The sequence below is a fragment of the Aphidius gifuensis genome, linkage group LG2, assembly GCF_014905175.1.
Source record: "Aphidius gifuensis isolate YNYX2018 linkage group LG2, ASM1490517v1, whole genome shotgun sequence".
NCBI classification, from domain to species: Eukaryota; Metazoa; Arthropoda; class Insecta; order Hymenoptera; family Braconidae; genus Aphidius; species Aphidius gifuensis.
In genome coordinates this window covers 21228217-21372395 of record NC_057789.1, presented here as the reverse complement: position 1 = coordinate 21372395, position 144179 = coordinate 21228217, and the positions used below count along the sequence as shown (strand labels likewise).

Genomic DNA, 144179 nt, shown 5'->3' with positions numbered 1-144179 from the left:
ATGAATCAGGGTAATTATTGCAATAATAAATGATGTTTTAATTTTTTTTTTTTCTATAAATGATCTTTATTTAAAGATTTCTTTGTTTTTATTTTTTAGTATACATATTTCATTGTATATATTAATGTGTGGATATAAAAAAAAGTGAATAATAAGACAAAAAAGCAAGTGAAAAAAGTGTAAAAGTAAGTGTACATATTAATTGTTATCTGTAACTTCAGGTTGTTGAACGACTCCGGTATCATCTGTAACTTGAGTTTTACGTTTTTTTCCCCAATCTCTTGAGCTGTTGATAGCTGAACCAAGAGCTTGGGATAATTCTTTTGGTTTTGGAGATGGTATTTTGTCGGCCTTCCATTCTTGAATTAATGCACCTAAATGAAATTTAATAATAATTTTATTTATTTCTGGAACAATCTATTTTATAAATTATAATTTAAAAAAAAAAAAAAAAATAGAATGTTTTCTTACATTCAATACACTGCCACAGCTGTGTTTGTAAAAAGACTCTTGTTTTCTCTTTTGTTGCTTTTTGAGCAGTAAAATTGCTCAAAATTTCCTTAGTTATAAGTTGTTTATGGTTAGATAAATTTCAGCAATGCTTCTCTGAATTGGCTTACTTGTATTTATGAATTTTGCAACATTTGTTTGCTGAAAAGAAAAAGTAGTCATGAAAAATTATATTAAAGTAATATCAGTAAAAAAAAATTGATAATAACAAAAGATTAATATTAAAACAATTTTAAAGTTCGTTATTATTATAAGTAAATAAATATAATACCATTTGAATTTTAAATTCTTCGTCTTTTTCTAAACGAGTATCAAGATCATCAAATTTCTCGAGTGAATCACACTTCAAGTCTTTGAAAAATGATGCTTGTCCCAGAGTCACTTGACGGTAATCATTTTTCAAGAGTCTGTGTTCAATGTTTATTAATTTGTCCATCATTTGCTTCTGAGTAATATCGATGAATTTCATTTCTTCTTCCATTTTCGACAAACGGTTTTGTAAATGGTAAAGAGTTATTGTCTGTTCACCTTTGGAGACCGGTATACCTGGAAGAAATTTACAAAACACAATTAAAAACGAACCACTGACATTGAAACTAAACTATAATTTATTATTGTATTCAACCATAATTGTTGATGAAGAAAAATGGGGGTAAGATAGACACCATATAAAAATTTAGAGGAAAGAAGTTTGACTAGTCAAATATTAGATGAGTTATTTATTCTGAGTGTCTATTTTGCCCTCACATTCTTTATGTAATTATTATTATAATTTTTATTATGTATATATTGTTTAAAATATATTTATATTTATTTATTTATGAGTATTTGTACAAAATAAACAAAATTTAATATTGATAAGTAGAACGTACCTTTTGTTTTTTTCTCGAACTTCTTAGGTTTCTTTTGTAATTCTTTATCAGATTCTGTTGTCTCCATATCACTATTGCGTTCTTCATGATCAGACTCTGAGGAAAACGAATCAAGCAGATTACATACTGGTTTTATTCATGATTTGCATAAAAAAAAAATTATATTTAAAAAAAAAAATAAACATGAAACTTGAATTGAACAATAACTAAAATGTAGAAACTAATTTAAAAAGTTGACTATAATCATGCAAAAAGTAATTGTTATTTTATTAAATGTGATTTATTGGTGATTATTCATTTCATTTTGTGTGTCTATTTTATTCTCACATTCATTATGTAATTATTATTATATATTTTTTATTATGTATATATTGTTTTAAATAGATTTTTATTTATTTATTTATGAGTATTTGTACAAAATAAACAAAATTTAACATTAATCAGGAGAACGTACCTTTTGTTTTTTTCGCGAACTTCTTAGATTTCTTTTGTAATTCTTCATCAGATTCTGTTTTCTCCATATCACTATTGCGTTCTTCAAGATCACTTTCTGAGTGACACGAATCAGTCTGCACTTTTGGATTACTTTTTTTGATGTTTTTCTTCTCCTTTCCTATCTCCTGGTCTGTGCCATCGTCTTCATGACCCTCTGTATCAAATTATTATATATATTTTAATAATTATTTAATTTTTTTTTTACTTCAGCGTTGCAACATTAATTATTTAAATATCCACTAAATTCTACAAAAAATACTTTCAGTTACAAAAAAAATGATAAAATTTAATAGTTATTTCGTTGAGGAATTTCATCATACAAAAAAAAATTTTTTTTTTGGTTCAGCTTCAATTTACCATAAAAATTTTAAAACAAATTAAAACTGAATTTTTGTGTATTCAAAAATTGCTATATTAATTATTCGGAAATATGTTGACAATAAAATAAATTGAGTTTAAAATAAATGAAATATCACGATCATGTGTAATAAATTAAAAGTCAATTAAAAGTTATGAATATTATATTCATATTTATATTAATATAATTTTATTATTTTTAATTTAAAGTCAACGTGACTTACTTGATTTGGGACGATGTTTTTCTTTTACTTTTCTTGAATTTTCAGAAAAAACGTCAGAACCAGAAGACAATAAATCTTTAATTACTTTTTTTTTATCACCATGTTTTTTTAAGTAATAATTTTTAATTTTTTTTACAGTGTCTTCAAGATCTTCATCACTTGTCGAAAATACATAATCAATGGCTTTTAGCTGATCCAAACGTCGCAACCCCTCTTTGACATTGCCTACAAAAATAAATTTTATTTAATTATAATCAATTTTATTTATTTAATTTCTTTCAATTTTGCTGTCAATTTAGTTACCTGCGCATCCCCTAATATCAATCGTATACTTTTTCCAATTTTTCAGTGGTGGCTTTGAACCTCTGATCAACCTGTCACATTTGTCTTGTTGATCTTTGCTTGCATTTTCACTTATAAATGGACAAGTTAAGTTTTGACTTTTATCATCAACCTCGATCCAATCTTTGGGAATCATGTCAAAATTACCACCGTCCCCATCCAGTGGAAAATTTACCAGAACATAGCATGGTGCTTGAAATAATTTAAAAAATTATTATTTACAAAATATATTTAATAAACGATTATTATAATTAAATACATATTAAATTGATAATTATTTATGTATGTAGAGTTTGTTTACATAAAAAATAGATCGTGTCAAAATAACGCCAGAGCATCAATTGTTTGCGCGCGCATCATACAAAGTGTAGACTGACGTTATGTTGTGTTGCACACCAATATATACACACAAATGTATTAACCGAACTTACACATTTATTATCTGTGTGTTGATACATGTAAAAAGCAACGGTTTCTCTGTCTTTTTTTTTTTTCTCAGATGATTAAGACTTGATTTGCACTAATGAATATCGTATTATAATGATTATATAATGAATTGTCTCTAATTACATTTGAAAACAATATTTTCAAGCATACATTTTTAAATAGTATTTAAAGTTTTTTTTACCCGGCACATAATTTTTTTATACACACAAAAAAATACACGGTTAATGAACTGGCTTAAAACTATCATGACATGATGCATTTTTTTATAAATTGTCAAATAAAAATACTTAATAATACTACTTACGTTCTTTGGTATCTTTTTCAGCAATTTCCATTTTCCATAAATTTTAGAATCACTTTTGTTTTTTTAATTATATCAGCTGATGTAGATTGTTGACCAGTCTGGCCGAGGAACAAACGTATTGTGATACGCTTGCTTGTGGTGCGACGCGTTTTTTTTTTTCTCGACAATTATCGAGAAAAAATTGATAATTTCAATCGATCCTTGATAATCGATTTTTTGTCGCTTCATTTATCTCGTATTATTTATTTATCTCGTATTATTTACATATATTTTTTGACAGCTTGAGAAAAATAATACGGATAATAAAATAAATTGCATTAATTGAAAAATAATAATAAAAAAAATAAATATAAAAATAACAATAACAATATTATAATACTATATAATATGATAAAAAAAATAATAACAAAAAAAACGTGAAAAAAAGTAATAAAAATACAAGAATTATAATTATCAATAATCAAAAAAAATAATATACATATTTTATCAATTAGTTGTTAATTTTAATTAAATCAATTTTTTTATTATTATTTTCTTTTAAATAAAAATTAATGATATATTTTAAAATACAAGATTGTATTTACTTCACATTTTATTCGTTTATTATTTAAATTAATTAATTCAGTGTTTTTATTATAATCAAAGCAATTAAGGTAAAGTTAATAATACTTTTTTCATTTCTACTAAAAATTTGATTTTTAAAAATATATAAAATATTAAAACGTTAAAATATTTTAATTACAGATATATTCAAATAATAATGGATTCAGATGATGATTCTGAATATCGTAAAAAAGAATTGAATAGATTAAGAGTAGAAAAATTTAGAAAAAAACGTAAAATAGAAAAAAATTTAGAAAATGTACATTATTCAGAGCAATTACAAGATGTTGTAACGTCGTCAATAGCATCGCACGGTGAAGAGAGTGAACAAAAAAAAATATTATAGACACTGATGATACAACTAAGTCTGATGAGGTACCAAATTTATTGTCTAATTCAATTGATTTAAATTCATCAGATGAAATAGAAAATGAAGATGAAGGTCTAGATAGACAAATAGAGTGTAATGATGAACAAAGCTCGAAAAATGAAAATTATCAACAGTGTCATGAACAACCAGCATTTAAAGATGTTATCATTCTAATATTGGCATTAGATTCTAATATTGCTCGAACAAAGTTAGATACGCTCTTGAAGTTGTTAAAAAAAATTTTGTACCAGAACTGCCAGCATGCTCAAAAACATTTTTACAAACTGAATCAGCACGATATAATATTGAACGTTGTCCTGGTAATGAAACTGATACTGAAATTGTGTATTTTGGTATAAAGAATCATTTGAAAAATACCATCAACAAAAAGCTACATCAAGACAAAGAAATTTACATGATTTTCAACATTGATGGATCATCACCTTACAAGTCAAGCAACAAACAATTTTGGCCAATATTAGGTAAAGTTTACTTGCAAGATGATGTTTATAGGCCATTTCCAATTGCTCTATATTGTGGTATAGGTAAACCATCAAACCTAGAATTTTATTTAAGCCGTTTTGTTGATGAATTAAATTTATTATTAAAGACAGGAATCATGATTGAAAATGAAAAATTCAACATAAAAATAAAAGCCTTTGTATGTGATAGACCAGCTCGCTCAGTGGTTAAAAATATAAAAAATCATGGAGCTATCAGTGCTTATGAGCGTTGTCTTGTTGTTGGTAAAAGAGTAGAACAACGAACAGTATATCTTTCAGTTGATGATATACTACGTACTGATGCATCGTTTCGTCGACAACAAGATCCTCTTCATCATCATGGACCAACACCTTTGACATTAATTGATCCACCAATAGATATGAATAATTCATTTGTATTAGATATTATGCATCTTGGCTGGCTGGGAATAATGAAAAAATTTTTAATTGATATATGGTTGAAAGGTGATATTGCAAGTGCCAAGTTTAGTCGAGGACAACATGATAATTTGTGTATTAATTTAATGCAGCTAAAAGATCAAATCCCTGAAGAATTTCAACGCTCTACTGCTTCATTAACAAATGTGGGTAAATGGAAGGCTACTCAATTCAGGTTTTCGGCTCTTTATGCTGCACCTGTTATTGTAAAACAATGTTTAAATAAAGAATATTATGATCATTTTATGTTGTTTCATGTAGCCATGAGAATTTTAAGCTCATTAGAGACAGCTTTCAGTTGGAATTCACAAGCGAAATCATTACTGAAAATATTTGTATCTCTGAGTGGAGAATTATATGGTAAAAAAAATCAAGTTTTAAATGTTCACAGCCTAATCCATGTAGCAGATGACGTAAAAAATACAAATTGTACTCTGAGTGAAATCACAGCATTCCCATTCGAAAGCGAGATACATCAAATCCAAAGTTTATTAAGAAATGGGAATAAACCAATACAACAAATTTGTCGACGGTTACACGAACGTCATTTTTTAGATGTAGAACTAGTCGACGTACCTCCAACAATTGAGATACTCAGAAAATTAAAATCTGACAAAAATAAAAAAATAATGATAAAAAAATTGAAATACTTAGGTGCTATTTTAACAATGAAAAAACCAAATAATGTTGTGTTATTAAAAAATAAAATTATTCTTGAAATAGACGAAATGTACATGATGGACGATGATAAACAGATATACATTTCTGGACAGTCAATGTCCATTAACAAACCGATGCTTATGTACCCTTGTGATACAAGTAAGCTTTCCATGTAGAAAGTAAATAAAACAAAAAAACAATATAGAGAAGTACAAATTGAAAAAATAAAACATAAAATGATTATTTTGGACGTTAGTACAGATTTAAAACAAAATATATATATCATGCCTCTCCTTCATATATAAAAATAGAAATGTAGTTTGTTGAAGATAAAAATAATCATATCATTATAAAAAGGAAAATTATAGTGTTCAAAAAACTAATACAAATAAAATAAATATAAAAAAAAGAATAATATTGCTGCTATAAACTATTGTTTTATTTTAGTGTAATTCATATAATTCATTTCACGTTACAACATATCCGATAATTTTTACCTGATCAAGACTGGATCCAGATTGGATCAAGATGTCCCTATTAAGGATAAGTTAAGGTTATCCTGATCTAGAATGGATCAGGCAAATAGTATTGAAAAAAATAAATTATGTGGTAATTTTTACCTGATCAAGACTGGATCCAGATTGGATCAAGATGTCCCTGTTAAGGATAAGTTAAGGTTATCCTGATCTAGAATGAATCAGGCGAATAGTATTGAAAAAAATAAATTATGTGGTAATTTTTACTTGATCAAATCTGGATCCAGATCGGATCAAGATGTCCCTGTTAAGGACAAGTTGAGGTTATCCTGATCTAGAATGGATCAGGCAAATAGTATTGAAAAAAATAAATTATGTGGTAATTTTAACTTGATCAAATCTGGATCCAGATTGGATCAAGATGTCCCTGTTAAGGATAAGTTAAGGTTATCCTGATCTAGAATGGATCAGGCAAATAGTATTGAAAAAAGTAAATTATGTTTTAATTTTTACTTGATCAAATCTGGATCAAGATTGGATCAAGATGTCCCTATTAAGGATAAGTTAAGGTTATCCTGATGCTATCCGGATCAGGCAAATAGTATTGAAAAAAGTAAATTATGTTTTAATTTTTACTTGATCAAATCTAGATCCAGATCGGATCAAGATGTCCCTGTTAAGGCAAATAGTATTGAAAAAAATAAATTATGTGGTAATTTTTACCTGAGCCAAAATCTACAACCAAGGCTATACTTGGAATTTTTTTAAGAATTAGTTTACTTATAATCAGCAATTGTTTATAAAAAAAACCTGAGTAAGTGCTTTACACAATGAAATAAACCACAAAAGAGTCATTTCTTGAGCATTTTTAACCATGTAACTTGTAGAAAATGTTTCAATGAATTTTTTGACGATAGTACGAGCTCTATTAATTGATTAGTTAATCAATAAATAAAGATCTAAACAATCACGATAGTCGTTATTTAAAAATTTTTTTAAAAGTTGTCGAAATTCAGCGGCAGATAGCAGCACGAAATTTTAGTAATTTTCCTATAATTCCCTAATGTTCCCTATACTAAATCATATGAGTGTAAAAACTGAATGACAGATGGAGACACTGTTCACTGACAATAAAAGCATTATCTTTTTTATCATAAATAATTGTAAGGTTAAGAATTTAATTATTTAATTTTATACATATTGTGTGTATCGGACCAAAAATGATGTACCCAAACGTGCCATCTAACCGGAGTTTAAGAAATTTTCAATTTCCAATTAGTAAAAGACTAAAGGTCGTCCGTTAATGCATTTTTATGTACATTATATTGAATTTTTTTAGTTTTTTTTTATCCAGCAAATTATTCAACTTTATACTTCAAAATTTTGACATTTTTTTGGATATTTACGTCTTTTGATTATTAAAGGTATGATGAATAGACAGGTATTTAAAAATTAAGGCTTTTTGGCGATATTAATTGTAAATTTATGTTTTGTTTTTATTTCACTTATTTTGTTTAAATTAATAATAAATTATATTTGTAATTCGTCTACTTTAAATTGACCGTGAATACCATAATAAATAATAAATAATAATCGAATACTAATTTTCTGAAATATAAAAATTTAAACGTGTATGTATACTATATATGTACGCTTTAAATAAAAGGAAAAAGAAACAAATTCTGCTATACCATCAATGGTAAATAACTAATACATGCGGCTGCATACACACACATATATGCATGTAAAAAAAAATTCAGGAGTAGGGATAGGCGCGGGGTATGCGCAACGTATCCGAAGAAATTAGACATTTCAGCTTGAAAATTTATTTTTTAGTAAGATTTAATACCTGGCTTTTACTGACTCTTATATCTTTTTTATTAATTGTTGGAAAAAATCGAGAGTAGGCTCATTGGAAAGAGAGGCATCGATATATATAATGAAACTGTTTTTATTTTTTTTTTTTAACAAATAATTAGAACGACATTTGATAAATTAAAAACGACGACGTCACGGACCACTGACTTAAAATACTTATACCCGGTAAAGAGTCTCGCTTTTTAAAAATTGAGGCGAGACTCTACCGAGTCTCTTGATATACTTGACATTATTGCATCTGTGACAATGAGGTAAGGTATTTTTCTATTATTTTGTTTACAGTGTACTCAATAGTGCTCATAACTATTAAATTGCATATTAAATTTACTTAGCCACTATTTTTAATATATATCGATTTATTGAATGTATCGAACGTATAACGTGTATGTGTGTGTGTGAGAACTAATGAAAATGGATGTGTCGACAGCGTCCGCCAATAGAATGACGAATAAACGTTTCCACGTGAAGTTAACTGAAAGTGTCTTGTCCTTTTCTATAAAGGAATACATTAACAGAATTTACGAAGCATTGATCCTACGTTTCTTGTGTAAAAATCAGATCTGCTGACCACTCAACCACATTTCCGATTGGAAATATTACAGAAATATCCGAATTACAATTCAAATCAAAATGTGAAATTGAAGACAATACGAGAAGATCATTAGAGTTTCGAAAAATATATAAATGGAAAAAAATTAAACAATAAAATTAATTAATAAGTGATAACTGTGACATGATAATAGAAAGTAGAAATCTCTTTTTTTTTCGTCATTCGAATAAGATTGTTCGTAAAATGTGAGCCTCGTTTTTTTTTATTGTTTTCGTGAAACAGCCTGTGACGTCTTTTTAAAAATTCGTTTCAAGTGTGTTTGTCTACATTATTTCTAACACATATATATTTCAACGTTTTAGAAGCCTATACAGTAAGCGCGTTGAATATGTTTTTTTATAGACTTATTCGAAAACATATTAGACCCGTATTTCAGGTACCGGTTCATAATTGTAAGAGGATTGATAGATTAAAAACGTTTATAAAGCATTTTTAAAACGTCTATACAGAAACATTTTAAAATCTATTCACTCGATATCTTCAACGTCATTTTTAAATCATTTCAAATTGACTGAGAGGTCAATATATTTGCAAGTGCCACTTTGAATCATTTACTTTTACTAAGAAGAGAATACTGACTTTAGATGCTATTTCTACGTTGTCTCTGCCCAAGCCATTGACGAATCAGGATCTTCAAGGCTTTTGCACGACGGAACAATCAGAATATGCAGACGTTAGACAATTGGAATATGAACAAAGACGAGGTACTGACGGCTCTGCTGATATGACTGTGATTCTGCTTAAGGGGAAACAATACCATTGAAAAATTTACTTCACAAAAACCAAAGAATTTTCGTGAATATTGAACTTATCTGCATGAAATTTTGAAGATCTATATAAAATTGCATGGCAAAGGGCATGACTCTTTTAAAAATTGTTATAAACAAAAAAAATTATTGATAACTTACAGTTTTCTGCAAAATCTACATAAAAAAGGAATCCAACGATTCTCATTCAAAAATGAATTCTTTGACTCAAAAATTTGCAGGAGTACTCAGAGTAATATAGCCGAGGGCGTGATTCTCTCAAAAATTGAAAATTATAAAAAAAAAATTTTATTGTTTTTTTTAATAATTATGACCTTTTTATCATCAATGACCACGTCATTCTTCAAAATTTGAGAAAACTAGATGGCACTACGAATGCTTCTCCTATTTTGGTGATGAAATTTAGGTTGGGGCCCATGATGTAAGTTGTGAGTGCTTGTAGAGATTATAATTATAAAAGTCAATTACAGTATAGTCCAGGCAATAAAGGTCCAGGTTTGCCATTTTTTTTGTTTGATTTTGAAAAAAATATGATAGGTGTCGGAAACTATAGGGAAATTGAATGGTCGGGATAAAAAGGGTTGAAAAAATTTTTAAAGGGTTGAAAAAAAATAAATAAGGTGTTTTTTGGGGATATCGCGGTGGTTATTGGGTTTAGATAAAAGTAGTTTAGATAAAAAATATAGAGAAAAAAAAACCTAAATTTACATATAGAAAGTTTTAATGCAAGTAAAAGGGGTTGGGAGGAAATCGCGATAGAAAATTCGGAGTGGGGCGTTTATTTCGAATCGAGGGGAAATTTCATCGTGCATAAATTGGGGTCGCGTTCTCACTTTCATCGGTCCATTCGTAGGGGGAATTCGATGCTTTGGGTTCAATAATCATAACTAAAATAATATAATATAAAATAAAATCTTTTTTAATTTAACAATATTTTATATTTCAAATTGTTTAAATAATTGTTAATAATAATAAGATAATTTTTTCGATTAAAATGCTCAATTTATTATAAAAAAAAAAAAAAAATTGAAAAAAAAAAAAAAAAAATTTTTTTTTTTTATAATTATTTAAAATTTTAAATAAATAAATTTATAAACAAATTAGTTAATTATCACGTATTTATTTTTTTTTTTTAACAATTATTTAAACAAACAAAAAAAATAAAAATATAAAAAAAAATTTTTTTTTTTTTTTTATTCTTGCGACGCGTATCGGTTATGGGAGGGAAAGGGGTGGCTCTAATCGCGAAAATGATAGACGTAAAAAAAAGGCTCCCGATGTAAGGAAAAATTTGATATTATTTTTTTTTTTTAATATCAATTTAAAAAAAAGTTATTAATTATTAATCCCGCAGAAATTTTTTTTTTTATTTTCAATTCTCGTGACGCGGATCGGTTATGGGAGGGAAAAGGGTGGCTTTAATCGCGAAAATGATAGACATAAAAAAAAATCTCCCGATGTAACGAAAATTATGATATTATTATTTTTTTTTAATATTGATTTAAAGAAAAGTTATTAATTATTGATCTCGGATAAAATTTCTTTTTTTTTTCTTATTCTCACGACGCCTATCGGTTATGGGAGGGAAAGGGGTGGCTCTAATCACGAAAATGATAGACGTAAAAAAAAGGCTCCCGATGTAAGGAAAATTGATCTTATTTTAATTTGAAAAAAAGTTATCAATTATTTATCCCGGAGAAATTTTTTTTTTTTTTTTTAAATTCTCGGAACGCGTATCGGTTTTGTGGCGAAAAGGGGGGGCTGAAATTGCGAAAATGATATATAGGAAAAAGAAGGCTCCCGATGTAACGAAAATTATGATATTATTATTTTTATTTATTTTGATTTGAAAAAAAGTTATCAATTATTTATCCCGGAGAAATTTTTTTTTTTTTTTTCAATTCTCGCGACGCGTATCGGCTATGGGAGGGAAAGGGTGGCTCTAATCGCGAAAATGATAGATATGAATAAAAAGGCTCCTGATGTAAGAAAAATTTTGATATTATTTTTTTTTTTTTTGCAACAATTATTCACAAAAAATACGGGCTATACAGTAAAAAAAATTAAATAAAATAATTTATTACAGTTATAACTCATAAATTAGAAAAAGAAAATGTGTGTGTTAGCAGTACGCGCGAGGGAAGTGAAACTTCTTTCGCAGTCTGTCAAGATATTTGTAACGACTTTAATAATATGAACAATCAATTAATTAGTGATGATATTATTAATATTGATAAAGTTCATAGTATAAATGATATCAATATGATATTTATAATAATAATATCAATCTCATCGTTAATATTCAAAATATAAATATTGATAATATTATCAATATTATATCGTTATTGATATTGTTATTATTATTAATACCATTGGTATTATAAATTTTTGATATTATAAAAATGATGAATCAAAAAATTATAAATGAATATACTCAATTGAAAATTATTATTAGTATATTAATATTATTAATATAATTATTATAATTATTATTTTATTCTTAATATCGATATAATTATTATGAATATGATGAATACCATTGATATTATTACTAATATTAAACTGATATTCTTATTATTCTTGATAATATCATTGAAATTATTATTATTTATAATAATATTATTAATATCTATAACCATAGCATAAATGAAAATAACAACAATAATTTCAATAATATCATCGATAATAATAATATCAATATAATATTAGTAATAATATCAATGGTATGAATCATATTAATGATAATAATAATAATATTGATATAATATTGATAATGATAAGATCAATACTGACATTAATATTCAAGTATAAATATTAATAATTATAAATGTTATTATTAATATCATTTATATTATGACTAATATTTATATTGATATTATTTCTAATTTATAATGTTATCAAAATTATTATTGTCATTATTATTCTGGATAATATTATTGAAGTGATTGTTATTAATAATACTATTAATATATATATTCATTCATAGTATCCATAATAATAACAATAATAATTTCAATAATATCATCGATAATAATAAAATCATTGATATTAATATCATTAATATCGATATAATATTAATAATAATAATAATAAGAATAATAATAGTACTGTGATTAATATTCAAATATAAATATCAGTAATTATTAGTATTTATATTTCGGATATTATTATTATAGATATTGTTATTAATATCAATAATATTGTTAATAATTTATAATATTATTTAAATTATTGTTATGATTATTATTGTTTATATATATTCATTGTATAAATAATAATAATATTGATAATAATTTTAATAATATTACATGGTATTTGACATACGTTGAACGTACAATGATAGATAATTGTTGTACAGTGTTGATATTGCTCATTACATTGCAATATATAAATACGTAAACGTATGGACGTTCGTCTGTAACACCGTTATTATTTTGCATAGTATTAACCGTACGGTCAATGTACAGTGGCTAATGATTATTCATTGTCGCGTGGTATCAACAACGTACGGTGGCATATACAAAGCCTCCGATAATCGACCGTTTGGCTGTCATTTAAATTATGATATAATGAAATATTCAATTTCTAATATTTTATCTATCTACATCTTTTCCTTAGATACTGCTTGTCCTTGGACATTTTTATATATTGAATAAATAAAATACAAGTATTTTTAATTTAAAAAAAAAAAAATGGCCAACGAAAAGCAGTAGCTAAAAAAAAGATGTAGTGAAGGAAAAGATGTAGCTAAGGAAAAGTAGTAGCTAAGGAAAAGATGCAGCTAAGGAATTAATGTGACTAAGGAATTATTTCCTTGAAACATAATTCTTTGGCAGCCTCAATTCCTTAGCTACATCTTTTCTATACTGCTTCCGACATTTGTATTTTTGAAAAATAAATTTACATGTATTTCATTTATAAAATAAATAAAAAATGTCCAAGGAAAAGCAGTAGCTAAGGAAAAGATGCAGCTAAGGAATTAATGTGACTAAGGAATTATTTCCTTGAAACATAATTCTTTGGCAGCCTCAATTCCTTAGCTACATCTCTTCCTTAGCTACTGCTTTTCCTTGGATATTTTTTATTTATTTTATAAATAAAATACATGTAAATTTATTTTTCAAAAATACAAATGTCCATGAGTAGTTATGAAAAGCGAAGCTATGAATTAATGTGACTAAGGAATTATTTCCTGAAACATAATTTTTTATGCCTCAATTTCTTAGCTATATCTTTTCTTAGCTACTGCTTTTCTTCGATATTTTTATTTATTTTATATATAAAATACATGTAAAATTTTTTCAAAATACAAATGTCCAAAGCAGTAGCTAAGGAAAGATGTAGCTATGAATTAATGTGACTAAGGAATTATTTGAAACATAATTTTTGGCAGCCTCAATGCCTTAGCTACATCTTTCCTTAGCTACTGCTTTTCCTTTGACATTTGTATTTTGAAAAATAAATTTACATGTATTTCATTTATAAAATAATAATGTCCATATAGTAGTAATAGAAAAGATGCAGCTAAGGAATTAATGTGACTAAGAAATTATTTCCTTGAAACATAATTCTTGGCAGCAATTCTTAGCTACATCTTTCTTAGCTACTGCTTTTCCTTGGACATTTGTATTTTTGGAAAATTTACATGTATTTCATTTATAAAATAAAATATAGTAGCTGAAAGATGTAGCTAATTGGAATTATTTCTCGAAACATATTGGCAGCCCCATAGCTACATCTTTTCCTTAGCTAATGCTTTTTCTTGGATTTTTTATTTATTTTATAAATAAAATACATGTAAATTTATTTTCTAAATACAATGCCTGAAAGAGTAGCTCGAAAGTAATTAATGTGATAAGGAATTATTTTCTTGAAACATATTTTGGCAGCCTCACCTTAGCTACATCTTTCTAGCTACTGCTTTTCCTGGATATTTTTATTTATTTTATATATAAAATACATGTAAATTTTTTCAAAAATACAAATGTCCAAGGAAAGCAGTAGCTAAGGAAAAGATGTATATGAATTGAGGCTGCCAAAGAATTATGTTTCAAGAAATAATTTCTTAGTCACATTAATTCCTTAGCTGCATTTTAGTTATTGCTTTTCCTTGGACATTTTTATTTATTTTATAAATGTAACATGTAAATTATTTTTCAAAAATACAAATGTCCAAGGAAAAAGAGTAGTTATGAAAAGATGTAGCTAAGGCATTGAGGCTGCCAAGAATTATGTTTCAAGAAATAATTCTTAGTCACATTAATTCTTAGCTGCATCTTTTTATTACTGCTTTTCCTTGGACATTTTTATTTATTTTATAAATGAAATACATGTAAATTTATTTTTCAAAATACAATGTCCGAAAGCAGTAGCTAAGGAAAAGATGTAGCTAAGGAATTGAGGCTGCCAAAGAATTATGTTTCAAGGAAATAATTCCTTAGTCACATTAATTCCTTAGCTGCATCTTTTCCTTAGCTACTGCTTTTCCTTAGCTACATCTTTTCCTTCACTACATCTTTTTTTTAGCTACTGCTTTTCGTTGGCCATTTTTTTTTTTTTAAATTAAAAATACTTGTATTTTATTTATTCAATATATAAAAATGTCCAAGGACAAGCAGTATCTAAGGAAAAGATGTAGATAGATAAAATATTAGAAATTGAATATTTCATTATATCATAATTTAAATTACAGCCAAACGGTCGATTGAGAACCTCGGAGGCACTGTATATGCCACCGTACGTTGTTGATACCACGCGACAAGAGTGAATAATCATTAGCCACTGTACATTGACCGTACGGTTAATGCAATGCCCACGGTAAAGCCATTGTACAATGCGGTGTTACAGTTCAACCACGAACGTCCACCGTACGTTGGGCTTTACGTTGCCTCTCATATCTTACATTTTTTCAGCCTCCAACGTACGCTCATCGTACAGGCAACAAGCTCATACTCAATCTCACTGTACAATAATTGTACGGTGAGCAATTTTCTTTTTTTATACAACACCGTACAATGCTTGTACAACGATTTTCTGTCCATTGTACGTTCAACGTAATGTCAAAATTTACCGCGCCGTAATCGCCACCGTTGTACCGTGCAGAGTTTCGCCAGGGAAACGCTGCAAACAAAACCGATCAGCTACACTATTGGCAACGCACACACACACACACACACACACACATTTATTCGAAACATATCTTCTTTCTCGCTCGTAGCCACTTACTCACTCACTATTAGTTATATGTGTCAACGCTTGCTCGGTCTGAGCGTTCGCTTGCTCCGAGCGTTACATGGCCGACACACTATTTTTTTTTTCACTACCCTGCGTAAAGAAGTTTCACTTCAAAAATAAATTAATTATTCTGCAAAGTAAAATTAACGGATCGTCAAATTATAAATTATTAATTACTCTTTCCCTTACATCGGGAGCCTTTTTTTTTAAGTCTATCATTTTCGCGATTAGAGCCACCCCTTTCCCTCCCATGACCGATCCGCGTCGCGAGAAATAAAAAAAAAAAAAAATTTCTCCGGGATTGATAATTAATAACTTTTTTTTAAATTAATATTAAAAAAAAAAAATAATATCAAAATTTTCCTTACATCGGGAGCCTTTGTTTTACGTCTATCATTTTTGCGATTAGAGCCACCCTTTTCCCTCCCATAACCGATCCGCGTCACGAGAATTGAAAATAAAAAAAAAAATTTCTCCGGGATTAATAATTAATAACTTTTTTTTAAATTAATATTAAAAAAAAAAAATAATATCAAAATTTTCCTTACATCGGGAGCCTTTTTTTTTACGTCTATCATTTTCGCGATTAGAGCCACCCCTTTCCCTCCCATAACCGATCCGCGTCGCGAGAATTGAAAATAAAAAAAAAATTTCTCCGGGATTAATAATTAATAACTTTTTTTTAAATTAATATTAAAGAAAAAATTAATATCATAATTTTCGTTACATCGGGAGCTTTCTTCTTCATCTCTATCATTTTCGCGATTAGAGCCACCCTTTTCCCTCCCATAACCGATCCGCGTCGCGAGATTTGAAAATAAAAAAAAAAATTTCTGCGGGATTAATAATTAATAACTTTTTTTTAAATTAATATTAAAAAAAAAAAATAATATCAAAATTTTCCTTACATCGGGAGCCTTTTATTTTACGTCTATCGTTTTCGCGATTAGAGCCATCCCTTTCCCTCCCATAACCGATACGCGTCGCGAGAGTGAAAAAAAAAAAAAAAATTTTTTTTTATATTTTTATTTTTTTCGTTTGTTTAAATAATTGTTAAAAAAAAAAAATAAATACCTGATACTTAACTAATTTGTTTATAAATTTATTTATTCAAAATTTTAAATAATTATAATAAAAAAAAATTTTTTTTTTTTTTTCTCCAATTTTTTTTTTTTTTTTATAATAAATTGAGCATTTTAATCGAAAAAATTATCTAATTATTATTAACAATTATTTAAACAATATGAAATCTAAAATATTGTTAAATTAAAAAAAATTTTATTTTATATTATATTATTTTAGTTATGATTATTGAACCCAAAGCATCGTATTCCCCCTACGAATGGACCGATAAAAGAGAGAACGCGACCCCAATTTATGCACGATGAAATTTCCCCTCGATTCGAAATAAACGCCCCACTCCGAATTTTTGAAGAAAATACTAGTTTGTTTACATTTTATAACATCAAGTTGTCAAACGAAAATTACAACATTTACGTATATGTTATGAATTTTGCATGGTATTTTATATTCAGCATAGTTTTTTAAATTTTGGTAGTTCCTAATAGATTTGCATGCAAGTACTCTTGAACATTGCTGTAATTAATAATGGCAACATTATCATAATACCAGCAGTGACAGAATTGTATTATCAAAAACAGGTATGTTATGAATTTTGATTTTTGCATGGTGTTTTATATTTAGCATGGTTTTTTATATTCTAGTAGTTCCTTATAGAATTGCTTGCAAGTATTCTTAAACATTGCTGTAATTATAATAATGACAAAATTATAATAATACCAGCAGTGCACGAAGAAAAATCTCCTGCGATTTTTACACAGAAAATAATGTAAAATTTGGGACCGTATTGAAATATTGTAAGAATTCATTTTTTTTTTTGTAATCGAGTGTTTTACGTATTTTTGTGTATAGTTTACATTCTTCTTGTAGAAGTGTTGTTTTACAAAGTTAAACTGCGAGAATTACATTTTTTTTTTGTAGAAATGTTGTTTTATAAAGTTAAACTGTAGAAATTACCTTTATTTTGTAAAAATGGTGTTTTACCGACGAATCATGTAAAATTTACATTTTTTTTTGTTTTTGAATAATATATAACGATTTTAAATTGACAAAAAAAAAAAAAAGATGATTTTTTTTTTATTCAGAATATTAACGGGTTTTGTTTGTTTTATTTTTGTTTTTGCTTGTCCCGACCGGGATTTGAACCTAGATCTACCTAAACCTATATACACTTATAATCCTAAAGCCAGTGCGTTATCCCCTAAGCCATCGCGCGTAAACTTAAAATTCAGAAAATTTTCGTCCATATCAAGAATGACATTCGACATATAAAAAATAATACATTTTTAATTGATAAATTAAATGAATAAAGAAATAAACATATAAAAAAAAATTAAAACATTAATGGAGTATAAAAATTAAAAACAAATAAATAAACTAGAATTATTGTGTCAAATAACTGTGATATAAATATAGACTACACTGAGAGAATTTGTTTGTTAATTCTACAGGGCAACCACTACGAAGTGGGCCAAGTTGACATTTCCGTATTTAATTATTTATTTACACTAAGTTTTCTGCATGTGGTTACTACTATTTACGTAAGAATACCGTAAAAATTCAGGAATTTATAATTACGGGAATATGAAGTAAAAAATATCAAATTATCACGGAATTATTTCATTGCGCATTGAATATTTTACGGTGTATTCACGAGTTATTTTATATTCTATGTAGGGTATATAAATTATTTGTGAATGTATCATCAAATATTCCGGTATGACACCGTAGATATAGAACGTTTACCAAGAAATTTATAAATAAGAAAAAAAACTCTAAAAAAGTTAGCAAAACATTGACGAATTTTTGAGTTACCAATTTATATTTACAGAGGACCCCGTACTTTTACGGCTTCTCTTATTTTTTTATGACAACAAACAAATTTTAAAGGCTTTTGAAAATGGAGAATTTATTTTTACGGGGCACCCCGTACTTATAAAAAACATATAACGTCAACAAAGGTATAATTACAAAATACCCCGTAGTTTTATCTAAAAGAAAAACAAAAAAAAAAATTTATTTACAGACAGTTTGAATTAGTAATAAAATATCGTAGCCGGATCATTTATTAGACAACCAATATTGCCCTGTAAAATAATCCAACTAGATATGTATTTTAATTAACCCTGTTTTTCCTGCGCAGCAATGGCGCATAAGAATGGTAGGGAGACGGAAATGCGTAATGTAGGGAGAGGTAAAAAGGAACCTGAAAAATACGCGAAAATATAACACAATAAATGCGGTAGAAATAATTTTAAATAACACTTGTAAATTCGGTAAAAATCGGAACACAATTTATTTGTAAATTACCCTGTTGCTATTACATGAAAATACGATACAAAAACAATTATAAAAATATGTAACCCAATTAAATTTTACTCGCGCGTCGCGTCGAAAAGAGAGAACCTAAAGCCATGCGGTCGTGACGGAGTCAGAGACAGAGAAATATTAAAATCGCGAGTTACCCGATTAATATTAAAATTATGATGGCCGAAATACAAGCGACGGGATTGAGAAGCAATCCAGTCGGTTAATTAATCAAATCACTGACTCTACATTGACGCTACGATGACGCTTGGCTTTTACAATATTAATATTTTTAAATTCACAGAACAAACACTGAACAAAATTTATTTAAAGAAAAGTACTTACATTGATAGACGGTGATTTAATCTAGCAATCTAGTGACGGCGTGTACCTTGGTTTGACCTCGGAGACGCTCGCAAAATTGGCAGGTTGGCTTGGTTACAATATCGCCAGTGATGATGTACAAAAATATATATATATATATATATATATATTATTTAATTGTAATACAATGTAATTATACAAGTTGGTTGTATGTGATCGACGATTAAATTATGTCAAATTGTAGACATGAACGTAGCACTGACTTTACAATAAAATCACAATAAATGTTACTCTTATTTGAATTTAAAATAAAATTATTATACGAGACTTTGCACTGTATTTTATAAATTGTATTCACTGTTGAATGGCTGACCACGAGGTCGTAAATTTGTATAATTAAATATTTAATTATTTTAAATAAATAATTGATTATTTATTATCGCAAAAATGTAATTTATTCTATTCAATATTTATTTGATTAGAAAATGCACCACAATACGGGCTTTAAATTTAATTTACTCAAGCAAGAAAATTTTAGACCATGCGGTCGTAATTTATTTCAAGTTAAATTTGTAAGTGATTTAATGAATTTAAATTACTGATTTAAGTAACCAAATGTTACTTAAATATTATTGAAACAATAAATTGATAAAATAATCAATGAAATATTGAATAAGTATAACTTACAGTTGTGCTGGTTTGTAGAAAATATTCTAAGTTTTTTAGAGCAATTAAAATGCGACGAGGCAAAGTGCCTATGCTAGTTAGAGCTGAAAGAGCTGGTGTAGGTCAAGGAACTAACTCTGACCGAGTGACCGAGATCTAGCGATCGATCTCGCTCGATGCCCTCAGAACATAAGGGTAGGTGAGGATCCTTCGGGGATGTTCGGTTTTCCTCCTTGGTCCAATTCCACTTTCCTTCTGTCGACTATTTTCTATTGGTTGAGGAAAATCTTACGATTTTCCAACTTTAATTAAAATTACTTCTACTTGTCTAATTATGACATGAGTGGTACCGAGAGAATCCCTATATTTTTAGGATTCTGTCGATATCACTCATTGTATTAATTTATATTTAATTTTCCAAAATAAAATTGGCGGTAGATGCGCTTGGCAATAGTGCCGGCTCAAGTGGTTTGTTGGGGGTGCAAAACCTCTAGCTCCCTTAAATATTGTAACTTGACGTCCTGTAAGATGGAGCTAGGGGTATTAAAAAGTACCCTGAATATTTAATTTATATAATAATAAAAGGAAAATAAAAAAATTAGTGGGGCTTACCGCCGGACATTACACCCCCACAGTAAAACCTTTCGTTCAGGGAACGAAGTGTACGTAAACGAAAGGCTAGACGTACTGTTCCGTGATTACTTTACTTATTTTTACCTTAAATTTATATTACAGAAGTTCTTAATATCTATTCGTAGACTCTTGAAGTTCTTGACGTTGAAGTTCTTGGCGTTTGAAGTTCTTGAAGTTGGTTAATGTTTGACGTTCTTGAAGTTTGAAGTTCTTGAAGTTGTTTAAAGTTTAACGTTCTTGAATTTGAAGTTCTTGAAGTTGGTTAATGTTTGACGTTCTTGAAGTTTGAAGTTCTTGGAGTTGTTGAAGTTTTGAAGTTTTAGGCTGGGCTCAGGCTCTTTTTTGCAGCCTTGGCTATTCTCTGGGCGTAAAGTTCCTTGAGATCCTTGAAGGTCAAGAATTCTCTAACACAATCTGCACATTTATTTGGATCGTGTGGTTCCAACAATATGTTAGTGCAGTTTGCACAGCTGAGTGGTAGTTCTGGATCGTCAGACCACATGTGAGGATGGTCTATGTAGGTGTATTGGTTGTGATACTTTATTAGTTCACTTTTGTATGTACATGTCGCACACAATAGTTCTTCTCCTTCTGCTTGATGAATAGTGACTCCGCTGATATAGGGAGCCCCTTTGAGACAGAACAGGACTCCAGCTTCCTTGAGCTCTTCTTCAACGTTGATTTGGCCTCTCTCCATTTTCCTCACTAGGTTATTGGATACCATGTCTAGTGGGCAACCGGGACGGTAACACCGTCGCAGGTATTGGAAGGTTTTCCTTGATTTTATTTGTTCTTTTGTGGTTGTTAATTCTTGAGGACAATATTTTGTATCATGACCTCCGTTGCATTGTGTGCATTTATCAGTTGAGTCTTGGAATAGTGTTTCCAAGCCTATGTTCTCTTCTGTTTCTACCCAGTCTTCTTCTGCTGCTTTTTCTAATTGTTTTTCCATGAGGGACTTGAGGAGACCTTGGTCTATTCCCCAGCCCTTATCTTCGTATGCACATTGTGCACACCAATTTACTAGGTGGGATTTTGCTATCAATAGAGCAATTAAAATGCGACGAGGCAAAGTGCCTATGCTAGTTAGAGCTGGAAGAGCTGGTGTAGGTCAAGGAACTAACTCTGACCGAGTGACCGAGATCTAGCGATCGATCTCGCTCGATGCCCTCAGAACATAAGGGTAGGTGGGGATCCTTCGGGGATGTTCGGTTTTCCTCCTTGGTCCAATTCCACTTTCCTTCTGTCGACTATTTCCTATTGGTTGAGGAAAATCTTACGATTTTCCAACTTTAATTAAAATTACTTCTACTTGTCTAATTATGACATGAGTGGTACCGAGAGAATCCCTATATTTTTAGGATTCTGTCGATATCACTCATTGTATTAATTTATATTTAATTTTCCAAAATAAAATTGGCGGTAGATGCGCTTGGCACTAGTGCCGGCTCAAGTGGTTTGTTGGGGGTGCAAAACCTCTAGCTCCCTTAAATATTGTAACTTGACGATCTGTAAGATGGAGCTAGGGGTATTAAAAAGTACCCTGAATATTTAATATTTATAATAATAGAAAGGAAAATAAAAAAATTAGTGCGGCTTACCGCCGGACATTACAGTAACAAACATGTAATTTTATTTAAAAAATAAATAAAAAATGTCCAAGAAAAAGCAGTAGCTAAGGAAAAGATGTAGCTAAGGAATTAATGTGACTAAGGAATTCTTTCCTTGAAACATAATTTTTTGGCAACATTAATTCCTTAGCCACATTAATTCCTTAGCTACTGCTTTTCCTTGGACATTTGTATTTTAAAAAAAAAAATTTACATGTATTTTATTTATAAAATAAATAAAAAATGCTAAGGAATTGAGGTTGCCAAAGAATTATGTTTCAAGGAAATAATTCCTTAGTCACATTAATTCCTTAGCTACATGTTTTCCTGAGCTACTGCTTTTCCTTGGACATTTTTTATTTATTTCATAAATAAAATACATGTAAATTTATTTTTTTAAAATACAAATGTCCAAGGAAAAGCAGTAGCTAAGGAAAAGCTGTAGCTAAGGAATTGGGGTTGCCAAAGAATTATGTTTCAAGGAAATAATTTCTTAGTTACATTAATTCCTTAGCTACATCTTTTCCTTAGTTACTGCTTTTCCTTGGACATTTTTTATTTATTTTATAAATAAAATACATGTAAATTTATTTTTTGAAACCACAAATGTCCAAGGAAAAGCAGTAGCTGAGGAAAAGATGTAGCTAAGGAATTGAGGTTGCCAATGAATTATGTTTCAAGGAAATAATTCCTTAGTCACATTAATTCCTCAGCTACATGTTTTCCTTAGCTACTGCTAAGGAAATTTATTTATAATATTTTCTTCATCAACGCGTTGTTGTGATAACTGAATCCACTTTTCAATAGACTTAGCTCTTGTCAAATTTTTGTCTTCATTATCAGTTGAAAAACCAAAAGCTGAACCATTCTCTAATTTTTCATAGTTTTCTAATGCTTTTTATAAGTATCTAAAAAATTATAAATAAAAAAATTTTTTACTCATAGTATTTATTGTTATAAATCAAATTCATATCAGCAAGAAAAGAACTTACGAGCTTCACTAACGACTGTCACAGTGCATAGAGACCAGATTTTTTGATTGTTAACCATGTTGCGGGTACAATATTTATTTTTCTTTGAGATGGTTCAGGACCACGCCCTATCTATTCCACTATTTGATATTCGTTGGGTGGTTTTGGTGTAGTCCTTTTTTTTTCTTTTCTTCATGAAATAAAGTTTATAATCACTCTTTACTAGTATCATTACACTTGTATCATTACAAACTGTTGAATTTAAAAGGTTTAGCGTAACGTAGCTTAGTACTCGGTGCTTTAAGCTTTACACCAGTCAATAATTCCGGACAGTCGACCTTACCATGTAACAAGTTTATAAAAAACATGACCATTAGAGTTTCACGTTGTATAGCCATAGGTAACATATTGGCAAGATCATTCAACACAGCATCATCATGCCTACGTGGTGCAATAAATCCATTGGATTTTTTTTTTCTTGATCAGGTGCTTGTTGAATCTACGTTGAACACTGTTTATTTTTTTAAATTGTTTCATGGAACGCATCGGATATGTAGGTAAACAGTATTCAAGTTTAGATCCAATAAACGCATGATATAGACATTTTATAGCTTTTGGGCACTTAAATGACTGTGTTAGCCTGATTACCAGCCCAAGGGCCACCATACCAGCTCTAGCTACATGTTCGATTTGATGGTTAAACAAAAATTTATTATCAAATTTCACCCCAAGGTCTATCACGTTGTCAGTTTGTGTTATAATTCTACCATCAATGATGTAATTATGAAACAAGGTGTTCCTAGCACGACTGTTCGTTACAACGTAACACTTATCTATATTAATTGACATATAATTTCGTGTACACCAGCCTACAAACTTGTTTAGATTAAATTGCAAGAATGAGCAATCATGTGCAGTTACAATTAGTAGAAAAAGTTTGACATCATCAGCGTATAACAAGGAATAATAAGATAGTGTGTGTGTCAGGTCGTTTATATAAATGTTGAACAATAATGGCCCAAGGAAAGATCCTTGGAGAACACCAGATGATGGTGAAAAAGGTGTAGACAATATCCCATCTACAGAGACATGGCAACGACGATCCGACAGGTAAGACCAGATTAAGTTTATAATACATAATGGAAGATTAATGAATATTAGCTCGTTAATAAGAGTGAGCCAGTCTATCCTGTCGAATGCCTTTGACATGTCTGTGTAGATGACGACAACCTGACCACCACTGCAGATACAATTCATAACGTATTCAGTGAAAACAGTCAAGTTTGTACAAGTGCTACGACCCTTGATGAAGCCATGTTGGTTTTTCGTGATATAAATTTCAAAATAAGCTAGTATAATTTTATATAACACTTTCTCGAAGACTTTCGAGAAGGCCGACAGCAACGATATTTGTCGGTAATTTTTTACATCTAATTTATTACCTGACTTACATAATGGTGTAATGATCGAGAATTTCCAACAAGTTGGGATTACACCAGCACGTAACGACTCATCGAATATAATTTTAAGTGGTACAATAAAAGCATCTGCACATTGTTTAATAATTGATGATGGTATTTTGTCATAACCACCTGAATTGGACTTCTTTAGTTCAAGCAAAACACGCGATATATCAAGTTTATCAATTGTAATCGGGTAATATAACTAGTTGTAATTAAGAGCTGATATTTGACAAGATAGTCAACTTGTAATGGAGCAAATATGCTTGAGAAATGAGAGGCAAACAAGTTTGCTATTATCGATGAGTCGTAGTGCAGTGTATCACCAACCAGTATGCAAGAAATATTATTATTATTCTTGAGTTTATCATTCACAAATGACCAAAACATCTTTGGGCTACTTGTGACACTGGACTCAATTGTACTATTAAAACTATTATGGTCTTCAATTATTAAACTTTTAATATTGGCATCAAGTACTTTTATACGCATCATATTAGTCTTGTTATCGTTTTTTTTAGATATTGCCCTGTATTTGTATTTACATTTGATTAAATTAATGAGATTTTTAGAGTACCAACGAGGAAAATTGCTTCTGTTCCTAGCCACGGTAGGCACTATGTATTGTTTGTTAATAATATTGTATAGAACAGAATAAAAAGCATCGCACAAACCATCAGCCGACACCACATGATTGAGTTCACTGTTCCAGGTGACAAGTCTCAGTCCCCTCTTAAATGAGTCTATATCAATAAACTTTAGATTAAATTAGTTGAATTTGTTATTTGGCATTGCATCAGCAAGAGCCTGCTTGAGAGTCATGATTTTTAGCAAGAAGATGAATTGAAATGGGTGGGTGGCACTTGTCAACTGTTACAATTGGATCAGCTGGTTTAATGCTATAATCCAGGTCATTTAAGAATGCAAGATCAAGTACATTGCCAGCCTGATTAGCAATGCAATTTATTTGCTGTAAATTAACTGCATGAGCCAGTGTGGCAAGAGCAGAAACAATCTTCCAGTTTGTCTTATTACACAAATTATTTTTACAAAACGAAGGCAAGTGAAAGTCACCAATTACCAAGACTTTAGAATTAAGTGATGATATATAAGCTTGAAGAGCTTCGAGGTAATTAATAATAACTTTATGTTTTGTGTTAATGAGATCTGGTGGTATGTGGAGTACAATAATACGATAATTACAACGACAGTGTTCTAAAAAGATACCCAGAGTATTAATCTCGTGTATATTATTAACTACAGCTGGTAATTTCAATTGGTGACATCTTGCTATGCTATTATTATTAAGAGCACATAGTACTCCACCAACTCTGCATTTCAGAACACAGTTTCTATCTTTCCTGAGCACAGTGAATTGATTACAATAAAAAAAAATGATATGATGAGATGTCAGCTGCAAGCCATGTTTCAGTAAGTAGAATTACATCAAATTGTGTGCTCAGTGAATTGACAAATATCTCGTTCATCTTATTTTTAATGCTCCTACAATTGAGTGCCTGGGTGCAATAAAGGCACGAGCGCTTGGAGCTCAACATGAGCGCTCGTGCCTTTATTGCACCCAGGCACTCAATTCTGATAATAAATGTTTAATGTGGTAGTGTTACCAATAGTTATGTCATGGTTGACAGCATTGCTGGATGCATCCGGGTATTGTACAATATTGACTTTATTATCTGTAACATTGAGAAAAGGGAGAGATTAGAAGAAAAAAAAATAATATACAGTAAATTGTGAAGTAATGAGTGAAGATATAAAGGTGTTATAGTTGTCGTTGTTGTTGCTGAGGTTGAGGTTGAGATTGAGTGATGCGAGGATTTGCTTGATAATTTCGAAGATGCCATCAACAAATCTTATTTTATCTTGTGTGTTGCCAGTAGAAGCTAGTTGAGTTGATAGTGTACGACGTTGTTGAAGTTGAGATGGAGTGTAATCACAAGTAATGTAAACATTATTTAGCCACTCAGTAAGACCATGATTTTTTTTTAGAGTCATGAATTGTTGTACAAATAAGTCTTTGTACAAGACATTTTGGAACCTGACTTTTGTCATGCGTGGTTTAGTTATAGCAAAAAATCGCTGTAAAACTTGGTCTTGGAAATGTCAAAGATCATATTGCAGGAATTATTCAAATTTATATGCAATGTTTTTAAAAGAAGATGCATTTCTTGAAGTTAATCTATGGGCTGAAGATACACGAGGAAATTATTTTGCTCTTGATTGTAAATGTAGATTCGATGATAATGCTGAATTTAGATAAAAAAATTTTTTTTAATTTATTAGCGTTTAAATTAATATATGAAAATTAAAATTTGATTTTTATTTTTAATATAGCGATGAAATTCAAAAGTGGTGAATGTGTTTCAATACCTTGTTATCCATCTGCTGTTGTTTATGATTTATTTGAGTGTTTATCAACTCATCTTGATAAATCTGGTTTTACTGATGTACCATTATTTTTCTTATCACCAGTTGCTGAATCATCACTTGCATATTCAAATATTCTTTCTGAATGGCTATCAACAAATAAACAAAATAAAGTTTATTTACCTGAAGAACCATTTCCACATGCATTTTTAGTTAAAAATTTGAGATTTAAACATTTTACATCAGCTTGGGCTGATGGTTTTAGTAATAAGTTTATGTTACAAGGGCAGTGGGAATAATGTGTGAATTTCCAAAGCGTAATAGGGGTAGTGCGTTTTTTGGAAATTCACACATTATTACCACTGCCCTAGTAACGTAAAATATAGTTCGTTACATGTGCCCAATCAGAGATCCCGCTCACAACTCATTTTGAGGGAAAACACTCGCCGAGGCTCGTGCTTGCCCCTCTAAATTCGTTGAGAACACACTCTCTGAGTGGGCACTTGTAACGAAATATATTAATCGTCAACCATGTGTTGTTTTTTGTGGTCATAAAAATTTACGTTTTGGTGATGCTGTACATTTTGTACAATTATGGGGTATTAATCCGCAACATACAATCATATTTACAGAACCAGATTTTCCATAATTGGATGCACTTGCAACATTTCAACCACTTGCTGTCCATGACAAAGCTGTTCATTGTCCAATTGATGCATTATTAAATTTTACACATTCTAATCAATTAATAAGAGATTTCAAAACAGATAACTTTGTTGTACCAAAATTTTATACACAGCCACCTTAAACATCCCCACATAGAGTTGAACTTGTTGGGGTTATTTATTTTTAAACAATATAATATATTCCATATGTACAAATTATTAATTTATTTGTTCAAATAATATTTTTAGGAAAAACCATTGATAACATTCAAGCGTGGTGAAGTTATAAAATTCCATTCAAAAGAAAAAAAGGACGTGTTTTTATTGACCCAGAGCTAGCTGGTAATATTATTTCAAGTAAAATTAGACCTGGTTTGAGTCTTGCATCTGTAACTAATGAACTTGAAGTTCAAGACAATGTTTATACAACCAAATGTCTGATCGATAGACTCGGATTAAAAAAAAAGCACTTAATTCAATGATATTAGATAATAATGATCTTGCTAATGGCAAAAAACATAAATATGGTCATATTGATCCACAAGAGCTTGTTATTAAATTAAGTCAAGACTGAGTACTTGGTGCAGAAGTACAACACACTCCAACATCAACAATTATTATTTTTGTAAGAATAATAATATATATTACATAACAATTGAATTATTATTTTTTTTAGGGAATTTTAATTTAATTTAATTAAGTCCCTTAATCTCAATACAATAAATATGGAAAATATCAGTAAATATAAAGAAAAAATCACTGAAAATAAAGAAAAATACGATAATTATAGGTAAATATCAGTAAATCTAAACGAAAATATAGGAAAATATTAAGGAAAAATTACTGAATATGGAAAAATGTGCGATCAATATAGAAAATATCATTCATTAGAAATAAATATAATTTACATAAAAAATTAAATTAAAAATTCAATACAGTGATACAATTCAGACACGAATTATACATGAAAGTGAAATAGAGGAATGGAAAAACAAAACTGGTAAAAAATTTACGATGGATATATGTCATGAAAGTGACAAAATAAGATGTATTTTTTTTGAAAAAGCTGCGAATAAATATCGAAGATTGATTGAGGTACCGTTATTAATAATATGTATAAAACAGAAAGGTTTCAAAAGAAAAATTATTTACATGATAAATTATTAAACATTCAAGTTTATAAAATAATCATATAATATATCAATAATATGGAGGAAAAAAAGTATAAAAAACTTATCGACCCCGAAGATATTGAAACTCTATTAGTCCGCAGTTTAATAGAGACCTAGATGCGTAATCATCAGAAACAGCAAAAAATGATAGACGCTATTCTCAAGAAATTAAAGCATTTCGTTCAGGACAAAAAAAAAGATCAACCGAAGCCTACAAAAATTTAAACTCTGAAATGCCATTTTTTATTCCCTCGATATCAGCTTTAGCACGCTTATCAGCGAATAGTCGATGTTGGTCTCAATCCTGTCGTTTTAAAAGCATTAGAAAAAATAGCATCCGAATTGTCATATAAAGATAGGCACGTCATCATAATTTTCGACGAAGTTGCCAATAAGGTTGGTTTATTTTTACATGAAAAATTGGAATAAATTTTAGGCTATCGCGATCTGGGGACGGTGGATGAATGTTTCAAACCCATTTGTAAAAAAACTTTCGTTATAATATTGGGGGGGGGGGGAACTTTATGAACAGTTTACACAACCACTAGGTCTTTGGTTTCCGGGAGCTGTAATACAATCGAATAGAATTGTTACGATAATACCCCACGTTATTTGTAGCGTACAGTATGTGGTTTCATTGTAATTAGTTGCGTGTGCGATCAAGGTACAACTAATGTAGCTGCTTATAACAAGCTCAAAAGTACATCAGAATTACCGCAGAGTAGTACATTTTTTCTTGTTGAAGGTTCAAAAATTGCAATACTTTACGATCGGCCCTATTTAATTAAGTGTTCAAAGAATTTATTACAAGAAGATTGGTGGAAATAGCTGAAAAACGAACGAGCTGGTAATAAGTGTATTTGGGATTATCCCGGGCAAATTATGCATTACGATGGGAAAAAAGCTGGATGGTGTGATGTCATTTCCATGTTCAGAAAAAAAACAGGCTTTTAAGTTTACGGGAAAATCCACATACCGTTATATTTCTCCCACATCTAAAGAACAGATGAGAGTTGAATATGCTGTACAAACTTTTAGTGCATCGACAGCTAAGCATTTAAAAGGAGTTTATCGGCACCTCGATGAGGCAGAACGAGAGTCAATGCTTGAGACGGCAGATGTTTTTGAGGATTGGGATAGGTTATGTGATTCTCTAGTCAGTCAAAAAAAGATTTCGAAGCATATTAAACTTTCGCGTAGTGATCCAACGTCAACATCTAATCACTTAAAGATTTGAGAACTTTTTTAAGAAAAATTCAAAAATGGAAATTAGAAAATTATGAAAGAACGACTGCTCGAAAACCAACAACATTTGAAAACATTGTTACTACCTTGACAAGTTTTCAAAACGTTCGAAATATTTAGAATCACAAGGGTTTCAAGAATTTTTTACACATCAAGCGACACAAGATCCCTTCGAAAATTTCTTGGCTTCTTTAGATCAATCTGTGGCGACAGTACGAGTCTCGATTGTGTAACGTCTCGAGCATGCATGAAGACTGCATTAATCGGGAATTGTACTGAAAGTTATTCAAAGAAAACTAACTGCGAGAGTAATAAAAGAAAAAAATTATTAAGTTTCGATGATTTATTTATTTTGTAGATGATAATAAAGATAATAATTACGATAACGTGATCGACAATTGAGATCGGGTCCATAAAACGATAGGGAATAGCAAAGGGTCAAAAAAGAATCCGAATAAAACAACCTCTGCTCAAGATGGGTATTGAACTGGCCCTATACCGTTATTAGAATACCCCGATGATTCAGATTGTGACTCTAGTGATGACAAAGGCGAGCTTTACATTGCCTAGGATCCAGAAAGTGTTGTTAATGATGATATTCCAGTGTTTCGAGTTTCTGGAAGTCAATCGAAAAGTGTGGAAGATCTTATCGTAGGTACTTGTGACATTGCCAACATTGTTATTGCTGAATTTGCTATAGAAGTTTTCAAAAATATGAAATCAGATTGTAACAGTTGCTCACGTATCATGGACGTATCATTTAATCCTTATTGACCGTTACTAATAGTAAGTTTTGAAATAGCTATCAACCAGTTTAATAGTAATGTCAAATTATTGTTATACAAAAACGATATTTTACGCAAAGCACAATTGTTATTGCACGAAGTTGTTCCTTCAAATTGGTTTATATGCACTCATCATGATCTTAGGACAGATTTTATTAATCATCTTAGTGAAGAACTATTTATAGAATCTTGCCGGACCGTGAATAATGCATTTAGAGATCCGACTAAAAAAGAAGACGATAGCAAGAAGTTAAATGATACCGAAATTGTTGATAAAACGCGTTGTTCTACAATCCGACTTATAATTAACAATCGAAATTTAAAAAAGTAAAATTAGTAAAAAAAAGTAAAATTATTTGATATATCAATAATCGTAAAGAAATATTCAACATGCAGGTCAGATTTTAATAAAATTTGCAAACACAATTTTCAACAATATTCATAAAAAAAAAAGATCTGGTAACGTTTGTTGGGGCGTGTGGCCCGCGTTACCCGTTGAAAATTAAAAATTTTCAATACTCTGGCGTTTCTTAATTCCTTAGATATAATGAAATTATGGTTTTTTACAAAATTTTACGGTTTATTAATAACATTATTCAAAAGAAAATTTTCATGTTTATTGTTTTTTTTTCTCAAAAAATATTGGAGATAGCAAAAAAAACCGATTATGTGGGCGATAGAGTTTTTTGTGACGCAAAATAAGATCCCGTTACGAATTCTTGGTTACATGTCAAAAAAAAATTTCCAAAAAAAACTCGAAAAAAACCACGACAAGAAAAATCATGACAGAAAAAATTTTTTAAAAAAATTACGTCATCATAAATATTTTTTTTTCTAAATAATAAATTTAATATTTCATATAAATTATTTTTCTCATATGTGTAGCCGTTAGATTTTTTACTCAGCTAGTAGATTTTTTACTTGACCTTAATAATAGCCAAACAATCAATATCTACATCATTTTACTTAGCTAGATTTTGCACTTAGCTATATTTTTATAAAGCTAGATTTTCTACTAAGCTGTGATTGTAGCCAAACAATCAATATCTGCATTATTTTTCTTAGCTAGATTTTTTACTCAGCTGTAATTGTAGCCAAACAATTACTATCAATTTTAGTCAACGATTCAAATCTTTGACTCAGTCACTAGATATTTTTTGTCTAAATTTTTTTTTTTTACTTTTTGTTGTGATTTTTTTTATCGTGATTTTTTTCATCGTGATTTTTTTTGTCAAAATTTGTTTTGTCGTGATTTTTTTGTCAATTTTTTTTTTGAAAATTTTTTTTGTCGTGAAATCGAATTCTCTATTTTAATTTTACGTTGAGTTATTCATTGCCTAATTTTTCTGAATTGTTGAAAAATTGATTAAAAATATTATAACTCTCAGGATACTGAAGATAGAAACATTGTATTAGGCTCAATTGAAAGTTCTTAAAATGCTCTGTTGTAGGAAATGTGGGTTATTTTTTGGCCTTAAATGGTTTTTGAGAAAAGAAATCAAATATTTGATTTTTTTCATTTATTTTAAAGTTTTTTTTTTTTTCTTCAAAAACTATTGGAGATGTAGGGAAAAACCCACAATGCAGGCAATAAAGTTTTTTGAGACGCAAAATATGAGCCTAATACGAAGTCTTTATTCTAATTTTTGGTCAAGTTATTTAATATCTAATTTTTTTTAATTTGTTAAAATCCGTTATAAATTTCAAGATAATGAAAATAGATACATCATACTAGGCTTAAATGAAAGGCCTCACGAAACTTCATTATGGGATATTTGGCTTTTTTTTCGGCCTTGAATAGTTTCTGAGAAAAAAAATTAAATATGTAATTATTTTTTTTTTTCGTTCAAAAACTATTGAAGATAGAGGAAAAAACCGACAATGCGGGCGATAAAGTTTTTTGAGACACAAAAAATGAGCCTAATACGAAGTCTTTATTTTCATTTTTGGTCAAGTTATTCGATTTCTAATTTTTTCAAATTTGTTTAAAACCGTTATAACTTTCGGGATAATGAAGATAGAGACATCAAACTAGGCTCAAATCAAAGGCCTCACGAAGCTTCATTATGGGATATTTGGCTTTTTTTCGGCTTTGAATAGTTTCTGAGAAAAAAAATTAAATATGTGATTATTTTTTTTTTTATTTTATAGTTTTTTTTTTTTCGTTCAAAAACTATTGAAGATAGAGGAAAAAACCTATTATGCGGGCGATAGAGTTTTCGAAGACGCATCATTTAAGCCTAATACGATGATTTTCCTTCAGTTAGTTCGTAAGTTATGAACGTTTTTTTTTTTTTCGTTATAAAATACAATACTCCGGCTGAGCCTATGACTCCTAGCCTCCGTAAAAATTTATAACATCAAAAATTAAGATTTATTTGAAATGGTTACGTATAATCATCAATTATTATGCAATGTCAATTAATAATCAATTAATACTTGTTGATAATAATAATGATTAATAATTAATTGATCATTATTAACAATTAATAAAAAATTAATAGCTTTTTTTTAGTTCAATAATTGAGAAATATATGTCAAGAATCTATTTTTAAATGATACTCCAGACAATATTATAAAAATGAAACACTTATTTTTGAATGTGAATTATTTGCTGATATTTAAATATATTTATCAATATTTTTATGATGAAAATATTTTAATTCATCCATGGAATCGAAAAAAAAAAATTAAAAAAATATTTGTTCAAAAAAAAGGTATAATATTTCTTTTTCACTTACTCGAGTTATGAAGAAGTGCTAATGCTATAAAACCAATGACGATTGATAAATACTGACGAATAACATCACGATGATGTAAAATTTCCAAAAATACAACATCATACAGAGTTCCTGTTGCAATTGCTTGTTTATAATAATGATAATAATTCATTAATTTCTATTTTAATATTATTATTATTATTATTATTTTTTTACCTGAAGAAACAATGCAGTTATACTGGGATAAGACGAAGCATCCGTCTTATCTCCTACCATATATAATGCAATGACAATGTCAATACCAAGTAGTAATACAATGGCAAATAACACATGTAAAAATCATTTACTTTTTCGAAAGTTTTCGCAGCTATTAATTGTACAACAATACAAAATGCTAGTACAAATTCGTACAAACAGCCAATGCTATTTTTCTGTTATTAAAATACATTTAATTAAATTTATCATTCGAATTAAATGTCTATTTTTTTTTTTCAAATTCAACTTGAATCCTTGCCAGACACCACTTTCATCTTTCATAAATCTAATGATTAATTTTTCAAAACATCCATGAACAGAAAGACCAAGTATTGATAATCCTTTTAGAAATGTTCTTAACGTATTTTCTTTTGAATTTAAAATTTAAATTGGTAAATGATTGTAGCCATATTGTGTGAGTGACCATCGTCATCGATTTCATGATAATGATCATAATTACTAAATAAATAAATATACAATATTATTAGTATTATTGTTTATATATATTGTTACCGATTTTCTGACCTGAGCGGCAAAAACTATCGGCCAAGATTAACAACGAGGATTTCTCATCATCCTCCTCTGAATCACCAGAGGGAGCCATGTTGGTTATCTCGGAAGCCAGCAGCCGTAGGAGTAACGAGAACGAAATTCGGGCCTGTTAGGCCTTCAGGTTATGTTTTTGTAAAATGCACTTTTTGCATTCGTATTCATTATCATCACTACATTTTGGTTTATTTCTTTTTTCAGCACTATAAATTTTAATTATTTTTTTGTTATTGAAGCAACCATTTAATAAGTTTTATTATTATTTATAATAAGATGGTCTTTTTTAACCGTCTCATGGATCTTTATTGATACTGTCACACTTTTACCTTACCGTCCTTACCTCAACTGTGTGACAACAATAACATCAAAATGGCGTCGATAAAGTTTGATGCTTTATTTTTAAAAATTTATTTATTTATTCATTTTTTTCTTCAGTTCTAATTTATTGCTTATTATTTTCAATACATCTATATGGGAATTAAGATTTTTTTTTTTTTTTACTGTATTTATCATTTTTTTGACAATTAATAATTATTTCTTTATTTATTTCCAATTATATATATTTTTTCTTCAGTATATTTTATTCTTCCATCCTTTTTTACTACTCCCCTCCGCTCTTCTCGAGGACAGTGCAGCAGTGCGTCACAAGATGAAATTCATTTTTGCTTTTTATTACAGTCAGTCAATAAAAATGGATATGGATACATATATGATCAAGTGCATTCATCGCAACAATACTTACTCTACTACATAAACAGAATTTATAAATAGTAATTATCTTCAAACAATAATTACTCAAGATAGAAAATCTGGTTCTAAAATGACCGTCATTAACGCACCAATAGAGTGCAGAAATAATTATATGAAAGATAAAAACATTCATGAACGAATAAATACTTTTAAAATAAAGACTATTTTGGAACAAAAATTTGAGCCATATGAAGATGGTTTTATCATCATTAACACCTCTAAAGAGTTAAATACATTAAAAAAAATATACAATTTAGAAGGAACAAAATCTGTTGAGATTTGTAACAATTTAATGAAAAACAATGATAATTTATCACTCGAAAATGATGATGATTATTGCAAAATTTCAAAAAATAGCAAAAATAGTACTTATTATGCAGCTGATATTGAAAACCAAAGTTTTTTGAAAGAGTTTGGAGGTTCCGGAGAATACAATTTAACCAAACAAATAAAATAAAAAAATTAATAAAAAATGCCGATAATTAAAAAAGAAAAATTCCCGGAATACATAATCCTTACGTTCACATGGGCAGTAAAGCATCATCATTTAAGATTCACCTTTAAAATGGTAATTTGAATTCAATGAATTAACAATTACATGGTGCTCCAAAAATATGGCTAACTTCTAAAAATCCACAAAAAATTAGAAAAATATTGAATTATATTTAAAAAAAAAAAAATTGGCAAAGATTATGGAAATTGTATAAATCTTTTAGCACACAAGAGATTTATCGTAACTGGAAAGTTTTTACAAAAATATAAATTAAAATACATAAAAGTTATACAAAAGCCTGGTATGTTTGTAATCACCCATGCAAATTCTTTTCACGCTGGATATAATTTAGGTTTCAACGTTAACGAGGTTGTTAACCTTAGTGAAAAAAGAAGCATACGATATTTAATATGCAACATCAATTGTTCCTGTATTAATTGTGATGTAAGAATAGATGCAAGTGAAGCAATTGAAAAGTATTGGCCGGAAGCTTGAGAAGAAAACTTTAACAAAGGTGATCCAAATGATATAGAAACTCAAAGATCAGTTCAAGCGACACGTAAAAAAAACCTTAATGCCACCCGAAAGAAAGCGAATCACATGAAGCAAGAAAAAGCTCGACTTAGTGATCAATATATAGATAAATGGTTAAATTTCTTAAAAGAACAGCAAGTGCTAGAAATGACGCCAGTAGCTGTGCCATCGTCCCGAGACCCGCGACCTCCGCTGCGATCCACGGGTGATCGCGCGAAATACGCGAGACCTCACCTCGGGGTCCGCGAATTAATTTAATTGGGCTAAAGCGCCCCAATTAACCGCCCTAATTAACCTTTTTGATCGCAGCAGGGGGTCCTCTCATTAATTAATTAGAGCAATTTCATTAATTAATTGGAGCATTGACACAACAGCGGGTCCTCAAAGTAATTAATTAAAGCAATATCGTCATGGGTGGTCTCGATCTTTCATAAGACGCCATACTGATTTTTTAAAAGACGATATATCGGATTTTTTTTGACGCCATGTTGTTTTTTCATAAGATGCCATTCGTTCAGTCAATCAGCTGTAGTGCGCCCAGTCTTAGAAACCAACAAGTAAGTTTTATTATATGTTTATAAATTTTATATTAACTTATTGATATTATTGTTTTTCAATTATTTTGTGAACTAAAAACTAACTTTTTTATTCACAGATTTTAAAAATGGGTTTTGCAAAAGCAAAAAAACTGCAAAAAGCTAACGAACGCAAATCATTAAAAGATTTGAAGAGGAAAGTAGTTTATAAAATTACTGAAGTAGCGAGATTTCCAACATCAAAGTATGGTCCAGCGCTAACAGTCGAAATCAACAATGAAAATTATGCATATCTACCAAAAAGATTTGCTACACATTTCAATCAAGATGATCAAGAATTTAAGGAGCTAGAAAATGCTGTCAAGAAAGGAACACTAACATGGTTCTCGATGGCGAACATAATCAAGATGTATTATTAGATGATAGTACATATAATCTATATGAATTTGATGATGATGATGAGGAAATGTGAATGAATAAATTAAATAAATAAATAAATACACTAAAATTAAATTATTTTCGATTGTTTTTTTATTTAATTAAAACTATTAGTTACAATTAATTTATGTTAACTTATGTACTATTCCACTTATTGTTCTATAATCAATTCTTTTATCATGTAAAATTAAGCAATATACTGTCGTTCCTTGAGGAAAGTTTTCTTTTAATTCAAATTCTAAGCCTACATCTACAGTACTAATCTTTAAGAACTCATTTTGTTTACTACAATCAATAACAATTAATGGAGATTTTTTAATAAAACTATCTTTTGACACTAAATCTATTTTTGAGCCGTAGTAAGACTCTGCAGAATTAGCATACATATCGTATAATAAAGGAAATTGATTTTTTTCAATATCAAGATTTAAATTCCCATAAAGAAAAATTTGAAAATTAAGATAAAGTTTAACATTTGTTATTTTACAATGATCAAAATGTGTTACATCTTTTTGCCAATCATTTTTTCTATTTGATTGAAAACCAAGAATAACATAACGTGGCTTTTCCAGTTGAGTTGCAGTTTTCACTGTCCATATATAATGGGTTGTTTGTGGCAGCAATGTATATTCATATAAATCCCAGCTTCTAAATCCAATAGAAATGACAGGATCTTTTTGTATATATTTCATTATATCAATTTTATTTTTGTTTGATAACATCATATACGGTATTTCATAACCAGGTGGTACAGCAGGAAAAAAGTTATATATTGTATGAAATTTTTGTTGATTCACGTAAGCTCCCGTTGTAATGTTGCACTCGATTCTTAATGTATTCACTTTTAAAATATCAATCGGGTAATTTGATTCATGTTTTATATTAGCCCTCAATAGTTTCGGTGTAAATCCAAGTAAACGTGCTGGTGATTTTGGGATTACAAAACCAATGTCTCTTTCACTTGTGATATATGAATGTACAGTATTTTTATTATATGTAATTTTGATTCGATATTTTTCTAAGTAAGCAGCTAGATCATCTATTTCATAACTTCCAGTTAGTATTTCAATTGTAACATAACTGTTAAAATATGAAATCATATTATTTTTATGATCGATATTTGGTAATGAATTGAATGATAAAAATGAAACAAGTGCTGAGGAATAATTTTTTTCATTCCCGTATGGGTGGAAAGTAATCAGTTTCTGAGACTGAAGATTTACCGGTGAGAGTTAAAATAAATGTATCGTTCATTGTCAAGGTCGATAAATAACTAGTTGGAAATTTTCTTTTCCTCTGCTTTTATAGTTTTCCTGTGACAAATGCGAGACATAAATGTCCACAATTATAGGTATTCCAATCTTGATAACGTTTATGATTATAATTGACGTTACCAACATTAAGATAACTAACAAGATCTTTCGGCGGTTGTAAGTTTCCAAAACTATCAAAGTATATTGCTGAATTTTAATTGAGTCTTTTATATGCTACTCAATGTGTCCAGGATTCCTTTTATCATCTAAATAAATGATTCCACACTCTTGTTTCCATAGTCCATTTTCTGGCATATCATTTCGCATAAAAACTCTACGGAAATAAGCAATTTTTAAGTGTTTAGCAAAATTTAATAAATCACCGTCAGTTAAAGCTCTTTGTGGTAGCATCAGTTGAAGTTTTTTGGGGAAAAAAAATTAGTAATGCATGCATTCATTTTATTTATAATAAAAAAAATTTTTACATTGAAAAATTACAAAAAAAAAAACAAACACGTAAGTATAATAATGAATAAATTATTATTATATAATCAAACAATGCAAATGACAAGTTGAATGCAGGTAAGTTGAATATAGTTTCAAAAAACAAAAAATTCAATAGTAATAAAGCATGCAATTATTTCATTTAAAATAAATTTATAATAAAATAACTTTCATTACATAAAAAAATATAGGTTGAAATTGAAAAAGTACCAAATTTTATTTCTATCTATAAATAAAACCAAGCAATAAATTTAGAAGCAAATTAAAAATGGATTTTTTTTGTAAAAAGACTTACCATTCGTCAAGAAACATTTGAACTGTATTTTTCCAAATTTATATATAATAAATTCAAATCACCTTTTTATTTCTTTAATAATTTTTTTACATGTAATAAAATTATTATTAAATATTTGATATTTGTTGTGGTAAATTCAACCATTAGAAAAAACGATGATGAAATTGTGCATTATAATAAGCGTTTGGTGGATTATCAACAAATGGTATTAATTCTGGATTATTAATACCCAATCCAGAATAACCTCCTGTCCATTGTTGATTAAATAAAGATGGTATAGGTAAAATTGGCAAATATTTCCACTGCTGAGGAAACAAAGAAGGTGCACCCGAAAAAAGCCAAGTTGGTGAGACCAAGTTTGTTGGTGTTGGATTCAGCAATGGAATAATCATAGTTGGTACCGCTTTATTTTTTTTCAACATCTATGAAAAAAAAAATTATTATTAATGAATTTATAATTATTCATGTTTAATAAATAATTGTTTCATTTCAGTACATAAAAAAAAAAAAAAAACATACATATTCTAGTTGAGCTACTCTTTTTTTGAGCATTTTATTTTCTTCTTCTTGTTGCTTCAACTTCTTCATATCATCCTCTGTTATTGTTTCATTATAAATTTTTTCTTGTAATTGAAAAATTTCATTATTTTCAACATTATTTTGAATATCCTTTGGTGGTTCAACAAATATTAGTTTTTCTTTTTGATTGTAGTGGATTATTTATTTCAATTGATTCAAATTTTTTTTCACCTTGATCAATTGTTTGAGCAGAATTTTGATTGCCATTAATATCAACTCTAATTTTTTTTAAAACCTGTTGTTATTTTTTTGGCACTTCAGTTGAAGAATGTTTTGGTGGTCTTCCTCAAGGCTTAACTGGAGCATCAAGTTCTTTAAAAGAACAAAAGGCATGATCAATCATTAAAAATAAATAATTACAGTCGAACAAAATATTAATTCTTTACGTTGTATGATGTATGTTTTGAATATTTATTCATTTATTTGTTTAAAAAAACTAATATATATTTTTATATAATTATTATGTAACTTTGTATACTTTTTTTTTAAACTGTTCATATGACTGATAGAAAAATCAGGAGAATTAATTATTAGTTTATTAAAAAAGTAATAATTTCTAATTTACTTTTTTTTTTTTTTTTTTTTATATAAAATATTCAATAATTATAAAGAAATAGTTAATTGTTTGATTGAAATTTATTTTTTCATTTGTTACTCACTCGATAGCACATTACTTTTACTTTTTTTTAGTTTAAATATATAATTATTCAAATTAAAAAAAGTTTGATTGGTTAAATTATTCGTTTTTTTAATCAATTCATTTGAGTACACGCATGAATAAATTTTGTTAGACTGAAATAAATATAAATAATCAAAAAATTAATCTGGCCATAAAATTAAATATAAATAAAGTGATAAATTTTTTATAATAGTTTCTGAATTTAATTTTTATAAATTAACTTACTGATTGTTTCAGCTTCAATACTTTCGTTTTTTTTGTTATCTGAAAATAAAATAAAATAATCGTTTTTTTTTTTTTTTTCCTCAAATAATTGTCCATCATAAAAAAAATAAGTGCACAAAAATGAAAAAAATTTTAACATATATTTTAAACACGTCTATGGTTAAAATATTATATATAATATATGTAAAAAATAATTACTAACTTTGTTTTAGCATTTTTTTCGATGTGGTTTCACTTTTATCATTTATAAATTTTTTAAATTCCAACACGGTTGTCTTGTCAATACCAGTTGATTCATTTTGCATTGGTTTTTTTGTTCTGTTGCCTAAAAAATAAAATTAAAAATTAAGTGATTATTATCATACGTAAATATTTTTAATTTTTCTTTAATTATTATGAGATATTAAATAATAAAAATATATATAATTTTTTTTTTAAACTTAAGTAACTGATTTTAGTTTAGGAAAAAATAAAAAATAAATAATGAAATATCTCAATAAATATTAATTGCACTTATTTATGGGTATTAGAATATAATTAAAGAATTACTTTGTTTCAGTATTTTATTTAAAGTGGTTTCACTTTTTCATTTATAAAATTTTTAAATTCCAACACGTTGTTCTCATCAACAGATTTACCAACAATACCAGTTGATTCATTTTGCTTCGGTTTTTTTGTTCTGTTGCCTGACAAATAAAATTTAAAATAAGTGATTATAATCATACGTAAATATTTTCAATTTCTCTTTGATAATTAAGAGATATCAAATAATAAAAATATATATTGTGACGTACTCGCCTTTGCAATTACGATTTTCACATTGTAATTCGATATATTTTAAATTTAAATTAATATTTATCAGCATTTTGTCAAATTGTAAATTAATAAATTCTTTCCTTTTCATTTTGCTGAAACATACAATATTTTAAGTCCGTTGAACCGAAACTAGATAAAGTCAGCAATAATTAATTGCTGATTATCATGAGAACCGTTTATAATTATTGGTCAAAAGATATTCCTACCATAAAATATTATTGTTTTGAGGTCTATAAAAGCTCACGTATTTTCGGAAACAATTGCTCTCGTGAATAACTAATTATAAAAGTAACATCGACCTTTCTTTCGGCATATATTTTAAATCATGTAACTTATACAATAAATAAATAGTTTAACTTCAATTTCGTTCTTAAATTAATTAACATTTACGCCATTTTTATTATCAAGTGATTATCATCAAGACATTTTCCATCTACAAGGTCGACTATCCAGATTGACAACGCCTTAAAAACCTTTTTGATATTCACCTCTAACATCTTTAAAAATAAACTACGCATATTTACCTCTAATCCTGTTACCCGGTTAGGAATAACTAAATAGAAGACTATAAAATATTGTTGACTGACTTGTTATTTTATTATAAAAAAATAAAATTAAACCTGTCACGTAACAAAACTGGTGTCAGGTGTGGGATATACAAATGTGAAACGTAGATTTTTATAAAAGTGGAGTAGTGTTTTTTATTTTACACCAAATAAAAGTGAGATAAAATCAAAATTTATTTCGCGGGAGTCACACAAAATTAATAGCCATTTAAAAATTCAATGCACTCATTCAAAATTAAATACGATCATTTTAAATTTTAATACAATTATTTCAAATTAACAAACGGAAAATGTTTAATGGGAGAACATTTCAAGATGAAATGGATCGATGTCGAAAACATTACGATATGCTCTTTGTTTTTTATAAAAAAGAACCCTTTGGGTTTGATGCTGAGAATGAAATAAAAAAAGATATCATAAATCCACAACCATCAACGTCAAGAAATACTGCTTATGATTATTATGAACCAATTAATAAACCGAGAATAAGAAAAATAGATGAGAATTTAATCAGTACTATCAACAAAGCATTAGATTTAATTAAAAATTGGGAATTTATTGAAGAAACTAAAAATGAAGGTAATCAAAACAATATGATGTACGAAGAAGATATACATATATTATTCGACGACGAAATAAATAATAATATAATCTACGACGAGAAAATAATAAATAATGAAATAATCTACGATGAAATGAATGAAATAAATATATGTTATGCACAAAGTAACGAAAATAATATTATCGACAATATGATAATCTACGACGATGAAATAATAAATAATAATAATAATAATATGTATGTCAACGAGACAAAATATGATGACGATTGCAAGATTATAAAAAGTTTTAAAAATAATGTTCACAATGAAGTTAATAAAAAAATAAAGTGCAAAGGTGTTAGTGCTAATGATATAAAAAAAATTAATGAAAAGAAAAATATTAGAAGCAGTGACAAAAATGGTGAAGTGACTGATAACACAGATATCGATGCAGTGAATCAAAAAAAAATAAAAATCAAAGAAATTATTCAAGTGTTTAAACAAAAAGAAATAAATAATTCAGTAAGCGTTGAAATTAATGAGTTGTTTGGGTATTCAATATTCAGTAATAAAAAATTAAAATCAAATATTTTGGAAATTAAAAATAAAATCATGTTGGGGATTAAAAATAAAATCATTGAGGGAATTAAAAATATAATTGCAAAATTTGATAAAAGGAAAAGACCTAGTAGAGGGACATTAAAAATTAATGGAAAGTATTATAATTCTTGTAAGAATCGGGTGGAGAGTATATGGGTTTGTAATACGCGGAAAAGGGGTAAGTGAAAGAAGTGTTCGCGGGACGCGAATTTTCTGGGGCAGGAGGATATATTATGTGGTATAAATGGCAACACCGTAATACTGCAATTAATTCAATGATAGCCGTCAGAAAAATAGAAAGAGAAAGTAATAAAAGAAGAGAACATCAAATCAACATGCACCTACAACGAAATTGGAGAATCAGTTACATTTGCAGTCGACTACAAGCAGAGCGGATGATCAAAGACCAGGAAGTTCTCAACTTCGCTTAAATAAAATATACACCTGATTTTTGTTAAAGAATAGAATTAATATTTAATCGCAATAAAATCATTAGCAATTTATTTTTCAAAAATTTTGATATAGTATAATAATAAATAAATAATTCATCATTATTTCTTAAATGGAAAATTTTTCAATTCAAATCTCAATATAAATTCAATAATTAAAATAAAAAATTCATTCCAATATTAATTAAAAAGAGCAATTTAACATTGAAACAAAACTTTTAGATTCAAATCTTAGATATAAAAATAAAATATTAATTCAAATAATAAAAAAAAATATTTGTTCTAAAATCAAAAAAAAAAAAAAAAAAAATTAATGCAAACAGTAATCTTAAATTAAAATTGAATTTTTCTATCCAATTTACAAATAAAAAGATAAAAAAAAAAAAAAAATATAAAAATAATATAAAATATAAAAGATAAAAAAATAATAATATTTAAAAAGGGCTATATATTGTAACGAAATTTATTATTTCGCTGGTTCTCGAAATAAATAATTAACGAAAGAGCTTTAATTATTTATTTGCATGTCAACTAAATTGTTAACAATTAATAGGAGTTAGTTGTTAATAATTCTAGGGTTCACCGCATGGGCACTGTGGAGGGTCAAGTCTACTACGAGTGGTGTCAGTGTGGCACATGTTTCGTATATATTCGAGGTCCCGTAGTAGACTTGATACGTTAAACCTCGACCGGTGCTAGTTTTCCCCTCCATCCGTCAAAAAGACGAACTCTCCGAAGGCTACGGGCTGGATCGGATACCTATTCGTGTTGCGGGCTAGGAAAGCGTGCTGCGCATGTCCGGGACGATAGGTGGGAGAGCGCGCGAGTGGGGATTCAGAGGACTCACAGTAGCTTAGCACAGAACGCTATCGTTAGACGACACAACTTGTCTGGCTCTCGAACTGATCACTTCTCTTCTCTTGACTGGCTCTCTTGGTTCACTACTGGTTCTCTCGACATCGTTTGGATCTCTCGTAAAGGCTCCCTAGGTATCAGACGTTAAGTCCTGGTGAAACTCTGTCTGAATTTCCAATGATGGACTAATACTAATGATCACGCTATATGGTTCTCTCATTATAATAATAATAATTATTATATTCTCGCTACATAATATGTATGTGATGGTTAGACCATCATTACACATAAATGTGTATGTGTGAGTTCACGGATGGATCGCTGTATGGTTCCCTATACCAAATACATATCTCACATGTAGAATATTTGCTCCTACACTTATGATACTTGTGACGTCAGTATCTTGCTATAGTATAGTCGCAATGTAATATAGGCGTATGTAATACATTATGCTTGGTTCACGATAGTTCCCTCAGGTTTGGTTACGTATTTCATAGTCCGATCAGGTGGACCGCGCCCCTCTACCATTTCTAAGACTGAGTTAGGTTCTCGTATTTTATTCTCGTTACTCCTACGGCTGTTGGCTTCCGAGATAACCAACATGGCTCCTCCCGGTGATTTTGAGGAGGATGGTGAGAAATCCTCGTTGTTAACCTTGGCCGATAGTTCTCGCCGTGCAGGTCAGAAAATCGGTTACAATATATATATATATATTATTAATTATGGATAAATAAAATCTTTTATCTTTTCTTTTCTCAATTCGTTGTAGTCGTTTTACAGACAAACAACGACTTTTTTAGGAGGGGAGTTGTGACGTACTCGCTTTTGCAATTACGATTTTCACAATGTAATTCGATATATTTTAAATGTAAATAAATATTTATCAGCATTTTGTCAAATTGTAAATTAATAAATTCTTTTCTTTTCATTTTGCTGAAACATACAATATTTTAAGTCCGTTGAACCGAAGCTGAATAAAGTCAGCAATAATTAATTGCTGATTATTATGAGAACCGTTTATGATTATTGGTCAAAAGATATTCCTACCATAAAATATTATTGTTTCGAGGTCTATAAAAACTCACGTATTTTCGGAAACAATTGCTCTCGTGAATAACTAATTATGAAGGTAACATCCACCTTTCTTTAGGCATATATTTTAAATCATGTAATTTATACAATAAATAAATAGTTTTACTTTAATTTATGTTGTTAAATTAATTAACATTTACGCCATTTTTATTATTAAGTGATTATCATCAAGACATTTTCCATCTACAAGGTCGACCATCCAGATTGACAACGCCTTAAAAACCTTTTTGATATTCACCTCTAACATCTTTAAAAATAAACTACGCACATTCACCTCTAATCCTGTTACCCGGTTGGGAATAACTAAATATAGAAAACTTTAAAATATTGTTTACTGACTTGTTTATTTTATTATAAAAAAATAAAATTAAACCTGTCACGTAACAATATAATTTTTTTTTTAAACTCAAGTAACGGATTTTAGGTTAGGAAAAAAAAAAAATAAATAATGAAATATCTCAATAAATATTAATTACACTTATTTACGCGTATTAAAATATAATTAAATACTTACTTGTTCTCAGTGGTAATGACATTTTGTATTCCGTCAATCACAATAAAATTTAATAGAAATATATCAATTCAGAACAAAATTAATATTGTAGTCTTTCAAAAACGCAATGTTTTTATCATGTCGTCTATAAAAACGTCACACAGTAGAGAGAGAGAGAGAGAGAAAGGGAGAGAGATTGATTGATTGATAAAAAAAATTTTATTGTCTAAATTTTAAACAAATATTTTGAGTTATTACAAAATTAGAGTATAGTGTATGTGTAGAGCTATTTTTGTGAGTGTGTCAGTATAGTATTGAGTATATACATATATATACTTATTAAGATTTACATATAATGTTGTTGTTGTTGTTGTACTTGTTCTTTTGAAGATATTACAGGTTTGATTTATTGCTGATATATTGATATTTTAAGTGTGTTGTGATGATTAGTGTGAGTGATTAGTGTGAATATGAGCATGAATTGTTGTGATCGACTAATGAATGAATGTAAGATGCAGCTTAATGTCAGCAAGATAACGAGAGAGTGATTGTTTGATATTTTGCTTCAATTTTTGCTGCGATCGTATGTCTGTCTATTAGAATGATTGTATTGTGAGTGTGAGTGAGAGAGACTGAGTGACTGTGTTTGTGCTAGTGTGTTTGTGATAAGACGTGGATGTAAGTGATTGAGACAACATTGTTGAGGTAGTTTGAAGAGAGTCCATTGAGAGAGCGTGTATTTGAGAGTTGATTTTTACCTTAACTATGCTGAATGACAGGCTATTTATGTTTGTGTGGGTGAGAGTGTTTATATGCGTGTGAGTGTGTGTTTGTAAAAAATAATGTTGATAATGATTAATGGTGAGGTGGCGCCGCTGGTGGTCGAAGCTGCAAGCTAGCATCCATGGTTGACTATCCAGATGGCAGTGTAGTCAGATTAATTGTAATAAGAATAACCTCAAAATTATCACGATTCTTTTTTTTGGACACTTTTTATCGATGAAATTAACGATTTACGTAGCTTCACCAGTTGTAATTATGATTACCACTTGAAGTACGCAAAAAGACGCTTGCGACAAACCTAAAAGTGTAAATGCCCGAGGGCAGATTACTGCAGAAACTTGTTTTCAAGCTGGACGTGACAGAATATGTGTACTATACTCACAGGTTGGTAAGAGAGAGAGAGAATATAAAGAAAAAAAAAAGCGCATGTGCAGTAGCAACCTCGTGATTATAAATATAAACTTTTATGTTTTCAGTCAACAACAATTAGAAATAATGGTATTATTGTTTTCAAAAAATAGTCAATTAGAATGAATTGATAATTTTTATAAATAAAATGGATTATTTGGTAAGTGAATATAAATTTTATTATAAAAAAAAAAACAAAATAATTGCTTAATAATTATATATATTGTTGAATTTAAATTTTAAAATATTATGATGCACCAACTGGGCTTGGTATATTTAATTCAAAAAGTTAAATCAAATGTCATTTTCCTCAAGATAAACTGGCATCACTTAAATTGACAGCTGCTATTCCATCATCAATTACCAATGCAAATATTGAAGATGTCATTGCAACAAATTTATTTCCTGATATTTACATATTATCCACGTGTACCATCAGTATATTCACATCAAAAAGTTATATAAACAACAAAAAACTGAATTAAATTTTAATACATTCTTCACAAGAGTTATTGTATCTGATACATATTCAAAAATATTAAGTAAACAATTGGAATTAATTGTTGAAATTGAAAAATTAATTTATGATGGTAAATATAGTTACAATATATTGCTGGTAATGAAAAACGTTGTAGTTCATCACGTAATGTTGATAAAATAAAAATTGATATCAAATCATAAAGCGGAAAAGCTAGTAGTCATAATTATGATTGAGATGATTATAATTAACTATTCAAAAGTAATGAAAGAAATGAAATTATATTTATAATAATTGATGATAATGAATGAATTTAATGATATTAACAGTTTTATTGATAGATTATGTGTTTATTATATATGTGAATGTACGTCAAGTGTATAACACTAAATAAAAATAATCGAATTGCATTGACAAAATATTTAACATAGGCTATTGATTCCATAAATGAATCATTTAAATTAGCTGCACATGAAGTTATGATACAAATTTTAAATAATTAGAGATTTAAAACAAGTTAAATATTAATTCAAGAATTATATCAAGGTGTTAATGAACCACTTGGTAATTTATATAAATGTTTTCTTGAAAATATAATTGATGATTTTATGGATAGTATTGAAATGGCATTGTCCAGTTGTTGTCTTGCATTTCGACATGAAACAATTAAATTAAACTGAAGATGTTGAACTTGCATTACATTTAACAACAAGTATTTTATTTACTGCCACAACTCAATGTGCCTCACATATATCTGGAAGACATGTTTCAGCCATTTTAACATTTTTACAAATGAATTTAGTAATAATATATAAATTTTTTTTATTTATCACTATCATTTACTCATTAAATACTATTTATTTATTTGTTTTTTACAGACATGGAACTTTAATTGTTAAGTTTTAATTACGAAATAATAAAAAAAAAATAATAATAATTAATCATCAACTAAAGGATTTGAAGAGCTGCTTATTATAGTGGTTTTATAAATCAAATGCAAAAATTACGTTAATTCAATTTTTTCATTGTTACTATTTTTATAATCAATGCTAAAGTAAAAAAATGGTGGAATTACTATTCTTCGTCAGGATAAAATTAATTTTTATTTTAAATAAAATTCAAGTAATCCTGGTGATGAAAAAAAATTTATTAAACAAAATGAAATGATTCTCTTTGTTGGAGATACAAAGTCTGATGACACGTCCCTGACTGAATATATTTACAACTGCTACACTACCGGACACAAATCTTAACTTACAGGCTGACACTAAACAAACATACACAACCATACACTACACACACACTATATGCACCCCTATATAATATATTCATTCCAGTTCCGGCCGCCGTGCACTTTACACTCTTGCCTCGCATTATATATTTTCTGACTGCTAATTAAATAAACGTAACCAATAATATTAAATTGTACTTGTTATTATTTATGATCTACCCTCACATAACCAACAGGTTATGGGCCCAGGCATTTAGCCTAAAATTAAATAACAAGCATTTAAATAAATTTTCTCGTTTAACGTACAACGCGTCTAGTGAAAACGTGTAGCGTCTATTGCATCAGAAACCGCGTGTGAACAGTGAGTGCTTATATATATAAAAATTAGTGACAATGGCGAAATCTCTCGTTATCTCAATTGATCCATTAAAACATGATAATTATGAAATATGAAAAGTCCGGATAGAATCATATTTATATAAATTGGATCTCTGGGATATCGTATCAGGCGTTGAAACAAAACCTCCAGCAGAATGTGATGATTGGAATCAAAAAGATAAACTGGCCAGATGTGAAATAATCCTAGCCGTTTCAGCTAGTGAATTACAAAGTATTAATTCTACAAATACGTCCAAAGAATTATGGGACAAAATTAAAAATGAGCATCAGTCAAGTGCACCAATAAATAGAGTGACTTTACTTGCCATGCTTACTCGTTTTAAAATGGATAGCGCAAAAAGCATCCGAGATAATATTAATGAATACTTTGATCTTGTGAATAAATCCAAACAAATAAAATTGGAAGTAACAGATGAAATTTTGGCCATGTTTTTATTAAATAGTTTGCCTGAAGAATTTGAAAATTTTAGAATGATAATTATGACTAGAGAGACTTTTCCATCATTGCAAGATCTGCGCTTGAAACTTCTAGAAGAGTCAGATGCAAGAAAATCTATTACAGAAAATAGTGGAAACAGTCAAGGTCAGAGAGCCATGTACGCAAAATCTTCGTTTGGCCGAAAAGGCCCGAGCAATCGAAACTCGTTTTCTCGAGGTGGAAAACGACCTGCACATAAACCGCCGTCACACACAGAAACAGATGACCGGTATAACAATAACAACAGAGGTGGGGGAACGAATGGACAGAGAAGATGGACCCCACACAACAACAATAACAAAGGTTTTGACAGAAAGTCAAGCAATACAGTACGCTGTGCAAGGTGCAATGGTCACAATCATTATGCAAAAGATTGCTATTCGAAAAATATTTATAAACATGCAAATTTTGCAGAAGAAGAAGAAGAAGATGAATACGAAGAAAATATTAAACTCGCTGCAAGTGCTCAAACAAATGAAGAAATCGCATTAATGAATTATGTAAACAATGCTGACAAATCAAACGATAAAAATCTATGGTGCTTAGATAGTGGCAGTACATCACATATCACTGCAAACAATAAGCTATTTAAACAAATTGAAAAAGCAAATTTAAAATTAAGCCTTGCCAATAATGATTCAACAAAAATAAGTGGTGTTAGTGAAATTAAAATAAATATTAATGATGGTAATAAACAAAAGACAGTGAAATTAGATCGTGTTTTATATGTGAATGATTTAAGAACTAATTTACTGTCAGTGTCAAAAATGACAGATAAAAATTATAAAATCCTCTTTGAAAAAGAAAAAGCGACAATATCTGACATAAATGATAATGTACTGATAACAGCAAAGCGAATTGGCAATCTATACGATATCCAAGAGAGCCAAAACGCTGCAAATCTTGCCGAATTTAATTCTAAAAATGACTTTGAAAAATGGCATCAACGTCTAGGCCATGTCAACGAAAAAGATATAGTAGACATTCTCTTTGATTTCTAGTTTTTTTTTTCTAATTCAACACGGTCCTGTTGATCTTGAAATAACAAGTTTTTTATTTTATTTTTTTCTAAATCATAGAGTTCATTTGCCATATCAGGTTTTTTATGAAATTGAGAGAGTGGACCGTAATTTTTATCCGTGCTTTTGGCAAATGAATAATGTCGTGTACCATTTTCTTTTCTGCACTTACTAACTCGTAAATTTTTAGCTTGTCGTTCTTCTTCTAATCTTGTAATAATAGGTGGAATTTGTACATGACTGTACTGCATTATTTTCCCAGACATTAGACTCCCAGCATGCTCAATTAATCTTTGCACAGCAATCGTGATTACAGGAAGAATTCCATTATCAATTAGTGTCTTGACATGATTACCTTTGAATTTTAAAGATAGTTCTTTACATTCTTCATCATTTGGCAGACATTTAGAATGATCTCCAAATACATGTCTGATCATTCTATACATGTACTCTCTCAGTTTTTTTATTTTTCCATCTACAGAATCTTTTGTTTCATTCAATTCAGCAACTTTTTTTGTCAGTAATTTTCTCATCAGAAACCCACTTTTATTGATTCTATCTCTAAAATATAAGACAGAGCAGTCAGTAGGGCGTTGAAGAATTGGCGGTTTTGAAGCTTCGACCATATGCCTACAAATGTTGCGATATAAATGATTCGAGCATTCAATTTTTTTAACAATGACATCATATTCTTTATATGGATTTATTCCTCGAATTGTATTGTAGCAACTACTGTCACCATCAGCAATAATTTCTGAATAAATGACTGAAATACGTTGTATTTTGTATCTTGATTTTTTACACTTGCCATGAAACCTTCTGCAAGTATATCAGTTTCCATTGCTGATGATGGCTGGTCTCTCTCCCAATTTTTATAACAAATATGTGAGTTAGGACTCCTGTTCTCCCTTTTTGCACGATCACAAAACGAGCAAGCTTTATTTCTAATGACGCAGTAAAGGACCTTTCCAGTTTTCAATCCGATAATCATTGCGACACCGGATAGAGCATCATATATTGAATTTTTATAAGACTTTTTACTCCAAGCTCCATCTATTATTACAGTTATATAAGGCATGCCATCAGGAGTTACATTACCTGCTTCTTCAGCTAATTGTATTTCTGCCAGAGTAGCATTTTTCATTTCTTGATCTGACATTTCATAGATGGTATTTCCGATTTTAACTCGGTGCTTTATGTGAGTTGGCTCGGACATACAACTAATATTGAGTGATGCTAATAATTCTCTCATTGTTGAATATCCGATACCAGCAGTTAACGACCCAGCAGCTGCAGCTGTGTTCAACGGAAGACCAACGTTTGGTGACCTTGAACTAGTCCATATATTTTCTGTGTTTTAGACTGATTGATGTCAGTCTTTTGATTCTCTTGACATTGTATTTAGGGAATAATCCTGGTCTCCATCCTGATAGGTTTTCCATAATGATTTAAATGGAATTGAGTCTCATAATTAATTTTTTCATATGTTGTTGATGCAAGTTCATGTTTTTCAAGTTCATCTAAAAATACAGAAGTATTATTTGAGAGTTAAAGTATAGATTCCAGAATGGAAAGAAGTTGATAATATTTATTTATTTATAAATATATTTATTTATATTTTTTGTTTTGTTCTTACCTTTTTTGATTGAGCTTAAATTATTTTTTCTTTGGCAATGATTGTTGAACATCAATTTTTTATCAGATTTTCGACCAAAATCTATTTAATTTATAGCATGACTTAAATCAAAAACACAATACGAAAGTAAAATAAAATTTTTTTTCAAATAAACATGGACGAACTGCATTCCACACTTAACTCGAATATTTTGTACATCATTAAACGAATGAAAAATTAATTACCTGTGTAGAAACAGCTGAACGAATTGACAGTGGACTTATTCCCAAATATTCTATTGATAATATTTTTCGCTTTATATGCCTGAAAGAAACACAGAATTACGGAAAAATGAAGAGTTATTAACCTATCAGTAAATAATAATGAATAAGATTGATCACAATAAAATAAAAGAATTTAATATAATAACAATAAACACTTACAAGTTCGGTGTTTTTTTTTTTAATGAGTTTGTTTTTATTTTGTAAGGTATTCATCATGAAATTTATTAATTGATTAATAATTTATTAATAAATAAAATTTATTCTATCTATTTTATTTGTTTACCACTTAAAGAAAAACTATAATGCATGTATCTATATAATGTAATCCGTAGAACAAAGGCGTTCTCCAGAGCCACATACTGTGTGTAATGATATAGAGTCGAAAAACGAAAAAGAGAAAGAACGGAAAAAAAAAAAAATCAATTTTAAATCTCAAAAAATTTTCAATTAAAATAAAGATCAATTTTATAAAAAATTCTTTAGAAATAAAAAAAACAAATTTTAAGTAAGTTTCATGAAAATTATTAAAAATATAATATTTAATATTTATGTTTTTTATTTGTTGAATTTTTTATTAAGAACAATGTTGGTAATATTAAAATAAACTTATAATATATTTTTACCTGATCATTATATTAAAATAACTTTATTATAAAAACAAAAACAAAAATTAATTTTTAGTTGATTTTATCAATTAAAAAAAAAAAAAAAAAAGAAATAATAATTAATAATATTACGTAAAATATCTAAACAATTTGTAATCTGCAAAATAAAAAAACAAATCAACAAACAGAAAAAAAATAAGAGAAAATTTTAATTTTGTTTAATAAATTTTTTTTCATCACCAGGATTACTTGAATTATATTTAAAATAAAAATTAATTTTATCCTAATGAAGAATTGTAATTTCACCATTTTTTTACTTTAGCATTGATTATAAAAATAGAAACAATAAAAAAATTTAATTAACGTAATTTTTGCATTTGATTTATAAAACCACTATAATAAGCAGCTCTTCAAATCCTTTAGTTGATGATTAATTATTATTATTTTTTTTTTATTATTTCGTAATTAAAACTTAACAATTAAAGTTCCATGTCTGTAAAAAACAAATAAATAAATAGTAATTAATGAGTAAATGATAGTGATAAATAAAAAAAATTTATATATTATTACTAAATTCATTTGTAAAAATGTTAAAATGGCTGAAACATGTCTTCCAGATATATGTAAGGCACATTGAGTTGTGGCAGTAAATAAAATACTTGTTGTTAAATGTAATGCAAGTTCAACATCTTCAGTTTAATTTAATTGTTTCATGTCGAAATGCAAGACAACAACTGGACAATGCCATTTCAATACTATCCATAAAATCATCAATTATATTTTCAAGAAAACATTTATATAAATTACCAAGTGGTTCATTAACACCTTGATATAATTCTTGAATTAATATTTAACTTGTTTTAAATCTCTAATTATTTAAAATTTGTATCATAACTTCATGTGCAGCTAATTTAAATGATTCATTTATGGAATCAATAGCCTATGTTAAATATTTTGTCAATGCAATTCGATTATTTTTATTTAGTGTTATACACTTGACGTACATTCACATATATAATAAACACATAATCTATCAATAAAACTGTTAATATCATTAAATTCATTCATTATCATCAATTATTATAAATATAATTTCATTTCTTTCATTACTTTTGAATAGTTAATTATAATCATCTCAATCATAATTATGACTACTAGCTTTTCCGCTTTATGATTTGATATCAATTTTTATTTTATCAACATTACGTGATGAACTACAACGTATTTTATTACCGGCAACATTAATTTTTTTTTTATATATAAAGTAAATATAATTTCTATTTGAATTTTTTTTTTTCTGAAATATGAATTAAATTTTATTTATATGATTATTTAGAAAAATATAAATTGAATTTCTTTTGTATTTAAATAAATTTTTCCAAAAAATCTTCCCCAAGTTGATTACATTTAAATCTAAAAAATAAATATTGTAACCGATTTTCTGACCTTCGCGGCGAGAACTATCGGCCAAGGTTAGAAACGAGGATTTCTCACCATCCTCCTCAAAATCACCGGGGGGAGCCATGTTGGTTTCGCCTATATTACATTGCGACTATACTATAGTAAAATACCTACGTCACAAGTATCGTGAGTGTGGGAGCAAATAGTCTACATTTGAGATATGTATTTTGTATAGGCAACCATACAGCGATCCATCCGTGACCAGGTCTTACATATACGTTGCCATTGCAATAGTAATATATCTCAATATTATTATTATTGTTATTATTTACAGCGATCCATTCGTGAACTCACACATACACATTTATGTGCGATGAATATAATAATTATTATTATTCTAATAAGAGAACCATATAGCGTGATGATTAGTATTAGTCCGTCATTGGAAATTCAAGCAGAGTTTGACCAGGACTTAACGTCTGATACCTATGGAGCCTTTACGAGAGATCCAAACGATGTCGAGAGAACCAGTAGTGAACCAAGAGAGCCAGTCAAGAGAAGAGAAGTGATCAGTTCGAGAGCCAGACAAGTTGTGTCGTCTCACGACGACGTTGAGTACTCAGCTGCTGTCAGCTTCCCCCCCCCCCCACTCAGTAGCACTCTCCTACCTATCGCCTCGGACGCTTTCAGAACACGAATAGGTGTACGATCCGGCTTTGACACAGCCTTCGGTGAGTTCATCGCGACGACTGAGGAGTGGGGAAGTTGCCACGATAAGATTTGGTGTATCAAGACATCTTATAAAACATCGAACAGGCACCCCATTGATGCCGATATAATAGTCTTGACCCTGTACATAGCTTCTGACCCCGTGATCGGAATTGTTTATAACTAACTCCCATTAGTTATTAACAACGCAAACGATAGCAATAAATAACAATCAGAACTCATTCTGATAGTTATTTATTTCGAGAACCCACGAAATAATGAATTTCGTTACAATATATATCATTTTTTATTTGAAATATAATAGCGAATATTAGGTTATTTGTAATAAATTATTTACTAATGATCATAATTACTAATAATAAAAATTATTTGTTATATATGTGCAGCTGAAACGTTTAACTGACTAATGTTTAGTTAAAAAAAAATTTTTTATTGTCTATACTTATACTACTTACAAAAATTTACAAAAAAAAAAAGTCAATCGAAAATAAATTTTAATTATATCTTTTTACGGATTTATATGACGTAAATTTTCAATTTACTTTATAATTTCAAAAAATATAATTTTAATATAAATTATATTCACTTTTTCTTTAGAAAAAATATAAATTAAATTTAAATTAAATTTATTTTGTATCTTGATTATATCTATATCTCTAATTTTTGAACTTTATAGTATATTCAATTGAAATATATTGACAAATAGTTATATATGTGCAGCTAAAAAGATATATTTTTAGATGAATTATAAAAATAAATGTCAAAATCCATGTCTCATAAAAAAAATCTCACGACTCGATATGATTAGGATAACTACAAATTATTCAGGGAAGATAAATATTATTAAAACATAATATAATTAAAAAGGAATATATGCAAATTGTCTTTGTGTAAAAATAAAAATTAGTAAAATTAATAAAATCATTTCGTTTATTTAATTCAATTACATTTTATTTAGGTAATAGTAAACATTAAAGAATTTAATTATTGATTACCGTTCATTTGATTAAAATATAATAGTTTGAGTGAATTCCGCTATTTTCTTGGTGATATAAATTTTCTAGTAATTATTTAGTAATTCTTGTGTTACCACGCCACAAATTGGTGACCCCCACATGATCTAAATTCATTTAACGCGAGCAACGTAAGTTAATTTCGAATTAATTACTCTTGAATATAAATTATTTATCACCAAGTTAAACATCAAGAATCATGGTGACTAAACCAGAAGCTGGTGATAACGAAGACGACCGCCAGTCTGGTTTCAACGAGGCCCAGAAAGCTATCATTACCAAGATGTTGAATGATAGCTTTGTGAGTACTGTTAGTAAGCCTCAAGTACCCAATTTTTTTAAGGATAAACCCGAACTGTGGTTTAAACTGTTGAAGGCCGAATTCAACGCAAGTAAAATACGTAACGATGACGCCAAGTACTACTCAGTAGTCAGAGCATTAGATCCAGAGACTCTTCAGCAAGTAACAGATATCTTGTACAACCCACCTGCAATACAAAAGTATAAAAGTATCAAAGACGCTTTGATCAAAAGAACATCTGTTTCCCGGTAAATGGTAAAATACTAGACATGGTAGTAGTATATATAGGAGAGTTCTGGCCCATCCCCGGCTGTGTCCCCCCTTCCTCCTCAAGACCCACGACCCCCGCTGTGATCCGCGGTTGATTCCGCCGAATCCGCGGAGCCTCGCCCCGAGGGTCCGCGAATTAATTTAATTAGATCAAATCTCCCCGTGGGTCCTTGAATTAATTAGGTCAATTAATTAATTAGACCGAATATCCTCAGGGGTCCTCTGACTAATTAGGACAATGTATCCATGGGAGGTCCTGATTTTCGTAAGACTTGAATTAATTAATTAGGTCGAATCACCGCAGGGGTCCCTGAATTAGTTAGAGCAATTAGTTAGAGCAATGTAGCCATGGGGGGTCCCAATTTTTTATAAGACGCCATGTTTGATTTTCGTAAGACGCCATATTGTTTTTCTATTTAGTATGACGTCACATCGCATTATTATTATCTAGATTCTCTCATAAGACGCTATATTGATTTTTCATAAGACGTCATGTTGGATTTTCGTAAGATGACATATTGTTTTTCTATTTCGTATGACGTCACATCGCATTATTATTACTATTATTATTATCCAAAAGATGTGATAATGTTTCTGTAAGACGTCATATTGGAAATTTTTATTGACGTCATCTTTGATTTTTGAATGACGCTTGTCCCGAATATGTCCCGAATGTTCCAAAAAACAAAAGTTTATAGTATATCCGTTCAGTGAAAGAATATTCCTTTATATATTGTACAATGAAAAACCAAATAACCTTAGGTACCTCAGTTGGTAGATGGACTGAAATTGGTTGATTGAAATATAAGAGATATCCAGAGGTCTTTGGTTCAAATCCAGCTCAAAGGAATATTTTTTTTTCTGATTTTTCATAAAAACATGTTAATGTCGTTAGAACAGTTAATATCAGTGATCGATATTAATGATTATTTTTCATCGATAATTAAAAGCAGCTATATAATGGCGCTAGTAGTTATTAAAAAGAGTGGGTATAGTAGTATATAAGGAAGTGTATTTTTAAGAAAGTCCTCATTCTTCTTGTAAATTTTTGTGGAAAAATTCCATTCTGTCAACAATATAACAAGTAAGTCATAACTTCAAATATTTTTTTCAGTGAACCTTATAATAATCAACAAATAATAATAATAATCAAAAACTTTTTCCTAATTTAGGTATAAAAATGTTCAAGAAAAGAGAATCTCATGATAAATATTCAGACAAAACACAATTGTTGAATGAGGATAATCTAATCTGGGAAGACAAAAAATCAAGCAACTATGGAACTACAAAATATAAAAAATTCTGAAACTAATAAACTCTAAGTTTCATTTGATTTAACATCGAAAGTTCATGTTCTGCATACATGATTGTATGCATACAAAGCTGCTCGAATTGGACAATGGGAACAACTTGCTAGTGATCATAAACGTTTTAAGAAAAGAATATATCAGTTAGATAAAATTATAAACTATGTATTGATTAAGAAATTAGCTGTAATTGTAAACAATTTAAGAGAATAAAAACTCAAATAAAATGATTTCTTTTGTACTTATTATTAATACAAAAAATTCATCTCGATGATGGTTCAAACTGAGGACCAATCATTTTATAGGTTAGAACCTTAGCTCTTGCATCATCAAGACAAATTACAGAAAATATTGTAAATAATTTCATTATTTCATCATCTATTTGTTTTTTGTAAAATAAGTTGTGGAGGGGGTAAATAGGAAGTGGAAAAGATGGAAAAAGAGGGGAGTGGCTATTCAGAGGTATATAAGAAATATCATCAGTTCAGAACTGGTCACTATACAGTTGAGTTGAGTCGAGTCGAGTTAATATATATTAAAGCAAAATGTCAGCATTCATTGATTTTTATGGATTTCAAGAACCTCAAGGTTTATTCGTTGTAAAAGAGTTGGTTATTCAACCTCTCAATTCAAGATCTTCACCAATTATAAAAATATTCAAACCACCTTGTGAAAAATCACGTCTAACTAAAGAATATAAAATAATTGTGAAAAAAACTGACATGGGATATCTTGGGAAGCTGGTGTAATGTCCAGTGGTAAAACACCTGAACTTTTTTATTTTAATAAAATATATAAGATCAGGGTGCATTTTGGCAATTCTAACTCCATCTAACGCACGACAAGTATAGTGCATTGGAAGGATTTAGAGACCTTGCACCCTCAAATAAAATGTAATACTGACCCTAAGGTCAGTTGGCAACAATGCTTATTTGCGAAGAAATAATACATTAATGAAATGAAAGATACCGATAGAATCCTAAAATTATAAGGATTCTGTCGATACCACTCATATAATTTTCCAATGTCATAAAATTCTATATAAATAATTCTATATTGTACTGCGCTAAAGTATTTCTACACAAATATATATATATATGGGGCATTCCATGTCAACTCACAGGGTTTTTTCCCTCACCCTCTCAGATTTGAAAATGAATATTTTTTTCGGGTTAGTCATCGACTCAGATGTACCTCTGATTTTTTTTTTTTTTTACCATTATTAACCGTCGAGCCAGAATTAAAAAACACCTCCTTCACAAGAGTAAACTACGATTTCGCCATTTTTTAAAATTCTAATTCCAATTTCCAAATTTCATCATAGGATAACGATGGGTTCATTATAAAAAATTTTTTTTTTCATGACAAAATTACTAAAATCAGGCAAGATCATATGCCCAAACAACAGGTTTTTTTTTTTGGGAAAATACGAAAAAAATTCCCACGCATGTGCAAAGTGGTTAAAAATAAAGTTCAATTATCAAAAAAACGGCTATTTATCGGTGATTTATCGTACATCTATTAATATAACGATTGAATTCAAAATTTAATGATAGTGATCGATAAAACTCGTCAAGGAAAAAAAAATGTCAACAAAAATTTGACATCTTAAATGAATATTGATTGTTTAGCTATAATTACAGCTATAGTAAAACATCTAACAGCTAAGTAAATCGTATACATGTTTTGAAAAAATATCGATAATTCAAAAACTATTCGAGATATCGAAATTGTTATTAGGACATTTTTTTCTCTCTGACGAGTTTTATCGATCGCCATTATTGATTTTCAGAATTAATCGTTATTTTCATAGCTGTACGATATATAACCGATAAATAACCGTATTTCGATAATTCAACTTGATTTTTACCACTTTGCGCATGCGTCGGAATTTTTTTCGTATTTTTCCCGTAATCGTGAGGAAATTTCCTATAAGAAACAAAAAAAAAACCTGTTGTTTGGGCATATGATCTTGCCTGATTTTAGTAACTTTGTCATGGAAAAAAAAATTTTGTATAATGAACCCATCGTTATCCCATGATGAAATTTGGAAATTAAGCTAATCTTGTGCTCTACTACTTACAGTAAAAAAATCAGAATTTTAAAAAATGGCTAAATCGTAGTTTACTCTTGTGAAGGAGATGTTTTTTGATTCTGGCTCGGCGGTTAATGATGGTAAAAATATAAAAAAAATCAAAGGTACATCTGAGTCGATGACTCATCCAAAAAAATTATTCGTTTCCAAATCTGAGAGGGTGAGGGAAAAAACCCTGTGAGTTGACATGGAATGCTCCATATATATATACAGACTGTCCCATTTTAATTGGATAATGGATTTTTCTTGAAAAATATAGCTCAAATTGAAAAATGATCCAAGTAAAAGTTGTAGGGTTTGGAGGGGAACCCAGAAAAAAAAAAAAAATAATTCAAAAAATTCAAAATGGCGGAGTTTCAGGTATGAACATAGTTTTTTTAAATCGATACTGTATTTTTTTTTTGCACCAAAATGTTTCTTACATCAAAACTAACACTTTTTATTTGAAAAATTTTTCGATAAAATCACTTTTTTTTCGGCCCGATTTTATCTGTTGATGGATTTTCCTCAAAAAAAAATGGCTTTGATTTGAAAATGATATTTGGAAAAGTTGTAGCGTTTAGGAAGACAAACACGAAAAAGAAAAAAAATTTGGTAACAAATTCAAAATGGCGGAGTGAGAAGTATGGATAAAAAAAATGGACTTAGACAAACAATTTTATTTAGAAAAAGTGTTCATCTTGATGCGAACAATTTTTTAGAGAAAAAAAATTACACCTTACCTCAAAAAAAAAGATGTTCATACTTTAAACTCCGCCATTTTGAACTTTTTAAGAATTTTTTTTTTCTTTCCGTGTTTGTCTCCCTGAACGCTACAACTTTTCTAAATGTCATTTTCAAATTTGAGCCATATTTTTTGAGGAAAATCCATCAACAGACAAAATTGGGCCGAAAAAAAAAGTGATTTTATCGAAAAACGTTCCAAGTAAAAAGTGTTAGTTTTGATGTAAGAAACATTTTGGTACTAAAAAAAAATATAGTATCCATTTGAAAAAACTTTGTTCATACCTGAAACTCCGCCATTTTGAATTTTTTGATTTTTTTTTTTTTTTTTTTTAAGTCCCCCGCCAAACCCTACAACTTTTACTTGAATCATTTTTCAATTCGAGCCATATTTTTTGAGAAAAATCCATTATCCAATTAAACTGGGACATAAGATAATTGCTGCAACCAATAATCCACGTTACACGAAACTGAAGTCAAGGTCAAGGTCAAGGTACACGCCGTCACCAGTTTCAATTTATTAAATAGACAGCCAATGTAAGTACCATTGTTTAAATTAATTAAGTGTTGGTGTTAATAGTTATACTAAAATTATGTAAAATAGTTGACATAGTACCTATGCATCATTATTACGTGATAACAGAGTCAGTGAATAAAAAGAATTAACGGCTGGATTGCATCTCAATCCAGGCGCTCGTTTTTCGGGTTTACCAATCACTAATTATATAATAATTAAATTATATAATTTATTAAATGAACACTTCAAATTCAAAAAATGCATCCAGCAACATGGATTTGTAACGGCCAAGTCAACACAAATTAATTTAACAACACTAACAAATTTTATTCACAATGCTGAAAAAAATGGAAGCCAAGTGGATGTTATATATTCAGACTTCTCCAAAGCATTTGACATAGTCAACTTCAAAAAATTACTATTAGGATCACAAAAGATTGATGTTCCATCACCATTTATCAAAATAATCGAATCATACTTACAAACCAGGAAAAATTATGTATCAGTCAAGGGTCACTTATCCAAACCATTCATACCAACATCAGGTGTTCCTCAAGGATCCAACCTCGGACCACTGTTATTTGTCATACTTATGAATGATATTCCAGATCAAGTAAAAGGTAATCTACTGATGTACGCAGACGACACTAAACTGTATGCAGAGATAAATTCAATACAAGACTGTCATGAGTTACAACACATGCTAAACAACTTCGTAAAAATTAGTGAAAACAAGGGACTAAAATTCAACTTTTATGAGTTCGAAGTAAATTCGTACAGAGGCAAAATCTCAAACAAAATAATATACCAATACAAAGTCCATAGTCTGGTGATAAAGAGAGAGAAAATATGCACAGATCTTGGAGTAATCTTTGATGAAAAATTAACTTTTATACCAGAAACAAAGAATAGCATGCAAGGCACTAGGCTTTATTATAAGAATTTGTAAACATTTTAAAAACCTGCAAACAATAAAACAGCTATATTTCACTTACGTTAGACCTAAGCTAGAGTATGATGTGACTGTGTGTAGTGGTCTTCGATTTTTTCCGATGTATCGACAAGCCGATTTTAAATCGGAAAGTATCGAGTACTTTTACTCGATACTTTTTTTGGGCCGATGCATCGATTCTCGATACTTTTTTTCAAGAATCGGAAAAAAAAATCGGGTGTACTGAGCCAAGAAAAAATATGAAATCACTTGGTTAATTTTTTTTATTTTGGATTTTTTCTTCTATTTTTATTTTTTTGCAAACTATGGTTCTATTATATTAGAAAAAAAAATAATGTTTTTACCATTTTTCACTAAAGTGATGATTTCTTTACCTACCGAGTAACGTATGGCCTACCGTGAAATGGAATTTTTTTAATTTAATAAACAAATCAATGAATAATTATATAAATAAATAAAATCATTTTTTTTGATTTTTAAATTTTCTGAATTTTTTCATGAATATATAGTTAAAAAAAAATAAAAATATTATAATCAAATGATAATTCATTCGAAAAAAAAAAAGTACTCGATACTTAAGTATCGAATACTATTTTTGGCTGATGCATCGATTTTCCGATTCTTAAAAAAAAAGTATCGATACTCCGATTCCAATACTTTTTTCAAGAATCGAAGACCACTAACTGTGTGGTCACCTTATAACAAGTATCTAAAAAACAGCATAGAAAAAATACAAAGAAACTTTTTATGTTTCTACTATACAAATCAACTGGTACATACCCTAGTCAAGGCATTGATTATAATGAATTATTAGAGTCAACTGGATTTAACGCTCTAGAAAATAGAAGAACATGCATCAGTGCAATATATTGCATAAAAATAATTGAAGGCATCATCAATTGTGAAGAACTAAAAAACAGTTTACCAACAATTGCCAAACATGGCACAACAAGGACATACACACCTATGTATCCCCCATTATCAAAAAATAAATTTGATACCTCTGCTCCAATCACTAAAATGATTGAAGCTGTCAACTGGATATATGAAGCAACTGAAAATAAAATTGATTTTACACAAGATCGAAAAAACCTAAACATAAACAAGATACTCGAAAATAGTAATACAAAAACAAATAACAAAATAATTCAATTAAATAAATAATAAATAACAAGAATGGTAATAAAAATTTATTCACACACACACTCACCCACACTCACTCACTCTAACTCACTTACACACATTGCTCACACATACAAACTCAAACTCAATTAAATGATTCTACAAATGACGATTCAATAAATAACTAGATAAATAAGATAAAATTATGAATAAGTAATTAATATGATAAATCTAAATAATATGTAAATCAAATTTAAGAGATATCCTGTAATTAGCCACTACCTTAGGCTGTTGGAGTTTATGAAATAAATGAATAAATATATAAATAAATAAATAAATAAATAAACAAATAATGAAACAACATCATCACCACCTGCAACAGAATATACACGTCTTGAACAAAGACTGGATAATTAAAATTCAACAATACCCACAGACACTCAAAATCAAAATCAAGATCAAGATCCAGATCATATGCACAATCTGATAAATCAATATGCTTTTATCATCATCAATTTGGTAATAAAACTAAAGTGTTTGTGAAATATAGTTTCGGAACTGAACTATCGAGGTGCTGTAATGTATGTTACACGGCGTATAAGGGTGAAGACGTATTAATATAAATGAACATAATTTTCTCACGATTACGGAAAAAATACGGGAAAAATTCTTACGTATGCGCAAAGTGGTTAAAAATCGAGTTAATGTATAGAAAAAACGGCTATTTATCGGTTATATATCGTTTAGTTATTAGAATAATGATTAATTATAAAATCTATTAATATCAATCAATGAAGCTCGTCAGGAGAAAAAAATGTTTCGATAAAAATTTAGATAATAATTTATAAATTTCAATATATATATTTTTTTTTGCAAATATAAGAATAGCTAATAATAAAACTCTTCGAATAAAAAAGAACGTCAAAATAAAAATTTCGATATATTCCATTTTTTTTTTTTTTTTTTAAACCGCGAGATGTTTAACTGAGCCACTTGATTTTTTACTTAACCGCTAGACTTTTCACTTAGTCTCCGTTATAGCCAAACATATTTTTATCAGCTTAATTTTTCCTTCAGCTACATTTTTTCCTTAGCTAAATTTTTTCCTTAGCTAGATTTTTCACTTAGCTGCATTCTTTACTTAGCCGCTTGATCTTTTACTTAGTCTTAATTATAGCCAAACACACAGTAGCTTTACAATTTTACCGACTTTATTTTCCCCTCAGCTACATCTTCTCCTTAGCTAGATTTTTTACTTAGCTACTTAATCTTTTACTTAGTCTCAATTATAGCTAAACACACAATATCTACATAATTTTACCAGCTTAATTTTTCCCTCAGCTACATCTATTCATTAGCTAAATTTTCCCTTAGCTATATTTTTTACTTAGTCTCAATTATAGCCAAACAAACAATACCTACATATTTTTACCAGCCAAAATATTTTACTTAGCTACATCTTTTCCTTAGCTCTATTATATTATCAATTACGAAACAAATTACCACCAGTACCAGAAAAATATCGATAACTCGAAAAATATTCGGAACATATTAAAAATTTTCTTTTTTTAACATTTTTTCTACTTGATGAGTTTTATCAATCGTTAATATAAAATTAGGAAAAAAAATCGATATATCGAAATTTCAAAATCATTGATTATTGAAAATTACTGAACAACAATAATTGTATGAAAATAGAAATAAATAAAATCAAAACAAACAATATCTTTATAAATGAATGAAAAAAATTTGTTTAAATGTGTACTTATTATTATTTTGATCAATTACAACAACACGCCGAAGATGTTTACACATAATAAACCCGCAAGTCTAGATGGCTCACAAAATTTTTTTTTTCAATATTTATAGAGGTAAGTAATTATTGCATTAATGATGCTGAGCCTAATACAGAGTTAAAATATACCACTATCATACATTCATATTTTTATCTTTATTATTTTTTTTTTTTAATTCCTTTACATGAAGGTAATAACACAATTAATCATAATGATGCAGAACCTAATACTTAAACTTAGTATCTTAATCAGTATAACTAGACTAACAGGAGTACATCTCAATTAACGAGCGAGAATAGCTGAGAGTCAGCATTAACCTTGTGAAGATGCCTTGACACACTTAATAATTAGACTTTGGGGAATATTCTCAAATGACAATATATGATCAAATAACATTGTGTAACAAACCTCATTGATTACATTGAGCATCGCATTAAGAGCTGATGATGCTATTGTGCTCAGGCTAGTATGACCATGTAGATAAAAAGGTGATATTTTCCTAAGATTAGTTTTTAAAGCTCTAAATCTTACATCATCTAGAAAACCTTGACAGTCGACTATATCGAACAATAGTTTTACAAAGAATAAGATCAGTAATGAGTCACGACGAGTCTTAACAGTCAACATGTCCACTATATTGTTTAATTCATCATCATCAAAGCCCTGCTCAACTGTAACACCCTGAGTCTTGAATAAAAGAAATTTGTTAAATTTACGTTGAACCTCATTGATCATCTTGAGTTGTTTCTTGGTTCTAATGGGGTAGATAATGGAACAATACTCTAACCTTGACCTTACAAATGCATAGTATAGACTTTTTATGGTAAATGAGTTTGTGAATCCTACTGATAACCTCATGACCATCCGAGTGCACACATAGCTGCCTTGGTAACTTATTCTACTTGAGCATTAAACAATAATTTAGAGCCAAAGGTGACACCAAGATCAGTAAATTTTAAGTTTCTGTTGAGTAAATGTCCATCAATGTTATAGTTATTCAAAATAGTGTGCCTGGATCTGGTATACGACATCATGCTACATTTTTTTGCATTTAGCTGAAGATGATTTACATTACACCAATCTGTGAATTGAGAGATATTGGTCTTGAGAAAAGAGTAGTCAGGTAGGTTATAAATTGGCAAATATAATTTAACATCATCAGCATATAGAAAGAAAGAAAATGTATGACATAATAGTTTGGATGACAGATCGTTTATATAAATGTTAAACAACAGAGGCCCCAAGTTAGAACCTTGGGGACGCCTGATGTTGGTGAAAAAGGGTTCAGATAAGACACCATTTACAGAGACAAGGCTTTCCCGATCGATAAGATAAGACCAAATCAGTCTAGTGATACAATGGGGTAGATTGATACGTTGAAGTTTAGAAATTAGACTGATCCGGTCTATTCTGTCGAAGGCTTTCGTCATGTCCATGAAAATGACGTCTACCTGGCTATTCTCGCCGATAATATCATTGACATACTCAGTGAAAATGAGGAGGTTCGAGCATGTTTTATGATTTTTCGTGAACCCATGTTGAAAGGGGCACAAGTACAGAGTGAAATAAAACATTATTATTTGAGATAATATTCTCTCAAATATTTGAGAAAAATTGGAGAGTAATGACACTTGTATTTTATCTATCTTGTATTTTATATTTATTTTACGATTCTCCACAGAATTTTACCCGTCCCTCTCTTCATAACCCACACACTGAGCGACTTTTAGGTTATCCTCGAAGGTTGAAGACTATGGAGCATTTAATTGATTGAGGTTTGACGATAATTTTGGTGTTTTAAGTTTTTTGATTAGAAATTACGACTTCGGTTTGAGATTACGTTTAAGTTATGATAAGTTCAGTCTGTGACCGTTAACTTCCAGTTAAGTTAACGTTATGTTGTTGTGGAATAAATTCCGGTTGAATTTTCAGCAGATTTTACTGTTTTACCAAGGTATTGTCCACTTTCAGTGTCTTGTTTTAACTTGGTAAATATTATTATTATTATTTGGCTAGAGAATTCATTATTATCATTTTGCGCTCATTAATTTAAGATTTTCGTCATTATAATTGTTATTAATCTTGTATATCAGTTGCTGAAAATAAGGTTTGCCTGAAAAATTAAGTAAAGCAAGTATATATTTAAAATTTATTTATATTTATTCATAAATAATCTTTTAGAAATAATAATTTCCATAGCAACAACCCGAGAAGGTAACTGACAGAATATTAAATTAACAGTTAAATTATCTAATTAAATAGAATGAATAAAAATTATGAAACAGTTGCTGAAGCAACTGTGCCTGCCGTTGCGGGGGAAATTTTAATTTCTTAATTTTAAATTTTTTGTAATTTTCTTTTTCATCAATGTATTTTTTGTTGTGTTTTTATCACTCAGTTTTATTTTTTTTTCTTCATTTTTAAATTGTTCCCTTCTTGTCTTCTTTTACCCATTTCGATTTTATTGGCTTAAGATTTCGAAACCCTGGTGAAAATAATATGGCGAATTATGTCATAATATGACATAATCTGACATCTCCTGTCATTATTACTTTTCAGAATTTGTCGGAAAATGCCGGAATTTCTAAAGTTATTTGGACTTCCGACAAATTCCGACAAATTCTGACAAGATTTTTTTTGAGGGATTATGCCATATTATGTCATATTACGTCATATTCTGAAATAATCCGCCATTTTTTAACGTCAATTTATAACATTTTATTTCATAATATGGCATAATCCGCCGCAACTTTTTATGGCATTTTATGGCATCTGGCGAATTTCTGATATTTATTAAACATAATTATTTACGTATTTTTTATTTTTACTTCTTTCAAACGATTACGGGAAACATTGATTATTTAAATTTTTGTATTATTATATCGTCATATTTCCTTTATATTTAATGATATTTTTCATATTTATCGTATTTAGATTAAGGGACTTAGAAAATTTTCAGGGGGGGGGGCGGTCTACAATGGTTGGGGGGGGGGTCTAGATGAAAAGCGAAAACAATAGGAAATTAAAATTCCCTAATAAAATTCCCTAAAAAAAAAAAAAAAATTAACGGTGTGTGTTAGTTTATATTATAAACTTAAAATCAGGGATAAACAAGACTACACAGCTGAAATAAAGGTAAGTTGTGATTTAATTAGTAGTATGTTTCTTTCCCTTTCTTTTAAATCCCGGTGGTAAAACCACTGTGGGGACAGTTTCAATTTTCCTGTGGTCAGCCACCCACGGTATATTGTAATGAAAAAAAAAAATATATATATATATAGGTATATATGTTGAGGGTGTAATTCATACAAAACAAAATAAATTTGGTGCCGAGGGAATTAATATATAGTCTCTTGGACTCGGGGCCAGTGCCATCGTCCGGTAAGACCGACGCGTGACTCAAGCACATCCCCACATAAGATTTTTTTTTTTTTTGTCTTTGAGATGCCGAGCCGGAGGAATAGTTTTTGACTCTCTCTTTGTCTTGCCCATTGTCACGTTGCTCGAGTTCGTTGTCTAGTACATAAGCGTGACGTGCTCGTGATTATTTTTTTAGTTACGATAAAAAGAGTCAATCTCCAATTTTTAATTACCATAAAAAAAGAGTTGATCTCCGAAGTTCAGTTACAATAAAGAGTCAATCCCTGTTTTGTTTTTTTAGTTACGATAAAAAGAGTCAATCTCTGATTTTTTTAGTTACGATAAAAAGAGTTGATCTCTAAAATCTCTAGTCGCGATTGAGAGTTGATCGCTGAATTCTTAGTTACGATAAAAAGAGCTGGTTCCAAAAATCTCAGTTTACGATTAAGAGTTGATGTCTGAATTTTATAATGAATTACCTCTTTAGTTTTTTTTGAGTTTGAGAAATAGAGTTATAGAGGATTTTTCACTACCTTTTACCCTTCGAACGGATGCTAGTAGTGTAGGACTTGGGGCCGTTTTAACCCAGAAGTTTTGTGAAGACGAGAAAGTCATCGCGTATGCTAGCCGCACGATGGCCTATACAGAAACTAGCTATACAGTCATCGAACAAGACTGTCTGGCGATGATTTGGGCTATCCGAAAATTTCAATGTTTCCTGCTAGGTTACTCTTTCACGGTTATTACCAATCACAGTAGCCTTAAATGGTTAAACAAGCAAGGGAGCGTTAGTTTTTTGCAAAAAAAGCTGTTTCAGTCACCTTGCGCCAAAATTGACATGTTTGAAAATATTTTTTTCGGAAAGCTAAAAAAATTTTACTAAACATATGTAAAATTCAAGTTGGGTTCTCTATAGAAGCGAATGGAATCAACGAAAATACAAAAAAACAATAATTAAAAATTTAAAACTTTTCAAAATCTGAAAATTTAATAGTATATTGTTCAACAAGGACGCAATGTGAGTGATTCTCGCCGAGTGGGCAGGTGGGAAACACCCGTTTGTCGCCCGCAATTTGTAGGGTGACAAAGACATACTTTGCGCCACAAATTTAGGGCGACAAACGGGCAATTCCCGCCCGCTAGGCCAAAAAATAGTATGAGTTTGCGCCCTTGATACACAATATACTATTACTACCAGGTAAAATAAGTACAAAAACCGTGTACAAAAATATCTTCGCAACTATTTGTGACCTATAAATAGTAGAAATAATAGTAAAAATTACTATAATAATAATAATAGTAATAATAATACTATTTTTCTTTTATGGAAATGCTAGTTGCAATTCCTGTTTGCAATTAAAGAAGTTTTACAATTGAAGAGGTAGATGACTCTGATACACTGCTGACTAAAATTTAACCGAAGTTGTCAGGAACTGGTGGAAAAAAATGGAGTGACTAAGTCCCTTTCACTGTTTTTGAGTACAATGATCGTTTATCTAATATCGGTTTTGCCTTCAAAAACTCTGTATTATCAATAAAAATAAAATCAATATTAGTTAAACTTTGCTTTGCCCATTGAAACAAACTATAAGTTGTAATAATTTCAGCACTCGTAATGACTTTTTTCTTGCATTTTTTTTTATCGTTCCAGCCAAACTATCACTAGGTCCTTTACCATGTGATGTCACAAAAAAACTCCAATTCACCTCTACACCGAAGTCAGTTTTATGATAACATAAATTCGTGAACGACTTCTTGTTTTTTAATTGTTGTGGTACTCCATCACTAAAGTAGTAGATTTTTTTGACACACGAGAATTTTTTTTTGAGATACGCTATTAACTCGACTTGAAACAGGTGAATCATAACATAATCATGTTTAAAGCTATCAGATATACTGACAAAACTGCAGTATTAAATAGTACCATTATCATTGAAATATATGGACGTCGTCACTTAGTCATTATTATAGTGAAATGCCTGAACCGATTCTTGAAAAAAGAAAGCATAATTTCCAGCTAAATCTAGGGTCACTATGAATTCACCAACTTGCAACTTTGATTTTAAATTAGAATAATATCGGCTTTGACTTTTTGATACGTAGTCATGTCTCACGAGTAATTGTAGTTGCTCGATCAGCGTTTCTATAAACTCGTCACCTGGCGTTACAGCATTGATAATTGTACAACGATCAATCGATGTCCATTGTTTTTATGATATTTCATTGATGCCATGATCATCAAACAATTGTTCAAAAAAGTTATCAATTTCATAACTATCAGGGCATTTTGTGCAAGTTCTGTTGTGACAAGATTCAGTTGGATTTTGGCACAGTAGTTTTTTCAGGAAATTATTATATACTGCATCTGATTTCTCAATCCACTCGTTATCTTTAATCAGGTATGGAGAGTTGCGTCCTTGAAAACACGAAAAACAGAAAATCGAAAATATAAACAAATTAATGTTAAAACAATAAAGAACAATAAGTGCGTTTCAGTACCTTCTAGCATAAGCTTAACATTTTTATGTATGGCACAAGCACACACAGTATGAGTACCACTTGCTCCAGCAATTACACAATGCTGAGGACGTAAACTTGTGAATTTCGTAAATCTAATTGCTAATTCGGGATGTTCAAGTTAAAAACAAGTATATAATTCACGCAAATTACTCAATATCAATCTCTTTTGAATATTTTCTCGTGTACCGTCACTTTTTTTTACTGATTGAACATCTCGAATTCCAGCTAATTGTCTTGAGTTTGAATCATCTTTATAGAAACTTGTCACAAGTTGAGGTATTTCCTGATCTAAATGTTAATGGCCTGTTTTTCGAGAACTTATTTGACTTCCCACTGAATCATTCAGTGAATCTGTAAAAAGTTGTCTAGCAGCTAAAACCGTGGGCCTTGAGCAGTGAAACTCAGATATCACTCTTAAGATATCCCAGTTACTTGGCAGGACTGACAGTAATTTTAAACGGACAGATCTAGAATAAAAAATCAATATAAATCAAGAAGTTGTATCATTCATGGAAAGAATTGCAATCAAATTATTATTATATGCCTTTGACAACTTCAAAAAAACTATTTTACCTATCTTTTTCACGAAAATACATTTTTTTTTAATTTTCCAGCATCAAATTGTGATCTTCGATTAATTCGTCATTTTTAGTCTTAGGCAAGTTACCGAATTGAGATACGAACCTTGCGTTAACTGTTGCAAAAATTTCCTCTAATTTTTGAGTTTGATAAGAGACACGATCAACTCTATAACGAAAAAAGATAAAATATAAAAACTTATACAAACTCCAATGGAATGGCCAAAAAGAGTTTACAAATTCAATAATAAGTATTAAAACTTACCGAAATGTTTTCACTGGACTAATTTTTAAAAATTCCTCCAAAGAGTGATCAGCAGAAGTCGTTAAAGAACTACTAAAATTACTAATCATTATGAACTATTGGTGGCTCATAGTCTGAAACAAGTTTTCTACATACTGAGAATAATGAGCAAGTTTCATCAGCCAATGGAAATTTCCATAAATCTTTTTAAGGAAATTGACGCAGATCATTGACAGTTTTATTTTCTGGAAACCAAAAAAATTTTTTGATTTAATTACACGTTATTATGCTTTTTTTTTCTGGAATGACTTTTTACATCAAAATTAACCTAGAAACTTACTGCATGGTTTAGTTTCTTCAAATGGATTAAAACATATCTTTGATAATCTCTTGCAATTCAAAATGATAAGAGTTCAAAATATCTCATAGATACTGACAGTATTTATATTGTCGACAAACAATTTTCAACATAAAAATGTTTCAATATTCATTTACAAAATCAGTTAACAATCGATTCACAACAACTACCGTTTGACATGTGGCAAAACTCAATAACAACTCAATAACAGTATATAGGTGTACTTACAACGAGCGATCTAAAGGTAGTTTTTAACGAAACAAGGCTTCAATTCAGTTTACACTCAACGCTCAACCAAGGTATTGTGACACTGCCATGTCAACGGCAGTTATTTTTACTGTCATAATAAATTACTAAAATTATGATTACTATTTATAGGTCACAAATAGTTGCAAAGATATTTTTGTACACGGTTTTTGTACTTATTTTCCCTGGTAGTAAATAAATTTTAAATTTTCAGATTTTGAAAAGTTTTAAATTTTTAATTATTGTTTTTTTGCATTTTCGTTGATTTCGTTCGTTTTTTAGAGAACCCAATTTGATGCTCCGGGGACTGCTAATGGTTCAAATCAGTCTGGTGATAAAAATAAATGGAAGAAGAAGCCACATTGTTACAAGTACCGGTCACACATGCATAGCACCTACCAGTGTACCAGACCGGAAAGCGATAGTCGGGCTCCTAGCAAAGCGGAACTCGCACGATCTCATTCAAATGGAATCAACAAATGATGACACCGAGCTCAACTGGTATGTCAGAGGGTTTATCGATAATACCTCGCACTCTTTTAACTGAGATTCTGGGTATCCGGACAGCCAAACTGGGTATTTTGGTCCAGTGAATCCATTGAAATTAAGCAGATTTCACTTTCACTGGAACCAATATGTAACAGGATCGGTAGTCCAAGATGATTACATAGGATGGCCACAGCACAATCACGTGAATGATTCTTCATGGAGGAACTCTTTTTGCCAGGGATCCAGGTTAGTCATCGGGGAAAAACCCGTTGCTGTTATACTATGAATATGTTAAATAATACATATTTGTTTTGTCGTGAATAAGTTAATTTTCACCACATAGTTCATGGGGGTTTAAATAAATATTGTTGACACAATCAATAGTTAATTAATTATATGTATGTATTTTATTCATGAAATATTAAAACGTCAATTCAGATGTCAAATTCATCACTCAAATGCAGGATATTTCTTATTCAGTTGCAAGTTAAAATTATAGACGAAAAAAAAGAGAAAATTTAATCTATCAGGCAGTGAAACTGCTACAACTGAATCAGCCCTTTCGAGTTGTTATGTCTTGCTCGAGCTCGAGAGAAAGACTGACTTGATTTCTCTCTGGTGAGAGAAATCTATGGACCTCTAGGCTGGCGGCAATTGGACGTTTAGAAAATACAAAGAAAATCAAACATAATTGCAAACAGTCCAGGGGTCCATCAAATAGTTGGGCGAGCGCTTTTCCTGTAGAAATTTATCTACCAATTAGTCAAGGGTACAAGGCGTCAGTTAAACGTCAGCCTTGGATAAGGTTTTTAGAAATCTCTTGTATCGAAGTTTAAATAATGACATGTACATTTAGTGACTTTTGACGAAACAATAATGAAAAAAAAGACTTGATATTAAAGGCTGATCCCCATAAAGCAAAAGTAAAATAAATTCAATTCTATTACAACTGATTGATTTTTTTTTTCTCCTGAATAATTTATTTATTAACTTCAAAACACTAGTCAAGTATCAAACAGAATATAACTATTTTATTTTAGTCAATTATATTCAAAATCAATTGATATTAAATTGATAGAGTAATTATTATTTTTATTCAAATTTATGAAAAAAAAAATGGGAAAAAAAGTGGATAGACGAGAATGAACGAATATTTTCACAAAATCTCAGAGTGTAATTAATTTCTATTCATAAAAAAAATATATAATAATAATAATAAATAAATAAATTCTATATAATTTTTTTTAATTATTAAAAATTGATTGATTTTCTTACCTTTTGTAATGAATAACTATAAATATTTTTGTCAGCCAAGACGAATAAAAAAAATAATTCTTACCGAACACCAACAGACGCTCAGTTAACGTGCTAACATACGCGAGAACAAACAAAAAGTGAAGAAGTCGAAAAAGTGAGAAGAGTGTATGTTGGTGTTTGTTAAAATTTTTCGGATCTGTGTGATGACTGGTAAATGGCAAGTGGCGATGGATAAATATTCCGAGTAGTCACGGAGACTGTTTCGGCGAGTGTTCATATAAATCACCACTTGCTGTCATGAGGCAGCACCTTACGGACTAGGCGTTGGAAGCGCTGCCTTGTGTGGTTTTCACGGAACTGACTCGGGGCTTTACGGGCTCTATCGGGTTCGTTCGTACGTGGTTTTCGACTACGTTCACGTTCGGCATCTAGCCGGCACACAAGCGATAAAAACATACACCCGTATACAGCGGTTTTATCAAGAGGCTTTTGTCATTTAATTAAAAGAGCTAATTATACAGAGTAATTGAGGCCAATTATATACAATAATTGACCTACAATAATCATCATCATTATACAACTTGATCTACATATATTTATCGTTATTTAGTTCAATAAACTTATACTTAAACTTATGTGCAAAAGTGTGTCGTGTCGCTCTCTCTCACTCCTACACAAAATCCTTATCCACCCTGTCACTAGCTAAAACATTGGTCCTTCGAGAGAGAAAATCAGCAATTAATTTAATTATATCAATTAATTAGTTGTCCAGCAACCTGTGGGGATATAGTGATTCGTAAAATTTCATCAAGTTTTGTGTAAAAAAGAAAAACCGAGTGAGTGACCACGAGGCGTCAGACGTGAGTTTAACGTTTCGAGAACATTTTTTGGCGGGCCCGAGGGCATTTTGTGAGAAAATAAAAATGATCATCATCAAAACCAAGCATCATGAGTGAGAAAGAAAAAACAAATCTTGAAACTGTGGCTTCAGTCGCTAAATGAGGGTTATGTGACTCAAGCTCATTTCGCGGACAATATCACGATGTATTACAATTGGTACCAGCAGCAGATTAAAGACAAGAAAGATCTTGATCTAAGTGAATTGCAGACCATCAGCGGAGAGTTGGTCAATGCCTGGCGTGAATACCAGCGTGGCCACTCAACGCTGATACGTTATTTGGCTGGTTTCAACGATGCGGAACAACTTGATATCAGGCAGAAGAGATCATATTGGCGTGATAACAAGTATGAGACAACCCATCAGGGTTTTTTAAATACATCAACTGAGCTCAAGAGAGCACTCAAGAAACTTACTATGCCAATACCAACCGTTCAGAACATCGTGAACCAAGGAGCCAACAATGATCTGCCAATGTTGGATCTACCGAAGTTCAACGGAGACTATACATTGTGGTTAGAGTTTCAAGAACTATTTACACAACTTGTCATCAACAAAGAGGGGTTGTCTGACACATGCAAGTTCAGATACCTTATTCAGGCACTTGACAAAGAGACAATCAACATCATCAGCGGAATTCAAGTCACAGGTGATCACTTTCAAGAAGCGTGGGCACAGTTGGTAGACAAGTACCATAATCCACGTCTTCTCATTGATGCTGAGCTAGCCAATCTATTTTCACATCCTGTACCACCAGCCAAATTAACATCAAAGGCCTTGGCAACCATAGTGTCAAGAGTAGAACATGCAAGAACAGCCTTAGAAAAACTAGGTGAATCAGTTCAATACTGGGATAGCGCCATCAACTATCGTATAAAGATTGCAGTTGGTACAAAGATTGGCAACAAATGGGAGAAGAAAATTGCCTTGAGACGAGAAAAGCAGCCTTGGGCTGACTTTAGAGATTTTCTGGTTCAAGAACATCGATCTCTTGAGCTAGAAGAAGCATCATCATCAAGTAACACAAAAACTAGTGTTAGCAACACTGAGAAACACAGTACCAACACATAAAGTACTGTCGAAATCCATCACCAAGTGCACCATCATCAACAGGAGTAAATTAGCTCAAAAAAAAAAAAAACGTAACATAGAGTTTGCCATGAGAACGAGTAATTTTCTTCAACATATATCAATGTCTCAATTATTCATTTTTTATCATCACAAATTAACAGGGTCAGCTGTTAATTTAATCAAGGATGTTTGTAACAATCTTCAATTTATAACATCAAACAAAAATAACCGGTAAAGAAAAGAAAGGAGATGTTATTCAGCCTTGGTAGAGAGCGGAATTTACTGGATCCAGACAATTATCAACATACAATCATCATCAAATTTTAATTGTTTTAAAATAAAAGAGATTCCACATGTTTGTGCATTGCGGTTACACAGTCATATTTTTCATTCAAACAGGTGGTCAAACAACTGACACGAGACGAGGAGGCATTGAGGCATCACCCAGTGCTGCTGGCAACAGCATTGGTGAACATCCTTGATCGCTGGGGCAGGGTAACACCTGTTCGAGCATTGCTGGATCAAGGATAGGAGATTTCTTTGGTCACTGAGGAAGTAGCCACTCTACTTGGACTTGAGAGGAAAACATCACGTCTTGCGGTAGTAGGGATAGGTCAAGGTACTACTCAGTCGACTAGAGGTTGCATCAACTTTAAAATACAGTCGAGAGTATCATTGGAGTACACACGTGTTGTCGTTGCATTGATATTGCCCAAGCTGACAGGTTTATTACCATCAGTATCAGTCAAGGGTCAAAAATGGCAGCAGTTTAACCAACTTGTTTTTGCAGATCCTGCATTTTACAAACCTGTTCCGATAGATGCAATTTTAGGTGCATATGTATACAGCAGCATCCTAAAAGATGGTGTCATCAGAGGTAACACCAATCGGCCACTGGCACAAAATACTGAGTTAGGTTGGATTTGTCAGGCAACTTCAGAGTTGAGAAAAATCATCATCATTTATCACACACAAATAAGAGTTATCATCAAGGAGTAACGTGTACTCAAGACAATGAGCTTTCTCAACTGGTAAAACAATTTGGTATCAGGAAGAGCATTTTCCATCAGAAGAGTCATCATCACTTGATCAAGATCTATGTATACAACAATTCTTGTCAAGTTATAAACGAGATACAACTGGTCGGTTTATCGTGAAATATTCGTTTAAGGAAGAGGTCACCAGAATTTGGCAATTCATTTGAATTGGCCAAGAGAATGTTAATCAATCAAGAGAAAAAGATGGAGAAGAATCCTGATCTCCAACGAGCTCATCATGAGCTCATAAAAGAGTATGAGAATTTAGGTCATATGACCAGAGAATCACAGCGTCACCAAAGAGAAGGTTAAGCGAACAAGAAACTTGTTTAACTTTGGCGGTTTAAGTCGAGACAATAGATCAGCAACTCAGCTGATTTATTGAGAGATGTTCCTGAGAAACATCGGGAACAATCATCACTGTCATCCATTGAGGGTGATTCATTATTCAGAACAGTTGGTTTAACATAGAATATAAAAGAAGATTGTTTTTGTGATACATACAGCCCATACAGGGAACTACAAACAATCACCAAGAGAGTAGTGTTGGCCAGAGTGGCTCGATTATTTGATCCACTTGGTTGGATTACACCAATCATCACAAGAGGCAAATTGTTGGTACAACAATTATGGAGAGTTAAACTTGAGTGGGATGAAGAAATACCACTTGATTTGTTAAATCAATAATGAGAATTTAACGACCAGCTCAATCATTTATCATCAATTACCATAGCGAGATGGTTAAATCTTGAGTCATCAACGTCATCAATACAAATTTATGGGTTTGGCGATGCATCTGACGCAATAGTGGGTGTAGTCGTTTATTTAGTCGGCATTAATTCTCTTGGTCAAGCTAAGAGTAATATAATAACAGCTAAATCAAAATTAACACAACTCAAAACAAGATCACGCGGTTCTAACAACACAAGGTGTCACCACCGAGGGTAGAACTTTTAGCAGCGGTATTATTGGTGAAGTTGGTCAAAGATGTACAAGAAAGTCTGAGTTTGACATCAGTTGAGACACATTTGTGGTCTGATTCATCCATCACTTTCTATTAGATAAAAGGAGATGCAAGTCGTTGGGAAACGTTCATTCAAAATAGAGTTGTACTTATACAGAGTACAGTTCCAAATGCCATCTGGCATCATGTGCCCGGGGAAGAGAATCCAGCGGACGTTGCATCACTTGGAGTTTCATCAGAACAATTAACATCAGACAGGTTATGGTGGGAGGGTCCACATTGGATCTGTGGAGATCAGAGTACATGGCCTGTGTTAGGTGAAATAGAGATTGTCACAGAGTTGGTCGAAGAGAGACAGATAAAAATTCACACATTAAGAGCGAGTGAAGAGGAGTTTTTGGCAAAATTCTCGACACTTACCAAAGCGGTATCATCAGCATCATGGTGGAGAAGATTTTATCAATCATTGGCCAAGAAAAACACAATAAATAAAACGTCTTGGTTGACTGTTGATGAACGTCGTCACGCGTTGTGGGGACTTATTTCGTTCACACAACAGCAACAATTTCATCAAGAGATGACTACTCTGTCTAAAGGTGAACCAATATCGAGATCAAGCACCTTGATTAAACTCAATCCATATATAGACAGAGATGGGTTATTGAGAGTGAGTAATAGATTGGAGAATTCATCATTACAAGCTGAGGCTGTCAACCCAATCATACTACCAAAAGAGTCGAGATTAACAGAGCTTATTTTACATGACTGTCATGTGAATACACATCATGGAGAAGCCCAACTTACGTTGGCAACATTGAGACAAAATTACTGGATAGTTGGAGGTCGAGTACCAGTGACATCATTCATCAATAAATGTGTAACTTGTGTACGTCATCGTGCTAAACAAGCACCACAATCAATGGTTCAGTTACCACCATCAAGAGTCCTGAAAATAAGATCATTTCTCCATACAGGAGTGGACTATGCGGGACCATTTGAGTTAAAGACACAATTATCAGAGTACTTGAGGCCAATAGCAATTGCATTTTGCCTATTGACACATCATCATCAGCATCAGCGGAGAATTGACGTCATCGTCAAGGCGGGGAGAATGTTTCGGCGAGTGTTCATATAAATCACTACTTGCTGTCATGAGGCAGCACCTTACGGACTAGGCGTTGGAAGCGCTGCCTTGTGTGGTTTTCACGGAACTGACTCGGGGCTTTACGGGCTCTATCGGGTTCGTTCGTACGTGGTTTTCGACTACGTTCACGTTCGGCGTCTAGCCGGCACACAAGCGATAAAAACATACACCCGTATACAGCGGTTTTATCAAGAGGCTTTTGTCATTTAATTAAAAGAGCTAATTATACAGAGTAATTGAGGCCAATTATATACAATAATTGACCTACAATAATCATCATCATTATACAACTTGATCTACATATATTTATCGTTATTTAGTTCAATAAACTTATACTTACACTTATGTGCAAAAGTGTGTCGTGTCGCTCTCTCTCACTCCTACACAAAATCCTTATCCACCCTGTCACTAGCTAAAACAGAGACGCACGATAAAAGATGACTCACGGGTCGACAACAGCCACAGTTGCCACTTACATTGATTTTTTTATTAAAATTAATTCATTTATTAATATTTAAATTAATTTTTGAGCGAATTAATAGAACATAATAATTAGATTTTGTTTATTGCGTAAAAAATGATATTGAATTAAATAAATAAATAATGAATTATTTTATTTGTTTATTTATGCCAGCGCCACACCAGTCAACTAGTGCAAGTATTCTTATTTCTGAGTAGTCACGGAGACGCACGATAATGAACCGAGTGCTTGATGACTCGGCCTAATTGTTTAATTGTAATTACTTCAAAATTCAAAGATATTTTAAATAAAAAAAAAGAAAAAATGATATTATACCTAAATATTATTTAATTAATAAAAATAATGAGTGCCATGAATTGTCAACTGATTTATAATGCACCCAACTAATGAACTTGAATGCCTGAAAAAGGAAAAACAAATCTACTTGTTGTGCAATGTCCCAAAAATGTTTTGGTTTAATTTTTGTAATATTGGTTGAGTTATCATATTTATTGCTATCGATTTTTCAACAATTATCATAAATTATCCAATCAAAACTTTTATATACACAAGCATTATTTTTTTATTTAATTCCTTTTTTTTTTTTCGAATCATCTTGTATAGTATTATATGCATTATCATTGCACCGACTATCTTTGACAGCAACTTGCATGAAATAACCTTCCACTAATGACTTTTTTATCATCAAATTACATTTATTATTAACATTATTTATTGATGTACTTTTATTTGAATTCAATTTTAAGTTTTCATCTTTTTCTATTAATTCATTATATATTTTTTTTGCATCATCTAATGTCTCTTTAGTAAAACCATTTTTTTCACACCATTTGCTGAATTCAATATTATTATTCAATTTTGTATATGGGGCATTCCAGGTCAAATCACCGAGTCATCGGCCTGACCCCTACCGATTCACTTGGAAATTTTTTTCTAGGTGTATTTTGGACCAAAAAACGACCTTATTTTTTTTCAATTTTTTTCCACCATTTTTACACCATAAAATAATTTTTTTTTTCCTACTACCGAGTATTTCTCAAATTAGACCAGGTTTAAAATTCTGAAATTTTTCACATATCATCTCGAGGTAAAAACAAGTCACCCATAAAAATTTGGGAATGGGCCGAGAATAATTACTAATTTTTTTATAACTGATTAAAAAAAAATTTTTTTACGAATTTTAAAATAATCTAATTTTAGAATAATCTAATAATGGTTTCTTGTAGAGAAATCAAAAATAAAAATAAATGATATCTGGGCAAATTTTGGTTCTTTCCATATTTCGAGGGTAAAAGCTTCAAAAATTGAATTTTAAGCATCGCAGTTTTTCTATCTTTCCATCCTTAAATATAGGGAAAAACAAAATTCATCAAGATATCATTTATTTTTATTTTTGATTTCTCTACAAGAAACCATTATTAAATTTTTCTATTTTTAAAATTCGTAAAAAAATTTTTTTTTAATCAGTTATAAAAAAATTAGTAATTATTCTCGGCCCATTCCCAAATTTTTATGGGTGACTTGTTTTTACCTCGAGATGATATGTGAAAAATTTCAGAATTTTAAACCTGGTCTAATTTGAGAAATACTCGATAGTAGGAAAAAAAAAATTATTTTATGGTGTAAAAATGGTGGAAAAAAATTGAAAAAAAATAAGGTCGTTTTTTGGTCCAAAATACACCTAGAAAAAAATTTCCAAGTGAATCGGTAGGGGTCAGGCCGATGACTCGGTGATTTGACTTGGAATGCCCCATATGTATTCAAAATTGATAATGATTTTCATAAATCATCATCTATATTTAATGATAATTGTTTGTATGAAAATGATGAAACACAGATGTTTGCTGTAAGCATTGAAATAATTCTAGTTATTTTATCATGGCAATTATAATCGAATAATTTCATTAATATTTTTGCAATATTTAAGGTCAATAGAATTTTTAACATGGATTTCTAAGATAAGTTATTTTTCTTTTCTCATTTATAGCTCCATAATATAATAATGTTTCCAACGTTCCCTGTAATTTTTCTGTATTTATTGGATTAATTAGTGGAAATGCAAATATATCATTAGATAAATTCGTTATTTTTAACACTAAATTTTCGAAATTTTCATGATCAACAAGCACACGTTGTATTTTCATCCATTTTATCATAAATTTCTTTCGAATAAATACGAAAACAGACACCTTCACATGTGCGTCCTGCACGTCCCTATCTTTAATTCGAACATGCTTTGAATATCAGCTCCATTTTTAATAAGTTTGTTTCATTTTTATAATCGTAGTATGGTTCTTCAAGTAAACCACTGTCTATCACAAAACTAACATGATCAATTGTTATTGATGTTTCTGCAATATTTAATGATAGAATTATTTTTCTTTCTTTTTCATTTTGATAAATTTTGTTTTGTCCATTATTAGATAAAGAACTATGTAATTCCATAATTATTGTATCTTTTCTTTTCATTGAATTTTCAATTAAATTTTCAACTGTATTAATTTCTTCTTTACCATGCAAAAATACAAGAATATTATTATTACTATTATTAGTAATTATTTTTTCACAATCAATTGATTCTGTGTAATGAACATTTACTTTAAACATTTTGCCAGATGCTGCCATTACTGGTGGATAATTAAAAAATTAATTAAATATATTTTTATTTAACGTTGCACTCATAATAAGGATTCTCAAATTTCCATTATTTTTTAATATACTTTCTAATTATCCAATTAAAATATTAATTTTAATTGATTGTTTATGTGCCTCATCGATTATTATTGTATCATATTTGCTTTGTGATGTTGCTGCTATTCTTCGAGGTTGTAAACAAACAATTTTTTTTGTGACATCACACTAACTGCACCACTGAGAAATCTGAGTACGCTAGCGAAAATACCGACGGTCGGTTTTGTGCACTGATCCCATACAAAACCGACACAAAACCGACACACGACTGTACGGATTTCTGAGTCACGAAAATGAATAGTAAGAAGCATTGAAAAAATAAAATATTATGTCTTAAAATTTCTAAATAATATTCTTATAATTTAAAACACATTAGAATTTTTTTTCAATAGTTATTTTATTGAAAAAACTCAATTCTGTTCGTGTATTTAAAGTGAAGTTATGCTGTCAGAATCATCTGTATTCTGTACACGACTGTGAGATTTTACAATTCTCACACAATTCCGACACGATTCCGACACACAACTATGAGAATTGTAAATCCGACACAATTCCGACAAACGTACGACAGTATATTTTTATTTTGTATTTTTCAATATAAAAAATCATTTTATCAATAAAAATTTTTGTTCAATGATAAAGTTATAATATTTAAATAATTTTAGTCATATTAAATTTTTTTTTTCTAAACAATTTCGACAAAAAAAATAGTGGGAAACGTCTGTGAGAATTTGCAATTCTCACACAATTCCGACACAAATCCGACAGACGTACGACAGTATATTTTTATTTTGTATTTTTTAATATAAAAAATCATTTTATTAATAAAAATTTTTGTTCAATAATAAAGTTATAATATTATTATTGAACTAATTATTATTTTTATTAAATTTTTATTAATAAAATAACTTTTTATATCGAAAAATACAAAATAAAAATATACTGTCGTACGTCTGTCGGATTTGTGTCAGATTTACAATTCTCACAGTCGTGTGTCGGAATTGTGTGAGAATCGTAAAATCTCGAATTGGTTGATCATAATATATAATTGGATAATGATGCATCATAACAAAATGGCGTGCATATTCCATTCAATTCTTATATGAAAAATTTGAACAATAATATGGACAATATAATGATAATAATTTTGAATTATTATCTTCATCTAATTGCTTACTTATATTTTCTCTATCTATTTTTTTCATAGCTCTCCTTGAACGTGAATATATACGTGATGGTTTCTTAATTAGTTCATTTATCATTGATTCATCAACGAAGAATATTGTTACTTTATATACATTTATTTTATAAACCATTGATGAATTTTCAATCCAATTTATTTTATCATCGACTACATAGAATGATAAATAAATACCAATATTTTTATTATTATTTTCACTGTTGGTTTCATTATTAGTTATCATACTATGCCATACATCATGGTGAAATATGGACAATTATTGTCAATATAGCATATTCCACAGTTTTTCAATGCTGGACATAATTTATTTATTTTATTTGGTAATAATTGATGTTCGAGGCAACTCACTTTTTGATTTATTGATGGTGATGATGATAATAATAATGATTCTTGATTCATTGTGATCCAGATGTTTTTAAATCTATGATATCATCATTATCATCATAACGTCTTATTTTGATGTCATTTGATTCTGTATTCAAAATATTATTAATATTATTATTATTGTCATTCTCATTATTATTAATAGTATAATCTAAATTATTTACCTTGGTTACTATCGCTAGATAATTCAGTAACTTTTTTGTTAACATTTTATACTCAACGTATGTAATAAAGCTTGTCTGACACATGTGTAATATACCCATCTGACACATAGCCCAATCATTCTCGTTCTTCTCTGTTTTTTTGTTAGTTCGTTTTGAGCTGTCATTTTAACAGTAGCTTGAAGGTTATAAAACTGACATATTTTATATATTATTTAATTTAAGCCTACTTTATGTTATAATTGTTGTTAGTTTTTCAATTTTAAAAATTCAAAATTCTTTTATTCAGTTTTTTATTTCATCTTTGATGTAAATTTGGTGGTTTGATTTGAATTTTTGTAGTTACTAAGTTTGTAAATTATCTGAAAACATGAATAACACACAATTTCGTCGTTGTTTTAATCCGTTTAAACTGGAAAAACACAGAAAGATAAATGATTTACGTCAAGTGCCAGAGTCTGTAAGAATAAAGTACAACATTGATGAACGCTTTCGTGTTTGTACACAATGTAGAAAAGAATTAAATGATCATATCGTTCAAACATTTATTCCACGATTATATGTTGATCAAATTGATGAAAATATTACGAGTTTAAAGATATCAGTAGACAGTCAAATGGCATTAAATGACAGTGATTCGAGTTCTGAAACAGTTTATAATGTTCCAATGGATTTAGATAAAGGTGAAAACATTGAACCCAATGCCAATGATAGCCAGCGTAAGTTGACAAAAAATTAAGTAAAGTTTCACGAAAATTTGATGAAAACTTACTGTTATTGAAGAATTAATACAATTTTATAAATTACAGAACCACAAACATCGAGACAAGAATTTGTGTTATCCGGTACTAGTAGTACATCGGAGAGTATATCGAAACAGTCAAGTAGTCAGTTTTGCGTAAGCTTGGGCACAAAATTGCCCGTAATAAATCAAGCCTTAGAAATGTTGGACTGTTCTCCTATTGCCAAGAAACGAGTTGAATACGATTCGTATGTTCAGGAGAAAGTCCATCAAGTATATTCAAATATAATTCAGTCAGTTGGAGCTGGTCATCTTCAGACTTCCTTTGACCCTGATGAGAAGGAAAATGCTCGGTATTTCCGAGAATTAATTGACAAATTGAAGCTTAAATTCCATTCAGCTGACACTGACAGGAAACAGAAATTTCAGATATTATCACTTCTCCCTCAAGACTAGAGTGCTGAAAAAATTGTTGAAAAAATGGAAACTACTAATTACATGGCTAGAACCTGAAAAAAATTTGTCCAACTCTATGGAATATTATCTACTCCTAGCCTCAAACAAGGCATGTATTTTTGTTATTTATTTATGTACAAAATAATATTTGATTCTCGATTATCCATTCATTTTTTTCTTATTTACAATTGCTCTATCCCTTCTCTAATACAAATTTATTTATTATGATTCTTATAGCAAAGTCATGTTACAGATAATATAAATATAATTTCATTTTTTTTCTAGGGAGAAGAATAGATGATGAGACAATACAAATCATTAACGATTTTTACAATGATGACAGAAATAAATCCACAATGCCGGGGAAAAAAAATTTTTTGTCAATTCCAAATGAGCTCGGAAAAAGAGTTCATATTCAAAAAAAATTGGTTTTGTCAAATTTGAAAGAGCTGTATAAAAGTTTTCAACTAGAATACCCGAGTATTAGGATAGGCCTTTCAACCTTTGCAGTCATGAGACCTAAGCATTGTATATTAGCTGGACCAACTGGAACCCATACTGTATGTGTTCGTTCAGTACATCAAAACATGAAACTCATGATAGCAGGTAAATAATTAAAAATCATTTATTCTTTACATATCGTACTCATGCACGTAAAAATTTCAATTGATTGATTAATTTGTCACGTTATTTTATGTTTGCGTTGTTCCTATAATAATGGACTTATTCATTTCATAAAATATATAAATCTATCTTTTCAAGAAATACACAATATAAGTAAAGTATATCATTTCTTAAATAGCCTATTTAAACAATGTCAAACTTAATTACAGTAAAAAAATTGAGAATTTGATTCTGTTTAATATCTAGTTGTAGATATTTTTTGTACGGCAGAAATAAAAAATATCGTACTAAATACACGACCATTGACTAGCAGTGCATGCATTTAACTTTTGTGATTTGGATAGACTTATTTAGTTTAAACATAATTTTTCAGGTTGCAAACTTCAGAACTTGACAGAAAACACTGATATGCTCATTGCTACATATCAAGACTGTATCGATGCAGTCGTCGTTCGCCACTGAAAATTGCCACTTAGCAAAATGTTCCAATTGTCCCAAAACAAATTTATTAAAAGAATTTTCGAATCAAGTATTTTGGGATAATGAAATTAGTGAAATAAAATTTAAACAATGGATCACAAAGCCACGTGCATCCCTTAAGACTATCGTTGAACATTCTTCAGATTTTGTTCAAGAGTTTTGTGAGAAAACACAGGATCTATTGAGACATTCATTTATAGCAAAAAATCAAAGAAATTTTATGAAAAATTTAAAAGAATCATTAACGGAAGAAGAAGCTCTTGTAATAATCGATTTCGCGGAAAACTATTCGTTTATTATACAAGATGCTGCTCCTGGGTATCATTGGAATAATGCACAGGCAACACTTTACACAGTAGTTATATATTTCAAAGATTTTCAAAAAAGCTTAGTAGTCATTTCTGATAATACATGATGCCATCGCTGTTGATATTTGTAATTAAATTGTAATTGATTATATCAAATCAATTAGTACCAGTATTAAGAAAATATATTATTTTTCTGCTGGAGCACCACAGTAATTTAAAAATTATAAAAATGTTGCTAACCTGTGTCATCACGAAAAAAAATATAATATAACAGCTGAGTGGCATTTCTTTGCTACTGCGCATGGCAAAAGCCCATGTGATGGTATTGGTGGTACGTTGAAACGAGAAGCAGCAAGAGCCAGCTTACAACGACAATCTGACCACCGAATAACAACGGCTGAAGAGCTTTATGAATAGGCAAATCTGCTGGAATTCTTCCGAATATTACCGTAAAGTTTTCAACAGTAGAATTTTTATAAAAATCGAATACAATCTTATGAAAAAACTTTTGAAAGAGTCGGAAAAATGAAAAATTTGCAACAAGTCCATTGTATAGTTCCAAATCCGGATGGTAAAGTAACTGCAAAGGAATATTCGTCTTCTTCATTAAGTAAATTATGTAATATTCTTCCTAAAGAAAATGATTAAAATAAATATTTTCTAAAAATTCTTCAAGTATATGTTTTTTGTGTTAAAATTAATTGTTTGTAGTTAAAGGTGACTTTAATAGTATATTTCGTTACAAGTGCCCACTTAGAGAGTGTGCTCTCAACGAATTTGGAGGGGCAAGCACGAGCCTTGGCGAGTGTTTCCCCTCCAAATGAGTTGTGAGCGGGCTCTCTGATTGGGCACATGTAACGAACCATATTTTATGTTACTAGGGACAGTGGTAATAATGTGTGAATTTCTAAAAAGCGCACTACCCCTCTTACGCTTTGGAAATTCACACATTATTCCCACTGCCCTTGTAACATAAATAAGTTTTTATGATTTTTTTTCAACTTTTGATCTTTTATATGGTTTTTCTGGAAAACTAAAAAGAAATTGAAAATTTCATGAGAGTAAATTTTGTTTTCTTTTTTTTTTTATTCTGAAAAAAAGATAAAAAAATTTTTTTTTTTTTTTCGAAAATCAAAATTTCAAAAATCGAAAAAAAATACTTCCCATTGAATGCCCACTCTCGTGAAAGGCTCAAAATACTTGTTTATCACTCTGTGATAAAAAATTCATCAAAAAAAAAGTGTCGCTGTTTGAGATATCATGAAATTCGACGGTGGTGCCCTCAAAAATTGAACGAAAAAAAAAAAAAAAAAAAAATACGGTTCTTTTTTAGGCCAAAATCTACAACATATCAAAAAATGAGCGAAATCGCAAGGGGTCAGGCCGCAAACCTCGTGGTTTGGCTAAGAACACCACATATATAAAAATATAACAATAAAAAAAAGTATATTAATCTCTTTTTGGAATCGTTAAATAGGAACCCGAAACTTTGTGAAATGACGGAAAAATTGTCTTTATTATCACAAACCTCTGATGAATCTAAAGTGGATAATGATCCCAACAAATTAAATGTTGATCAAAATAATGAAAACAAAAATGGTAATATTAATACTTATTCTTCAACACTGCTTTGTACATCCAGGCCATGATGCTTGGGTTAATACCCTAGTTTCTATCGCAGATCCTTCTGAGCGTATATAGCATCATACCAGCCCTGTTTTGAACTCTTTCTATTTGCAATCCCCAATTCAGTCATTTATCTAGTATAACACCCAGATGTTTGACCGAGTTTGAGGGTACATTGCCATAGAATTTTGAATTTTTTCACCCTTCTTGTTTTCTTTTACCCGTGAACACTACCAGCTCCGTTTTGTCCAGATTGACAAGTAGACTTCACACCATCTTTTCACTATACTTAGTGCAATTCAAGATCTGCTACAGGCGGTATTCGCATCTTTGCCTCCTGGCTGCATTACGATAGCTATATGGTCTGCATCGCCGTGAGCGTGAAAACCCTGGAGTTCAGAGCTACTAAGAGATCATGTACCACCGACACCATGGCAGCGAGAATAGCACTCACCCTGTGGGCATCCTCCTACCCCTCCTCTTTCTGCACAAATCCATTGGTCATAAAGCATGTTCCTGATTCATCTTCTTAAAGTTGGATCAACCCCAAATCTTTTTGCTGCCTCATCTATGCCTCTAGTGGGGTCTTGTTGAAAGACCCCTCTATGTCCATGAAAATACCCACCTCCAAATTTGATTTCAAAATGAAAATATCCACCGTCTGTCTTTGGCACCCTCTAACTTGCTAACAAACCTATGGAGTGCCGCATCTACTGACTTTCCTGACTGATAAGCGAATTGCAACCCATTCAGCAAACCACTAACCCGAATCGCATCCTTACATATCTGTCCACAAGCCGCTTCAGCGCCTTGAGCATGTAAGAGGTGAGACTAATTGGTCTATAAGCCCCTGGTTGGTCTATGTCAGCCGTGCCAGGTTTAGGAATGAAAAATACCTTAGTTTTGCGCCATTGCGTCGATCTAAGATTTACAATTAAACACTGTAAATTAAATGATGTATTAGAATAAAACATTAAATTCTATATTTTTAGAGCATAATTTACTATTTATAAGTAGTTAATTTTATTAATACGAAAAATGAACATCTATTTTACGTAAAATTCACTTTTTTTCTGTGTTCAAACCATATTTTTCTTCGGTTAAATTTACCGGGTCAATTTGTATATTAAAAATCCCAATATTAAAAAGTAGAATTAACAACTGATATTGGTATACTACTAGGTATTGTTGATATAACTTCTTGTAGCTCAAGAAGTGGTAAACTTCGATCACGGAATGAACCCATAAGTTTCTCAATCAATTCACATAATCTTGCCAATCAATATGGATCTGATTGACAATAACCAGCTGATGTATTTTTCTAATGCCGCACGATATTTTCGATGTAAAGAATTCAGTTTTTCTGGCATTGCTAATGATATTGGTGATAGAAATTGTCCAGTATTGATTAATTTTTTTTTGATGGTTTCAATTTATCTTTCATCAATTGTCATTAATAATTATTTTGAACCGAATCTATAATGTTTTAATTAAAATAATTTACAGTAAAAGAAAAGTATCGCTTCCCTGTATATTTGTCTGATGTTCAATAAGATAATTTAATCTATCGTAGGCAAGGAAAGAAACAGTAAATAGGAAAAAACAAAAGATGAATATATAATTATAAATTAATTATAATTGACTACCTTCATTGCGTTACTTTTGTTGCTCCCACCTTTTGTTTTTTATTATAACTACCCATTCTAAAGAAGTTTCACTTCAAAAATATTAAAATAAATTAAAAATTTTATTGAGTAACATTTAAAATATTTTAGAATAAAATTTGCCAGATAAGTGAGCAATCACTACGGGTCATTTTATATTTAAAAAAAAATTTGACAAGCGAAATTTACTTTTTTTTGGTGTAAACACTTATGGAATCCCGTAGGTGGGGATTTTGCCGCCTACGCAGCCCATCAGTCAGCTTAGACAGCCGTTGTCCATTGTGTTGAAAATTTGAAAACTGCGTTGTTAAATAATTGATAATTATTGTTAATAACTATTAATGAATATAAAAAAAATAAGTGACAGTGTTATTAAAGTGTTTCTTGTGTTACATTGTATTAATTTTGCAAGTACTGTATATTTGTCATTGCACTGTGTAATGTTTTGATAGTTAGATTTGGATTAACTTCAATGTGGTAAGTAAATAATTAAGTAATAATACAAAAATATTAATACTTATTGTGGGTAAGGAGTCAAGGTATTGCAGTGTCAACAATAATTATTGTACAATGTAATTTAGTGGTTATTTCTATGTATGTTTTTGTGCAAATTTTGTGCAATTTAGTGTGTACATTTAAACTCAATCGGATAATAATTATTTCACAAATTAATTATTTATTTTTTTTTCTACTGGTTGTGCTACCTTAAAGCCAAGATAAAAAAAAAAATAATTAATTCAGGGAATGATTATTATCCGATTGAGTTGAAATTCGCACACTAAATTGCACATAATTCGCACAAAATTATCGCTCTAACAGCCCTCAATAAACAAAAAATTGTGCTGGCTTAGGTATTATCAATTATGAGTTATAATTTACACACTCAATTGCACATGATTTGCACAAAACTATGGCCCTAACAGCCTTCCTCTATGTTAATAAACAAAAGAGTTGTGCTATCTTGGCTTTAAGGTAGCATAACTATTAATTTGAAAAAAATTAATCATTCCGCACATAATTTGTACAAAATTTCTATTATAGTAACAAGTGGTTGTACTAACTTTTTAGACCTATGTGGTCAAAATGTGCCGAACGACACAAACGTGTGATTTTTAATTAATTGAAAAACATAATAAGATCAAACGAATTCTAAACATTTGATTTCAATAGACTGAAACTGAGAGCTTAAATTGACATATTCTTCTATTGATTGAAAAATTTTAAAACGTTTTTAAAAGATATTTCAAACTATCATAAAAGGTAAGAAAATAGTTAGAACCGCAAATTCATATTTTTTTTTTGTTTTTGGTTTTTTTTTCGATTAAATAATCACAGCTACACGTTTTGAATTGAAAGAAAGATTATATATAAATTAGGTGTCAAACGAATATGTCTGAGGCCAAGGAGAGTCTAAAAAAAGATGTAGCTAAAGAATTAGCTTACCACAATTTGTAGAAAATAGTTAGAACGACAAATTTATATTTTTTTTTTGTTTTCGGTTTTTTTTTCGATTAAATAATCACAGCTACACGTTTTGAATTGAAAGAAAGATTATATATAAATTAGGTGTCAAACGAATATGTCTGAGGCCAAGGAGAGTCTAAAAAAAGATGTGGCTAAAGAATTAGCTTACCACAATTTAGCTTACCACAGAATGTAGCTTACCACATAATTTCTTTATGACGCTGAAGCTGGCCGCCAGTAGGTAGCTCACCCAGGAATCCATAGGAAAGTGTAGCGTCCCACTCCATACAATAGGAAACACGACACAATCCAGTTACCACAAGTTTGGTTCTTTTATTAATTATCAATTACACATACTAATTGTTCACGCGAGCTCCTCTAATGTGTGTCGTCACAGAGATGACCAGTAACCACTGCGCATCCTTGTTATTCACTGACCAATCAGCGCACATTAGAGAAGTTCTCATGTCGTCATAACAACGCTCGGCTTACACCGTGCGTTGCCGTAACTGTTCGAGTCTCTTTCCTTTGATTTTTGGATTTTTATCTTCATATTCCCTACTTGAATTTACGAATTAACTTTGGTGCTGGTGTTTCTTCTTTTTCATCAGCTGGTGTTACTATTTGGTCATCAGCTGGTGTTACTACTTTGTCAACAGCTGGTGTTCCTGAACGAATGGTTCGAGATGATGGTTTTATTAATTTGATTTTAATTTTATCATCTTGCTTTAATTTAGCAAGAAGCTGTGGTGTTGGTGGTACTGTGTCATTATCAGTTGACTGGCCAACCAACTTAATTTTTTTAAGACTTTCTAGATAATCGTTAATGTCTTTACGTTTCGTACGTACTAATAAAACCAAATGGATTGATTTCCTCAACTCCATTGGGCTCATTTTTGTCTGGTCGGTAATATTCACATGCTCCATATTCATTACTTTTAAGTAACCACCAACTGCACCAAAAAAGAAAAAAACCAGGTATGATATGACTATATATTTACTAAATATTAATTAAAAATGAATAATTTTTGTATTACCCAGGTAGGAAGTGACGACGGGCACAAGCCTGGGACAAGCCTGATTACCCGGCTTTCGGGCCTGTGTCGGGCCTGAGACACAAGCCTGTGTCAAGTCTGGAATGTTCACGATGTATTTGCTGGTGTCGGACTAGTGTATCGGGCTTGACATAGGCTTGTGTTTCCAGGCTCGACACAGTCTTGTGTCTCCAGGCTTGACACAGTCTTGTGTTCCCAGGCTTGACACCGGCTTGCAAAAAAAATTATAAAAAAATATCGATCCTAGGTCTCTCACAAGGGACTCCAATGCTCTATCAAGTCGACCACGGGGGATTCATGGAAGAGTCAGTCAAAATTTTTTATATGAATGAATTTATTCGAGAGTCAATACACAGTCCTTGTAAAAGCCTGGCACGATAGTCAAAACCTAATTATTTTTATTTAAAATGTCTATTTACAATTTATAGATCTAATTAATTAATTTTTTTTTTTTAATCGAATCTATGCACAAGTCAAGTCCCGTGTGAGGATTGGTAAAACGGGCTTGACACAAGGCTCGTGTGAAGCCGGGGAAAACAAAAAAAAACAGGCTTGACACCAGCTTGGACTATTGAGGCTTGTTTGAGACGAGGAAGAACAACAGAGACAGTCTTGTGTCAAGCCTGTGTTAACGAGACTCGTGTGAGGCCGGGGAAAACAGAAAAAACAGGCTTGACACCGGCTTGGACTATTGAGGCCTGTGTGAGGCCGGTTGAAAACAACGGGGACAGTCTTGTGTCAAGCCTGTGTTAACAAGGCTCGTGTGAGGCCGGGGAAATCAATGGCCACAAGCTTGTGCCAAGCCTGTGCTCCCAAGGCTTGATACACGACCCTCGCACAAGCCTGGCACAGTTGTTCAAGCTCGAGAACTCCTACCTGGGTACCTTGTTTATTCATAACACCTCGACAATTAATGTGAACACCTTTAGATAACAAAATGTTGGGTTCATACTTGATGATATGTACAGTTAGCCTGTAATAGGCATTCACAACAACTCCCTGGCCAAACGTAGTTGATGGTGTTTTAGCAGTTACAAATTCGTTTTTTATAAAATATTTATCTTTTATACAATCAAAAAATTATTATTAGATTAAGTGACAAAGTTAAAAAAATTATTAAAAATCATAGACAAAAAAAATTAATTTCAAACATACCAATATTGCCATTTTGTAGCATCACATCATCCAATTAAATCGATTGATACGATTCATCAACAACTCGAGAATTAGAAGTGTCATATTGTTCATGAATGGTAAAAGTACTATGTGCTTGTACATTGAAGTCTAAAATCGATGTTTTATCATTAGGTTGTCTGATATGGGTGTTGGTGGTCTTTAATAAACCACCAGTAATTTCTACGACCTGATAAGAGCAATTAAATGTGTCAATATATAAATAGAAAAAAAAAATTGTGTGTGTTAGTAGTACGCCCGAAGGAAGTGAAACTTCTTTCGCAGTTTTTCAAGTTATTTGTAACAATTGCAATAGTATTCACAATCAATTAATTAATGATGGAAAGAATATTATTATTGATGATATTAATAATATTAATAATGTTAATATAAATAATGATATCGATATGATATTTATATCATTATAAATATTATATCGATATCAATAATATTAATATTACTGATATTATTATTAGTTGATAATATTTTTTCCATTATATAATTAATACCACTAATATGAGTGATATCGATAATATGATTGAAATTATCATTGTTATTATTATTCAAACTATGATTAGATAAATATATATTGATAATATTATTATAAATAACAATAATTTCAATAGTATTAATTATATTATCAATAAAATTTTCAATAATAATATTTAAAATATAAATACTATTAATTATTAATATTTATATATTAATATTATTGTCAATATTATTATGATTTTTTTTATTATGATATTTTATTTATATTTTATTTATATTTATTTATATTATATTTTATTATATATTTTTATTATATCGATATTACTAATATTCTTATCATTAATATCAATGATATTATTAACATTATGAATATCACTGATATTATCATTATCGATATCATTAAAATATTGTTGTTATTTCTATTCATACTGTAATAGTTATATATTAATGATATTATTATCAATAACAATAATTCTGATAATATTATGGATAATAATCATATCAATATAATATTAGTAATGATATCAATAGTATTAATTATATCAATAATAATATTAATAATAATAATATTTGGAATATGAATATTAAAAACTATCAATATTTCTATATTAATATTATTATTCCTATTATTACTATTTATACTATGGTTATTTATATCAATAATATCATCATAAATAACAATAATGCCAGTAATACTGTAAAGAATAATATCAATGGTATTAATCATATCCATAATAATAATATCAATGATATTGATCATAGTAATAATAATTTTTAATTAAGTATATTTAATTGTAATTATTTAATTTATTATTTCCATAAACGCTGCAAACCGATCAGCTACACCACTGGCAACGCACACACACAGCATTCATTCTAATCATATCTACTTTCTTACTCGTAGCCACTCACTTACTCACTCTCACGAATTATAGGAGCGAAGACTCATTTGCTCGCTCGGAGCGCTCACTCGATCCGACCGTCCGTTCGCTCCTAACGTTACATGGCCGACATGCTTTTTCTTTTTCACTACCCTACGAAAAGAATTTAAACTCCAAAATAAATCAAGTTAAATATCAAATATAACATTCATGATAGCTTATATATGCTGTACATATGAATACTCAATGATTAAAAAAAAAAAGAAACTTACTGAGTTTAATTTATTATTTTCTTTGTAATGAGTTGGGAGAGCAGTGCCCCATACTTACACCCTCATCCTAGACTTGGATCCATTGTGAAGTACGAAATTTAGCACATCTCCTTGAGCGGTTTTTGATGTTTTCAAGCCCTCAATACACTCGACGTAGCCAACTAAATCACTAAAAAAAAAAAAATATACTGTATTATTAAAAATAATAATTAATTAATCACTGATTAGAATTATACTTGAGTTGGAAATCAATAAAAAAATAGAATGCATGAGTATACTAAAATAAGGTTAGTTTACTCAGACGTCAAAAATCTTATTATTAACAATAATATTAATCATTAAATTTACATAATAATCATAATAATAATTACATCTCATCAAATAAATACTAAAATTTTAATTCTTGTCATGTTAAATAAATAGATGCTTGAGCTGTGTATGGATAAAAGTCTAACCAGCCACATGGCAAAAGCACTTTACTATTGACCTGAATTTAATACATTTGAATTAAACGATAGTAAAATTGTGGAGAGTTGACACATATAAAAAATACACAATAAATTAAATAAATAAATAATTAAGTTGGGAAAAAAAATCTGGAGGTTAGGTGGAAAGCCTTAACCACATGTTGAATGATTTCAATTAACTCGCTGATCAATTCATCTAAATCTTCTTCTGCATCTGCATTGCCAATATCTTTAAAATCTTTCATCGCTTCACCAGCAGCTTTTTCCGTAATATCATTAATTATTGGATCTTCTAGTTGATCCTCAGGTTTATTTCCGATAATTTCGTATTTTTCCGTATTTTTTGATGACCTCGTACAATAACCATTATGATGATGATTTTGATAAGTCGTTACCCTACAATGGAATAATGGTAACAAATTTTTATTTGGCATTTTGCAAGTCACATACTTTTGGATAAACTCAACTATTTCTTCAATTTCGTTTGCACCTATCATAGGTACATTATCAACCCATAATAATATATGGAAATGTTGAATACCATGGCCTTGATATTCCCGTCGCCAAAAATAATGAGTATTTTTTCCAAGTGGATTGCTTTCTGAGTTGAGGAAATCTAACATAGCATAAAATTTTTGATTCATGTAGCGAGAAACTGACACAGGATCTGCAGCAATTACTTGACCCGGTAACATCTTGTCTAAGAATGGAGCATTAATTTCACGAACATATTGAATCAAATCATCACATAAATACTCTGCTGGACTTAGAGTAAGAAACCATGTAGCAGAACCATATTCTCTTATCATACACCTAAGATTATTTCTTGCCTTTTCCAAAATTGTTCTGTGTTTGGAAGACGCTCAAATATAAAGCTTAACTCACTTTCTAACTGAGCCTCACTTAGTTTGTTTAAATAATTCTTTACAGTATAACTGTCACGTGGATTTGTAACATTTAACATGTGAAAACTTCCTGACTTCAATTTTCGAAAACTATCATTTTGTAAGAAATAAAATATTTATTGCTGGTCTAGTCTGAATCGTGGCTTAAGGGAATAGAGTTATTGCTTTATAAAATCATGATCCCGATTCTGCTTAGCTCGGTCTTGGCACTGTCCATTTATCCCTCAAGGATATAGGTTTGGAAAGCACTCCAAATCTAAAGTTTTTACTCGTAAATCCAATGAATCTTCTTGAATTTTTAACATTTGATAAATGTCTGTAGCTGTTTGATTCATTCGTTCATCGTTCAAAGGATATATAGTATATTGTTCGTAGTTCAATTCTGAATGATCTATTTGAGTGAGCATAGCTCGTTTCTTCGAATTATCTGTTTCATTTTTATCTTCTGCATTTAGATCTTGCTTAAAATCTTTATTTGCATACTAGTTGATAACTTTTCCAATTTTCCTACCAGAAATAAATCCACCTAGGCTTTCATTATCAGTTTCGTCATCATTTGAATTAATTTTAGTTTTTATAGCAGTTTTATCATTCTAGCCACAATCATAGGCGTTCGCTAAAAGAACGAGTTCATCATTATTATTTTCTAAATATTTTGATAAACTATGATTAGAGTGTATTATTTCATTTGGTTCAGATTTTGTTTTGCTGTCATTAATATTAGCACTTTTAGAACACTGAAAAGCACCTTGTTTATCAAGACTACAATCCTGTGAACCATCACTGGCAGATGATGTTGTTTTTCTACTTTTAGAACTTTTAGAACTTTTAGAACATGTAGAAGACTGAGAATTTTGTTCAGGTACACGTTGACTAGAACTATGTAAAATATCACTGACAGTTAATGTAGTTTCTACACTGTCAAGAGATTGAGAATTTTGCTCAGCTACATGTTGGCTAGAGCTTTGTAAAACATGACTGGCAGTTAATGTAGTTTCTCTACTTTTAGAACTTTGAGTGAGAGCATTAGCTTCAGCTGGATTTTCGATATTATTTTTTTCAGTTCTAGTATTGTTTTCTAATGCTTCTTCATTATTTTCGAAGTTTTCTGGGACATTCGTTTCAACAAAATATTCAACATCCTTTTTTTCTAAATATTGTGAATACTTTCTTTCAATTTACTAAATTTTGCCGAACAATTTTAGCTTTTGTAGGAATACTAGTATATATAGCTCATGGTTTGTATTGATTGGGTCGAATTTTAAAGCAAGTTATCTCAAAGTTTCTGAAAGTGATAAAGGTATATGAAAACAATAAAAAAATTCCATTATAAAATTTATGAATTAACTATATTCATAAAGAAAAAAAATGAACAAGTGAAAACAATAAACTTTCCAATTAATCAACAATAATCAACAATTAAAAAAATAGATAACAATAATAAACTATCGAATTAATCAAGAATAAAAAAATAAATAACAATATCAAACTATAAATTTTTAATCATTTGTTCCAGATATTGGCGAAAATAATATTTTAAATCCATACTCACCAATAGTGGTGGTGATGGAGGACCACAAAGACAAGGACGAGGAGGTACACGAGGTGGAGGAGGTAGTTGAGGTGGACATAATAGTGGGAAAATGTCTTTTATTTATGAAAAAGTCTTAATCAATAAAAAAAAAAAAAAAACGTGATATTGTTAACAAAAGGTGATGATGAAAAGTACAAAGTTGATTTAAATTAATAATATATATTATTATGATAATAATAAAGTGAATAAATATTATTAATAAGTATAGATTACTTGATAATAATAAGAATAAATAAGTGAACAAACGTCCTGAAAAACTAAAAAAAAATAATCTTCTAAATATTAAAAGAAAATTAAGACTAAAGTAAAACTAAATAAAAATAATTTGTATTAAAACAAAACCAAAAGAAATTTTTTTTACAGTTTATTTATTGTCAATTTTTGATTCCCCAATTTTCCTTTTTCTTGAAAAAAGTATACATATATGGCTAGATCCACGTGAATTTTATGTCCAAAAATTGAATTCACTTTTATATTTATATTTTTTTTATTGATCTGGAGCGAAAAATATTGAATGAGTATTTTTTTTTTTTTTTTTTTTTTCCAAAAATTTTGACTTGTGATTTTTCTTAGTTTTAATTTTTAAAAATTTTTCAAGAATGTACGGGCTTTTGCATGCTTTTTACTCAAAAACTATTGACTGAATCAAAAAAATCATAGAGACAAAAAAGTATAACTTTTACTTATAGTTTACAATAAAATCTTTGAAAAATTGTTTAAACAATTTTTCCACCATTAATTGTTGAATAAACAATTAAAATCGATTTTTCTCAAACTTGACCCATTTTTTTTTTTTTTTTTTTTTTATCAATAAATAATCCTTAGAATATGAGAAATTTTTGAGCAAATTATAGGTTTAGCATTTTCATAACTTTTTAAGATACTAATAAATATAGAGTGAAAAACACGGTCCTATATGCCGCTCGACTATATATAGATATACACTCCTATGAGAGACAGCGCACTTGCGTGCCGCTCAACTATATATAGATAAACACTTTCATGAGAGACAGCGCGCGGACATTATATTTATATTTCAATTCGTATATTATTATTAGCGTTATTTATTTATACCTGTTCTGGTAAATCAACTGATGGATACTTGATACTTGTAAAATTTGGTAATATTATTATTTCATAAGTTTTATCATAAGTATATTTTTTTTCATCTGGTATAAAACCACCTGGTGTACCAATAGCTAGCTTTGTTATTTTTTCAGCTAGTCCATCATTATTTTGATTAATTTGTGCCTTAAAAAATATTAAAAAATTAATTTATCAATAATTATTATTATTTATTGATTGATAAATAAATATAATAAAGATTCATTGAGACAAATTTGTTTGGTTCTTTTGATATTTAAAAAAATCGCATTTCCAGTTTTTTTGTAGTAGTCTTTAACAAAGTCACGACTGAAACCAAGAAATGTTTTCAAACTGATGAATAATCCATTTGGTCATTCCTTGAATAATAAATTAAATAATTTATAAATGTTTTTTTTCATGTTTAGAAGTATTTATAAATTTATTATTTTTAAACAATTATTTTACCGGTGTATCAAATGGAAATACACATTCATCCTTGTAAATTTTAACATCACCCTTAGGTATTTTGACAGAATTCAAATGTTGATTTAATTCCTCCATTATTGAAATTAATAAAAACGAAAAATTAACTAATATATTATCAGTGATAATCAGTCTCTTCTGAACCTGAATAAAAAATTAATTGATTATATAATTAAATACACACAAAAATGAGTATAAAATTTATAACTTTAATGGAGAAAACATAATTAAATTAAATTAGCAGTTTGTAGTTAAAATTAATATTTAATAATTTTATTGTTACAATTGGATGACATGGAGTATCAAATGCAATCAAATGCAATTCTATCAATAACATCTACCGATGTACATTTTCCCAATGATTCATCATGACACAGGGAACGACATCTTAAAAAATTTTGATTTCTTGAATCAACGACACATGTAAAATAATAAATGAACAAATAATACATACCTTAGATATTTTCCGTGGATGTTTTGTATATATATTTGTCATGATGTTCTGAATTTCTTGCTAACATTTTTCAGGACCATATTGACAAGCAACTCTTGAATCTTTTTTACATGTTGTCAAGAATCATGAGTACATTTTGGGATTTTTTTTTACTGAACTATGTCATCAATAAACAATATTTACTCATATATTTATATTGTTTTTTTTTTTCTTACAGTTGACATGAGAGTCAACGTATTCCGGAAGATATGTATGCGACGGAAGGAAACAAAATATTTGATGTATAATAAGGCACGGTAGTAGTAGTTCATCTCATCTCACACATATTCTCATCAACACACATACATTTCTTTTTCAAACTTGACTCGAGGTACTGCCGTGCCTCTTGATTTATATTAGTAATACTCACATTCAATATTATGTACACACTTGTATACACAGATGTACACACTTATTACACAAATGATAATTATTATCAATTGTTGTTGATTATTATTAATAAATTTATATATTTTATTGTTACATTAATTACACGAAATCACAATAAAAGATGTCTGACAATGACAATGGTCACGCCTACATCGAACTTAACGCAAACGCTAAACGAAGCAAGCAACGCGTAGTAATACACTAGAATACGACTTACAAAAGTTAGTTCTGAGCCTTCCCCTACTCTTTCTCAAAAACATTTAATGCTGTGACCCCTTCTCCTGAACTAACTTTGGTAAATTTTGCCTTACACGTACACAACCCCGCACTATACCTCATAAAACGATATACTAACAGAATAAAGATGACCGCGCAACGCAACAAACAATTTTAATACGCTTTGAAAAAACAGCTCAAAAAAAAAAAAAAAAAAAATATATAGTGTCTGTGGGGAAAAAGTCGTCGTCGGCTGAAAGTCCGTAAATACTAAGTCAGGTAGGGTGACAGTCCGTCGGTACAATGTCAATGGGGAAACAGTCGTGGGGAGAAAGTTCGTAATAATTACGTCTCGGTACCAAATGATTTGACTGTCATGATTATATCAAAAATAGATATCAATATAATTATAACTTATAAATTATAAATAAGTTTTCAATCGAAATTAATTTGATTAAATAATTTTATTAAAAAATAAATCGACTTACATTTGTTTGTCCTCAGGTTGAAAAGCTTCGATTTCTTCATCGGATGTAAATATAATTTCAGACATTGTGAATATATTTTATGAATATCGCAACTTTTGTAATAATTTAATTTTTGTATAAGTAATAATGTTGTACTGAATTAATTTTATAAACTAATTTTTTATAAATAATAAAAATGCAACTGTTTCGACGCCAAGATCAACAAAGAAGACCAAAATGCACAAGTGCAAAAAAAAAACGACAGTTGCGTGCCCACAATTACTCAACAAGTAGAGCCAACGGTAACTATACTGACACATAGAAACGCTCAACAGATGGAACTTAAACATAAATTTGAATTTCAATATTCTATATAGGATATATTATCAAAATAGTAGTGTATTAATTAAATAGTAGTGTATTTAAAGAGAAAAAAAACATTTTATTGACGCGCGAGTCACGACTTTTGAATAATGAATCGATATAAATCGATATGTGCTGGATGTATGTGTGTGTAAGCCAAAGTGAGTCAATGAAAATGAATGTGTCGACAGCGTCAGCCAAAAGAATCACGAATAAAGTGACTTCACATGAAGTTAGCTATTAGTACCTTCTTCTTTTTTATATAGGATTTTTTTATAAGCAATTTTCTTATATTTTTCTATAAATTTTTTTTTCTATTAATTTATCTATAAATTTTTTCCATAAGCTCTATCAGACAATCTCTTAAATTTTATACGAAATAAATTCGATGCGACATAAAACGCTTGAAAAAAAAACAAAAAGAAATTACGAGAAAAAATTTTTCGGGTTCACGGACAAAAAACACAAACATTGGAATTCAGTTAGGTTGTTTCGCGGTGCCGTGGGCCTGAATTCCCTTGGAACATAGGAAATTTTCCCTTCCCAACCATGGTAGACACCCCCCCTAAAAAATTAATTTCGAGATTAAAAAAATACAAGAAGTTGTACATCTACCAATTAAATCATTTGCAGGCAAAATAATTTTAGCGAAAAAAAAAAAAAAAAAAAAGAAAACTATTCAATAATAATAATGACATTATTTAGATATCATCGCAATCATAATAGCAATAAATAAAGTGGAATTTATATATGCAATGTCAGGACGGTTATTAAAATAAAGAACAATAACATTAGAAGACGACAGTGATTATGAAGTAAAATAAAATTTAAATGAAAAAAAGTTTGATTAAACTAAACAAAGATAATGAATTTACCAAAAGAAATATATTTTAGATTGGACTTACTTTATGGAATGAAGAGGCAGAAAATTTCTAGGGAAAAAAGGGTGATGTGATAGCATCAAAGGAATTGAAAATAAATGAATATAAAAAAAATAAAAATATAACGACGACTTCAGCAACAACTAAAATGTTAAATCTTGATTCAACCGAGAGAAAAAAGTAAATAAACTAAATACAATTGAACTCGACAATTTTGTAATAAATATTTAACATTGACAGGCTAAAATCATAGTACAACAAAATGAATAAAAACGGAGAGTTTAAAAGGTTAGAAGAAAGCGATTCTGGACATGGAGATGACCCATTAGAAGGAACAAGCAAAATGAATGAAAATTAAATAAATTTTAGTTGTAACAATAATCATTGTAACGATAGAGAATGAAATAAATTTGTAGTCACGAATTTCGATATATATTAAAGAAGAAATTAAAATTCCCCCCGCAGGGAAGGCACAGTTGCTTCAGCAACTGTATGATCATTTTTTTTGTATAGTGTGAAAAAATAATAATATAAAAAATACCACTTTAGAAAAACCATGTATGATAGAGAGTTTTTAGGTCTATAATTATAATAAATGATAATACATCTATTAATGATTCAATTAATTTGGTGGGTAAAAACTGGAAAGACTGTAGGTGTTATTATGTAAAAAATTTTCATTTATATGGTACCAGTATTTATATCCCTAGGGATATTTGGAAATTTAAGGTTAATTGTGAGAGTCCTGACAAAATTAGTTATTAGACTTTCGTACGCTCTCGCACATAATTAAAGTCTCAAATCTTAATCACAACATTTTTTTTATTTACAAATACTGTAAAACATTCAGTATTGTTTAAACACTATTATCAAAGAATATCGTTCTATTTATATATACAGTAATATTGTTTTAATTTTTCTTACTACAATGGGAAGTATCGGAATTCAGGCCCGTGGCACTTCTGTGGTGAAGGGCGTGACTTATTGTTGATTCTAGCCTTTTTACCATTCGTGGTTCTCTTTATATTTTTTTTCGTTTTGCCAGGTTTCAAAGCAATGGACTTGAATTTTTTTCGTAAAAAACTATTTTTTGCCGCTAAATATTTTACTTATCTTTAGTTATAGTCAAACAATTAATATCTACATTTGGCAAGTTTTTCACTTAGCCAAACAATCAAGATAGAACTACGAATAGTAGAAGAGCCATAATCCACAAAAGGCTGCCACGAGGGGCTCCCTGAGTTGCCACGGGCCTGAATTCCGGTGCGTCCGTCATGCTGAGCATCTTGACCCACTGATATTCTTGAAATGCCGATTGATGGAACAGCTTAAATTAATTAGTAGTAATTCATGAAAAAAGAAGTAATTCATAAAAAAAACCCATTCATATGCGACATCTAAATCTATTTTTGATGAAGTTATAAACACGTCAGTATTCACTCATAAAACATAAAATTGTTTTCTTCTTTTTAAATATGATTTTTTTTTCAAATTAGTCCTTATGTTTTAGTTTTCCTGAGTTAATAAATGGCGACGTCACTTATAAATCAGTCTCAAAGAGAATGCAAACGTGGCAAAACTCAATAAAACCACCAAATGCTAATTTATATTACGAGATACAAACATTAACCCGGCGTCGTGAGTGGGCTGGATTATTAAATTATACTGGTGGTACAATATTAATGGCATCAATTACTTCATCTGACCGTAGAAGAGCTTAATTTTTGGTGAACCGGGTATTGTGGCTTCATTACCAGATAATGCTCAGTATGCTTCATATGTTAATTCATATTCTTTTATTGTACCCACCTTTGATGATACAAAAGCTGTTTTAATATTTTTATTAAAATATTCCGGACGAGTAAGCAGTTTGTTTTGTCTTAATTCTTTTTTTTTTCGTTTTTTTTGAAATATTTTATGTCATTCATTTTTTTTTCTTTTGACAGTTGATGCCATTTGCATATGTCTCCACAAACGAAACTGCTGTTGATTTATATAACGAAATGATAGAATACATCTTGGAAGATTTTTCATATAGTCAAAGTAATCTAACAGAAATAATTACAAGTTATGATCATAATCTTCGTTTTGGAATTTTTCACATTGTCCAGGAACCCCTACTGAGACTCATATGCCCTCAATATCATTAGTAAGTGCATACTATCATTTTTTATTCCAAAATAAAACATAATTGAGACTAAGACTTTATTTTTCGTCATAGGTTTTATTAAAACGGGCATTTGCAGGAGTTGATGTAACTGCACTTTCCAATTTTTTCCAGTTTGTTAATGCAAACTGAGTAATATTATTTAAACTTATTAGCTATTTCTCTGTCTCCACTAGACCAAGTAGATAAAGCTTTTCAATCACTTGAAGAATCTTCAAATGATCAGTACAGAGTTACATTCGGATATATATTTAACTGGTACAGAAACGATATTATTAAGAAAACACCTTCACATGCATTTTCATGCTCTCGTGATGATGAACTACTAAACAATGTACTATTAGTTAAACCACGTAAAATTTCACATAAATTTGTTGGAGTTAATAGCAAATAACTCACTCGTCAAACTGCTCATTGGAAATTATATTGGAAGTTTAATTTTTTTTTTTAATATGAAGTTTGATGAAATTATAATGAAATTAAACTTATTTTCTAATTGAATAAATATTTTCCATTTCAGCTGATTTGTTAGATACAACAGCATAATCTCGCAAAGATTTAGATACAAATTCAAGTAATAATGTCTAAAATATAAAAAACATCACAGTGTCACCAAAATGAACAATGGTTCAAATTGGTAGTATGAGACGATTATGAGCAGGCTTAAATTCATCCACCACTCACATATAGATGTATAAACACACATGCGTATTAGCGGCTGTGTATTCCATATGGTTTGGCGAGTATTTGATTTTTTAGAATTGTTTTTATACTTTTATTCTTTTGAAAGTTGAAAACTCAAGATATTTTTATAACCCAGAATAGTTTTTTACATATTGAGAAAGAACCAACAAAAGTAGTGAAATAACATCAAAACAAAAGTTCTTAATTTATATAGGGGAAAGCGGGGCACAATGGAACACTTAAGGGAAAAATATGAAATTATTTATGGCAACAGTATTTTTTCACATATTTCGCTCTGTAATTAATTAAAAGATTTAAAAAATTTTTGGAAAATTAAAAAAAAAAAATTGGGGCAAAATGGAACACTCGGAAAAAATTGTTATTCGAAAATTAAAAAAAAATTTTTTTTTGAGTGTTCCATTTTGCCCCAATTTTTTTTTTTATATCATTCACTTGGAAGACAATTTAAAATATTCTTGAAAAACAATGGCGATGAAAAAAAAAAAATATTTGCATTTCTTTTTTTGTCGCTACGTGGCGCTAATTAGTAATGACTTGAGTCTTGACACGAAAATTGGTGCTCGGTCGTAATAATTTTTTCAAATAAAAATCAGTGAATATTTTAAGCAAATATTATAATATTCGAGTTAAATAAATTTAAATTATCAACAAAATGGTACGTTGCTATACAAAAAAATCTTGTAGACAAAGTTGGGATGTAGAATCGATGGAAAATGCAATAGTACACGTAGTGAGGAAAACAATGAGCTATAAAACAGCTTCTGAATGCTTTGAAATCCCCAGAGGGACTTTATTCAGAAGAGTAAAAGAATATTTGGCTACTAGAGATATGGAAGCAGCGCTTTTTAAAGGTAATTATTGTATTTTATTTATTTGATGTTTTTAGAATTCATTTAAATCAACAAAAGGTTCAGGAAGCTGACTGATAGTATTGCCAAATAAAATTACATGAAATTTTTCCAATATGGCGGACAAAAACCAGTGGAAATTTACATCCCTTTAAATTCAAACTCAAGTTTTAGTTAAATTTATTTGAATAAAATTTTTTTTTGTATTTTGTACTTTTTTTTATTTTTTATTTCATTGCAAATCGTTATAAATTTATACTGTGTATACTTTTATTTTATTATTATTTAATAAAATAACAAATTTTTATCACTAAAATATTTTTTTAAATGAAATAAAATAATTGCTAGTATTATGAATATTTTAGTAATTAAAATTTATTATATTATTGACATAATAATAAAATATAACTACACATTTTTATCTTTTTTCTTTCTTTTTTATTTTATCTATATCCTATTATCTTTCATCTGTACCTATTCTCGTAGGACTTGGGAATTTCAACATGGTTTTTTCTCCACTTTAAGAAGCTGAGTTCGTCAATTATATTAAAGACTTGGAAAAAATTCTTCATAAATTAGATGGCATGGAACTACGAATACTTGCATATCAAACAGCTGTAAAAAATAATATTCAACATCCATTTACCAATGGTTATGCAGGTCAAGACTGGTTAAATTCATTTCTTCAACGAAATTCAACAATATCCTTACGAAAACCTGAAGGAACATCAGCACACAGAGCCGCAGGTTTTAATAAGATAGTTGTTGCTAATTATTTTGAATTATTACGAAAAGTAATAGATCAGCATAACATAACCGAAGATCGTGTGTATAATCTCGATGAGTGTGGCTACTCACCTGTCCCAAAACATCAGGGTAAAATCCTAGCGAAAAAAGGTAAAAAGCAAGTTGGAATCCTTACGTCAGCTGAGCGAGGTAAACTTATAACTGTTGAGATTTGTGTATCAGCGTCAGGAAATTACCTGCCACCAATGTTTGTGTTTCCTAGAAAACGTTGGAAAGCTGGCTTACTTGATGAAGCATTGCAAGGCAGTTGGGGTGATTGTCATTCAACTGGGTGGATGCAAGCTGATATTTTTTTTAAATATTTTAAATGGTTTGTTGAACAAGTTAAGCCGACTCCTGACAGACCAGTTCTTCTTGTTCTTGATGGGCATATCACTCATAGAAGCCTAGATGTAATTGACCACGCTCGTAAACACTCTGTGATTATTCTTTGCCTTCCACCTCATTGCACTCATCGCTTGCAACCACTGGATGTGAGTATGATGAAACCAATTTCTACTTTTTATGCCAAAAAAGTTAGAAATTGGCTACGTATAAATTCACCAAGAAGAGTCACCACTGAACAAGTTCCAATGCTATTCAGTAGAGCTTTTACAGCAGCGTCAACGTCATCAAATATTAAAAATGGTTTTAAAAAATCAGGATTGTGGCCATTGAATCCCAATGTATTTGATGACGATGACTTTGCACCAGCGGATCTCACGTGTTCAAATGACGATGGAGAAAGAGAACCAGATAAAGAAGCTGAAGAACAAGAACAAGAAGAAGAAGAAACAGAACCTGAAAAAGAAGTTGAAGAAGAAAAAAAATCGAATGAACCACGTAAAAATACTGATGATGATGAAGAAGAAGAAGAAGAAAAAGAAGAAAATAAAGCACAAGATCAAGAAGAGGACCTGGTTCACGTACTGAGCCAAAACCTGAGTCAAATTTCTGTTGAAAATGGCCCAGAACAAGAACAAATTATCGACTCACCAGTACCTCTTCGTAAGTAAACTTGTATTTTACTATTTTAAACAGCTATTTTTTTTAATTTGTCGATTATTATTATTATTCTATTTTATAGCAAAGTCTTGGTTTAAACGAAAAGCTGAAAGAGCTTCAAAAAGATTTGATGTGTCACCTTATGTGATTCAGCCACTTCCAACAGGCAGAAAAAATGGAAGTCGTAGAGGTCGTCCTCCAGGAAAGTCAGCTGTAATTACAAGCTCTCCATTTCGTAATGAATTACTTGCGAGAGTGGAGAAAAAAAAGGCTACACAGTCAGCATCTTCATCGAGATCTAAGTCTACTCTAGATGACAATGACAGTGAGTCTGAAGTTGAAGACTTAAACGAAAATAAAAATACTGATGAAGACCCAGTGTGCTTCTATTGTTCTGAAGCATACTCGACTTCAACTGGGTCGTGGATACAATGTACTAGCTGTAAAGAATGGGTACATGAAAAATGTGCAGGTACATTGGGTAAAAAATATCCTCGTGGGTACAATTGCGGCAATTGTTAATAACTTGTTGATTTTTTGTTATTTAAAGTTTAATTTATTTAATTCTAGTAGTTCATTATTCATAAATTTTATTCAATTAGTATTTAAAAGTTTATTTCCCGTTATTTAATAAAACTTTTTTAAACAGAATTTATTATCGTTTGATATTTATTTATTTCGATTTATAAATAATTTTTTTTATATTCATTTATCACCTTTCTATTACCTACGAAAAAAAAAAAAAAAAAAAATTTACAAAATTTTTTTTTCCAAAATTTAAAATGAATTTAAAATTTTTTTTTTTATTGCGATAATTTTCTTTAGGTTTTTTAAATCAAAGTATAATAAAAAAATAAAAAAAAAAAAAAAATTATAAATAAAAAAATTTTTTTGGGTGTTCCATTGTGCCCCGCCGTTCCATTGTGCCCCGCTTTCCCCTACACTAGGGTGGTTCTTATTTGGGTGATGGCAAAATTTTCATCGTGCCGCCCCCTAATATCGTTAAAAAAAAATTTAAAAAAATTTTGGGCTATATAAGAAATTTTTATTTTTATCCTAGCCACCCCCTGTAAGAGGGTGAAGTTTCCTGTTTAAAATACATAGGGTTTTCTCACTTAGACGTAAGAATCGATCTAAAAGCGTCAATTATGCATGGGAAAAATCTTTTATTATATTAAATTATCGAGAATGAAGTCTGCTTTAAGATATAAAAAGAAAAATTTATATGGGTCATTCCATAATTTTTTTATTACGCTTAAAGTTTGTTCGATTTCGCTAGTTTTCAACGTTTTCAACATAATATGAGTGTTATAACATTATATTTCATATATTTGATAAAAAAATTCTAAATAAAAAAATCTATGGGTCATTACACGTAAATTTATGAAATGGGTCATTTTTTTACACACGTTTCATGTATTACAAATTATAAGTTATAAAAGACTACAAATATTGAATTTTCAAATTCGATTGCATGATGTGTATAAACCATGGAGTTGAATAAGAAGTGTAAGCTTTGCCTTTTTACTGTGTTGAAGCATAGACTGTCGCTGAAGCCTAAAATTTCGGAGTAAGTCAGTTCGAAAACTGCCAACTGCAGCGCTGACATCAGCCCTGCACCAAAAAAAAGACAGAACGAAATATTCTTATTCACTTTAGCCTGTACATCTATGTTTGAATACCTCCTTGGGCTATTCAGGCGCAGTTTAATTATTAATATGGATTAATTGATCGAAATATCCAATAACATCTTATTTTTTCTTATTTTTCAATAAAATTAAAGGTCATCTTATAACTCAAATTGTTCAAGGGATGTCATTTCTTGCAAATCTTTTTATAATTTTTTTAAGTTGAAACAAAAATTTTAATTTTAAGGGATTTTGTCGATTTTTCTCCGAATATGAGAATGCTTCGAAATTTATACAGTAGATTATTGAAGTACTAATACATTCTATGTAATTTTTCGGTAATTGTTTGGATGCTTGTTATTTTTTTATAATTTATCAAAGTTGGCAACTTTTACCATAGGCTATTATGGAGAATGCGACTTTTGTAAGAAAAAAGTCCATTAAAATAGCAATATCTCTAATCGACAATATGACAATGTAAAAAAAAAACTATCGGGTTATAAAATGAGACAAGACAAAACGTATGGACATAAAATAAAAGAGGTTTGGAGCTTAGTTTTTTTACAATTAATAATTCAAGTAAAAAAAAAATAGGTTTTGATCAGGAATTATTGAGAAATCACTAGAGACCTTTTGTGGATGACTTAGAAACACAGTATTTCTATGAGTGCGAAAAAGACAAAAAAACAGAAGAAAACTGTTGTCTTACTCTTCAATTAAAAAAATCGGCAGAACCTCTTAACGTGCTTTGAATTACACCCTTTTCAAGAATTAAATAGACAAATAAATCAATTAAATATTATCCAAAAGTTCCTTTCAAATACATTAATTCATTCTACTATTAATACATTCTAGTTTCAATTAATTCCACAGCAAAATATTCTATAATCGATTGAAATATTTGAGGCTAATGGCTGAGGAATTAATTTAGACTACGAATTATTTTATTTAGTCACATCCATTCCTTAGATACATTTGCCAATAGTTTTTTTTATAAATTATCAATGGAAAATGTTGCTAAGAAAAGAATGTAATCGAATAAATTAATGCGTAGTCTGAATTAATTTCTCGGCCATTTCCCACAATAATTTCAATTTATTATAAAAAATATGGCTACGAAATTAATCTAGACTGTTAATTAATTTATTTGCGGCTTTATTCTTTCCTTAGATACATTTGCTATAATTAATTAATTAAAAAAATATTTGCAAACGTTGCCGAGAAAAAGATGTAACCAAATAAGTTAATTTATAATCTAAATGAACTCTACAGCCATTTGACACGATAATTTCAATTTAATATAGAAAAAATTGCTGTAAAATTAATCTAGACTACGATGTAATTTATTTGGTTACATCCTCTCCTTAGGAACATTTGCTGATAGCTTTTTTATTAATTAATCATGGCAAAAATAGCTAAGGAAAGGGTGTAACCAAATAAATTAATCCAAAGCCTAGATTAACTTTAGAGCAATTTTTCCTATATTCAGTTAAAATTATTGTATCAAACGGCTATGGACTTAATTTAGATTATAAATCAATTTATTCTTTCTTCGTTTTCATATTGATGAAAGATTTTTAGAAGTTGATCGATCTCTATAGTCATAGTGATATCAATTACAAAAGAGGTTTGAAAACAGTGACGGAGTTGAGAGCCGTCAATGCTGCTGCTAAACGAGCTGTTTGCCTGTTTGATGAATACAATTCAATAATAACACAAAATGAAGATCAAAAGCGATTTGTCATACAGATTGTGTCAGAATACCGTTTCCTGATGCAAAAAAAAAAAACAACGGTCATGTAGAAATTAAAAAAAAAAAAATAATTCGAAATGTAGAAATAAATGTTTTTTGTTTTTTTCATTCCAAGAAAATATTTAATATTTAATAATATTAGAAATAGTTTAGAGTACAACGAAATTTCGTGGAATGACCCATAGATTCTTTTATTTTAAATTTTTTTCTATCAAATATATAAAGTATATGTCATAACACTCATATTATATTGAAAACGTTGAAAACTAGTGAAATCGAACAAAAAAAAAAAAATTTTAGCATAATAAAAAAATTATGGAATGACCCATATAAATTTTTTTTTTTTATCTCAAAGCAGACTTCAGTCTCGATGATTTAATATAATAAAAGATTTTTTCCATGCATAATTGACGCTTTTAGATCGATTCTTACGTCTAAGTAAGAAAACCCCATATATTTCAAATGGGAAACTTTACCCTCTTACAGGGGGTGGCTAGGATGAAAATAAAAATTTCTTACATAGCCCAAAAATTTTTTTAATTTTTTTTCAACGATATTAGGGGGCGGCACGATGAAAATTTTGCCATCACCCATATAAGAACCACCCTAATATACACGGAAGCAACGCTTTTTATCCTCTTTTAATAAACGAATTATTTAAAATGAAACATATAAATAAAAAAAAGGAAGTGGTTCTTTCAAAATTACGAAATCAAATTTACAAACTATCGTAAGTAACAACCATCTAATTTTTTTCATTTATATTTTTTATTTTATATATTTCGTTTATTAAAAAGAGAAAAAATGAGTAACTTTTGTATCGGTAAATGTTGTCGAAAAAAAAAGAATAGAAAATTTTCACTGGAATAATAAAAAAAAGAAATACGAAGATGTTCAAATTAAATTTTGAATCCTTCAAGAAGCTAATAAAATGGCTGAGCATCAGTGTTATAATTTATGCAAGATAGAAAAATGTCACTGGCAAGAATTGTCGATTTTTTTTCTTTTTTCTTATATTTTTATATAGATTCATTGATATCTTGACCCAACTTTTCAACATTGAATTTATGTCTGAAAAATGACATTTTTTTTCTTTTTCAACTATAAATTTTTATTCCTTGTTGTTATATTCAACGAGCAGATTTTTTTTTATTCAACAACCCATAATTTCTGAAATGTTTATTGTTTATTATTGTGATGCATCAGTAGAAAACCAAAAAAAAATATATTTCACTTTTTCAAAATGTCCTTTATTTAATGGATTTTTCGGAAATACTTTGCAACAAATCTTTTTATGTTTATAACGTGTCTCGATACGTGAACCTCTCTAGCGATGACTTCCACTCCCCCATCGAAGAGACGAACTCACTGAAGGCTGCGTACGAAGCCCGATCGTAAACCTCTTCGAACTGCGGGCTAGGACAGCGTGCTGCGCATGTCCGGGAGCGATAGGTAGGAGTGGGGTTGAAGCTCGCAGCAGCTGAGCACTCAACGTCGTCGTGAGCAGCGTTGCGAAGTCCACAGAAATGTCTGGAGATCTCCAGACTTTTGAAAATATTTCCAGACCACAGAATCTGTGGTCATTTTTCACAGACTTTTTCCGATTTTAAGGATGACCTGGAAAATTTTTTTTTTATTTTGTTTCAACCGTTTTTTTTTTTTTTATTTTCTTTACCCCATCCTTGTTTTTTGCGCAGTCGTTTGGCAGGGATTTATATTATCTATTTTCTGTATATGTAAGCGCCACCCGGATGCTCGAGAGAAAAAGAAAGTTATGTAGTCTCCTTGTTTACAGGAAGTAAAAATGAAAAAAAAAACAAAGCAACACGTTGTAGCAGATAGATAGAAATAGATAATTAAATATAGATAAATAGAATAGATAATATTGCAGTATTTAGACAACAGGAAAGTGAATTTTTTGGAAAAGGTGAAATAAATAATCATTAATAGTAAAATAAATATATAATTGATAGTTTACTTTCATCATTTTTATCATTTATTACTTTTAGGTAAATTTGTTATCTCATACAAGTATTATAATATTATATGAATATATTTTTATCAGGTAATCATTTACATATGTTTATTATATTTTTGGTGTTAAATATTTTATTAATAAAATATGTATATCATTTTTAGAAAATAAAAAATGTCTGTTACTAATCATAATAAAAAAAAACATAAACGAGTTGCATATTTACAGAATTATAATTTTGATTGGAAAAAAGAAGAAAATATAAAAGATTGGATTACATCAAGTGACAAAGGTGTTTATTATTTTTATAGTAAAGTTTGTAAAGTGCACAATAGAACAACAGGTGGAAAAGCTGATGTTATTAAACATGGAAATGGTCTAGAACATTTAAAAAAAATGAAACAAACAAAAGGACAACAAACAATGACAAGTTCTTTCAACAACTCAACATCTATTTCCACTAAAATTGAAAAAGCTGAAATAAAAATTGCTGCTTTCATCGTACAAGAAAATTTATCAATTCAAGTGGCTGATTCTTTTGTTGAAATTTGGAAAGACATATTTTCAGACTCTGAAGTTGCACAAAAAATTACATGCAATAGAACTAAATGTACTGCAATTATTAAAAACGTGTTGGGACAATGTGGCTTAGAAGAAACTGTAAAGTTGCTACAAATCCATAAATTTTCACTTTTAGTTGATGAAGCTACTGATGGAGCTGGTATAAAACAGCTAGCCATGATTGTACGTTTTGTTACTGGTTCAACTGTTACTGATTGTTTTCTTGCATTAAAATCTACTCCATCAGCAAGATCAGAAGATTTATATAAAATAATTGTAAAAGTTTTTAATGAATATGATATACCATGGAAGAAAAATATGATTGGTTTTTCTGCTGATGGAGCTGCTAATATGTCTTTGTTAGCAGTCTTATTAAAAAAAGATATTCCTGATCTTTTTTTTTTCAAAAATGCATATGTCATTCATGGGCATTATGTGCAAGCTATGCATGTAAAAAATTATGTCGATCAGCTGAAGAATTTCTGAGAGATGTATATAGTTATTTTAAAAACAACTACAAAAGAATGAGTGAATTTAATGTTGCTTAAACTATTTTAAATCTTGAACCTCACAAGTTGTTGAGACTTTGTGATACACGTTAGTTGTCCATGTACCAAGTGTCCAAACGATATCTTGATCGATGGGAAGCACTTGAATTGTTTTTTAAATCAGAAGTAAAAGATGGAGGTAGAGAAACTCTTGTTGCTGCAAGTTTAATTATTGAAAAATTAAATATGCCACAAGTAAAAATGACATTGAAATTTATGGTTGCAATTCTACCATTTTTCACTGATGGAAATATAGAAATGCAGTCATCAAAGACAAAAATCCATGATTTGTATGACAGAGTGTGCTCTTTATATAAAAATTTGTGTGATTGTTTTTTAAAACGAAATTACATAAAAAATACTTCTATTGAAAAAATAGACTTTAAATGTCCACACAATATAGTTGATTTAGAGAACATATATCTTGGAGGTTTATTAGAAGCTGAAATTAGTAATGGAAAATGTCAACTAAATGGAAAAGGTCTTAAAGAGTTTAGACTACAGTGTTTAGCATTCTATATTGAAGCTTGTTCTCAAATAAAAGACAACGTTTTAAATTTTCTGACAATACATCTCAAATGATTAAATAAATTGGTATGCTTAATCCTAGAAAAGTTATCAATGGAAATAATGCAACAATTATTTCACTTGCTCAGTATTTTCCCGATCTTGTTCAAGTTGATTCTTTTAATGAGCTTGATAAAGAATAGCGTAAGCTAAGAAATTATGAATTTCCGAATGATACTCCAAGAGAAGTTGGTGAGTTTTGGCATATGGTTCATCAATCAAAGTTTGAAAATAATAAACAACAATTCCCACTTGTCTCAGCTTTTGTACTTGCTTTATTAGCATTACCTCACTCTACAGCAACCGTTGAAAGGTTATTCTCATACTTGAAATTAAATAAAACAAATTTGAGAAATCGTATGGACAATGATACTTCAGAAGGGATCATGCATTCTCGTGAATTATTGCGTGGGAAAGACGTATGTACATTGGACGGACATGCAAATTTATTATCTAAGCATAATGTTACCATGTATGATTCTCGTGTGTGTGCGTTGCCAATAGTGTAGCTGATCAGTTCGCAGCGCTTATGAAAATAATGCATCAAAAAATTATAAATGAATACATATACTCAATTGAAAATTATTATTAGTATATTTATGTTATTGATATTATTATTATAATTATTATTTTATTATTAATATCGATATTATTATTATGGATATAATGAATACCAATAATATTATTACTATTATCAGGAGACTCGGTAGAGTCTCGACTCATTTTTTCCCAGCGCGAGAGATGTTACCGGGTAATTATATAAATAGGTTGCGTGTGTATGACGTCACAATTCTTTATTTATTTAATAACTTCTTAAATATCAATTTTAAATTTGAAGTAATAATAGTTTCCTTATCAATATTGATGTTTCCCTATCCAATAAGCCTATCCTCGAATTTTTCCGATGAATAATAAAATTGATACAGTACCCCGTAAATGCCGGGTCACAGTTTTGACTAAAAAATATTCTTCAAACTTAAAAATGCTTCATTTCGTCGCGTTCTCTTTCCCTCTTTAATATTGCCGGTCTGATCTCTTCGTTTATCTCTCCGTCCTCTTTTATACATGCATCGGTGCTATGTCCATTTCACTTCACATCAATATATACGCATACTCACATACGGATACGCGCATCGGATTGGTTCACTGTATACAGGGATGGCTTGGCGCGCGTTAGATTCTTTTTTTTTTTGTTTTTAAAAAACAATTGTTTGAAATTGTGAAACGAAATTTTAATAAATATACACTCGTGTTCTACATATTCTAAACTTTATTTTAATAATTTTCATTTTCGAAAAAATTTTTTTTAATTGTTGGAAAATTGAAAACTTAGGATTTTTTCCAGAATATCGTCTAATTAAAAGAAGAAGTGAAATACCATCAAAATAAAAATATATAAAAGTGACTCATTTTTCCCTTTTTTAATAAACAAAAGAGGTGAAATAAAAAAAAAATATGAATAAAAAAAATAAGGCGGTTTTCTTACGATATTTTATAAATTTGATTTTGTAATTTTGAAAAACCTGCCTAATTTTTTTTATTCATATTTTTTTTTTATTTCACCTCTTTTGTTTATTAAAAAAGGGAAAAATGAGTCACTTTTGTATATAAAAATTAAGAATTTTTATTTTGATGGTATTAAATTGATATTATTATTCTTCATAATATTATTGAAATTATTATTATTTATAATAATATTATTGATATCTATAACGATAGTATAAATAAAAATAACAACAATAATTTCAATAATAATGTCGATATAATATTGATAATGATAAGATCAATACTGACATCAATATTCAAGTATAAATATTAATAATTATTGGTATTCATATTTCAAATATCATTTATATTATGACTAATATATATTGATATTATTCCTAATTTATAATGTTATCTAAATTATTATTGACAGTTTTATTCTGTATAATATTACTGAAATAATTGTTATTAATAATATTATTAATAATATTATTAATAATATTATTAATATATTTTAATTCATGGTATGCATAATGATAACAATGATAATTTCAATAATATATCATCAATAATAATAAAATCATTGATATTAATATTATTAATATCGATATATAATGGTAATGATAGTAATAAAAATAATAATAGTACTGTTAATAATATTCAAATATCAATATTAGTAATTATTAGTATTTAATTGCGGATTTTTTTGTAGATAATTGTTTACCAATTTTTTTTTCAGCGATTTTATTGGCTGGTTTCAGTTCAATATTTGCTTTTTTTATAATTTTCGTTTTTTTTGTTGATAACTCTTTTTTGATTTAACTAAGTCAGTTGTTGTAAATTGTTTATTTTTCAAAGTTGTTTGAGGTTTAGTATTGGTTTTTATTATAATTATTGGCTTTTTTGTTGTTGCTTTTTTAATAATAATATTTGAGCTAGTTTTTTTCATGTTATTTCGTGAATTTCCCATAGTTATTCTAATCGAAATATTCGAGAAAAACAAAAAAAATAAGCTTCTCGCGAAATAGTTTAAAATGAACTGATGAAAAAATCAAAAATGACTGCTTGAAATACATAAAAAAAATATTTAGCATAAGCAGAAAACTGCTTGAGTACAGCAGCAAACTGCTCGAAAAATAGCAGTAGTATAATTTTTCGATTCTTATTATCTTTTTTATTTTGATTTTTTTTGGAATTTGTTATATTTATAAAAAAAAAATTATGTAATTTATTAGTAAAAAAAAAATGTACTTACCTTAAATTAGTTACCTGAAGTAATCACTGTTCTCTGTAAATGTAGAAAGAAAATATATTTATTAGGGTGTTTTTTTTTTTTCGATATTTTTTTTTCTCTTCACCCATCTTCATACAAGTTTATACAGCTCTAAATCATGCCCAGAAAAAATTTGAACTCAATTGAAAAATATTTAGAGGAGGTTCAGGGGTCATTTGTTTTTTCCATTTGATTAACATGGATTTAATATACTTCATTCACCATTTTGATCATGGAGGCTTTAATTTTCGACCGTTCAAGTTCGCGTTGGTCTTATTTTATAGAGTATTGAATTTTATAGCATATAATATTCATAGTTTTGATCATTTACAATTTTGTTTTTCAGAAAAATTGTAAATACTACCTTTTTGAAGCATTATTTCACTATTTTTTTGAATTGTAAATGATCAAAACTATGAATATTATATGCTATAGAATTTAATACTCTATCAAATGAGACCAACGTGAACTTGAACGGTCGAAAATTAAAGCCTCCATGATCAAAAAAACAATGAAGTGTATTAACCATGTTAATCAAATGGAAATAAAATAAACTAACTGAAATTTTTCTGGCACTGGAGATTGAAAATGAACTTGTATAAAGATGGGTGAAGAGAAAAAAAAATATCGAAAAAAAAAAAACACCCTAATATTTATACAATTGGACAAAAAAAAAGATTTCGATCAATGTCAAAAAAATTGTATCATTTCTAAGATCAAGTGGATGAGTCGAAATGATTAAAAATTAAGCTATTGGTGAATGTATCTAAGGAAAGAATGTCGCCAAATTAATTAAATTGAGTCTAAATTTGACACAATGATTTTGATTCATTATAGAAAATACTGATGAGGAATTAATCTAGACGACAAATTTATTTATTTAGTTACATCCTTTTCTTAGCTATTGTACCCTGGTGGAAATCGGTGTCGACTTTCGACATGGCCATAACGGCTCGACATCGATATTTGAGCTCAAGACGACGTCAAAACGTTACGCTCAGCGAGCTCGAATCAACGTCGGTCCAGATGGTGCATCAATCGATATTACTAATATCAGTACTTACGAAAACATTGATAGATGGTCATACGGTATGTTAAAAGAGATTTGATGATAAATAAGATGAAAAAAAGGTTAAAATAAAGTTATAGTGATTCTCAACATCATTAACCAGCGAATCATAACATGTAGATTGAAATAGAAGATAAAAATTAAATGCATTGATTTTGTTTATATTATTCGTATTATTATTTTTTTCAACAAAGACATTAACCTATTTAATATAAATAAAATACATGTAATTTTATTTATAAAAAAAATAAAAATGTCCAAGAACAAGCAGTAGCTAAGAAAAAGATGTAGCTAAGGGATAAATTTAGCCAAAAAAATTATGTTTCAAGCAACATTAATTCCTTAGCCACATCTTTTTCTAAGCTACTTCTTTTCCTTGGACATTTTTTTTCATTCAATAATTAAAATAGATGTTATTTATTTTTAAAAAATAGGAATGGCCAAGAAAAAGCAGTAGCTAAGAAAAAATGTAGCCAAGGAATTAATGTGGCTTGAAACATAATTTTTTTTGCTACATTTATCCCTTAGCTACATCTTTTTCTTAGCTACTGCTTGTTCTTGGACATTTGTATTTTTTTTTGTAAATAAAATACGTGGAATTTTATCTTTAAAAAATAAAAATGGCAAAAGAAAAGTCCAAGGTCTTCAGATTTTCATTTATTCAACAAATGAATTACATGCAATCTATATTTATTTCATCTTTTCAGTTACCAATTAGTGTGGTAAATTCTTCTCACGAAAAATGTAAACCCCTTTCAAACTACATCAGCAGGTTGAATTCACATTCTCTGTGAGTCATTTATACCTTTTTTCGTTATAAAATTTTCAATTCTGGTTAAAAAAAATTCTAATAATTTATAACACATTAATTAGGTAAAGTTTTCCCTTAAAATATTTATATTTTACCCGATAAAAGTGCTCCGCTCAGTTTACATTTTTTGTATGTAAACTTTACCTGATTAATTTGTTATCCGCTAGCCTAATTTTCTTTCCTGATCAATGAGTAAATTTTACCTTAATAAAGTGTTTAATTTACCAATGAGAGCTCTGTATTTTACACCGTCTGACAGTACTTCATGTTTAATACTTTTTATTACTTGCGTGTTTACTGAATGAATTAATTTAAGAACCGTTGTCAATTATTTGTTTTACATTTATTCCTGGAATAAAAAAGTATGGCCATCTATTGAGTTTTTTTTTTTTTTTTGATTTAATACAGAATTATGTGCGATTGTCATGCCACTTGGACCGAGGTCGAATCGACGTCGCTTAGAGCTCGACCGTCAATCTCGATTTTTGATGTCGATTCGAACTCGTTTAGCGTTTCGTGGGATGTCGAATCGACATCTCGAAACTGGAGCTCGATTCGACGTCGTTTGGATATGAGATTTCTACCAGGGTTTCCCATAATGGATTGATGAAAAAGCTATTGGCAAATGTATCTGGAGAAAGAATGTAGCAAAATAAATCAATCGATAATCTAAATTAATTCCGCAATGATTCAAAATAATTATTTTAATTTATTATAAAAAATATTGCTGAGGAATTAATTTAGAGTACGAGTTAATTTATTTGGCTACATCCTTTCTTTAGAGACATTCAGGTACGTATAGTTGGCACATACATTGTATAAGCACAATCGTACCGGACTATATTAGGAATTATGTGCGATATTTGTAATTTTTCTGCGTTTTTTTTTTTTATTTTTTTCTAAAATTGTTCTAGCTTTCACTGAAACTTGAAACTTTTTTAATAATGATCTGATCGAAACGTAGTGAGGCTAAAAATTACGTGCGACTTATGTGTGATTTATGTGTGAATAAATAAATTCATAAAAAAAAAAAATTTTTTAATTTTTTATAACATTTTTAAAAATCGACTAGTGAAAGCTAGCATAACTTCTTTGATAGTGATCTGATCTTGATAAAATTAGTTTTAAAATTATGTGTGATTTATATGCATATGAATAAATTAGAAAAAAAATTTTTCTTTTAATTCTTTATAACAACTCCAATTTTCTATTATTGAAAACACCTTCAACTCATAACCAATCTGATCAGGTGTTTCAAAATAATGAAATTATTAGTTAAAAAAAAAAAAAAAAAACTTTTTAAACAGTTCTTTTATCCTAAAAAAAAATTCTCTAAATTCACGCCGGAAATAACAATTGTATTGTATGTTATTGAAAAACTTATTTATTCTTATTATATATTGTTAACTATATTGATACTCTTATTATATATTGTTTAATTTTTCTCGGCTTTAAGGTAGCACAACCAGTAGAAAGAAAAATAAATAATTAATTAAGAAAATAATTATTATCTGATTGAATTGAAATTCACACACTAAATTGCACATAATTTGCACAAAATTTTGGCCCTAATGTCAATAAACAAAAAAGTTGTGCTATCTTGACTTCAAGCTAGCACAACTATTAATCAAAAAAAATACATATGTGCACAAAAATTAATAATTCCGGACATAATTTGCACATATCTTGCATAAAATTTATATCATAGTAACAAGTGATTTTGCCATAAAGGTTGTGCTAACTTTTTAGATCTTATTTGTCGTACCATGGAGTTTTGAAAGGAGCGGAATCTATGACGTTACTCTGTGTATTAGCATAGAAAGCTGTTGAAGCTCACAAAATGGAGCAAGTCAGTACACATTATCGCCAGTGACGGTGTTAGTCGTGAAAATATCTGAAGTCACATGGTGTTTTTGTTTATTTATTTTTTTTGTGTGGCTCAGTTGGAGTATTTTCTTGTGTAAAAAAATAATACAACTTAATAATACAATATTTATTTAACAATTAAAATGAATTGCTTTAATTTTAAATAAATATTTTTTTATTAAAAAAATCATTCCAAATAAATGTTATTTCACCATGTGATGCAAATGTTGACATAAAAGATAATAATAGTTCAATTGAAATGTCAAAGAAAGAAATAAAAAATGGACAACTTATTGAGGATGAATATCAAATGCGTATTGTATACAAAATTTACAAAATGTTTATGATACCATTACTAGATATATCCAGAAAAACCAAGGTTTATAGATAAATAATTTGATAAAGAAAAAAAGAAAAAAAAACCACCAAAAGGTTTGTATATGTAATATATATGGTGCTGTTGGTGGTGAAAAACCATGTTGATGGATCTTTTTTATGATTGTTGTAAGGTAATATTATTATAACTATTTTAATAATGATATAATTAAATAATTAATAAATATTATTGTTCACAAATTGATTCATTTATGCTAGATGTACATAGTAAAATTTATCAAGATAAAAAAACTTTAGCCATTTGATCCAATACTTCCAGTTGCTAATATAATTATTAAAAAATTATGGCTATTATGTTTTGATAAATTTCAGACAAAACAAAATTAAATTTATAAAAGATCATGATGAATCAAAAACATTAAATTTAATATTTAATAATCACAGATAACTGATGTTGCTGATGCATTGATATTAAAACGATTATTGAGTGAATTATTTTATCGTGGAATTATTGTTGTTGCAACAAGTAATAGAGCTCCTGATGATTTATACAAAAGTAGATTACGTACTGAATCATCTGGATCTTATCCTTTGATAAAATAACAACCATTTTAATCTTGTCCAGCTCTATTACTATTTTTTTTTTCTTTCTTTGACATTTTAATTAGACTATTATTATCTTTTATGTCAACATTTGCATCACATGTTGAAATAACATTTATTTAGAATGATTTTTTTAATAAAAAAATATTTATTTAAAATTAAAGCAATTAATTTTAATTGTTAAATAAATAATGTATTATTAAGTTGTATTATTTTTATACACAAGAAAATACTCCAACTGAGCCACACAAAAAAAAAAATAAATAAACACAAACACCATGTGACTTTGGGCACTCACCCCACTAGCGTCATCACCGGCAAAAAAACGTACTGACTTGCTCCATTCTGTGAGCTACAGCAAAATTCGAGAGATTACTCTCCTTGTAGACCTCCATTTCACAAATATCTACACTCTGCATACTCGGTGAAGGCACGATCGGTACGATAGTGCATGCACGCTGTGACCTCAGCATGTACACAAAGTGTACACCGCTGGCTATCAAGGATTGTCAAAAAAAAAAAATTTTGATTATGAAAATCAGTATCAACTTTTTTTCATGGCTGCCATCTGGCAAAAGTTCTTGAATAATTTGAGATATCTTTAATACTTGAATAGCATTCCATCACGAAATAATAACTTTCATTGCCATCGACAAGATACTTTAACTTATAAAACTATAAATTCAATTATAAATTAATTTTCCTACTTTCAAAAGTTCAATTAATAATAAAGTTAAAGTAAAGCAAAAAAAAAAAAATTACAATGTTAGACGTTAATAATGATAAAAAATATACAAGTTAAAAAAATCGTTCGTCAAAATGTATGTCTATATATTTTTTGATTACTCACCGGAACCTGCTGATCCCAAGATTTATTATTTCCTCACAAGATTACTGAGATTACGAGACACTAGAATCACAAATCACAAATCACAAATGTAAATCCCATGTAAGTTGAGAAAAAAAAAAAAAGTTAACACTGAATTTAAAAATATTCTTAATTGAGATTTAAAATATACTTACACAATAATGACTTCACGTCTGTGATAATTGCACTTCAATTAAATAATATTTGTGACAATATTATTCACTAAAACAATTCACTCAACAATGAGCATGTGTCAATCACGATACATTGGTTAGCATGGAATGTATAATTGTTTTACATGAGAGGAAGGGGGAGTTTACTTAAATTTTACAATTAAATCATTATTGCGCATGTACCGAACTTGCTAGTTTTTTCTATAAAATATAAAAGCTATATTATTTCATAACAAGTTTATACAGCCGGAAGTATCATAACATGACGTCAAGGATTTTTATCACCTGCTCAAATTGACACATATTTTTAAAAACGAGATTCCAAATATTTTATTCGCTAAATACTATGAGTTATTTTTTTTTTATTTGTCAACAAACATATAACAAAATATGTTACTGGTAAATTGAAAAATTGCTCCATGAAGTTCTTCATGTTTTTATTTATTTTCTAAATAATTATGTAGATAATTAAACCTCTATTAAATTAATAAAAATAAAAAAAATATTTGATATTGATATTTTTTAAAAATGATTAATTATAAAAAATTATTGGGATTTTAAAGTTTTTATTTTTCAAGTAATTATCTACGTTGATCAACAAAGCTGTGTTTTTTTTTTTAATTTTTTTTTTTCTATGAAAACTATATTTTCTATTTTCAAAAATTCAAAAAAATAAAAGACGGACAAAATTAAAAAAAAAAAAAAGAATTAATAATAGAGTAATTTTCAAAACTTCACAAAAAAACAGCTAATTATATGGATTATTTGTATTTAAAATACAATTAAATTTAATTTTTACTGTAAATTTTAATTTTATCACGATTTGTATACTCAAAGGATACTTAACAATACGAAATTTTTCTTGTCCGTCGACGGTTCATAATAATGATGATTAATATTGAAATATCAAATAATAGTTTATTATGATGATTTATCAATGTTTTAATTAATGGAAATGACAATTACTGGCTGATTCAATAAAAATTCTGTTTGGATTTTGAGTTTTGGCTTTGCCACGCCAATATCTGAAATAGAAAAACAAGAATTATAAAACATATATTTGTTATTTCAGTAATACCAAAAACAACAATAAAATAAAATAATTCACATCAAATCTCTCTCAGTTTGACGAGCTCCAGCTCGTTTTCTTTTATACGTCTTATTGTGGACACTATTTTGTCCATAAAATCTTGACTGAGTATATTCACTACGTGGAATGTTACCGACATTTCCACCACATGTATTACTACCACCATTTCCATCACGACTAATATCACGAACATATCCACCACCTCGGCTACTATATCCACGACCTCGTCTATCATATCCAATACCTCGTCCAACATATCTATCATTTTGGTAATCACGTTGATGCTTGCTGAATTTACTGTTATTGTAATAACGAGTGGAATAATTAAATCCACTAATTTTTTTGTTATTATATGCAGTAGCTTTGTTGTTGTAACTACCAAATACATTATTTTTTCTGATTTGATTATTTTGAATGTTATTGTTATTATCCAGGTTAGTAACCAGAACTGGACGTGTACTTGATGTTTCATTACCAATTGATTGTATAAATGGATTATATTGATTATTTTGTTGGTAATTTTTTGGTTATTTTGTTGATTATTTTGTTCAATAATTTGCTGATTACTTTTTTCATTATTTTGTGTAACATTCTGTGCATGATTTAGTTGCTTATCAGTGTTCACAGGTAGTACGTCATTTGTAATTGTGATTTGACTGTGAAAAATCTTTGAAATATTTGTTTGAGAAGAAGAATATTCTTGATTTTCTTCATTATTTGAGTCATTATTTCGTGTTGTTTCTTGACTGTTTTCAACATCCATATTGCTATTCATCATCTAAAAGATTAAAAAACGATATAAACGAATGTGATAATATAAACTATTATCAGAAATTTGTAATTATAAAATTTTTTACGGATTTTTTTATATTATATTTACCTTGTATCGCAATGAAACGTAATTATAACGTAATTATAATTTACTGACAAATATTTTTTTGGTTTGTAGTGTAATTGTAACTGTCGTTATGTATAAAAAAAAAAAACAGAACCGGAAAAAAAACGTAAGAAAAGAATGAGAGATAGAGCGTCTTTACACAATATTGCCAATATCAACAATACTGCGTATGAGCCTATCTGCCTATGGCTTTTAGCCTCCGTAAAAAAAAAAAAAAAAAAAAAGCAAGTGTATGAAGCAGTGTTGGGTAAATAGTCGATTTTTGGGTATAATACTTTTGTAACGGTATTATACAGTTTTGGCGTAAAAAAGTATGAAAGTATGCAAGTCTGAAGCTCAGGATTGCTCCTATGGCATCAAAACTTTCTACCATACCATCATGAATTTCTTAGCTGCCAAATTTCCATTTGTTTGTTGATATAATTAAATATATTACATCGTAAACAAACAATATAAACAATATTTCAATATAGAAAATAAAATAATAACGACAACAAATTTTTAAGGAATAGATGTGACTTACCTGCAGTCCAATTCACAGGGCATTACAATTTAGGGCTTTTTTCCTCTACTGGCGGCGCTTGTGAAGCTTTTGTATGTAAAATCTATATAAAAAAAATTTTACAAGCGTCATCAGCAGCAAAAAATAGCCTTAAATTGTAAAAAATTTGCCCTGTTAATTGGACTGCTGTTGATTTCTAAGGGAATAATGTGGCCCAAAAAAATTAAAAGGTAAGTCACATCCTCTCCCTAGACATTTATCAATATGAGTTTATTTTAATGGATCAAATAAATTACTGCTGGTAAATGGCTAAGAAATCGGTGTGTTTTACCTGTTCATTTCTAAGCAATCAATGTAGCCAAAGAAATTAACAAATAAGTCACATCAATAGACTCTATTTTTAATATTGTCACAAGATAAAATAGAGCGCTATTTTTTTATTATTTTTGGACCACCATATTTGGAGTTATTATCATCATAGAGACTTTGTATTAGGCTCAAAAGTAGCTCCTCCGAAAGATCTAGTGCTATTCAAAAAATTTTTGCTCCATGATGCATACTTTTTGAGAAAAAAAAAAAGGAATGTCTTTTTTTTTTTTTAATTTTAAGGTTTTTTTTTTTGGTTCAAAAACTATTGCTTGTAGCAGAAAAAGTCCAACATGCGGGCGAAAGAGTTTTTGAAGACGCATTTTTTGAACCTAAAACGAAGTTTCTATTTCGATTTTATTACGAGTTATTGCTAGCGCCGTTTTTTGTTTTTTTTTTTCGAACCACCATATTTGGAGTTATTATCATCATAGAGACTTTGTATAAGGCTCAAAAGTAGCTCCTCCGAAAGATCTAGTGCTATTCAAAAAATTTTTGCTCCATGATGCATACTTTTTGAGAAAAAAAAAAAAAAATGTCTTTTTTTTTTTTCAATTTTAAGGTTTTTTTTTTTTGGTTCAAAAACTGTTGCTTGTAGCAGAAAAAGTCCATCATGCGGGCGATAGAGTTTTTGAAGACGCATTTTTTTAGCCTAAAACGAAGTCTCTATTTTGATTTTTTTACGAGTTATTGTTAGCGCCGTTTTTTGTTTTTTTTCGAACCACCATATTTGGAGTTATTATCATCATAGAGACTTTGTATTAGGCTCAAAAGTAGCTCCTTCAAAAGATCTAGTGCTTTTCAAAAAATTTCTGCTCTATGTTGCATACTTTTTGAGAAAAAAAAAGAAATGTTTTTTTTTTTTTTTTAATTTCAAGGTTTTTTTTTTTTGGTTCGAAAACTATCGCTCATGGCGGAAAAAGTCCATAATGCGGGCTCTAGAGTTTTTGTAGACGCATTTTTTGAGCTTAAAACGAAGTCTCTATCTTGATTTTTTTTATAAGTTATTGCTTGCCTAATTTTTTGCACCATTGAAAAAATTTTTATATAAACGTCTGTCTTTTTTTCATTTGAATGCTTATCCATTTTTAAGAAATGAAACATGATAGAGAAATATCTAAAGATCATATCAACCCTTGTAACTTATGCTCTCAGATTCATAGTTTAGATGGCATTTAATTTAGAACAAAGAACAAACATTTTCCAAAAATCGATTTTTCCATTTTTTTTTTCTAAAAATTTTAGTCACAGGGAAAAATTTTATGATGTTTTTCGAAGAGTTTTTCGAGGCGCTTCTTTTGAGCTACGAACGAACTTTCTAAGTTCAGTGGTTCAAAAGTTATAAACTTTTTTTTTTTTGTTGATAAATCCAATACTGCGGCTGAGCCTATGGCTCCTAGCCTCCGTAATATAATAAAAATAAACAAATAAAATATCAAAAATAATTATAGATTAATAAATTCTTTGTATTTACTTTTTCTAAATTCAGAGTCACGTTGTCATCGTCACTGTCGATTTTTGCCAGGTCTCCATTTTCGTGAACAATAAAATCCGCAACAATTTCGTCGTTTGGTGTGTCAGGCGTTTCCTCAAGTTCTCTACCTTCGTGGTCATTAGCTATGGAAGTCTCATTAATTATTGTTTCTAGGTCTTCCTCCGACTGAAGTGAACAGATTGCGTCGTTAGGAAGATTCGACGTCTTTAACCCGAGTTTCATCTTTGAACCGAAGACAGCCTCGTATGGAGTCTGCTGGATACTCTCATGGTATGACCGGTTTTTTATCATCTGGGCAAATTTTAGGCCGTTAGACCACTGAGTAGTTTTATTAGTCCCCATCCAAGTAGCAAGAATATTTTGCACATCTTGATTAGCCCGCTCGACAAAACCTTGGCTTTGAGAGTGTTTTTTTTTTTTTTTTTTTCAAAAAATGAATTGACGCATAGAAGAACGTCGCGGTTAACTTCATGAAACTTAGAAAAAATAAGAAGCCCTGTGGTCTAGTGGTCAAGGCGTTTGCCCGGAAAGCAAAAGACCCGGGTTCGATTCCCGGCGGAGGACCTTCGTTATTTTTTCTAAGTTTCTGGTTTACCGTGCACAATTTTTATTCCATCCCAAAGATTTGTTAATTCAATGATTACTTTGTTAACAGATTCTCGGCCATTGTCACTCTGCAGAATTGACGGAGCACCGAACGTGGTAAATATTTCCATCAAATGACTTGCTACTTCTACGGCTTTTTTGGTTTTTAATAGACGTAATATAACAAATTTTGTCAAATGATCTTGATAGTTCATAATGAACTTATAATCACCGTCACTTTGTGTTTGAAGATCTATTAAATCAACTTGACACCTTAAATTAAGATCTGTGGCAAGTATTGGCTTAACAATCAGACCTCTTTTTGATTTTTCCGATTTTTTTTGGCATGCTTCACATAAGCTCCAATATAACATGATCATTTCGGTCGTCACATTTTTATATTTATCGTTAAGTTCTTTCGTCATTCTTTTACGTCCACCATGTCCAACAATCAAATAAGCATCATGAATAATATCAAAAAGATCTTCAACAGTAACGAAGTATTTTATATTTTTGTTCGCCTGAGAGAGAGGTGATATCAATTTTTTATCTTTGCTAACAGTGATAACATCATACCTTCCTTGTCGTCGATAATCCATTTGTGTTTTCGCTCTTGTTTCATCTTTTGCATCGCACACTTCTTGTAAAATTTTGTTATATTGTACTTTGGTCAAATAAACACAGTTTTGTTTTTTTTTCAATTATTAACTTAGCACTTTCATATAATTTTTCTTTCATTTGTCTTTCCGCCATTATATATAAATTATATTAATTATTTTAATTAATTATATTAAACGAATAATGATTGACTTAAATTTTATGCACGTGTTACTACTCGGGATCTTTTATCAGCACAAACGAAAATATGACGAAAAACACAATAACTTAAGGGATTTCGTCGATTTTTTAAAACGAAGAGTGAGACAACATTTTTCCTCTGTTTTTTGTCATTTTCGCTCTCATAGAAATATTATGTTTCTCAAAGTCATCCGCAAGAGGTCTCTAGTGATTTTTCAATAATTCCTCATAAAAATCAATTTTTTCATACTTTAATTATTAATTGTAAAAAAACTAAGCTCCAAACCTCTTTTATTTTTTTTCTATACGTTTTGTTTTGTCTCATTTTATAACCCGATAGTTTTTTTTTACGATGTCATATTGTCGATTAGAGATATTAGTATTTTAATGGACTTTTTTTTGACAAAAATCGCATTCTCCATAAGAGCCCATGTTAAAAGTTGTCAACTTTGAAAATTAATAAAAAAATAACAAGCTTCCAAATAATTTTCAAAAAATTACATAAAATGTATTGGTATTTCAAGAATCTACTGTATAAATTTCAAAGCATTCTCATATTCGGAAAAAAATCGACGAAATCCCTTAATTCCCACTTTCACCAACTGACGACGGCAAATGTGCACATTTACCATTTTCATCGGTAAATGTGCGTAGTTTTTCCAACAATTGGTGAGTTACTAGCATTCGCCGGGGAATGTACGAAATATTCACTTTTACCGTACTCTTTTACCGCTACTCACTTTTATGAATCCCAGAAAATTCACGGGGCCTTGGTCTCGTATAACGGCGGACATTATGGGTCCATATACGAAGAGCCAAGCCAGTCACAAATATATCTTGGTAATCCAGGATACGCTCACGAAATGCGTAGAAATAGCTCCCTTAAAGAATGCGACAGGTAAGGCTATCTGTCAAGTTTTACAAGAAAGAGTTATACACCGTTGGGGTGTTCCCCCATAAATTGCTCACGGACAATGGGACTGAGTTTAGAAACAAGGACCTATTGTCGCTCTCGGAAGAAACGCAAATGAAGTTATCGACGACTCCGCCGTATCATCCTCAGGCTAACCCCACCGAACGGGTTAATCGGAGTATCAAGATGATGGTGAGTGCGTTTCTTGATCACGACCATAGAAAGTGGGATAAGTATATGAGTGAAATACAATTCGCTTATAATACTTCATACCACAGTTCTCTTAAGGCAACCCCAGCATTCGCAAATCTTGGACGAGAATTAAAATCGAAAAGTTCTCTAAAACGAGATTTGACGAAGGATCTCGAAACTGTTGAAATCGGGTCTGAAAAGTGGATCCAACACATGAGGTGTCATGAGGCACTAAGACTAGCTTTCCGGTTCCCTCTCGATGAGGCTACTGATCGACAAGCTGAACAGTACAACCGAAAACATTAAAATATCGAATTTGAAGTTGGTCAGTTAGTACTGGTGCGAAATCGAGAACTATCCAAAGCCCAAGCGTATCTAGAGTGGAACGAGTTGATGTCATCGATGAGTCCAACCAAGCTCCCGATGCGTGGTGCATGCTCCCGGGGGTGATTTACGATGTCGCTACGCTGCATAGGTGAGACGTTGTATACTTACTGTCAGGGTAGCCTATAATCAAGTAGTCAAATGCATAGAGTGGTCCGGTGAAAGACCAGCGTGGCTGCGAATGGACTTTATGTTCGACTACTTGGTGCACTAGAGTGAGTAAGCAATAGGAGGTTATTTGGTAAAGCCTGCGGGTACGAATATCCTCGTTCTCGTATTGACTGAAGTTATGCGAGTTAGTTAAACCAAAGTTCACGATAATAACCGCCGCCTTGGGGTGAGGTTATTACGCTCCCGGCCAATACTAAAAACCATATACATTTTAGTAATGGTGCCCGAGTGACGTTTTGGAACCAATATGGTGGACCGCGCCCCTCTACCATTTCTTGCTAAACTAGTCGCTACCGAAATGGCCGTCGGCGGCGATTGCTCCCGAAACTACCCCATGGTCCGTTGGTTGCCGTTATACACCAGCCAGCTCCCTTCTGGCGGTAAGAAAGGAAAATGGTGAGAAATCCTCGTTGGTCCCATAGTAACTGACGCTTCTACTTTATCGGTGGAAAAATAAGTTACAAAACATATCAATTAAGTTCTCCCTCCCTCCAACCATAGTAGATCCCTCGAAAATAAGTCCCTTAATTAATCTAAACACGATGAAATGGAAAAATATCGGTGAAACATCAGTAAACATAAAGTAAAATATAGAAAAAAATAGTAAAATATCATGGAAAAATGACTGAATATGAGAAAAAATATAAAAGAAAAACCACTGAATATAAAAAAAAAAAATATGATTGCAATTATGTTACCTCCTCCTAATATAGGAATGGAAGTCTAAGAGAAATTATCAAATAAATCACAAAAAAAAGAAAAAAAAAAAAAATGAAATGACAAGTTCAAAAAAAAAACAGTAGAAAATAATACAATATATGTGACCTGAGATATAATAATGCAAAGAATAATCAGAATCCATTTTAGTCAAATTAAAAACAACATATAATAACCAAAAATTGATGACATAAGAATAAAAACAAAATTAATGCAACAACATCACATCATCAATAGAAAAAAAAAAAAACATATATCATTTTTAACCAATTTGAAACAGATATAACGAAATTTTTAAAATCATAAGTCAATAAAATCGAAATTGGTAAAAGAAAACAAGAAGGGAACAATCCAAAAATAAAGAAAAAAAAAATAAAACTGAGTGATAAAAACACAACAGAAAATACATTGATGAAAAAAAAAATTAATTTTAAATTTGTTATTTTTGTAAACACAATATGGTAAGTCAAAAATTAGAAATAAATATAATTTACATAAAAAATTAAATTAAAAATTCAATGAGGTGATACAATTCGGGCAAGAATTATAAATAAAAGTGAAATAATGGAATGTAAAAACGAACGAGGAACTAGTAAAAAATTTACGATGGATATATGTGATAAAAGTGACCAAATAAGATGTATTTTTTTTTTGGAGAAGCTGCAAATAAATATAATAGATTGATTGAGGTACCGTTATCAATAAAATTTATAAAACAAAAAGGAAAATTATTAACATATGATAAATGATCAAATATTCAAGTTGAACAAAATATATATGACCACTGAAGGATTAGTAAGAAAAGTTAATAAACAATACCCGTCAATAGATAACCTGCATCGAAAAATATATATCCGCTGAATATATTCAAAAATATATAAAAATTATAACCAATGAAAGTTATAGTCATTTGGCTTAAAGTTATATCTGTCATTTATATCCACATATAATATCTTCAATACATATATATCTTATAATATATTTTTGAGGTATAGCTGTTTTATATTTTGTATTTATTGAGTTTCAGAAATGATTAGAATATATATCTGTATATATTCATAATATATTCCACATGGATCAGAAAATATATTCATAGAATATATATCTTATATTAATTATTATATATTAGTAGGATATAATCAAAAGGTTGTACCTAGCAAAATGTATTCATATTATAGTTTCTAGATATATTTTCATTAGATATATTCTGAGGGTCAAATAGATATATTTCCCAGTTATATTTTTTTCTATGCGGGAATAAAGAAATAATGATACCAGTAGAGGCTTATATAACATCCGAAGACGATGAGAAAAATGAAAATATAATAAAGAATTATTTCGAATTGAAAAAATACAAGAAATCATCTACTAATTAATTCATCTGCAGGTAAAATTTAAGAAATTTAAAATATTTAATAAAAAAAATTTAATAAACCAAGTAAAGATACTAAATTTACTAAAGAAAATATAGAAGGAACAAACAAAATAGATGAATAATTTTTAGTTGTAACAGTAATCATTGTAACAATAGAGAATAAAATAAATTTGTAATCACGAATTTCAATAGAGAAATTAAAATTCCCCCCACAAGGCTGGCACAGTTTCTTCAGCAACTGTTTCATCATTTTTTTTATCATTCACTGGTTCTGATATTGGTATTGGATTAAAAAGAAGATCACGTTTTCATTAATCAGAACAATGTGGATAGTAAGAAATCAAATCAGATAAATTATCACATTTTCGTCCACCAATATAATGATCACCAAAAAAAGCTGTTATACAAAAATGGTTTATTCCTGTACGTCCAAGATATGATGAGATGTGAATCTATCAAGACGTCCATGATACCATCTTTTTGAAAAAAAAAAAAACTATGTCGGGGAGAGTGACCTAAAACGGACACCTTAAGGAAATAATAATTGAGTTTGTACATAATTTGTTTTTTTATCCTTTTAAACGTGAAAAAAAATCTCGTTTACCCCAATCTGCTAGATTCACAAAAAAATAAAAATTGCTTAAAACGGACACATCAGAAATTAAGATGGAAAAATTAGCTAAAACAGACACTTCAGGAAATTATGACGAATCAATTATATTTTTATTGATTAAATTTTTTTGTTTTTCAGATTGTTATATTATAAATAAATTGATGTTCATATTTCGTCTTATTCCTTTTTTTTTTTTTTTACTCACACAGTCACACTTACTTCAACAACCAACAAATATATTTCACTTCATTCCCACATTTCTAACAGCGCCATTATTACTATAAAGTTACTAGCTATTAAGAAATGTAAATATATTTGTTCATTAAATTTGATGAATCATTATTGTATGGTATCCAAGTACTTAAAAATCACTTAGTTAGCTTCTTGTTAAAAAAAATATTATTGGGAATTCAATCAAAAGAGGTTCAGCATGCCGAAAATGATGCAAGGATTCTTAACACGTAATCCAACATTGTCAGCTGGTTCAAGCAAGAGGGGTTGACCCCACTGTTGTAGAAAGAATTTTTGAATTATATAAATTAAAACTAGATAGACACTAATTTTTTCAACGTAGAATATGGAATGTAGATGAAACCCGGGCTTCAGCAGTACCAAAAACTATGAGAAAAATAATTGGTACCAAAAGCAATGAACAAGTTGGTATTCGAACATCTGGTGACCGAGCAAGGAATGTAATAGTCAAATGTTGCGTGACAGCAGCTCGGGAAAAACTCCAGCTTCTGTATTTGCTTGAAAACGATTAAAAGATGATTTACTCAATAACTCCACTGCTGGTTTATAGGGAATGGTAAGTGACACTGAGTACATCAACAATAATTTATTTCAACAATACATTCTGTGGTTTATTGGACAATTCCTACGCACGACGATCCAGGTATATTAGATGGTCATCTCAGTCATACAAGAAAATCCAAACTACTAAGGATAGCTCAACAAAACAATTTGATCATGTTGTGTTAACCGCCACATACTACACATCGTTTACAGCCATCAGACGTGAATATTAATCTACCAGTGTCAACTTACTATTCTAAAGAATTGCTCCGTTGGATGAGAGATCATGCAGGCAAAAATGCTATTGAAGCAGATGTTCCCCAATGCTTTTGTCGAGCTCCAAGAACAAGCAGCAACAAAATCGAACATCATAGCTCATTATTTGACACTCTGTTGATTCATTACTATGTTTGTTGAATACGACAGTTGAAAAATTTTCGATGTCGTATTGGATTTTTTCAAATGCAAAAAGTGTCATTGATTCTTTATAAATACCAACGATGTCTGCAGGTGGGTTCGCATCAATTTTGATATATCATTTATTCTTACAGCTTGTTGATGTTCTTTTCTATGTACCATCCAATCATTCAAATTTCTTACAGCTCTGGTCAAAGTGTCATCTGGTTGCATCCAATCGTGATTTTTAATTTTCGAATGGTTTGACTCCATTCTGTTATTTGAATGATTTCCTAAGTTTACAACTTGGTCCATTCCCCACGTAGTGCATTCTGTTTTTATGTTATGCCAATTTTTGTTAAAATATTCAAGACCTTTACTGCCTTTTTTGATGACTCTTTTAAATTTGTTGTGAAAGTTATTGTATTCTGATTCAGTAGTACTGTCAACCATACTATTCAATAATTCCAATTCTAAAGATTTGTCAGATTGTTTCGATGTCATATTTATTTTTCTTAGAGTGAAATTTAGTTTCAAAGTTTTTTTCATATGAAATTTACATAGTAAGGTTTTAGCTCAATAACTAGGAATACTGAATTTAAAATTGATCTTTCAGTTAGGTCTTTGTCAGTCATGAAGGATTTAATTTTATTACAAACGTCAACACGATGAGTATTTTTGAATGTTTCTAAAAACTATTGTATTGTCGTTCGTGTCTCATTTGACAAAATACTAACTCCAACAACTTGTGTATCACCATATTTATGTTCCACATTTAATTTTTGTAGAATAAAATTTCTACGAAAAAGTTTGTATGTCCCATCCGTAAAGACAGTTTCACTTGATGTTGCCATATTATCTAGCATTGTATCACTTACATGAAAAAGAGCTTGAAAGTCTTTATGTAATATAAAAATTGATATATTTGCATCTGAAAAATATAACAATATAATTATTGAAAATACTTGATAAAATGTAAATATTCATGCAACAATACACAACATTAAACCAAACAAACTCACCTAGATCATTCGAAAGAAAGTCTAACAATCAATCCAATGAATTATCATTGGGATTACGTGATTGTTCATTAGCTATTAACTTGTTACAGATTTGAGACTTGGGGCACTTCATTGCAAGTAATTCTAATGCTACATTATATATATACATTAATGACAATATAGTTAAGTATATTATAATAATTTACAAAATATTACTTATAATCATATGATTATCATAATATATTTATTGTTATATATTTTTATAATAATCAGTATATGTGCTCATACACAACTAATGTATATCATCAAATACAAAATATATTTTATATTATGTATGATGTTTTTTTTTTTTTTTGTGTAATCAAAGAAAAGTTAACGACATACAATATATCATTTGATAAATAGCAAAATATAGAATAGAAAGGCTTTTTGAATTGAGTATATGATAAAAATTGCTTGATAAATAAAATTTTAATGAGAATTAATTACTATAAACTCATCGGGGCTTGTATAATTGTCATTGATAGATTTAATAACAATCTTAGTTTTTGTATCATTAGCCGTAGGTCTTATGCTTGCTTGACAATTTCTTTTCAATGTCCTACAATATATAAAAAAAAAATTCAAGTTATTATATATTTGCCACTATTATTTAACGAGTTCTCTAATTAATTTACCTGCTTTCTTTTTTCCCAGTGGATTCAGATTTTCGTTTTTGCCCATACACACTAGTGAATAAAACAGTGTAATATGTATTGGGTGAGATTTGTCATCAAGTGATTTAGAATCAAAAATTGTAAAATCTTAATTTTCCATTTCTTCATATTTTTTAATGGAAGCTAAAGCATCAGCAACTACAATGTATGATTTTCCTTCAGAAATTAATTGACTATTATCCATTTCAAATTTATAATTGTGATGAAACAAAATTGTATCAATGAGGTTATTTTGGGTAGGTCAATAAAAATGAACTAACTTATTAACTTAAACAAAAAATAGCCAACAATAATATTTTCAATATGATAATTAAAAATATTTATATTCATTTAATTAACATATAAATTGCATTTTCGGTTTTAGTAAATTCATCGAAATTTAAATAGTTGAAGTAAAAATAAAATACGATTACTTATTTCTATTTTCATATAATTAGATATTTTAATTATCAACCGTCTTGATTACACACTGGTGATTTGGTGAATGTTATAAAAATGGGGATGTGTACACTACCTCTTACAGTAGTATATACTAGTATTTAGTATTGACTAAATAATACTAAATAATTGGCAAAACTCAGAGTATTCTATGTAATAAAATGATAAATGTGTTGTTTATTTAATTATTTCTTAAAACTACTACAACTTAAATACTAATTAGTCGGGTTGTGAGATCTCTTGCCCTTCCAACTAAAAAGTGGGAAATACTCTCGAAATTTACGTGAAATAGGGAGTTCATCCGAATGTTAGCTTCTCAAGTCAACCTTAGCTAAAAGCTGGCTTTCTTCTTTGCAGCTGGAAAGCCAACTTAACAAGTCCATGTTCAGGATCGAATTTGAACTGAGCTATCTCTCAACTCAAGCTGAAACCGAAGTCAGAACTCTAGCCAGTTAGCCAGAGAAAGAGAGCTCTTTATATAATCACTTTTCTCACTCCCTTGGCTTGTTCCTTCTCGACTCCTTTGCAAGAGTGGGAACAGGCTATCCAAGTGAGGAAAATGATAATTACTATTACAATATAAATTTAGCAAATGTGGGGAAAGAAATAGGATTCAAGGTTGACGTGACATCACGTTACAATACGTCTATTAATAGAACTCAACATATTATTGTAATTATAATATTTACTTAATTAATAATTAAAGAATCATGATATACTTATCATATATTTACAGATAATTTTTTTATTGGTGTTTTTGAGTGGTTCACTATTCTATTCATTTATTTTTTTAATCAATATATTCATCAATGCCATATTTGAAAATTACATTTGTTTATTGAGTATTAGTAATTTCAGGAGTAATTGATATTTTTGTTCTAGTTTTTTTTTCTTTTTTTTCTTTGATGTATCATAATCACAAAGTGATACAACACATGATGAAATAATCAGTTTGATATTTTGGCTTTGAAAAATAGCAAAAACAATTTATTAAAAATACGTAAAAAATAAATTAAAAAGGAAAAATAATAAAATTCAATTATAAATCGAATGATGGAGCAAAAATCCTACACAATTATCAGAGCCACAAAGACATGGTGTCTCACTCATATTTCTAATATTTTTATCAAGACCACTAGTATAATCGATTTTTATTTTTTCTTTAACAATAATATCTCTTGATGCAACTAAACATTAACAAATGACTACAGAAAGGATGTGACTTACCAGTTGATTTCTTTGGCTAAATTATTTCTTTAAAAATTAACCGGTAAGCTGCATCCATTTCTCAGACATTTGTCAATAGCTTTTTAGTCATTCAAATAAACAGTTTTATACCATTTCCAATAGAAAGATAGAGACATTAGTTGCTTCCTTTTAGGTGTTTATTTTTCTTTTACTTCAATGCGCATGATCATACACATGTGCACATTATGCAAACATGAGAAGAGAGCAGTAGCGTCGAACAAATAATTCTTAATCAAAACATAGCTGATCCAGCCCCTCATGTCCTACGCTGTTGCAAACTGACTTTTTGCTGACTGCGCAATCAACTACGCATGCGCAAAAATGAATAGGGTAAAAAAAACACCCAAAAGAAAGGACCTAATTTATTGTATACGTAGTTGAATGCGCAGTCAGCAAAAAGTCAGTTTGCAGCAGCGTAGGACATGAGGGGCTGGATGTCCAAAAAAACTCTAGAAAAACTCTATATCTACTCTAAAATAAACTCTATATCAACTCTAAAAAAAACTCTATATCGACTCCGGAAAAAACTTTGAAAATAACACTAAATCCACTTTTAAAAAACTCTAAATCTACTCTGAAGAAACTCAATATCCACACTAAAAAAACTCCGAAAAACTTACCCAATAAGTCAAGCCAAAAATTTTCTAGTGACTTTTATGGCTCAAAGTTATCTCTAGTTTTCATAAAACTACGCTAAATTCACTCTAAGACTCCTCTGAATCCACTCTATTTTCATAAGAAAACGGACGAATAGCCTTATTTTAATCGTAAAGGGTAAAAACTATTGCAGGGTTGTCTACAAATGACGCGACGTACTGTTTCTATTGATCCTCTTATTTTTGCTGAAACGTTTCTGCAATTTTTACAGCAAGCAGCGTGATTGCATTTGCAGGTGACCATCTGTATTGGTCGATCATTACATATGATGCATTTTCCATTTGACTCATCAACATCAGAAATAAATATTTGAAAAATTTGGTGTCTTGAGGCAGTCTAAGCAAAGCAACAGATGACCGCAAAGTAAACACATCAATTCACTTTTCTTGTTACATGTATTTGTAATACATTTTAAACTCTAATTTCTATTATCTGCAAACGATTAAAAAATAAAATAAATAACATAATTATGAAATGCTGTCATTTATTGTCAAGAAAACATTTTGAATAGAAAAAAAATATATTTACTATATAGTTCATCAGTGCCACCAAAAAAAAAAGAAAAGTATAATCGATGTTCCAGTTCGTCAAATCATGTATATTTACATCGTCAAACATTTCGACAACATCCACTTTATTTTCCCAATAACAAATGCCATAATTATCACTATCATTTAAATTATCTTGATAATTATTTCCAACACCACCATTGCTAATATTATCATTGAAATTATTTCCATCATTACCTTTGCTATTAGTTCAATTATTCATTTCAAGATCACCTGGTACATCTTGATTGTTAATTGAATTTCCTTCATCAAGCTTGTCATTACTAAGACCTGAATTTATGTTATCGAAATTGAATTTATCAACATCAGTAACATCAAAATTTTTTTCATCATCAAGCTCATCATCACTACCACTTGAATATGTTTCATCAAAGCTTGAATTACTCTCCCTTTGGAACATGATAGTACTTTTATTGAACGACTTACTGGCAGACGATCTTTTATTTTAGTGAATATTTTCCATTTAACCTCAAGTTCATTTATAAATTGTTTAATGAACATGGAAGGCTGCATCAGATATTCATTATCAATAGCCTTTTGTCAATTCTGACGTGCATCCAAAAGTGTAACATCATAAGAATCAAAATCTTGGTGTCCAGTGGTTTCATGAACATTAATTGTATGTGAATAATCACGTAAAAATTGAATAACTGAATTGAATGTTCTTGAAGTCTTTTCAGTCATTTAATTTCATCAATTTGATATTAATAAAAAACATTGTTGCTTGTGGCAACAAAAAAAGTACTTACAATTTAGATAACTAATTAACATTATTAATGCCAGTCATATCAATAATATTTAAATAAATTTTTCGAAGAATAATTTGTGACGTTCTACAAAATGACAGCTTGACAAGAGCACGTAAAAATATTTCCCTGATGGCATCAATACTTTTGTATTAAGTAATTGCGTAAGCCAGTGGTACAGACTCTAAAAATAAAAACATAAAAAGAGTATAATTATGAAAATAAATAACGATCATTACTTTGAGAATAAAAATAAAATATAGTATAAAATATGCACTTACATGTTGATGATAATTTGGTTTGATAATCAAACAATCGTATCTTTCTTCCATGGTTGGTAGACTCCAATTTGAAATTCTAATATTAATTGTCCTAGTACCAATAGAATTAATATATTCATTGTTAGGTATAAAAATGAGAGCTTTCGGCCCAGCAAATTTTGACGTGTAACAAACTCTCAGACGTGTGTTAGTATGGATAAATATTGATGACCTAAGAAATGGTCTATCCTGACTTTATTGATACATACATGACGCCAATGATTGAGCTGTTAACCTTTGTGCAGCTTTATAAAATCAACGTTCGATAAATAAACACACAATAAATAAAAATCAATGATACAAAAAATAAATAAATAAATTTTACTTCGCTTTACGTTTAGTAAATAACATTAGATGGACGGTATGATCCCCCAATTATCTCGCACAATTCTTTCTGAAATTGTGTTTGGAAGCGGTGTTGTCTCGGGTCATTCAAAATATGTGTTGTAAACTTGGGCTTTTGATTTTATTATATTTCATGTAAGAGACCAATTTTACGTATTAAAATTTATCAGTTATCAAGCTAAATAAACGAAATTCAATTTAGAATACAAATTATTAATAATTTAAATTTACCCTGGAATAATGATTGGGTTCAAGACAACTATTAAACAAAAAGTTTATATATTTTAAATATTAAATTTATTGTTATTTATTTAAAGATATTATATCCCTATCCATTCACACAAGCACACACATGATCATTTGATGATCATGACGATGATCTGTTGGCCTTGGAAATTTGGTTGATCATGCCAAGTAAAATGTACAAAAGATGATGTTCATATTTTAGCAATTAATTGCAATGATTGATATTGTTTTATTTCCAACCTCTGTGTGGATGCCTCAAATAATATTCTGGTATAATGGCGGCGTAGTTTTGTAAAAAGACGCCGTTCAGATCCACGTTGCAATATACCAAATGACCCAAATAGTTTTCGGATTATTGACTAAGTAAGATATCTAGCTAAGTAAGATTATGTAGATATTGTGTGTTTGACCATAATTATGACTGAGAGAAAAATACAGCTAAGTAAAAAAAAAAAGCTAAGTAAAATATTTACCTAAGTAAAAAATATAACTAAGTAGAAAATGTAGCTAAGGAAAAGATGTGGCTATAATTGTGACTACGTAAAAAATACAGTTCAGTAAGAAAAAAAGCTAAGTAAAATATTTAGCTAAGTAAAAAATATAGCTAAATGAAAAACATAGCTAAGTAAAATATTTAGCTAAATGAAAAATGTAGCTAAGTAAGATTATGTCGATATTGTGTGTTTGGCTATAATTGTAACTAAGTAAAAAATACAGCTGAGTTAAAAAAATAGCTAAGTAAAATATTTAGCTGAATGAAATATCGTAGCCGGATCATTTATTAGACATAGGGATTTTGTCCGATAAAATAATCCAGCTAGATATGTAATTAAATTAACCCTGTTTATCCTGCCCAGCAAAGGAACATTAGAAAGGTAGGGAGACGATTTTACGTAATGTAGGGAGAGGTAAAAAGGAATCTGAAAAATACGCAAAAAAGTAACACAATAGTACAATGAAAATAATTTTAGATAACACTTGTAAATTCAGTGAAAATTGAAGCACAATTTATTTTTAAATTAACCCATCAACTATTGCATAAAGATGCGGTACAGATAATTATTAATTAAGTAACCCAGTTAAAATGACTCGCGCGTCGCATCGAAAAGAGAGAACCTAAAACCATGCGGTCGTGGCGGAGTCAGAGACGGAAAATTAATTAAGTTGCAAATAACCCGTACAATAAATAAATTATGACGGTCAAAAGGAAAGCAATCCAGTCGATTAATTTTATAAGTCACTGGCTCTACATTGACGCGACGATGACGCTTGGCTTTTACAATATTAATAATTTTACACTTTTTATAAATTCACCGAACAAACACTGAATTAAAATTTATCTAAAAGAAGGTACTTACATTGGTTGTCGATAATTTAGTTTAGCAATCTAGTGACGGCGTGTACCTTGGCTTGACCTTGGAAATGGCTCGCAATTGATAGGTTGCCTTGGTTATTTTATCGCCACTTAAATAACGATGCACAAAATATATATATAAATATATATTTATTTAATATAGATGTGGTACAATGTAATTATACAAATTGGTTGTATGCGATTGAAGATTAAATTATGTCGAATTCAGACACAAGCGTAGCACTGATTTTATTGTAAAATTGTACTAAAAAAGTTACTTTCATTCAAACTTAAATAAAACAATTATATGAAACTTTTCACTGTACTTTATAAGTCGTATTCAAGAGCAAATGACTGACCACGAGGTCGTGACTGTTTATAATTAAATATTTTATTATTTTAAATAAATAACTT

The 144179-nt window shown here is 29.5% G+C and overlaps 6 protein-coding genes, 4 long non-coding RNA genes and 1 pseudogene across 10 annotated transcripts; 5 read left to right on the top strand and 6 right to left on the bottom strand.

Annotated features, from left to right (window-relative positions):
- Positions 1-288: 288 nt before the first annotated feature.
- Positions 289-3422, bottom strand: LOC122849500. The gene is made up of 7 exons (XM_044148209.1): positions 2762-3422; positions 2459-2683; positions 1837-2031; positions 1383-1478; positions 782-1056; positions 472-651; positions 289-374 (listed from the first exon to the last, which is right to left on the bottom strand). Exons 1-6 carry the CDS (start codon positions 2934-2936, stop codon positions 565-567), a joined length of 1053 nt encoding a protein of 350 aa, XP_044004144.1. The 5' UTR covers positions 2937-3422; the 3' UTR covers positions 289-374; positions 472-564.
- A 23880-nt stretch (positions 3423-27302) lies between these two features.
- On the top strand, positions 27303-37687 carry LOC122850517 (annotated as a pseudogene).
- A 106-nt stretch (positions 37688-37793) lies between these two features.
- Positions 37794-39246, bottom strand: LOC122850516. The gene is made up of 2 exons (XM_044149651.1): positions 39067-39246; positions 37794-38981 (listed from the first exon to the last, which is right to left on the bottom strand). Exon 2 carries the CDS (start codon positions 38766-38768, stop codon positions 37794-37796), a length of 975 nt encoding a protein of 324 aa, XP_044005586.1. The 5' UTR covers positions 38769-38981; positions 39067-39246.
- A 38779-nt stretch (positions 39247-78025) lies between these two features.
- LOC122850515 lies at positions 78026-80299 on the top strand. The gene is made up of 2 exons (XM_044149650.1): positions 78026-78040; positions 79262-80299. The coding sequence occupies exons 1-2, from the start codon at positions 78026-78028 to the stop codon at positions 80297-80299; spliced, it is 1053 nt and encodes a 350-aa protein (XP_044005585.1).
- Positions 80300-85596: 5297 nt separating this feature from the next.
- Positions 85597-86424, top strand: LOC122849495. Its single transcript, XM_044148208.1, has 2 exons — positions 85597-85945; positions 86036-86424. Exons 1-2 carry the CDS (start codon positions 85597-85599, stop codon positions 86422-86424), a joined length of 738 nt encoding a protein of 245 aa, XP_044004143.1.
- A 2519-nt stretch (positions 86425-88943) lies between these two features.
- Positions 88944-96632, bottom strand: LOC122849497. Its single transcript, XR_006373570.1, has 6 exons — positions 96522-96632; positions 96227-96344; positions 94801-95008; positions 92792-93543; positions 89917-90403; positions 88944-89851 (listed from the first exon to the last, which is right to left on the bottom strand). It is a non-coding gene; the product is annotated as an uncharacterized LOC122849497 (long non-coding RNA).
- Positions 96633-100389: 3757 nt separating this feature from the next.
- Positions 100390-101653, bottom strand: LOC122849496. Its single transcript, XR_006373569.1, has 3 exons — positions 101453-101653; positions 100981-101142; positions 100390-100892 (listed from the first exon to the last, which is right to left on the bottom strand). It is a non-coding gene; the product is annotated as an uncharacterized LOC122849496 (long non-coding RNA).
- Positions 101654-102533: 880 nt separating this feature from the next.
- On the top strand, positions 102534-107004 carry LOC122849499. The gene is made up of 4 exons (XR_006373572.1): positions 102534-102866; positions 105319-105669; positions 105755-105957; positions 106030-107004. It is a non-coding gene; the product is annotated as an uncharacterized LOC122849499 (long non-coding RNA).
- Positions 107005-107132: 128 nt separating this feature from the next.
- LOC122850514 lies at positions 107133-123794 on the top strand. Its single transcript, XM_044149649.1, has 5 exons — positions 107133-107531; positions 108054-109322; positions 109402-109830; positions 114929-115686; positions 123636-123794. The coding sequence occupies exons 1-5, from the start codon at positions 107333-107335 to the stop codon at positions 123792-123794; spliced, it is 2814 nt and encodes a 937-aa protein (XP_044005584.1). The 5' UTR covers positions 107133-107332.
- A 1590-nt stretch (positions 123795-125384) lies between these two features.
- Positions 125385-126984, bottom strand: LOC122849498. The gene is made up of 3 exons (XR_006373571.1): positions 126806-126984; positions 125944-126703; positions 125385-125860 (listed from the first exon to the last, which is right to left on the bottom strand). It is a non-coding gene; the product is annotated as an uncharacterized LOC122849498 (long non-coding RNA).
- Positions 126985-129764: 2780 nt separating this feature from the next.
- Positions 129765-130370, bottom strand: LOC122850513 (KRAB-A domain-containing protein 2-like). The gene has a single exon (XM_044149648.1). It carries the CDS (start codon positions 130368-130370, stop codon positions 129765-129767), a length of 606 nt encoding a protein of 201 aa, XP_044005583.1.
- Positions 130371-144179: the final 13809 nt, after the last annotated feature.

Bases quoted from the DNA above. Each gene is read 5' to 3' on its own strand.
- LOC122849500 (XM_044148209.1), bottom strand. From the start codon at position 2,936: ATGATTCCCAAAGATTGGATCGAGGTTGATGATAAAAGTCAAAACTTA. The intron at 2,032-2,458 runs GTAAGTCACGTT...AATTTGATACAG, and splicing joins AAAACATCGTCCCAAATCAA to AGGGTCATGAAGACGATGGC. The intron at 1,057-1,382 runs GTACGTTCTACT...AATTTCTTCCAG, and splicing joins GTTCGAGAAAAAAACAAAAG to GTATACCGGTCTCCAAAGGT.
- LOC122849495 (XM_044148208.1), top strand. From the start codon at position 85,597: ATGAATAACACACAATTTCGTCGTTGTTTTAATCCGTTTAAACTGGAA. The intron at 85,946-86,035 runs GTAAGTTGACAA...TATAAATTACAG, and splicing joins CAATGCCAATGATAGCCAGC to AACCACAAACATCGAGACAA.
- LOC122850513 (XM_044149648.1), bottom strand. From the start codon at position 130,370: ATGGATTATCGACGACAAGGAAGGTATGATGTTATCACTGTTAGCAAA.
- LOC122850514 (XM_044149649.1), top strand. From the start codon at position 107,333: ATGGTACGTTGCTATACAAAAAAATCTTGTAGACAAAGTTGGGATGTA. The intron at 107,532-108,053 runs GTAATTATTGTA...CTCCACTTTAAG, and splicing joins GGAAGCAGCGCTTTTTAAAG to AAGCTGAGTTCGTCAATTAT. The intron at 115,687-123,635 runs GTAAAAAATTAT...TAATAATCACAG, and splicing joins ATTATGTGCAAGCTATGCAT to ATAACTGATGTTGCTGATGC.
- LOC122850516 (XM_044149651.1), bottom strand. From the start codon at position 38,768: ATGATTTCATATTTTAACAGTTATGTTACAATTGAAATACTAACTGGA.